Raw genomic sequence first — 102,517 nt, 5'->3', positions numbered from 1 at the left:
GGAAGCAGGTACGTTAAAATTTTGATACACAAGATCTTCAACAGAGTTAGGATACAATCATTTGAAACAGTTACGAGCCTGTACACTTTTATTTCCTGCATTGGAAGTCAGGCAAAGATGAGTGTTTAGGCAGGTGTTTATCTCACATCCTACCCAACTTGAGGTGAGCATTCATGTATGCAAGGCTGTGAAAATAAGTCTTTCCTGTCCTGCATTCTAGCAGAAACTAGTGAATTTAGAGCTGCTGGGGAGCCCTCACGTGCCCTGTTGAGCAGCAGAGCCCATGCAGGGGAAGGCCGAGCACACACAATCTGCCAGAGGAAAAGGCAAGCTGAAGCGCTTGGAGAACTTGTGACAACCACCAGGTAGAAGCACGGGGTAACAGTCCAGGCTTAACACCCACCTCTGCCACAGCTGTGTTGGTACTGGAACTACCATATCTCCTAAATTATGTCCATTGCACTGCTTGTCAGAGCACTTTCTATGCTGCCTGAGTACCAATGTTTGCTAGAGTCTGCTCAGATCCTTCTGTTAAGGGGGTTTTTTTCCTCTCTGTTTAAAATAGAAACTTTCACTTCTGCTATTTGGCCAGTAGCTTGGGTTACTTATGAAACTCTGGGACCTTTTTTTGAAAACATACAGATACTCTGTTCATTTCCTCTAAATAAATAGTTTACTCTCCTCAATTGCACCTGCAGAGTTGCTGCTGTGCCTTCAGTGCTGAATACCTATCAGCTGTGGGGTTGGTGTTTGCTGCAGCTTATTGCTGGTTTAAAACAAAAATCCTTTTAAAACACTGCTGTGTGCTCTAAGAGAATCACCACATACCCTCTATGCCAGTACCTTCCTTCCTCTCTGTTACATACATGTACTGGCACTTGTGCAACAGGAGGGAAACTAAATCCAGTTTTTAACTGCAAACATTTCTAATGCAAGTTCAAGTACAAGCATGCACGAGAAACTTTTTACGTTTGTGTTTGCCTTTAACTAAGAAGGTGGGATTAGGTATGATCCACCTCCAGCCCAGGAACTTCTCTGTGTGCTGAGAAATGCTCCAGCTCTGATGCAAGAGATGCTTTGTGCCCTGTAAGTTACAGAAACATCAGAAGCTTATGGAAGCATTATGGAAGAGCATCTTAGCCAGTCGATTAACAGCAAGTACATTCCTTGTTCTAAAATTCACCAGGGAAATTTATTTTAAACACTTCTTTCTAGAGCTCTCGTTTGTTTTGTTTTGGGGTTTACGGTTTTTTATTTGTAAAGTAGCTTGTATTTCCTCCCTCTTTCTATTCCTTTTTCCCCGAGCCGCTCTGGCTTCCCCAGCAGACGGCAACGATGAGCGCTGGCGCGGTGGCCGCTAGGGGGCGCGGTGTGCCGCGGCTGAGGCCGCGCCGCGAGGCGGGAGGCGGGTGCCGGGCCCCGCGCGCCCTGCAGCGCTTCCGCGGCTTGTTTATTCGCTTTTACGCCCCCCGTGAGCCGCGCACAGCCGCGGCCCGGCGAGGCCGCTGCGGCAGAGGCCGGGGGCGCGGTTTGGGGTTCTGTTTTGGGGACACACGGCGTGGATCTCCCCGCAGTCCCACGGCTCTCGGGCGAAGAGCATCCCGGTACTGGCTTCAAAGTGATGCGCCAGAATAGCACGTCCGCCTCCACTCCGGCTCAGCCGAAAGCAGTGTGCTGTTAGACTGCTTTAGACGGGCTGTGTGCTGTTAGACGGGCTTTAAAAAAACAAGTTTAGCTGCAGATGGAAAAGAAAGTAAGAATTAAAACGATGTACCTTTTCCACTGAAAATGGCTCTTGCAAGTAACAGGTAGTTGTAAGAAAGCCCCTCTGACAATACTGCAGTCTTAAACTCGCTGTTTACTCTAATATTTAACGGGGGATGGGGGTGGGAATCCTTTGTATTGTGAGTCAAAGAAATAGAGAAAACACTATCAGTTGGGCAATTCATAGGACATTAAAATGTTGGCTGTAAATTTAAATGAACTGCCAAATTGTTGGGCGTAATCTGGAAAAGGTATGAGGAAGAAGAAAGTTGGGAAATAATCCTTAGGTTACAGAGGGAGAAGTATTAAAAAAGTATAGGTACGGTACCTTTATGCAGAAGATTTGGGAGGGAGTCACCCTCTTGTGACATAGCAACAGAAAGGACTGAATGCTATAGCAGTGGTGAAATGAAAAAGAAGTGAACCTACTGGATTTCTGCCACATGAGACAATACACTGCAATCAACACATCTGTTGGATGTTTCAACTGTGTTTGTATAATACAGCAGCATGAGAAATGGTGGGATATGATCACAAATGGAAACTTAGTAAGTGGAGAGACTTTACAGAGATCTGGGTCATATTCTGAAAATATTTACCAAAGCTTTTATTTCATGATGCTGACAGGGATTATGGTCTATTTGCTTGTTTTGGCAGGTTGGTTGGTTGGTTTGTGTGGGTTTCTTTTCATTAATCAGTTGTTAGCTGAATAAGCACCAGGTGAAGCAGACCACATGTCAGGAACAGATTATGGAATCAGTGCAGCTTGCTTTAATATGTTTTTTTCTGAGCAAAGCAGCATTTACTAACTTGTGGGCAATACTGGTCACTCTTCTATTTTTGGGGTTTTTTTGGAGGAATTGGCCTGAATTTGAGCAGCCTTACAGTGACTGCTCACTAGCAGTACTGAGAACATGTGAGTAACAAGCTGCCTATGCCAAAATGGATTAATGGTTTTTCTTAGGTCAAGAAAGAGATATAAATTTTATGACATTTTCTTAGTAATTTCACCCTGTACTGTCAGTCATGCAGATGAGAAAACTAAAAAGAATTTAAGTGTCCACATACAGTAAATACAGGCCAAACAAACAACACTTGACATTTTCGAGACAAAGCATTTGAAACTGCTATGTTAAAATAGTGATTTCTTTGCATGACTTTTGCGTTCTGGTTTGGGTTTTTTTTCCCTGCTAATTAGACTGATTAACCTGTAAACTCATCTCTGAGTACTTGTACAACCGTCTTCAACAAATTTACCTTCTTGCTGAGCCAAGTAACAGGTTCATATCCTAGCACCAATGATGGAATTCATACATTTTGGAGGTCTCTACAACATTGTTTTGTCTCCTCTGAGAGTAATTTCAGAAAAAAAACCCTCATAGTGTTGAAATCATATGGGGCTATCCTGAACACTTAATTTGATGAAATCTGATTTAAACTTTTATCCTTTTTGCTTTAGAGAGGTGAATTTCATCCTTGCTCAATGTTTACTGTGCTTGCTTACATGCACACTCCATTTCAGCAGACCTGAGCATATGTAATTATTGCTGGAGTTTTGATTTTCTGCAAGCTCACTGTGTTAGCTGCCTGTAGTTTCTTTCAGCAGATAAAATAATTTGAAGATGATAGTTGCACATACAGCTCTGTGGCATACCAGCAACGTGTTCCCTTGTCTCAGCCACAGAACAAAGAGGAAGTGAGTGAGTATGGTACAGTAAATGTGGACTCTGCAAAGCCAGTTTGAATGTATGCAGTGTCTTACAAAAGACACTATACCAAAAATAACAATTAAGTTCTCGTAACCAACAGAGATAATGAGGGGTGCAACTGTGAAATTGTAGATGAGCAGATAAATAGCTTTCTTGATAAGGAGAGTGCTTTACAAAAGTGTTCCAAGGAAATCCAAGTGAACGTAAACATCCAGTGCCTCACTCAGAATTTCTCCCTTAACAGGTTTCAAGCTTACTGGTAACAGCATCTGGGTTAGGCATTCTCCTGGTCTCTGAGTTACTTTGCTCTCAGGGACACAGATGCTGGATTTTTCATGGTGTTTAAGCCTCAAAAGTTTGGGAAATTCTTTCATGGGACTATGAAGTGCCTTCCCTTTGACATTCATCTCCAAAGAAATCCAGGGGCCTATCATTTCTCTACAGATTAATTTTCTTCAGGTTTCCCATGTTGCTGAACTGCCTCACCAAACACAGGTACATTGTAAGCTACAGTTTATTTTCCAGTAATCATGTGAGCCGATGTAAGTGATCAGACACATGTAGATACAGGTAAGCACTTTGTGTTCTTCCTGACCATCTTATGTACAACTGCAAGAGAACAGACATTAGCAACCAACAAACTTTCCAAGTCCTACGTTTTTAGATAACCAAAGTTAGAGGTGCCTTTCCAGATGGAGTTACCTAAGAAAAATTAAGAAGTCTTGAGCACAGGTGCCTGCCTTGTGCATTGTATCATCCATTTACTTGTTAAGCAATGAGAAGTATGGGAACAGTACTTCATCCAGAACTAGTTACAAGGCTCTGTTGTCTGTAGGCATAACTCCAATTTTCATATAAAATTTGGCTCCTTGTCAATAAGGAGCATTGAGTAAGTATTCTTCCTGTAATTGAATATAAGGAGATTACTCAAGAAGTGCAATTCTCTCCGCCCATTGTTGTAATTACTGTGTTAGTAAGATATTTAGATTTTTTCCACGCTGTTGAAAACCAGGTACACAACTGTCTGGAAATTGGACTGAGATCATACCTGTAGATTTCCAGACAGATTTCAAGCTGATGCATTTGCCAACATTCTTGCTCTCTGTTCATCCTCTGTATTCTTATTTCTGTTTATGTTTGGAAAAGTCACCTTTTTTTGGTAATATCCTACCAAGAGGTTATTTAGAGAGAGGTTAGTGCTAGATAGTGCTGCTTTGAAGCTTACCAGATACTTCCAATTGTAAAGCAGAGTTGATTTAGTTATCACAATACCCTAACAATTTGGCTATAACCTCCCTGCTAGGTCTCTGACTCTTTCTAGAAAGAAAAAAATAAACCACCAAAAAAACCCCTCACTGTTACTTTTAGTATTTTCAGAAACAAATGGAGAATTGTACTTGATTACAGAAAATTCTTGAGGGCTTTTCTTCAGAGTACTCCAGTATTTGCAACAAGCACTTGCAGTTTACCAGTGAAGCGGCCTACACATCAAGTACAAGGATACATTTGTGATCCCCTGGAAATTAGCTCAGTTGTATGCTTTTGAAAAATATGCTTCTATGTGGTCACTGTTAGATCTTAAAAGCTAAATTGTCTGCAGCTTGTCTTCATTGAGAGAGTTAAGGCTCTTGCAGCTCCTGTGTGGGGCCAGCCTGTGTACATGTAATTGTCTTAGGAAACAAGCACGATGAAAGCCACAGGTCAGCAAGACGACTCACATAATGGTTACTCCAGCTGTTTTTCACCAGCTATGCTGTTGCCCAGATCAAAAAGCAGGCACTATCTCTCCTATACACTCCATTGCCTATGCTGGTTGCATGTAAATGGATGGAAACATCTGAATATGAACGAAAACAGAACAAAAATGGAGAGGGAAAAGAGTTTGTGATTATGTAATGGGTGGTATGGAAACGCCCAAGATGATCAAATTCAGATTTCTGGGACAATTTTCAGTTTTATGTTTATTGGAAAGTTTGCCTTTGCAATGCCACTGTTTTCTGTGACCTGCAGTTAAAATGCTGAAGTTTTTTTTTGCCAGTGGAGGATAGCTGTGATCAAGAGCTGATGGACTCTATAAATCTGTTCTCTCAGTAGTTTGTAAACAAAAAACTTGCCTCTCCAATGCATTAGTCACACTATTATAGCTATGGTAATTGCTAATCCAAATGTTGGGGGTTTTATTAATGCAGAGGGGCTTTTTGGTATTTCTGTAGGTTTGGTGAAAGTCCATGAGAACTGCTGTCCGTGACTGTCACCCTTAGTTTACAAAGATCTTAAAAGGAAAAAGAAAGTAAACTATTAATACAAATCCAAGGTGCTGGAACACAAAGAGGTTCTATCCAAATCAAAGGCACATTCAAGGCCAGAGAAGAACATGTGGCTCAAAGAAAAAGTCTCCAGATTTTCATTAATTTGGAGGAACAGGGAGGACATATTGAACACTGAGAAGATACTGTCTTTGCTGTTCTGGGAAACAGGACTTTGTACAGCCTTCAGGAATACACAGGAGTATCCTACATGCTCAGTACTCTATTAGGAAGAATTCTTGGCTCCATCATTAAGTTATCATTGCTAATTATCCAGGCCAAAAGGTGCTCACAAACTGTGTTTCTAACAGTTCCTAACCAAGCGGAGAACCAGTCCTGTAATCCAGTGTTTTAGTTACTCGTGGTGCTGTTCTGATGGTTGTTTCTCAGTAGGGTATGGGATCAAACCCTACTGCTCTTCTCTGTTGTTCTCAGAAATGACTGTGTGAGAATTAGTTTCTAGGCTGCTTATAATGTATTTTTTAATTTAAAATCTTCAAGAGGAAATATGCTAGATTAAGTCCTAATTAGTTCCCATATAATTTCCCTTATTTTTTTCTCAGCACGTCTTTAAATTCTAAATAGAATTTTATTGTATTTTTTTCTATTTTCACCTCATTATGTGCCTTTGGTACTACAATTTCATACTTTTGAGTCTTTGCAATCCTTAGTGTTCCCCAAAAGAAAGAACAAGACTCGGGTCCTGAGTACTTTGCTGATCTGAGTGTTTATGTGCTAGGGCTGAGAAGGAAATATAGCCCTCTCCCCTGTAACTGCTTGACCCGTGGAAAATCATGTTGTTGCTTGATGGATATCAATAAGCAACCAATGAGCACCCTATCCAGCCAAATGTGTGTTCTCATAGAATAATGCACTGAAGGATGATGATATTTTAAATACTTCATTAAAAGATGAACCACTGGAGGCCTTTTTAAGAAGAAGAACTGAGATCAAAAGAAAGGAAAGTATAAATTCTTACCAAGATTTCTTGGTGTGATCTGATATGCCTCCCATGCTGCTCCCCAGAGCTTGTCCTCCTGAGGCAAGTCACTTCTATTGGGGAGAGCACAGGGCAGAAAGCCAAAAATATCTGAATCATAGAAAAGTTTCAGCTGGAAGAGACCTTTAAGATCTTTGAGTCCAGCCTTTGTCCTAGCCCTGTCAAGCACTAGACCATTTCCCTGAGTGCAACATCCACTTGTTCCATTATACTATACTTCCAAAAATATACTGTAATCCAAATAAAAATAGCCTTGTCAGGTACCAGAGAAACTTTAACACTGAATAGAGTAACAAAAGAATTTTCTTTTATTAGTGTTTGCATTAAAAAAAAAAAGTCTGTTACTGCAGGTGAGTGATGCCCAACAGGCTGCACACCTCCTGAGGATAAACATACATTTGTTGGCACGGCTTTGGTACAACCTCTGACTGCTCTATCAGTTGGGCTGGCCCAATGTGAGGGGCAGGAAAGATGGGCAAAGAGGAGGTGGGCACTGACATATGGGTCAGCATTGCTGCTAAATGTCAGTTGGGGTCTGTACAAAGTGGACACATTTTTAATGCAACACAAAAATTAACTCATTAAGCATCAGTGCCTTTAAATTAAAATGAAAACAGACATACAATGTCAACAACACAGTAGCTTCTAAAAGTTTCCAACAGTAGGTTTTATCGGCACAAGTTTCTATCCCTGTCTGCATTCTTTATGGGATTTTTCTTAACCCTTTCCTGGTCTCTCATTTAATTCCCTTAAGTGTTATTTTTGTTGATACTACTGATATTGCTCTTCCTCGTATATAGTATGATTTGTTTCTGGTAAGGTTCCTGTATGTATTTTGACAGTAGACCTTGTAAACTGAACCAACTACGGGCAATCAACTATTTATTAGACCATGTCTCGGAGAGGACTTCATAGATTGTCAATCACATACCTCTACTTTGGTTGAGATCACTGTCTCTTGACTTCTATTTTGGTCTCCTCTGGATGTTACATGAAAGGCAGAAGAGGAATGGTTCCTTTTTTTGTTGTTCAGGTTCCCAGTTTGGAGATGGAAACTAGAGAGCATGCAGACTCGGGATATATCTGCCAGGAAAGCTCCCTTATTGCAGATGGGACATTTGTTGCCATGTCTGCCATGCTTAACAAGGTAAACTAGTTTGGGTCAAATAAACTATGGGAGAAACTATAGACAGATTGCTCTCTTTGCAGCAGCAATACTTAGCTTAGTTCCTGTTAACACTGGCAGCTTGAACTGCTGTCTCCTCAATTGCATAAAAATGGGAAGCCATGAGACACTAGGATCCTCTTTTTCAGCAGGAAAATCTTTGGCCATTACCACCTTTTAGCTTTTACTGGGGAAATCACTGTCTGAGCAGCCTTGGGAATCGATGTCATGTAGAAAACAGGGCATTTTGTTTCAAGTTGCGTTTCTAAGGCAGTCTAACCGAAAGTTTGAAACGAGCGTAAGAAGCGAAGGCATGAGGGCTGGGCTGGCAGCAGGCAGAGGGCCGGGGCCCAGCCCCGCTATCGGCCCCCGCGAGCCGAGGCCGGCAAGCCCTGCCCCGGACAGATAAATGTCGGTGAGCCTCGCGCTGGCCTCTGCTGAAGTCGGGGCTCTGTTTTTCCTCACAAACCCTGTTTGGCCGTGTAAGTGGAGCCTCTGCCCAAAGCTTCCATACCCCTGCAGGGAGGCAGAGCTCCCGCCAGAGCAGGACCTGGGCCCAGCTGAGGGCAGGCGGCGGCAGCGAGGGCGGTCTGTCCCGGGAGAGGCAGGAGGCAAAAGGAGCTTGTTCCACTCCCACCAGAGAAGGCGACCCTTGAGAGCGGGAGAAGCCTTCAGGTTGAAAGAGGCGGCGAGGGCCCGCCGCTCCCACGCAGGCCGGCAGCCCTCCCGTCCGCCCGCCGCCGTGTACGGCTCAGCCCGGTAGCTGTGCGACCCGACCGCGCACCGCCGCCATCTTGCGGCTGGTCCCTCGCCGCGCCGCCGCTGCCGCCGCTGCCCCCACGGGCCCGGCCTCCGGAGCACGGCGAGAGCCGCGGCGCAAGCCCCGGGCCGGAGACCCAGGCCCAGCCCCGGCGCCTGCAGAGTCGGCCGCGAGGGCTGGGCTGGCGGGGAGGGGCGGGCCGAGACGGGCCAGCCCTCCCCTCCCCGCCTCGGTACCGGCAGTCTCGGCCCTGGACAGGTTCTCACTTCGGCAGCGCACGGATCCCTTCTGTACGTGCCCTTGTGCGGAGGCGCCTGCCAAAAGCTGAGTAGGTAAGCTCCCCGCTCCTTCCCTTCCCTTCTGCCTTTCTTGTCTGATGAGGGGACTGTCACACAGGACAGGGCTGTTATTTTTTTATCTGTTGGGTGCATGAGTGAAAATGCTGTGCACTCGTAGCTGTGCTGACCAAGACACGGGGAGCAGCGATGGGCAAGAAAGGGGCAGGAAAGAGGTGTGTGTTTTGCTGTGGCTTTCGCACTATTTCATTTCTGTTTGGCAACTGAGGTAAGTGAGGTGCTTTTTACAGGATGCTGACTGTCTTTTGAAAAGTGTTTTGCTGTGTGCTTCAAAAGTGTGTACCTATTTGTTGACAAGCCTGAAGGTGAGCCTAATTGAAAACTGAGTGGTATGTTTTCCATTTGGTTTTCTGGCATGATATTTTGTGCTCTCGGCAACTGTTGCATTGCTTGGTCTTGTCTGAACAGCCACACTGGCAAATTTTGGTGTAGCTTTAAGGGATTCAGCTGAGAGCTCTGCCAGTCGCGTGCTTGGGGCAGGCCTGGGCTTCACCGGGCTTCACTTGCGTGCAGCTTCCTCTGCATCTCCGCTGCCCAGGTGCTGTCTTGTAATGACAGCAGAGAAAAAAATTAAAAAGGAAACATGATCTTGAAAAACAACTACTCAGAGACACTTAAGGTCTGATATTTCTTTTGGCATTGTCTGGATTTCACATTAGGAGTGGCCCAGTTTTGAGTTAATTGCTGTTAGAATATTGTCCTCTGTTTGCCTTCTGAGCCCAGTGAAAAGTTAAAAACTGTGGTTAACTTGAAAGAGTAGGAGCTGCAGTAATCACTTCATCCCACTTAGTTTTGTCATTGGAACTCTCTCAGCTTGGTTCCTTTTTGACTTATGTACAAGCTTTTACCTGAAAAAGTGTATGGTACATTCTTACCTGAGCTCTTAGCTAAGGATGAGGTGGTAGAGTTGCCATGAATGGTAATTCTTCCTGCCCCGATTCCACTTTCAACCTTTTGAATAAAACAATGTGTCATGCTTGGGATGTTTCTGCATTGCATTAAAGTAGGAAATGAGGTCACGTTGTGGAATATAATTTATGAACAATGAGCAGTTTTGCCAGTGTCACCAAACTTATCCTGAGAGTGATTATCGGCTGAAAACTGGAGAGAGAGAGAGAGAGACCAGAGAGATTAAGAATGTTGAATTATCTCTTCTAGTCTCTCCTACCATCTTTGACTTTCACTAAAAAGGAAGATGAAATGGATTGAAATGGATGATGGAAAAGGAAGCGACTTCTCCATTTTGGTACTCGGAGAAGAACCTGATGTTTCTTAACTTCTAGCTGCTGCAGAACTGAGTTTCTAGCCTGGTGAATTTTAACACTTAACAAATACTAACAACCTACAAAAGAAGTGGGCAAATATCAGTGGTCCAGTTTGTTTCAAGGGAATTGTAAATTCCACTTATTCCTTGCTCTCTATCTATTGTTGGCCTTCATAGCAGGCTTCCTCTTATGCTGGCTGTACTGTCCTGGCTCAGAAATGCATGCTGACAGTCTAGTTGCAAGCAGCAGATAAGGCAGCACTATTCCTAAAAGCTTTGTCTTTATTGGCCTGCAGTTCCCAACAATGCAGATATGGCTGAGTTTTCAAGGATTCAAATCTCAAGCCTCAATCCCTGAAGGGATAACCAGAAATCATGTGTCCTATGGAGTCAAGCCTAAGTGCTTTTCTTTGGAACTATGTTACATCTATGATTCTATGATCTACTGTAAGAACAGATGAGTTTCTAAGTGGAATATATAAGATTCTGGTTTTGTGTCAGATCAGTGTCCTTGATTTCATTAAAAACTGGATTGAAGAGATCTTTGCTCCTGTGAGAAGCTAGCTTAAGTTAAGCCCCAGGTGCGATAAGGCTGTACATTAAATCTGTGATTAGTCATTACATAATCCCACAACAGTTATGTAAATGTATGTATTTTATTGAGCAGAAGGGACTGGGAGATGTGTTCACTGTGTTAAGCAGCACAGTGACAAAGAGCTTGCATTTCTAGAAAACACCTACTGCTCTGCAATAGATGATCTGTATTAAATGAGAATGTTTTGGGATGTGCACCTCTGAAGAAGACAAGATGATTCACACTCAAATCCCCTTGTGGAGTGCTAGTAGTAGCAGCTTTTACTGTGATGCAGTTTCTCTCTTTGAAACTCAGGTGGCTCACCAAAAATTTGGCCTGACTTGTAGTGAAGTTAGAGGTGAAGATAGCTTGAAGAAAAGTTGTAGGAATATTTGTGACACTTTACAAAAGATGGTTGTAGGATGTGTGGTTGTATATCCATGTCAGCTCTGATCCAGTGGTGAAGATACAGGATTTAGCTTGTGCTACTCACTGATACAAATAGAGAGTCAAATCTTCAGTGTATTTATTTAAGTCCTGAATTATAAAATGGGGACAAGGACACATCTAAAATTTGTAGCAATTTTAGAGGAGAAATAATTTTAAAACAGAGGGAAAAGAGGTGTTTAATTCTTTGGAGCACAATTTTGGTTTAAAAGTGTGAGCTTGCATAGCTATATTGATAGACTTTACTGTGGAAGTTTAGTCTGTGCAAGCAGAAAGGCTTTTCTTTCTGCACTTTTTCCACTTTTCAGGAGAGAAAGAGAAATATGTCAGAGCAGTGAAGTCCTTCACACTATATAACTGCATGTAGACTGTGGCTATTGTGAGTAAAAATATGAGAAAATAGATTTTGTCATTAGTATTGATGCTGTCGGAAAAGACAGAGCCTTGAATAGGAAGGCACAGGGGATGAGAAGTATCCTGACTCTATCTACCTGTAATTCCACCATTCCACTTCTACAACAGAGCAAATGTTGCATTTGGTTAAAAAAGCTTCCCATTTCTCTTATTGCTGAAGAAAATACCACAATAGAGCAGAAAGCAGTACACTGAATGTGTTGCATTGCCTGGAGCCTTACCTCAATGCAGTGCTGCAAGCTTGAAGAATTTGAGGAGAGGCTGTGCCAAAAAACTACTTTTCACCTTGCAGCTAGTGTAGAATGTGGCTGGCTTCTTCCAAGTCTGGAATACTGTCTCTGATCCTTTTAAGTCCCAACAACTTCCTTAAGTTCTGCTGGTAGATGAAGTAGTTTGTTGTCTGCTTCATTTATTGCAAGTTTTTCCATCTATCTATAGTAGTTAATGCTTTGAGCTCTCGATCCAACTCCATTTAGGTGAATGGTATCGTCTATATAACATGAGAAAAATACAACCTTTAAAATAAGCCCTACTTGAAGTGAGACACATTTTTCTTGGGAGAAGAGGTAGCCAAGGCTACTGGACAGATTTGGATGATACAGCTGCTTAGTCCAGATAAATTGCAACAGCATTGTAGGAGTGTTTACTGGAAGCTTCAGGCATAAATAAGAATCACAAGTCAAGAGTTTATGCTATGTGTGAGTATATACATTCTGGATGCCAGGATGTGAAATGGAATATACAAGATCTCACCTTTGCTCTGACTTCATTTTCTTGCTTATTTGGGTGTTACGAGTTCGCTGTTCCTTGTGAATTGAATATGAAGAGGCTGCGAAAACTCTTAAGCCAGTTGTTAATTTGCACAGATGTGGCCATTGTGCCGTAGGATTTGGGAATTGGGAATCTCAGCTTTGCCACGGATAAATTTTTGACTGGCTGCAAATCAGTTCATCTTTGTTTTACATTGTGTGTCTACAAAGTGGGGTAAGTTATCCTGGCTTCCTTTCCAGAGTAAATTTAGGATTTAGTCATATCAAAATGTTGTATATAGAGTTAGCTGATGGACTACATGTGTTTCAGAGCTGTATCACCAAAGCCATACCTGTTTCTGGCAAGACCTTGCTATTGACCGGCAAATATTTGTGCTTAATGTCCTCTCTCTTCGTCTGATTTACAGACTTTGCACATCTAATTTCATATAGAACCTGTTGTGTTATAGTCAACCCTTTCAAAGGGACCACTGTTAACAAGTGAGGATCAATAGTCACAAGACGTATGTTATACATAAATACTTAAAGCATGCTTAAATGTCACTGTTACAGGCCTTGTACGTAAGAATATGGGGAAGCAATGATGAATTAGATCATTGGCAACTACGTTGTATGTGGATCCCTTGCAAACTGGAAAGTGTATCATTAGCACATGATACTGAAATGTTGGGAGAGGTTAAAGTTACACAAAGCAAGGTACAAGCTTGAAAGGGTAATGGGATGATTTAATCTCTAAATTTTTCTTGAAGGTAGAGAGGACCTTGCCAAATGTTTTTGTACCAGAGTGGAGAAGCTAGGATTCTTGGTCGAATTTATCTTCCTTGCCTGGTGCTTGGTTCTTGTAAGGGCTATTTGTCTTTTTACTGTCTAATAGATTCAGAGGGCATAAGCTTATGCTGTAGAAGAATATGAAAGCAAGGGAATTTGGATGTGTGGGGAATGGATGTGTAGAAGCATATATGATAAAAGAACTAATACTGATATGAAGATTTTTCTTGCAATGGAGTTATAGATGAATATGAATTCAGTAGGCTTGCATTTCCCTCAAATCAGAGGATTTTGTAACCTTTGTCACTCGTCTCTGGCAAAATGGCATCCTGGAATGCATCAAGAAGAATGTGGCCAGCAGGTCAAGGGAGGTTCTTCTCCCTCTCTGCTCTGCCCTCTGGTGAGGCCTCATCTGGAGTACTGTGTCCAGTTCTGGGCTCCTCAGCTCAAGAAGGACAGGGAAGTGCTGGAGAGAGTCCAGTGCAGGGCCACCAAGATGGTCAGGGGAATGGAACATCTTTTGTATGAGGAAAGGCTGCAGGAACTGGGGCTGTTTAGTCTGGAGAAGAGGAGATTGAGGGGAGATCTTATTAACATTTATAAATATCTAAAGGGTGGGTATCAGGAGGTTGGGACATCCCTTTTTTCTATAGTTGCTAGCAACAGGACAAGGGGTAATGGGATGAAGCTGGAACACAAAAAGTTCCACTTAAATATAAGAAAAAACTATCTCACTGTGAGGGTGAGGGAGCCCTGGCACAGGCTGCCCAGAGGGGTTGTGGAGTCTCCTTCCTTGGAGGTCTTCAAGACCCACCTGTACATGTTCCTATGCGACCTGATCTTGGTGAACCTGCTTCTGCAGGGGGGTTGGACTAGATGATCTCTAAAGGTCCCTTCCAACCCCTACCATTCTGTGATTCTATGAAAATAGATACACAGTGTAAGTGAGGGAACATGTTTGGGGGAGAATAGGAGAAGGATAGTTTCAGGCTTATTGGACTTGAATTGACAGCAGGATGTTGGAGACAAGCTGAAATGGTAGTTTTAACAGAAGAAGGTAGATCTGGGTTAGAGAGCGAGATCTATGAGTAATTTCTTTATAGTTAAATAAGTGCTTAAGAAAATACACAGGCAGAGGATGTAGGGAGACAGAAGAGGAACAAGGAAGAAGCTCTATCAGCACCTGCAGAAATTTAGAGAGATCCTCACATTTAAATGTTATCGGAACAAGTAGAGATGGGATGACAACTAGGAGATGCTGTAATTAGAAAATATATGGGAAAGGCAACATTTCAAGAAAAGAATGACTATGGTAAAAGTGTATCATGGTCACAAGGGATGAAGATGGAACATCAGTTCTGAGAATTTAAGAAGATTTTGGTTTCTTGGGATTTTTGTAAGAGTTGTTTCAGCAGCAGAACCTGGATTAAATGGAATAAATAAAGATGCAGGGGAAGGAAGACTCCCGACACGTGTAAAGCTGAGTGTGTGGAACCAGAGGTGAACAACAGTAGTTAAAGGAAGGTCGAGGATGGGACTTTTATACTGGGAGTTTAAAGTGTACTTCTATTGTGAAGGAAAAAAGAATCTTAACAGGATATGGTTTAGAGAGAACCTGATATAAGAAATCCTGGGGTAAACAAAAGGAATTAGAAAAGAGAACTAAAAGTTTGATTGTCAAAAGCAAAGACTACGTGAGACTTGCAGTTGGGAGTTGACAGTGAGCTGAGGAGGTAAAGAAGGTTACAAGCTGCTCACGAGTATGTCAAGAGTCTTGAGCTTTTTTGTTAGGGAATTTGTCGGACTAATGTTACAAGGCTAATTAAGTAAGGAGTATACACTGAAACTGTAGGGTTTACTGGTTTCTGAAACAAGGTATATAAAATGCTGAAAGGTGGTAATTTATTCAAAATGATCGAACAATAACAAAAAAAAATCTGTATTTTACTTCCATCATTTTTTTTTCCATTTTGAATGCCTGATTTATGTTTAGTTCTTATATTTCAGTGTTACCCTCAAATGTCTTTGGTGATTTCTAGCCTCTCTCAATTGCTATGTTAAATTGTGTGGAGTAGTGAGAAGATGATGTGTAAAGATGATGTGTGTATGGAATGATTTTTCAGCATTCTTTTTTCTCAAAGTTGTATATTTTTAGCTACTTATTATTAGTCTCATTATTTATTTGTAATAAACTTGTAAATCTGAACACTTCCGTCAGCAAGCCTAATACCGTAAATATTCAGAAATATAATTTTAGAAGTTAATGAATAAATACTTTTGTTTCTTTTACAGATGAGATCATTTCATGCTCTTTTTTTGGAAGAGGTAGTCAACGAAAATGGATAGCTATTCAGACTTCTATGCAGAGAACTTCTCATCTTCAGCCAATATGTCTATTTCTTTACCTGGACAAGCTGGATTCAATACCACCAGTGGTACTCCTTCTATGTCAATAAGCAGGCTTTTCCCAGCCCTCTTAGAATGTTTTGGAATAATTCTTTGTGGCTATGTAGCTGGAAGAGCCAATATTATCACGTCAACTCAGGCCAAAGGACTGGGAAATTTTGTGTCCCGTTTTGCACTCCCAGCCCTACTGTTCAAAAATATGGTGGTACTTAACTTTTCTAATGTGAATTGGTCCTTCCTGTACAGTATTTTAATTGCCAAAGCTGCTGTGTTTTTCTTAGTCTGCATTTTAACGTTGTTGGTTGCCAGTCCTGAGAATCGATTTGGCAAAGCAGGTTTGTTCCCTATTTTTGCTACACAAAGCAATGACTTTGCATTGGGATATCCAATCGGTAAGTGTGCTTTCTTCTTTAGAGTTATTTTATGGTGTTATAGACATGTTTCCTTTTATTTTTCCATATTTTTAAATTGACTTCTAAACTGAAGTTATGAGCTATCAAAGTCATTTTTCAATTCATCTTTCTTGACCTCAGGCTCTGTACTTTTTTGGTAAAGGATGAAAGCTGTCAGGTGGTATGAGACAGAATTTTAGACAATCTAACTACCATTGTATGATATTGACCTGTTCAAGTAGATAAGATTTTCAAAAAACATAATTCAAACTCTGTATAAATTACCTTACCCTTACTGCAGGCAACTTTCCTTATGGGAAATGGCCAGAGTTTCCCTCACAACTGAAACTCCTTGCTTTGCTAAGTATGAGGCTGTACCTGCAGCCTCTGAAATAGCTGTTAGTGGTATTTTACTGATTTGGCTTTACCTCTTGGTTCAGCTCGAAGAAGACATCTAGCCATAATGTTAGTGTCTGCTGGTTGTGGACTGTGTGAGACAAGGTTTAAATGTTTTCAGAAGTCAGTCTTTTAAAAGCAAGATTGCTGTATGATTTGTGATGACTTGCATTTGTGTGTATCAAATTGGAATTTTTTGTGGCTGTGGTGCCATTCTCAGGATGTGTAACTAACCACAAGTCCAGTGGAACTAAAAACCAACCAAACAAAACACAAAGAGCTGGGATGTCTTCCTTATAAGGAAAGGCTGTGGGGACTGGGGTTAGAGGAGACTGTAGGGAAGACCTCATTAATGTTTACAAATATCTAAATGGTGGATGTCAGGAGGTTGGGGCATCGCTTTTTTCTATACAGCAATGTGCCGTCATGGCGAAGAAGCCAATGGCATCCTGGGATGCATCAAGAAGAATGATGGTTCTCAAGAAGGTTCTCCTCCCTCTCTACTCTGCCCTGGTGAGACCTCAACTGGAGTTTTGTGTCCAGTTCTGGGCTCTCCAGCTCAAGAGGGACAGGGAACTTCTAGAGAGAGTCCAGTGCAGGGCCACCAAGATGATCAGGGGACTGGAGCATCTTCTCTTCTAGAGAAGAGAAGACTGAGGTGGGATCTTATTAATATTTACAAGTATATAAATGGTGGATGTCAGGAGGTTGGGGCATCTCTTTTTTATCTTCTACCTAGCAACAGGACAAGGGGTAGTGGGATGAAGCTGGAACATAAAAAGTTCCATTTAAACATGAGAAAAAACTATTTCACTAGCAGGATGACGGAGCTCTGGCACAGGTTTCCCAGGGAGGGTGTGGACTCTCCTTCTGTGGAGGTCTTCAGAACCCACCTGGATGTGTTCCTGTGGGACCTGATCTAGGTGGACCTGCTTCTGCAGGTGGGTTGGACTAGATAATCTCTAGAGGTCCCTTCCAACCCTACCATTCTATGATTCTATGAAAGAGACATTCAGAGTATAACTTTTATAGCTGTGTACTCTTTTTCTTGTAAGCCTATATTCTGAATTCCAAGCATCATCAGCTATTAAACTTAATTTTATCCCACTCTGCAAGACTATTATTTTCTTCCCTTTTTTTGATAAGCAAGATATTTTATTTCTTTTTCCTTTTTATAGGTTTTTGTAATGGTATGTTAACACACTTTTAAGCCATGTGTACTGTGGCACTTGGGAAGTGATCTGGAGTTGTAGCAGTTTTTTTCCAGCTCGTACTTTCCTGATTGCAGGGCTTTTTACTTGCATTGTGAGGCTTTTTTGTGCCAGTGTCACTTTCGGTGCTACCTTTCCTCAGACTGATGCACGTGACTGGTGTGGGAAAGCATACTGCAGGTATTGGGATCTTCAAAATACACCTCAATTGGAAGGCATTTGGAGAGGATGCCTGGACTATGGGGTTTTTTTCTGCTTCCCGAAGAGAACATACTTTGTGCCTCTCAAATCCTCTTGAGATCACACTTATCTAGACGTGGTTAAAAACAAAAGAGAGAGCAGACTTGTTCTAGCAAAGCAAAAATCTGGCTATTCGATTACAGAATTGAAAATACAGTTACAAAAATAAGCTTAAACAGGAAATTCCAAGTTATATGTAACAACAATTAGCTCCATAATTTCAGCTACTTGAAGAATTTGCAGTTTCTGTCTCCCTATTTGAGGGCAACATATTCAGGAAAGTCTTGAATCTTTCTTACACTCTTCAAATTTGCTGTATGTGTATAAAATATAGGTAATTGTAAAATTTTTCTTCTTTAGATTAAAATATCTTGTTTCCCTCAGTTGCATCTCCTCACATTTATTCCTCTTGAGAGAAATTAAGGTTGTGTCACAAATAGGGCCATGAGGGTTATGTTGTTGTTTTTTTGTACTGTATTAAAGTGCCAGTTATGCACTTGCTTTCTATGTTGAGGTTATCCGAACATATTTCCATTGCATCCTTCTAGTTAAAACATGTTGTCTATCTTGAATGTCTTTCTTGTCAGATTACATTTTTCAAATATTTGATGATTTATAAGATATTATTAGTATTTTTTTCTATGTAAAATTTGGTCAAATCCACAACATTTAGTTCACTAAGAGCTTTACCAGGATACTTAAGGCAACAGCGACCCTGTAGAATTGTTTATTATTTAGAGCTGTTTAGTTTCTTTCTGTCCTTTCCCTTCTCCCAAACTCTCACCAGCATTTGGTTTGTGCTGTCAGGCATGCAAACTTTCTGCTGTTAGTGGCTTTTCTGAAGGGTTTGCAGGACTGAGCAACAAAGAATGCCTTGCTTATTCTTTTTATGTGTGGTGATAGGTAGTGTTTTAAAAAAAACCTGATCTTTTAATGGAAATATGTTTTTAAAGGCTGCTTCGGTTGAAATTTGTAAAGGAAAAAATATCAATGTTAGCGAGTCTGTGTATTATAATAACACTATTTTAAAAAGCAGTTTGAATTTTAAATAACATTCTAAGTTTTCATCTCATGTATTACTTTAATACTCACTGTGCTATTTTTTGCTGTTTAAAAAAGATTTGCACATAAGAAAATGAAAATGCAGGTTAAATTCTCAAAGACGACTACTGTGTTTTTCTCTGATTACTGTTATGACAGTTCTGCACCACAAAGTGATGTTGGGGTGAAAAGCAACTGGTACAGAGACTTGCTAGGACCCCAGCAACGTACAAAGAATTAGTCTGACAGAAATCTTTGTCTAGTTGGTTTTTATTACTGGGTGAGATTATATAACTTTGACAGAACAGCTTCATCCGCTCTCCAATGTTGTATTGTGAAAGTACATGGAGCAGAACTGTTGTGTGGCTGATGGCTCAGTTACCATGACCTTAATGATACTAATTGTATTAAACATGAACTTTTGTGTGATTTATAAGTAATTTTGAGCAGCTGATTTTTTTTTTAAATTTTTTTTAGTATTAAAGTATCTTGGGTTTCATTATGATCAGCAAGCAGGCACTTTGGTTTAAATAAAAAGGAAAAAAAATAATTGGAAGTAGAAGTTGTGGATCATTTTGGCAGTCTTAATGATTCCATAAGAATGATTTCTTTCCATTTTTTTTTTTTTTCACCCATCAACTCATCAATCTACATTGGTTCCACTTTTTGCTACTCAGGAAAATGCATTGTCACTTAATGTATAGTTAAAATACATATAGACTTAATATACGATATCAAGCATGCAGTTTCACTTTGCAGTAATGGGCATTATTTACATGTGACTTGAGTTGCATTTGATTGAAATGGGCATATTCTGTATAAAGCAACATAAGAACCACTCTTAAGGTTTGAGGTTTTGGAAAAAAAGTCACGTAAAAACCTTCCAGCATGTTTTAAAGTGGTTTTGTTTATCAGACTGCATTTACTGTTTAAAACCAGCTCATTAAATACAGTAACTAACCACAAACTTGGTAGCTCTGTTCAGCATTTTTTTCAGGATTTTAGTACAGATAGGTTTTGCATGTTTACACTTTAATCATGGCCTGTAAGAGCAGAAGCAACTTCAGTACTTTTTCTTCTATACAGGAAATCACCTAAATAAGAATGTTAGTTTAGTCAATCTAAAGAGGAAACTGCTTATAGAAAATGCTGATTTAGCACTTAGGAGACAGAACCCGTCATTCAGATGCTTAATTAATCTGAAGATAAAAATCTTTTGGATTTTGAAAAACAGTCACATGGGAAAACTTTTCAGAAAATGACCAGGTTTAGTATATGGGAAATGGAAATATCTGAAACAGTTGGCTGGTTAGTGATCTTAAATTTCTTTAGTACTTTAGGTACTAAGTTATCCCTTAGAAAGTTCTAATAATAATTGTATATATACAATAGTGCTTCTTTTTTTTAATATTCTTTGTATACGAGTAGAAGTGCACCTGCATGTTAAGTTGCTTCTGCCTGGTGTTTCTCTCAAACTAGGGCAGGAAAAACTGAAATGGAAAGCAATACTTCATGTATTTCTGAATGTTATTGGGAATAACAACATTAAAAGGCAGACAAAAGATAACATCCTACTTTAAAACGTTGGGTTTTTTTAATTAACGCTGGAATAGAATCTTGTATCTCTTTCCAAAACCTTTTTATGATTTTTGAAGTGCTTTTAGCATGAACTTGAAATAAGAAGCAATTCTACCTTGACTAAGTATGTAGCAGCAATGAAAACAAATTATTTAAAGTTCCTCGAGGGATCACAACTTACAGGGATAACTCTTGTCCTCAGTAATCCCAGATAATGAAGTAATGATTATATGATAATGGTTTTTTACTTTGGTTGTTGCTTTGCTGTGTTGTATTGAATCAACATAGAAAGATCACACCTGACTTAGCTCCTGAAAACTGGCTAAATTCCAGAGATGTGAGACTCTCCTGAGATGAGAAGCAACTTCTGTCCCACAAAGGTGTATTATCCACAACTCTCATGTTTCTGGAGAGGAAAAGCAATTTTTAAACAAACCACCCTTTTTCCGCATATGGGATGACTCAAAAGGCACATGGGATTGCTGTATTGTGTTCTTGCTTTTTTCTGTAAATGCTGAGTGTTCAAAGAGTCATTGAGTAGTGTTGAATAGTTAATCTTTGGTCTTTAATATTACTTCTGATGATGTTACTTCTGAAGGATAATGAAATATTTTTTCTCTAGTTTTCAAATAGCAAAATGTAATTTCAACGTTGATGTATTTTGAACTAAAATGTTATCACTCATCACTTTCCATTTCCTGTCTTCTAGTTGAAGCTTTGTATCAAACCACTTACCCAGAATATCTCCAGTACATTTACCTAGTGGCTCCAATATCTCTTATGATGCTAAACCCTCTGGGGTTTATCTTCTGTGAAATCCAGAAGTGGAAGGATAATCGCACTGTCTCACAGAGCAAAATCAAAATAGTGGGCCTAGCACTCCTTCGAGTTTTGCAGAACCCAATTGTATTCATGGTCTTCATAGGAATTGCCTCAAACTTTATTCTTGGCCAGAAAATTCCTGAATACCTTGAAAACTTCCTCGATGGACTGGGCAGTTCATTTTCTGGCTCTGCACTTTTTTATCTTGGACTAACTATGGTGGGACAAACAAAAAAACTGACAAAGGGTATGTTTGTTGCACTGATCCTTCTCATCACAGCTAAACTGTAAGTTCAACTTATGTACCTTTTTTTTTTTTTTTTGTTCTCTAGATGTTTTAAGTTTTGAATATACTGTTCAGATGGCTCTTCTCTCAAAATCATTATACTGGTAGTATGTTTCACTTCCAGTATTTTGTGTGAATGTTTCCCAAATTCTTTGATAGTATACAACTGATAACTTTTAAGGGAACTTTAACAAATCACAAACTGATTGTCAGGCTCTGCAGAGAGAAAAATCAGGAGTGCTGTGGCTTCTTGGACTGCCTGCAGGCCACCTGTCATCAATTGGATGTTTGGGGGATTACTAGCTTAAATTAAATTGTACCAGTTAAATAGTTAGATGAGAGTGGCCTCAAGTATTATTTTATTAGTGTTTTATATTTTCTTTGGGTTGTGCAATAAATCTCTAAATTGATTGATTTTACTTGTGGTATGTATGAATCTTTGAAACTGCTATATTAGAAAAGTGTAAAAATGATTGCTTTGCAACCTTAATTGTCTGACTTTTAAGCACAAATTAACAACAATTTGCATTTAGAACTTATGCCATCATTGTCTTCTCTTGAGTATGTTTCAGTTACTGGTAAGCTAAATATTCACTACAGAGATACAATTAACATAACAGAGTGTTTGGTGGTTAAGTTTATACTGTAAAATTTGAAGGTGCATTTGAATATCAGTACAACTATCTAGCAAACTTCAAAGACCTAATTTGTAAACCAGCTCAATGACACATCTTGTAAGAACATCACTTTGCTTTACTAATGAGTTTATGTAAATAGCCTGTGTAAGGCTTTCTTGGTGAGTCTGTGTGAGATCTGGGCTATTGCTAAAGGTGAACAAAATTGCAGTGATGCAGAGTTTTTTTTGCTGGCCAAAACTTTCAGAATGGGATAATTAAGCTTCAGCCCTTATTATATTTCAGGCAGCTTGCAAGAAGGTAGTCTAATTTTCAATGCTGCTGACTGGTTATAGCTACTCTTATATTAACAGTTGGAAAATGAGATGGGGTTTATATTTTACCTTTCTAAGTGTAAGGTTTATGCAATGATTGTGTCTACACAATCAGAATGTGCTTATATGCCAGAGTTTGATTTCACTTTTTACCAATTTTTGGTCGATTTTTTTCGATTTGTTTTGTTTTAACTTGTGACATAAAATTTTTAAGCGTCTGCTCAATGTCGTGGTAACAGTCAAGGGAATCATTGAAAGTTATGTCAGTATTTTACTTTTCATAAATAGTATTCATACAAACCTTAAATTTTCTTTTGATATAGCCTATTGCTATAGCATAATTAATTTTTTTTTTTCAATTATTTTCTCTCTCTTTTCAGACTTATGATGCCATTTCTCTGTAGAGAGATGGTGGAACTCTTAGACAAGAGTGACAGCGTAGTCAACCACACCAGTTTATCCAACTATGCATTTCTTTATGGAGTTTTTCCAGCAGCACCTGGTGTCGCAATATTTGCAAGTCAATTTAATATGGAAGTAGGAATTGTATGTAGTTCACTTTTTCCAAACTTACTAAATTTTGAGCTTAACTTTGTTGCTGAAATACTTAAATAAATAAGTAGGCTTGATGAATTCTGTAGTAGAGTCCTTAGATTTACTTTTAGTCTCTGGATCTCAATTATAAATTGTATTTTGGATCATTAAGCAAAGTACTTTTTCCTGGTAGTGCATATTCATTAAATAAGTCATCTTACTTTTCTTATTCATGCCTCTAGCAGGAAGAACTAGGATAACTTTAAATGTAAAAATTTGAATCTTTGTTGTGGGTTTGTTGTTTTCTAATTTTGGTTTTGTTTTTCAAAGACCTTATCTTTGAGCTACTTTTTTTTTAGGAAAACACAGAGATGATGCTACTGACTTTAGTAAGAGCAGTGTTAGCTTAATGCTAAAAACTTACAGAAGACCTTTTACTTTAACTGATTCTATTGTGTTCCCCTTCAGGTGTATCTTGTGATAGAAATGCATTTTTCTTTTTTTTATAATAGAGGGAATCAGATATATTTTTGACTTAAAATACTGATTTTATAACTTTACTTTCTTCCACTTGACATTCCTGTTGACTACCATTGTTTTGAATTATATTTATTTTTGGTTTATTTACTTGTGGGTTTTTTAAAAGAGAAGACAAAAAAAGGTACACTGAAAGCAAATCTTGTAAGATAGAATTTTATGCCCAACAAACTCAGGAAATCTCTTTAAAACAGAGATGTCTAGCATCTGTAGTATATGTAACAATTCACACTTCCGTCACTGCGCAAATTCTAGAGGGCAGAAAAACTACAAGAAACCAAAGCAGAAATCACTTAAATATAAATTCATATGGCTTCTTCTCATGAACTGATGCACGTTAGTATTTGCATAACTACATCTTTTCTTATTTACTTACAGTGTGAATATTTACATCCAAAAATAAATTTTGACATTGTAAATCCACCCATAGACTGGAGTCATTAGTATAGTTGACACCTATGAAAAAGCTCTGTAAGAATTTACAGTAGAGGAGTCCTCATTCCTACTATTTCAGAAACATATTCAAGTTTTCATGGTGTGAATGAAATGGATACTTTGTTATAGAAACAACTCATTGATTTGTTTATGATCTATGTATGTTTAATTCAAAGGTGCAATTTTGGCAGTGATGATATTCCTAAAAGGAGCTTATTTAGCTTCAAATCTCATAAACTCTGTTCTTGTTTCTGTTTGACTCTTTGCAGATTACCTCAGGCATGGTTATAAGCACTTTTGTGTCTGCACCTATTATGTACGTTTCTGCATGGCTGTTGACCATTCCCTCTATGGACCCCAACCCCCTTGCGTCTGCACTTCAGAATGTTAGCTTTGACATAAGTATTGTCAGCCTCATTTCTCTGGTAGGTGTCGATGAAGTGAAATACAAAAGCACAGTCCTGTCAGGGTAGCATTAGTACCTAAACAGCAAGTCAAGTCACAATGAGACATTTCCTCATCCTGCCATGTTGCAAACGATAAGGAGGTGTTAAAAGTCTTCTTTATTTAGCAGTGGGTCAGGTCTAAATTTGCACTGTAGAGAAAGGTGGGTAAGTGAATTAAGCACTACTACAGGGCTTAGGAGTTTGTCATTTTTGTGTTTGGGTGGTTGGTTTATTTTTTTTTTTAAATATCAGGGTGTGAGGAAATAACAGTACTAGCTTACACCACAGGGAATAATTACACCAAGCCATGTGAGGTGCTTGAATACCACACTAATGGAAGGTGTGTAGACTTCAGCTCCAGAAACATCATTGTATATTTATTTAATGAAGTATTAATGAAAAGTTTTAGCTTGCAAGTTTAAATTTAGCTTTAACAAATTCCTTTCCTAGAAATTCTGTTCTTAAAAAGTGGGTCGATAACCCAGAAGTCCAATGTGAATTATGTTTTGGCTTTATAGGAAGTACAGAGAGTGTTTTTATTTTGTTTACTTTTAAAAAATAAAATGTGTGTTGGAGGGAGTTGGGATTTCACTGAAATCCTCTTTGTCTTGAAACTGTGCATGAAGAGAAGCCACAAGTAAATGTTGCTTTCTGCTGTCACAGATCATTTTGGGAAATTCAGGGGAGGAGGGAATTTTAAATTCTAAATCGTCAAGCTACTCTGGTCATCTGTGTCCCGAGGAACAGTGAGGCTTCTGCACACTAGAGGAAAGTCCTTGGTGCTCCCTGGGAATACTTCACCATCATGAGAACACAAAGATGCATTGATTTTCCTGGCCATAGTTGCTGAGGCATTGGGACTAGCAGCAGATTGTGTGGGGCTGACAACAGTAGTTGTGTTGCTAGGAAACTTTGCAAGAAGATTTGTTGTATATATTGTCTGCCAGAATGCTCACCTTACTCATTTTGGGATTCACTCTTAGGTTTTTTTTTTTGTATGTTGCAGATCTGGTCTCTTATTGTTGTTGTTCTGAGTAAGAAATACAAACAGCTTCCTCATATGATTACAACAAATCTACTTGTTGCTCAGGTCAGTACTAAGAATGCCATTGTGTAAGTTTTGAGTTTTAAAAGTCTTACTTACAGTATTTTTACAAGTTTGATTTCTACAGTGGTATCTTTTTAGCCATCTGTAGAGGGCAGGGGAAGCTAATATGTGACTTGCCTAAACAATTTCTGTGCCTTAAAATATACCCTTGAAGAAGATGGTACTTGATCCTGGTAGTATGGTTCTCAAATAGAACTATAAGCAATTAGAATGGAAAATAGCTTCTGAAATATGTTTTTAATCACTGCCTAATACTGTTGAATGCACTTCTATATGAATTTATGCCAATCTGAAGTCAGCAATGCCAAAATCAGCAGCAGCATGTTTGATTATGATGACATAATTCAAGGAGCTAAGTAGAAAACTAAGCCCCAAGCTGTTTTAGCTCCCTGAAGTGACTTGCTGAGATGGGTGCCAGAACTGATGCAAGGAAGGGGTTTGGGAATTCATGGCTGGTGGCTAGGGAAGGGCAAAACCAAACAGCTCTGGATTAATTTTAATTGTTATTTAAGCTGAGAGAAAACTACATAGTACATATTCCTTCTTCACTTGAAGTCAACTGCTGTTAAAATTGAGTGAGAGCAGCCCATGCTCGTAATAAATGTGTGTGGAAATATTTTCTGAAGTGTTCTGTATTTTAAAAATTAAAAAATGAGGTAAACTCTCTGAGGTGTGATCAGAGTCACATTTGAAAAGTCATGTATAAGAATTGGAGGTGCTTCTTGCCTATAACAGAAAAGTTAGCTTTCATCTTAAAAGAGTTTTCAGCTACTGTATTGCTGTTTCTGTAATATATCAACCTATCTTTTGATATTCCTTCATTACTAAATCTGTCATATAGGCACTTGTCTTACTCCCAGTTTGAGTTATATAACAGCTGTCAAAGGAACCCTCCTGAAAATAGGGTCCCGTAGTCAGTGACATAAGTGTAATATTGAATTTACTGCTGCACTGCTTTGCTGCTATGAGAACTATCCAATTAATAAAATCACTGTATTGAACCTGGGGGTTGAGTTTTGAAGCTTATTGTAACTGTATTACACTGTATTCAGTTTTTCTTGTCATCCTGCTTTCCCAGTTTAAATGATGGCATCTTCCCTTCCAGTTTATTGCCTGCATTGGAATGGTGGTATGGAATTTCATTATTAAAGAGAAAGACATCACCATGCAAATCCTAGTATTTATATTCCTCTACAGCTCTCTTTACAGCACCTACCTGTGGACAGGTATGATTTTTCTTGGAAGAGCTTAGGTACTATACTGAAAAGTTAATTTGCTGAAATCATTTTATTATTATTCAGAGTAACTTGTCTTTTCACTTGTATGTAGTTCTACAAATACAAGCTGTGCCAAGCTGCAGCACCGGCAGCATCAGAGTCTTGGCATCAGGTGCTGCTTCTGCTGTTGGAAGCTTAGGTCTAGGGCAGGTCTTGTTTGTGTTTGCTGAATACAGCAGCCTTTACAATTAGAATGAATGTGATACATTGCCCTTCAGCTAGTGAAAATCTTAGTGGTGATTTTTAATTAATGCAGAGTTTAAGGATTTAATTATTCAGCATTAAGCAGACTTAAAAACTTGGTGCCTCAGAAAAGTAGGAAATATAGAATGAAGAGAAATACCAAAGTAGCTTTAATATTTCTTACCCTTGGCAACTGTAATTTCTAAAAACGTGTGTTCTGCAGTTGTAGATGGTTAATGAAGGGATTACTTGAAACAGGCAGACTTGAAAGATACATCAAGGAGCTTGGAGAACCTTACATGTGGGATTAAAAAAGAGACTTGGGTATGCAGGAGACTTTTTATACCGTTCTTGAGTCCAGAAGTCTAAGGATTTAATTCCTGTAGTGGTTTTGTGGAGTAAGTTGTAAGCTGAGACGGGCTATACTAATCAGGAGCTACCTCACATAACTATTAGCTTTGCTTCAACATGGGGAGTGTTGCTGAGCTTCTGAGCTGTGAATAGAATAGACACTTCCAGAAGATATTCCCATGTATTAAAATATGTAAAGTTTTTTTGTTAAATTTGTGGTTGACTTTATAAAGGACTAGTCAAGTTTTTAAAGAAATAATAGAATACAGGATTATCTGTTGGTTATGTAAGAGTATCAGTCTAGAACAACTGCTGTTGATACCTTCAGAAATTACTTACTTATGTCTTAAGTGTTCTTATGACATCTTTTACACGCTTGTGAGCCTTTCTATGCATTTGAAACTGGATATTTAACAAAAAATGTCCAGGAATTTCTTCAGTGTTTCATTATTAATATTATTTTTTAAGATAATAGGTGTTTCTATTTTATATTCTCAGAATACAACTAGAGAAACAATTTTTTAATTTTTGAAGGTCTGAGAGGAATATCTTAGTTGTTTAGTAGGTTGCATTATAGAGTTTCTAGACATTGTATTTATCAGTTCACTTTTTAACAATAAACAAGGTATTTCTTTTGTTTCTTTTTAGGTTTTCTGTCTTTCTCTTTGTTTCTGTTGAGGAAGAGAGAAACAGTAAAGATTCCGATTGGGTTAATTATCATAGCTGGATGGGGGTAAGTTAATTCAAATGTTTCCCTGTAGAACTAGTGGGAACATGCTAAATATGTTACTTTGTTCCTATTTTGCTCTTTCAGAGTCCCAACACTTCTGGTGGGAATCTTACTTATTGTTGGTGAACGTAACAGTACTAGCATTGACTCTGCCTTTTTCTATGGAAAACATCAGGTATGAGTACGCTGTGTCCTCATTGCTTTGGACGTCTGCCATGTCCAATATATTATAAAGAAAATGTGTTTTCTCTTTGCTTCTTATGTAAGTAGCTTTCAGACAAAGTATAGGCTACCATACCAGTGTCATTATAGAACAATTATAGATTGATACAAAAATGTATTTCTGTAATGAACCATTAGGAAAACTTGTTTAACAAGGACCTTCACATTTAGGCAACTGTTACTAAGAAAGAGGGAGTAGGCTTCCCAAAGAAAAAGCTTAGTAATGGTAATGAATTGCAGAGCCCTTTTCCTGGTGACTAATTTGTAGTCTCACTTGATAATTATCTAAAATTATTACTATCTAGTAGCTAATTAATGGCTTTTGGTCTGTAATAGATAGGATCTACGTTACCTGTGTAGCAGTAACTGCTTGCACAGTGAGAGACTTCTCTACACAATTATGGGCTGGAAGTTCCTGAGCCTGAAATAAGATTTTACTGATAAATAGTTCCTCTTTTCAAAGGATGTAAAATACACTAGCATAGATGTTTGTAGTGTTTTTCCTCTGACATTGTTTTGGACAGAGAAACTTTGAGTCTCCTAGGATTTCACAGATATTAAATAACTTTAGAGTAGACTTTGAGTATCAGTGGCAGGTGATTAGAAGGGAAGGTGAATTAATAGGGTACTCCCCACTGGCAAAAGCATGGGTACTAGAGCTATGCCATAGGGTGACAAGAGCACATTCCTCTTTGGAATTAAAAGATACCTGAACAGAACTTAAATTAAAGCACTGATGGTCCTGAGAGGAAAGATGGTGATGAGGGGATGTTTTTGTATTGTGTGGGAAACAGGAGTCACAATTTCATAAATAAATAACTAAAAAGCTGAGTTACTCAGGTAAGGAGAATTAGTGTCGTGTACCGATTGTTCTTTCAGTGACACAAAATGCAAGAGCAGTAAATACAGAAAACTAATTCAGATACGTTTGTTAGTATGTTTAGAAAAGTAGAAGACTTAAAAAAACAGATATATGCAATTATTTATTTTGTATTTAAGTGCTTTTTTTTTTTTTTCTTTCTTAACAGATAATTACCACAGCAGTGATCCTGTTCATCAGTATATTGATGTCAGGTATCTCACTTATGTGCATGAACAGAAATAGGCAAGAGTCAACCTATGAAGTATTGAACCCATATTCACCACGAAGCCAAGTGGAGAATGTTGAAGTGGAAAAAAGTGAGGGGAATCAAGTTTCAGAGAATGTGCCTCGGCCTTCTGCAGGATCTTCAGCACAGCCTTCTCCAGGATCTTCTGTGCAGCCATCTGCAGAAAGAGGTAGAGAAAGCAGATTTGTAAAAGAGTTAATGGCTTGGGATACAATAAGATAACGTTCCAGATGTAGCTCTGACCTGGAAAGGACAGTTGTTTACACCTTTGTGTTACCCTAGGACAGAAAAAAATCTAAATATAACTGCCTAAGGATTTAGGTTTATATTCATAATGAAAGTTTGATAGTTATCACTGCAAGGGTGGGCGCGGGGAGGTGAGAGAGGTGCGGCTGGCGTGGCGGGGAGGAGGCGGCGGAGGATATGTTGCCTCCCCGGCACAAAGGCCGCAGTGATCTTTCCCCACCAGCCTCCGGGTTTTATTTCTTGTTTGATAGGATACTTCCTAGCTATGATACACCCACATTTGACTCTGCATTATTACCTGCTTTTGACACAAAAAGGAGCAGCACTTGTAAATAACAGTGTGAGATTCCTCTTAACTTTCCACAGAAAAATTCAAGTCAAAGTGATATCAATTTAAACCAACGAGGCAGGACTTAGGTCTCAATATGTTGTGGCTGTCAGTGAGAGCTGAGATCAGTAGTGCATTGCTGAAGGCACTCAGTGCCATGCAGGATCAGCAGAGATGATGTGGGAATTCAGTGTTTTTAAAATATGGCTCATTGTTGTGAAGCATGTATTATCTTAAAGAAGTAGAAAGAAGCTGAACCCTTGACTGCTGATAGCTCGTACTTTATTTTTCTTTATTTTTATTTTTGTAGCTAAATGAAATAGAATTGATTTGTTGCGTTAGAACTCAGTATTAATTCAGATAGAGCCAAGAGCTTTGAACACTTTTTCAAGAGTTTTAAGGAAATTACTCTCCTTTTTTTTTATTGGTTCAATAGATTTATGGAACAGTAAAGAGAAAAAAAAGGACATATTCTCAGGGGATGCTAAACCAACTAAGAGTTTAGGAATGAATGTACTGATTGAGGAAATTATATTAGTAACTCTAAGTTGCTGGGACAATTTACCTGATTGCTGTTAGCAAAGTGGTCAAGTTCTTTCCCAAAGAGATCTTTAACCTTTTGCGGAAAGCTTTGCAAGTAACTTCTAGATTGGGATTTATTGTACTTGGTGCTAAAAGTTCTTCTGTTGCTTTCATAGTGGTAATGCTGTGTTAAATACTTCAATGTATTAGTAGTGTAACCTATTTGCCTTTTCATCATATTGGTAAAAATAAGTCTGCTTTCTCTTTTTGAGTTATTTTGAGCATAATAGTTATACTTGGAAAATAAATTATAGTAGTGAGGAAAACTAACTATCTTGTTGCTGTATATGCTTAATAGGTTGCTGTCCCTGTCAAACAATAAATGATGAATTATCCTGTGCTAGAGAGAGCAAAGTGGTGTCAAACACTGTTGAAAGCAAAGTTCCTCCAATTGAGACAGGTACAGTAGAGACTCTTTGTTTTAATACCCCTAACTTTTCTGCAACATTTATGTGTGTTGTTCTCACAAAGAAACTATTCAGGCTGTTGTCCTCTCAACTCTACCTGAATAACTTATATTTTATATTAAATTCAAGGCAACATGTTAGCTGTTTGTTCTCTTTTGTCTGACAGTTACAAGTTCAAGATGGACATTTCAAGTTCATCAGCATTCAAGATAGACAGTTGTTCTGGTTTTTTTACCACTAACCTACTTTAACAGATCCTCCTGAACATTTGGATTTTACCTCTCCATCATTGCTTTGTTTGGATGCTGGAAAGTAGAATGCTGTTTTGCAAACCCTTAAGTTGACAACTTAAACACACTTTTTTACATTCTCGTGTTCATTTCTAGTGTCTTTTAAAAATGCCTTTGAAGCCTTTGTTGTAATCATGCACAGGTTTGAGTGAAAAACCTGAATGAGATCTAGAGGAGCAAGCACTTACTGCAGATTAGATCAAATGTCCATGCTTCCTGTACTGTTGATGTCTAGGGGAGAGACATGGGAAATCGATGAAAGGGGCCTTAGGAGTCACTGAAATAGAAATGTATCCTAGTGACTGTTTAAGTGCCTGATGAAAAACTGGATGTTCACCTTGTTCTCATTGTACATGGCTTTCAATAATCAAAGCTAGCTGCAGTGCAGCCTTTCTCTCTTTCCCATTTTATTTTTCTTGGTTTTTTGCATCCTTAACAAGGAAGTTTATATCCTTATGCTTTGTTTGGATGCAACATAACTTTCAACAAATCAAAATATTTCACACTGAAACATACTTAGTTATGACTCCTCTCACAAAATGTCAGTTTTCCACCTATTGCCAACTATTTTACCTATTAAGCATTTCAGAAAAGCATCATAAGAATGTTTTCCAATGAAGAAGGCTAGTTTAATTTTCTTATCTAAAAGATAGGTAGAATATATCTTATGATTGAGTGGAACTTTTTTTGGCCTACTTATCAAGCACTTCAAAACTGTAAATCAGTAAAAGCAAATTGTAACAGGTACAGTTGTATAACCTTGGCTGCAGTAGTTACTAATCCTTCTACTATCCTATTTAATTGCAATGACAGGCATTTGGTGCAAATTCTTAGGTATGTCCTTGCCAGGAAGTTTTTCACTGCCATCTAGAGGAATATACTTAGAATTTCTCAGAAATCTAGCAGGAAAACGGGTCTGTGTGTTTGTCTCTTTGAATTGCTAGAATTATGACAGTGTTCTGATATACCATGTTAAAAATACAGTCAAAGAACTGAAATCAGTATGGTTGATTGTCTGATGCAGAACTCAACAATACTGAGATACAGAGTAAAAACCTTACAGCTGATGGCATATTTCAAATATTTACTCCAGAAATTAGCTCTTAAGTTTAAAAACTGTTCTGAAGAGTTACTAGTTTTTCACTATTTCTAGTAGTGTTTTCTAAATGTTAACTGTGATTTAAGTTTGCATTAAAACTTCAAAAGAGGACTTCTGTTAGAAAAAAAATCTTCATTTTAGGGGCACTTGTTAACTAGTATTTAATTGGAGAACAGATATCTGAACAGGTTATTGGCAAAGCTAATATTAAATTTTGTGTGTATGAATTCAGTACAGAGACTTAGAAGGTAATTTAACTCAGCAAGTTACATCAATGAGTTTGTTCATAGAGTTCATAAGTTAACAGCCTAATGAAGAATTCTGACCTGTTTTTCAGCTGATCAGTGTGTGAGTCGTTGCAGTGCTCAAACCTGTGTGTTGGCTCAGGAAGAACAACTTCTGCAGACCGGAGACAAACAGCTGGCCAGACATGTGCTGCTGTGCTTACTTCTTATTGTTGGCCTGTTTGCTGTAAATATTTTTTTCTCAGTGTTGCTTTAACTCATTAAGGTGGAATGATTTTTAGGAAAGCTATATAGACAGTTCAGTAAAAATCTTCCAGTTACTCATGTAACAATTCATTAAATAAATTGGAGGCTGTATTTTTTCCCTTACTGGAAGAAGGATATAATAAAATTAATTTTTCTGTACCACATCAGAAATTAAAGGCAAGTTAAAATTGATTATGTTAATGAGCAAGCCACACTGGAGAACCCTGAATGGAAAAAAATGGAATTATATAATTTAGTAATTAATTCATCACTACCATACCTCTTCACATTTGACTCAAGAGTTAGTTGTCTTCCCTAGACAATAATCCATTAAAAATGTTAAGTGAATTCTACTTCTGAAGGTAATTGTACAAAACATTTTCTGTCTGAACATTCTTGTATATGGAACTTGGATTTCTCTGACGTGCTTTAGTAGTGAAGAATAACGTGAGGCTATTTGAAATGGGAAAATGTCATTTTGTTGCTTTTAGTGGTGATTTGAAGGCAACATAGCTAAGTTGGTGTTGCCAGGCATCATTACTGACTAGATCTCAGCTGTGAAGGTGACTTCTCCTGTGTAAAAGTGTGAAATACCAGAATGTAGAATTTGAATTTTTTAACTGTAACAAATACAAGAAACATCTCTCTCTGCATGTAATGCTTGGAGTTGAGCTTCTTGTGAGTGCCAATTTGGGTGAAAGTATTTTTATTTGAAGTATTTGTGAAATATTTCAAATTTGTGGCAAAGCAGGCAGTGTGGCATAACTATGTAGTGTTACAGCCACTACTGTTGCTTTTTAGATTCTGTTAAATTGCAACATAGAAGTTTTTCCTCTCTCAAATTTCCTGTATCAAATACTCCATGCTAATATATATTATTTTGCATCTTCTATATTTAAGAGATGTCTCAAATGTTAGCCTCTTTTTCAGTTGTATCTGAATGGTTACATAGACACTATGAAATGAGGCTGGTTCCATTAAAGAATTAGCCGTTGCACTCGAAGAAGTTAACTTTGGAGGTTTTTTCCTTCCATCAGGCATCTAAAATAGCTGAAGGAGTATATACTTCAGCTTAATGTAATCTTAACTATGCAGAAAATATGCAGAAAATATGCAGAAAGCACTGGTCTCAGCTGAACAGGCCTAGAGACAAATACCACTAATCTGTCTGGGCTAATATTGTCTGTGGTAGGCTGAGCATCTGAGTATGCTTAAGGCAGGTTCTTTATGTAAGCCTGTAAAGGGGCAGGACCTTTCTACACTGGTATGCTTTACAGTGGTTAAAAATAAGCAAGTGCTGCCTCCCTTCCTTTGCCCCCAGCTCTGTCCCAGCTATTAAGCCTAACTAAAATGATGTTCTAGGATGGTTATTCCATCTTTTTTTTCCTTATCTGAATAATTTGATAAGTAAAGACAATGAACAATGTGCAGGAATCTATTAGCATGTGAAGAGTAATAAAACGTGCTTTTGATTTGACAGTCAGGTTAGGTTTGTGGTTTTTGTTGTTTTTTTCTTAACAGAATCTTTCCAGTTGTTTGTGGTGGCTGTTCAACCAAGAGCCTGGAAGGCTATATGTGGAATTGCAGTTCTTCTGTGCTGTGTTTAATTTTGGTCAGGTACTTATCCATATTTGCTCTGAAAGTAACCTTGTTAGCGGATGTTGCAGCAGATGCTGGTAGAAGCACTGTGAATTGAAGTCCTCAAACAATGCTGAAGTCACCATCTCCTTACGTTGTTTTGCCTTTTTTTCTCAAGCTTTTTCTTTTGCCTTGACAGCTTTCTTATCATAATGCATGTCTTCTCTGTGCATGAACACTTTGAAACGTACAAATGACAACTGAATGCCAAATGCCAATGGAAACTGAGTAGGATTTTAGCCTTATTTGTACCAGAAAGCTTCACAGGTGTCACTTCTGTGGAGTTGCACTTAGTTATACTGGTGTAAGATGGCTACTTAGGTACTTTTGCTATCAGGCTGTAAGTTGTCTCTTCAGTTTCAGTTACAGGACCATTAAGTAATAGCTGACAGTTAGGTGGATGATGGGTCCAGATGCACATAGCCTATTTCAGTGGAAACTGTCACAAGAGAGCTTTGTTGTGTGTGCAGGTGAAAGCAAGGCAGTGTTAATACGCATACTAGAGGAACGGTTTACAGATCCGTGGACAGGCATACCTACAAAATGCACTGTAGTATCAAATAAGGATAGTAGTTTTTATATAGAAGTGGCATGTCACAGCATTAGGTTTACTAAACTGTTTCTTGACGAGGTTTTTTCATGGACTGTTATGCATTAATCTTTCTTTTTAAAGCCCAAATAAAAAATCAAAGCATAATTAAAATGTGTTTGGAATGATATCTAGAGAAGAGGGATAGTTTTTAACATGTGTTTTGGCAATATGTTTTTAACATCTTATTCCTGTTCTTTAGAGACCAGAAGTTTTGCTTAATGTTGCTTTTTCTGTGTTTTTTCCTCCAGGGTTTCATTTGCTTTGGTATTTTTGGCTTAGATAAGCATTTAATCATTCTGCCATTCAAGCGAAGGTAAACAGTCTTTATATTTACACCTATAAAGTTAATTATTGACAATGATAATATTTAAGAATATTGAGTGTTCAGTGTCATTGCATTCCATTTCTTATTTATTTCACCTTCCAAATTTATTTTCTCTCCTAGTTGTGGAGAGCTAATTGCAATTAACTGTGCAGCAGTGTTTGCTGCTGTCCTAATGACACTCCCAAAGACAAAAGATTGTGTAAAAAGTGTTGGGAACAAACCCAGTAAAATAGTTGTGATAAGCTTTCTATGAGTTCTGTTCTATTGCAGTTTCCTTAAAAATGCCTCTGATTGATTTTTTAATTTCTAAGACTTGAATTTTTCTGGGGAGGAAGAGAAACAGCAGGGCACACAGATCCCTCTGTACCTGAGGAAATCAGGATGACCTGTCAACAGTTTGTTCGTTATCACAGAGATCACTGTGTCAAAAGTATTGTCAGAGGCAGAAGGTAAGGTTTCACCCCGTGGATATAACCTCTTTCAAAGGTCATAACTTGTCTTTTGGAAATAATGAAATACAATTTCATCTGTCTATGGGCAATTCCTGCCGTGGCATGTTTATCCAAACCTCAAGGTGAGGGTTAAGAATTTAGCAGTAACAGAGGAATATTTCTAGTCTCAGACTGAAACATTGAGGTACAAGTTATCATATTATTCCATCTAGGTTTTATATAAACTGTAACAAGTTTTACATCATTAAGGCATTAACTCAGTTTTTGCATTTAGCTGGAGCTCAGGAGAGGAAATATTTCTGAAGAGATGTGCCTGTAATAGACACACGCAGTCTATGAGTTTTGTCAAATTGAAGACCCTTCATTTGTTTTGAGATTAACAAGGTGTCAGTATTTATGTGACTGAATGTTTACTAATTGAATAGCTTTTCAGGAGGTGAAACTGTTACAACTGATGTCAGTGTGTGCTCAAAGGACACCCGATATGTGAGATTATAGTGTTTTTAGAACCTTTGCACCATTTAATTCATAGAATTTCTTTTGCTCATTCCTCTCCTGAGGCCTGAAACTCAATTTATGAGGTCAGCAGAGTTTTCAGTGGCAATTTATGATCCACAGTCAAGGATTATGTATTCAGGTATGTGTAGGTGCAAGATAAGAGAAATGCAGAGACAGAAGCAGCATGAGCAGAAAAAGATTTTACCTTGATTTAAATATTTACTGTATGAAATGGAGACATAAAAAATTGTTCTAACAGGACACGTCGTGTGAGCTTTTAGTAGGACTAGTTTGATGGCACAAGGTGATCCTTTAATGGTCAGATAGTCTGAAACCGCTTTCTAGTTTTTGTTTCTGATAGCATTGTGGTTTTGTTCAGTGTCCTCAGAAGTCAGTAATGTTCCATAAGAAATAAAGTTATCCATTTGGGAAAAATGCACTGTGACAGAGAGAAAAGATTTATCAGAAAATATTTGTTTTGAAATAGGACAGGTTTTACAGCTGTGTTTCCTGTACCTTTGCTGCTAGAGTGGTTTCTTGGGCTTCCAGCTGTTCATCTGTGTTTTTTGGTTTTAATCATATATCCTCCTGAGAATGCATCCAAATCTGATGTTGTTGCTTCATTGTTTTAATATTGTGTTTGTGTAGAACTAATTTCATGTCTTATTTCTCCTAGTGAGTTAAAAGAAAATGTTGATCTTATTTTAAGTATTCATCTAATTTGATCCTATCCGCTTTGGTTTAAACATATTGTAAACTGAGACCTTGTAATCATGGATTTTTATTTCTTTTCATTTTTGCTTCTCTGCTAGTAGATGTTAACACTTGCTCTGTGTTACTGCTGCTTTTGACTTAAAAAAAAAAATAGAGAATTTTGAGGTTTTCTGTCTCATGTAGCTGTTAATAATCTTCAGAAACCCTGGGCTTGGGTTCCATAGAGCAGATTTTAGATAACCTGAACCATTCGTTGCTGAAGGTAAATTTCGGAATGTTGTTTTTACTGCAACTAAGTAGATTTTAGTGACTTTACCTTGTAAATATGTAAAAGAAAATTAGTTTAGTCCTGTTGTAAAAGTTTTGTTTCTTCTTAGTACTGTGTTTGTGGTAAATGTTTAACTGGATATGCAAGTTAAATGGTTTTTGTTTGCAGTGTATGTAAGTGGTTAGTGTTTATTTAAAGCTGTAGAGAAGGTAAAGTGGAATTAAAGGGCAGATTGAGTTGCTGTTGCTGCAGGCCTGCTGCACTCAAACTGGATATTTTGTTGCAGAAATGGTTATGCTAATGAGTTCATAGGGAAGTAAGTATCCAAGAACTAGAATTACATTCTATGTGTTTTTAGGAAAATCGCTACTTATGTTCACTGAAGCTTATTTACACAAGCCTAAAAAATAGCTTTGTAAGTGTATTTTGCTGCTTATTGAAGTGTCTGTAGGAAAAGGTAATGAACATTGGCATGTCCCCTGTATACAAAACTTGCAAATTCTCTTCTAACACATTCTTAAATGTCATGATGTCTTTCCTTGTTTCCTGCTATTTTTCCTTGCCTTTCCCCATCGTGCAGTGATGATACCAGATTTACAGAACATGTGGGTGAATCATTCCTTTGACATACAGGTGTGGTGCAAAGATCTCCACTGGCATCTTCTTTGGCTGTGACCTGGTGAACTGGCTTATGCAAGTTGGCCTTGCCTCTGACCGTGGTGAAGCTGTGATGTATGGGGACAGACTGATGAAAGGAGGCGTCGTCCAGCATATTACAAATGAATTTGAATTTCGGGATGAATATTTGTATTACCGCTTTATTCCCAAGAGATCAGCTGCAGCTGAGAGCCATTGACTTGAGGATATAGGCAGTTAGGAGTGAGCATGACCACCTCCTCTGCTTTCACCAGAGAGATTGAAAGTATTTCTTTCTCGGAGCTCTCAGAGGACTGTGTTATTCTCGTAAAATGAAGAGATGTAGTTCTACTTGTGTCTGTTCTGAAGGAATTGGTAGCAAGCGGTATTTAGTGAGTGTTCCAACCAGAATGCAACTACAACAAAACAAGATGCTCTGGATTTAGAGCAGTTTTTCCATTTTGAGCAAAACAAATAGTAAAATGATATGTGTCACTGTCATATTATAAAGGCATTATAACAGCAGCTTCAGTGACTAGTGCCACAGTGGAAAAAAACCCAAACCAAAACATGAATGAGAGATATTTCTCATGTTACTGGATGTTTTCCATATTTTAGTGTGATGAAATATTGATTCCTGTTTACAGTCAGACTTCCCTCTGACTTCATAGGAATAGGAATTCTTGTATCAAATCCCAGTTTTTATTACTCTTGTCTAACACTAGGAACTTTTCCTAGCTGTTTATATGTCAGATCAGGTGGGTCGCTTCTCCATTAAAGATAAAATCCACCATTTGAAAAAGTAGAATTGTTATGAATATGATTCTGGTGTCTGAGGATTAAAGCCGAGGAAATACTGAGTGGAATATGTACAGATTTTGTACAAACTTACCAAACCTTGAAAACATCTACAAATACCCACCACTCCACCAAATTAGGAATGGTATAATGGAATATCGTATAAACAATTGGTTCTGAAGTTTTGCCTTATGGTGGTAGAAACAGCTTTGTCAAGAGTAGATTTTTTTTTCTTTACCCTCTGAAATTAGCTTTTCTATTTTAATTCAGAAGTGCCAGCCTCAAATAAAGATGGAAGACTTGAATACTTGTGCAAGTCAAGATGAAAAATTTTATCAAATCATAAAATCTTTTCAATAAAATACAACTGCTTTTAAATCTATTTTATAAAGAGTCCTAATTGAACATCCAAGTTAGGGTTTAGAGTAGCTACAGAGACTAAAACTTTAGTATTAATTGCCTAATACAGGTTTCTAATAAACCTCAGGTGTCCTCCTGTGATGTTTAAGTAGTTACTGTAGTGTCATTCAGATTCCTGTGCACCGAGAATCTGTGTGTCTTCTGCAGTATTCCAAAAAGGTTAAAGACAAACTCTAGTAGCCGATAGCCATTATGCTGTCCTTTTAAAACTGCAAGTTTTATATGGACACTGCATTTCTGTGTCCATATATAAATTTTATATAGTGAGGGAAAGGAACCTAGGAATTAAAAAAAAATTTTGCTCAAGCATCTGAAAACCTTGTCATCCCTTTTTAAAAAGTCTTTCTTTTTCCTTTTTTTTCTAGTACAGATTTTTGTTACAGGTACTTATGCATCTACTTTGTGTTAAGAACTAAAAGTAATTTTAACAGCATAAACTCCTGTTCAAGAAACAGTTGTTTTATGGGAGCTATAACTCCATGCAAGATTTGTATTGAAAAAAACCCCTTGTTTTACTGTCAGTCTTATTGAACTTTTGCGATGTGCACAAAAACATAACTGCATCCTAATGCACAGGTGTGCTATACAAACTGACATGTTGTATTGTTCTCCAGCAACAAAATCATTGACATTTGTATCAAAAAGGCAAACAATGGCATGTTGCTATTACAACTACTGGAGATTGCTATGTCAAATATTTTAGAATAATTAAGTATATATGACTTAAGAGCAGAAGCTACGAGTGTGTCTGGCTTCTAAATACTGTAACTTGTCAATAAATCTGTTACTTGATTTCAGAGTTCTGTGCTTTGATGTGATGTGAGGTGTGGGAGGGGTTACATGTGAGTGTTGAAATTTACAACAAATCTATTTTCTTGAGAGATTTCTTAAAGTGATGCGTGGGATCCAAATTTGGTATTTCTTAAATCCGACATTGATGCTTTTTTAAGTAGGTGTTCACACAGAGATACCAGTTTTTGTCTAACAGCCTAAATGGGTCTTTAGGAACATTTCCCATTATTATCTACTTATAAAACACAATGTAATTTTATTTTTAATTCTTCAACTGTTCAAGACGTTGATCTGAGGTCAGTTTATCCAATGTATAGTCACTGTCTTGCACTCTCTCTCATTTTCATCATAAAGACCTGCCCTTGCCTCTCTTTTAATAATGGCTCTGCCGTTCTCTAGATTTGAACACAACATATCTGTTCAAAGGGAGAAATTGATGAAAATTTCTCCTTAGGGAAGGTAACTTGTTACAAATCTACCCAAGAGAATACATTTGATTAGCAACTGGCACCAAATTCTGTTAGATCAACTATTATAATATTGTAACTGCTGATATCATACCCATTAGTTTGATGAGAGCCTTCGACAGTTAATAAATAAGAACTGGATATAATAGTTTCTAAATCACGTGGTACTTCTGGAAGTGAAGATTAGACTTCATGTTAAGTAACTCTTCTGTCAGATAAATATTTGCTTCAACCAAGGAGCACTGGTAAATTTTAGAATAGTTGACAAGTTGATATGTCAATAATAGTTGATCTGCCGATGTACAAATTTTTGGTGCTTAGAAACAGCCTTGCTTTAAAGATGTGGTCAGTGGTGCCATGAGTTCTTGTATTTTGAAGGTGAATGCATTTGGGGTAAATCTCAGTTAACTTTTAAGTTACAGTTCATGAAAACATCCACTGAACAATTAAATCCAGAGGAGTCTCCAGTGAAACACTGTATCTTTTTTCCTAGCACTAATCTCAAAATAATTTTGATAATGGACAAGAGTAGATATAAACCATCTTTTTAACAGTGAGCCTTCATAAGGATCTAAAGCTTTATAAAAGAAGCTGGAAGGTGTGTTCCTAAATGAAATGTATGCAAAGGTTGCCCTCTAGAGGACATTCTGATTTTTTTATGTGTGTGTTAATGTATTGTTGTGGGAGGGAAGGTTATTTATTCCTCTTGATTTCATCTTCATTTTCTGTTTCTACACTGCATATGTTCTAGGAGGATGAAATCCCAGGTAAGAAAAAAGGTACCAAAATATCTTGCACTCTATTAGCCATACCTTGATTTATTTCCACACATGACATTGTTTTCACTTTATCCTGTGGCCAGTAAATAAAAAACAACACAGAAACTAGAAGAACAGTGGGACTGTACCTACCTGTGTTCCAACCAGACCGATATGCTTAACCTGGTTAATTGCAACCCCATTTAAAGGCCTCCACCACCTTCACTACTTTCATTCCTTTGTAACTTCACTGTATTTGCACTGTAGCATAAAATTGTTTCTCATGTTTTGCTGTTACCTGTAAACTTGACTCATACATTGGTCTCCAGCAGTTTTACCTGGCATTGGTTGATGCTTTGAAATTATGAGAGTTGATGATCAAAAACAGGACAAATATACCTGTGATTTTCACAAAGACACTCATGAGGGAAAGAGGTAAATACAGCAAAGATTTATTAAATATACCTTCCAGTTCATAAGCATCCACTGTATTTTTGAGCTTCTAAGAAACTCTGTTGGCAACACTAGCACTGGAAGTTCACAGTCAACTTGAGCTTACATTGAGTCTTACCAGCTACTCAATCTTGCTGCTGCCACTTGGTATAGATAGGATCACTTAGAATTAGAAAGTTCAAGAACCTCTACTGAGCCTTGAACATAGTATTTGAAATTAACTTCTATTTTCCGTGTGGGATCAGGAGGAACAAATTCTTCTCATTCTGTAAACTTGATTGTATTAATTTCTTTGCCTATACTTTTTTTTTCTTACCAGTCGGGGGATAGAACAGTTTACAAAATGAGAAAAGTGCACGTGTAACCTCACCTTTAGCATCTCAGATAATTCTAGAAACTGGCTAAAGATGGAAAAATCATTAAAGAATGGTCTTTCTGTGGGGATGCTGTGTCATGTCACATACTGCTACTGCAGCTCTAATGCTCCATTCCACGTTACGTGTTCTCTTCTCAAGGTCTGCAGAAGTGCTGCAGCTTGCGGTGGTTTTCTTCCAGTCATACCTTCTATCCTGCTTGATCATGCAGCAAAGTAAGAGTCGTTTTTGCTCAGTTTGTTCTTTGCCACAGAATCTGAAGGTAATGTTACATAACTTTTAAGCAGAACCAGGGAGGAAATGTTCCTTGCAAGGCAAAAATCTTGAGTGAATTCCATAGTCTAGTAATTTTGTCAAGGTAAGTTACAGTTAAAAGGCTCTATATCAAGTGAAAAAAAATTAAAAGTCCTTTTAGTGTCATGCTGAGTATATTTATATACTTGTGCAGCTCATCCTTTCTAGTTGTCTGATTAAAAAAGTTCAAGAAACATAAGAAACCTTTCACATAATATTATAAAGTGTATTGCAAAATTAATTTGACAATAATAATTCAGTATGTGAATAAGTTACTTTATTTTTTAGTATCAGAGTGAGGAAAATAGAGAAGTGAAAATTGTGTGGTGACTTGCAGGATGGTTGCAGCGTGGAATTTGAATCTGAATGTAATCAGATGTCACAACACATGATACAGTTGTAACTGTGTCGTGGTTTGGCCCAGCCAGCAATGAAGCACCATGACAGTCTCTTGCTTACTGCTCCTCATCCACCCCCACCCTCCTTAGGATGGTGGAGGCCCCAGAGAGATGGGAGGAAAAAAAAAAAAAAGATAACCAAGTACGTTGTGGATTAAGACAAGGGCAGGGAGGGCTCGCTGCCAAATACAGTTCCAGGCAAAACTAACTCCAGTACTTGACTTAGAGAGGAAAATAGGAAAGTTTATTCTACTACCTACAAGAAACAGAACAGAACAAAAAGCAAAAAGAGAGCAGGATGATGAGAAAATTACAACCAACACCTTAAGATCTCCCTCCCCCATCCCTTCTTTCTTCCTGGGCCCAGTTCACTGCGCCTGATATCTCTACCTCCTCCCCACTCAAAGGCTCGGGGAGGGGGCAGGGAATGGGGGATGTGGCCAGTCTCTCACAGATGGGCTCTGACACTTCTTTCTTCTCAGAGGAGGATGACTCCTTGCATTCTTCCCTTGCTCCAATACAGTGTCCCTCCCACAGGATACAGTCCTTGATGCACTTTCTCTGGTGTGGGTTCTTCCCAGCAGTTGCAGCTTCTGCAGACAGAGGGTCCCAGACACAGCCTCTCCTGGGCATAATTTTAATGAGCTTCTTTGGCATGGGTTCTTCCCCACCATTACAGCTTCTGTGAATATGGGGTCCCTCACACAGGACACGCCTCCTCTGGCATGTCACTGCCCCATGTGGGATGTTTAATGAAATGCAAACAAATCTCAGCTTCACCAGTTCTCTCTGGAGGATGCAGGGGAGTCTCTGCTCCAGCACACCTCCTCCTCCTCTCTTCCCTCACTGACTTTGGAGTCCGCATGGTTGCTTCTCTCTCTCCTCCCAACTCCTTGCACCACCAGCAGCCAGAAAAGAAGAAGGGACAGAAGAAAGAAGGAACAGGAAGAAGCCTCCTCTTCCAGCTTCTTAAAAAGTGATCGTGGAGGCATCTAATTGGCTCAGCCCCAGCCATGGGTCTGGCTCAGAACTGGGGAGAGTTTTGAGCAAATTCTTGCAGGAGCCATCTTTGCAGCCCTTTCCCCCTTACTGGAAACAGCTTCATGTTCACCAAACTGCAATTTGATTTTAACAGGCCTTGAACTCTTAGCCTCATTTTATGTTGAAGAAGTAGAAGGCTCATATATGAAGCATACCTTAGAATGGTTTTGTCAAATAGCTGAATGTCAATCTTACTTGACTTGCAGATCACTTTCCTTTTTATTCAGTGCAAGTAATATAGGTTCTACATTTGAGAAAGTCCTGCAGCATGGACATTTTAATTCAAGCTATGTGAAATTCTGGTACAATTATCTTGACTATAAAAGCTACATGTGTGTATGCTAGAACTAAGTTGCCCAAATCTGAGTTAGTGTTCTTCATCCAGAGAGGGGATTATTCCACAATTCACTCAAGTTATTACACTCTAATTGGATCTGGTTGTTGACTAAATCAATCTGCTGACAGCTTTATGCTACACACAGACAAAGCCACTGCCTAGCTCTTAGAGGCCTTTCCAGCTTTGCTTCATACATCCAGAAACTGTTGGGCCAGAATATGAATCTGCATCTTTAGAGCTGTCTATACTAACTGGAATACTGAAAAATAAGATGTAATCTATGTAGCCACTTCAATAGAAAAGTTAATTGTAAGACTGAACTTTACCACATTCCAATAGCAGTTTAGCTATATATTTTGAGTTCTTCTTCTACACACTGTGAAAAAAGGTTAACCACTTGGTTAATGTCAAGACATCCATTTTGCAGGATTGATTCTATTTCAATTATCTTCCGTTTCTCCAACTCCTGTATTTTTTTCAGCATCTCTTTACCTTGGCCCTGCAAAAGGAAACATGTATTTCATGAAAACTGTATAGAGTATGTAGTGTTCATTCTAACAACATTCTCTGCTACTGCCCTTATTTTAAAATCTGAATAGCTTCTAGGGTACAAATTTGTGCTGGTAGAAGTTAGTACTGTGGCAGGTTTCCCCAGATCTCTTTTTCCACTCTCTAGCATTCACCTCCTTGTCTGATGGATTGAAAATAAAGAGAATTAAAGCTGCTCTAGGTGGCAGGCACGTATCCTATTTTTTAGAAAATGTATTTGTAAATAGGAGAGACACTACCATTAAAAGTAAGCAACTAACTCTTCTTCACCTTTGTGTCCAGCTGTCTCTGTGATCTTGTTTCCTTTCCTGTCCAAGCAATGACACAAGGTGCACCCTCCTAACTGTTGAGACCAGGGTCCTGAAGAGTTTTAAGTACTCTTATCAGGAGCCTGTGGCTGCTCAAGCATTTCGCCATTATCTGACTGGTGCAGGAGCATGTGTGGTCTGCTGCTTTGCGAGGTGAGCAGTACACTTGTCTGGGGCTAGGCCTGGGAATACAGCAAAGCGCTAGTTGCAATTTCTAGTGATTGAAACATATGCCTGCCAGATGCCAAGACAATGGGCTGCTGCTGCATTACAGTGTTCTTTGCAATCCATCAAAGGGCATTAAATGGTATCACGTTAGCAAAATGTGAGCAAGGAGCTTATATAAACCACCTGCTTGCATTGAAATCTAATTTAATCAACCTACTTCAACAGTTTCCATAACTACAGCAGCACTTTCATGTTTTTTATAGAGCTCATGTCTTCGATCTGGCTTAGTCTGAAAACGTGGTTGCTTCTTAACTGGATCATCATGACCAAATGTAGGGGAGCTCGTTTTTAATAACTGAGTAATATTGGGCACAAAAATGAAAGGCTTGAATAGAGACCTGGAAAGAGAAAAAAAACAGAGATCCTTTACAAATACAGTTTTGTTAAAATTGTTGAGTCAGTAGATTGCTGTATTTTTCCCCATTCTTATAATTCATTGTTTTAGAAAGAAGTCTTTCAAACAACCCCCTCATAATGTTTAAGTCCGTGCCATAGCAGTGTTTCACTAAGTAGGCTGGTAGATAGCTTTAATGTACATAATGTACATTGTGTTCTTGCTACTTTTTGACTGAGCTTTTTCAGGGGGGAAAAAAAAAAGGAATATAATTATACAAATTGCCCGACTTTTTCATTTAGATATTTGCAACTTTTAATCCTAATTACTTGCTGCTACATCACCTCGCAGGATCTGGTGTTCCAGTAAAGAAGTGGATACATGGCAGATTAGGCTGCTGAGGCAATACAGACACCATGCTACCAGTTGTCATAAATCCACCTTCCATGTTAATGCCACTCTCTTTGTCACGAAGAATTTCCATCATTATTTCAGAAGTAATAGAACCTGTTTAAGATACAATACAGTTATTTACACACACACACAGCTACTTGTAGTATCAATTAAATGATATGCTCTCTACAACTGGGTGTTTTGTCCTTCAATAGGGAATGCCAATTTTAGTTTGTGTCGGCAGGGAAAAAAAAAAATCATTGTAACACACTATAAAATATTGTCTTCCCCAAAGTATTTACTTCAAAGAATGCGTGATAATGAGCTATAACATTTACGACTTAGAAAAGAGGGATGATACATGAAATTTCCCAGAAAGGTAAAGTACATATGGCTACCAAATGGTTGTTCACACAGTAACTTTTCAGGTGAAACTCAGTAGCTTGGATTAAAGGCTGAATTTTCTGAGCATTGTGTAGAAGTTAAGATAAATTACTGTAATATTTATTGTACTTCTGCACCGTTAATACTATGTTGCAATGGAAATGTACGAATAACAACTGTGTTTGAACTTTGTGTGTAACTTTGAAAAAGAGACACCAAGACTGTCATCTTGTCTCTTTTTTAAATTCTAATCATACAACCTTCTGAAGCACTCAGGCTTCAAGTTGACAACTGAAAGGATGCACTGAAGTAATATTTTTTAAATATAAATAATGTTGATCTAAAAATGACCTTCACATGGTAGGCAGCCTGGAAAATAAACCCCTGTAATGCCACTGAGTGAAAAAGCTGAGAAGGGTAGATTAAAAAACTGGTGATTTTACCGGTGCTGCAAAGCAAATAGCTTTTAGTTAGAGCAGCTATTTAAAATAAATCTAAACAAATGGAAACCATGTGAGGCTGATAACCTGAACACCTAGTGGGATTTTTTAAAATGGCTCAGGTAAATGCCTGAAAATGGGGATTTAAACTGAAGACACTGATAGAATCTCAGCATTGTTATAATACAAGTAAATACAGGTATTATGAAAATGCTTTCGGTATTCAGAACCTGCAATTCCCCAAATGAATGCAGGATTTACATGATCGCTAGAGCAGGATAACAAAAGGTAATTCATTCTGACACATTAACTAAATGCTAAACCTGGTCTGGCAGAGCTCAGCCAAATAAATAAAAACACACAGGGGTGCAATGTAATTTTGCTTCAGATTAATTACTTCAAATGAGCAAGTGAATGCAGATGCAGCAAAAACCTGCCAGGTGGATGCAGTTAGAGAAGTAATAGCTTCTTTCTATACAGGTCTGAAAAATAATACGTTAGTGATTAGAAGCACCTGCTTAGAGTACTGAAAATTATTTTGTTCTGCTCTCAGTGTGTTTTATTAGACTACACAAGGTTAGAGCAGCAGTTACAGTGAAACTACAAAGATTTTTAAACCAATCTCAAAAAATAAATGCAAGTTCCATATCTGAATGGTGCACTGTTGTCTTTGGCCTCCATGAACAGCACACAACTGAAGTTGTTCATAAGGCTGTTTGTAGCTGCAAACCACTGGGAGTCTGGTTTAGCCTCAGTTTTCCTTCTTAGAGGTACAGTAATAATGTATAGCCTATCAAAATGTTTCAGGTGTTTAGAGCAGAATATTTGGCAGTATGGTCATAATGTGACCTCTCAGGGTTGTTACTACAGCTGTGTGAGATATTTGACCCTTGTTTTAATTTTCCCTCATCAACAAACTGGCAAAAATGGATAGAAGACTTCAAGATCGGGTGTTTCTCATTTAGGCAAAAAGTTGTTCTAATAAGTTCTGGTTCACCAAATCATGTGAGTGATTACCTACATCAAATGGCTAAGCCTTTATGATTTTAATTAGTGTAGCTCACTAAATTCTTTGCGTATCTAAACAAAAAATTATATATATAAAAATGATACCTTTGTGTTTGTTCAGAAGTTTATAGCCTTCACAGTATCGGCCTCTGGATGTGGTCATCCTAGCAGTATTTACATAAGAATATGTGGCAGCAAAATCAAATTCCTTTTCCCCATCCCACCAGCCCTTGCTCTTGGCATATGCCTTCAGTTCTGGGTGTTCTCTGTCAATCTTGGTTGTGATAGAGAGCTGGTTGGAAATATTCCGTACACCTCCTGTTTGTAAGGTGAGAAAAAGAACCATTTTAATACACTGAATGCTTTTTCTTGGTATTTTGTTTACAATTAGCTTACTAAAGCAAACGCGCTGAGGAGTTTATCTGCAAGATCTGAGAGTCCTGTGGTTTATTTTTAGCCCTCTCTCTCCAGCTCTATCTATCCTTCTGACTGAAATTCCATTTCCACTCAGTTCCAATTCATTTACTTCTATTGCCAACATCATATTTCAGGTTCTGTCCTGATTATTCCCATCTTTATGTTCTTCTTCTTAGACCTCCAAAAACATAGTTTGTCCTTTAAAGTCCACTAGAAGAATCAGCCAGTTCATGACTCAGTGCACCCATCCTGTCAGCATCACCCTGTCACCAAATGAAATTACCATTGATTGCCACCACCCTCACAACCATACATACTGCTGTCACTCTCATGCTGACTTCCTTGCTGTCCCGTTTTCCAAGTGCAGAAGTGGTCACCTCTGACTGTGAAAAGGCCTCCTGTGACTCAGCTTCCCTGTGAAACTGCTAGCCACCCCACACTGACGCCCTAGGAAGCAACTCCTGTTGTTTACAGGCACGTGCCTGTATCTAGAAGTTAATTTGATGCCTTAATGAAATGGTAAATGGAAAGTGGAGAACTGCTAATTGTCATTATATTTGAAATGTTGAAAATGAAGAGCATTATCCATACCTTCTACTTTTTCTGCCGCCCAGTATTTTCCTGATGTCTCCAGCACCCATGCTTCCTTCCTGTCGGCTATCAGAAAACTGTTATAGTATGTAAATGCCATGTGGCTCTCCATACAGTTTCCTCCCTGTCCATACTTTTCTAGCAAATCAGTTATGACAGTAAGAGCCTTTTCAGCTGTGTCTGCTCTCTCGAGTCCAAGCCTAAAACAAAAGGAAGACATTACCTTTGGAACTATAAACTTTACATACAACTATTTGGCCTCAGTATTCAAACTGACTTGCAATGTTATTTCTGTATGTACCTGATGATCTGGTAAGAGAAGGGAGCAAGTCGCTTAAAGGGCTTGTTTAAAGGGGGTTCTCTGTGTCCCTGGCATGATGAAAAACAATGGAATGGAAATACAGAAAGACAGGTAGAGGACTCCTAGGAAACACCTGCAACTCCCGTGGAGGTATTGGACTGAGGGAATGCGGTATCAAGAACAACTGCCTGAGTGCTGTAGGTTAACAAGAATGAAACTGGCATCAAGTAAGGCACGCACAAGGTGCTGTCATTACTCGTGGAGACGTGTGGCTCAGAATGAAACTTAAAAAGATGTGTGTGAAGGATGGGGGAAATAGGAAATGAGTACAGACTCAAGAAAAATGCCCAAACGCTAGTTCCCGAAGCCCACCTGGGCTCTTGTTAAGAGTATTGTTTCAGTTTATACTAAACTTTGTGAAGAAACAAATGGTTGATCATTTCCTTGACAGATTCTGTTCTAGTGCCTGATGCCCCTCATCATCATTTCTCCAAGCAGAAATCTAATGCCCATGCCAACAAATACTTATTTTTAACACTAGCTTGGACAGTGTCAGACAGACATGTCTTCTGAAAGTGAAGGCACGTATTTCCCATATAACTCAAATGTTTCAAAATGAAATTCTGCACACAGTACCCCTTACCAAAATAGCCTGTGCCAACCTTACGAGGTCCATGCCAAGAAGAGCTTCATCGTCGCAGATCTCCTCTCTCCCCCAGACTGCCTCGTTCCCGATGCACACGCCGTGCTCATTGGCCCCCATCTCAGCCCCCCAGAGCCAGGAGGGCCGGCTCAGCACCACGGCGTGGGTCTGCTCCACTTGATCGATCGTGATGTAGGTGCACTGCAAGAAGTCAGAGCACACAACGCGTTATCTCTCACGCCATCGCTTTGGCGTGCGTCTCCCCTCGCTTAATGGGCCAAATCACGGGCTAACACACAGAGAGAATAGGATGAAAGGTTTGGGTTTTCTTTTCCCAGTCTGCCGTGCCCCACGGCGGCCCCTCGCGCCCTCACCTCCAGCGCGGCGCCGGGCGCGTACGCGGCCGCCGGGAAGTGGACGATCTCCTGCACCTCGTCCGCTGGACGGTCCGAGTTCTTCCCGAAGACGACGCGACCCGCTGCCGCGGCGGGCGGCAGCGCCACGAAGGTGTCGCAGGAGAGGGGCGGCGGGCGCGGAGACATGGTGCCGGCGGCGACGGGGGCTGCTCCTCAGGGCCCGGCTGCGGGGGCGGCTGGACGCGGCGGGGCGGGGCGGGCCCGAGCGGCGGCCCCACAGGAAGGCCCGCCCGCCGACCCGGAAGGCCCGCTAAGAGCGCCGGCTGAGCGCCCGTGTCAGTGAGGGGAATAGGGAGCGCTTGCTCCGCTGCCGCCATGGGGAAGTCATTCGCCAATTTCATGTGCAAGAAGGATTTTCACCCCGCCTCCAAGTCCAACATCAAAAAGGTGAGGGGAGCGGGGCCAGCGCTGGGAGCCTTGGGGCCCTTGTCCGGCGGCTGCGGTGGGTTGCGGGGCCGCGGGCCGTTGGCGGTCGGACGGAGCTGGAGCGGCGAGCTCCTGACACCGTAACGACGTGAGGAGGGCACGCCGGCCTTCCTGCGGGGAACTGGTGTTGGGGAAAGGGGGAAGGAAGAGACGGGTAAAAAGTAAATCCTTGAAGCTTCGGCTTTACTTACGTTTGAGTGCAACTGTCACCTGTTCCTGGCCACAGCGTTTCAACATCTAGTTCTCTGAATAAACAGGTGCCATGCCCCGTCCAGAAAACCCCATAGCTGTTGTGCTGTGCCCATATTTTCTTAGTGCTTCATATCTGCCCAGACCTGGCTCCAGGTCTGCCTTACCCAGAGTTGTACCATGACAGGAGGTCCTCCAAGAACCTGAGGTTTGAGTTCTGGTGAGACTTAGGTGAGGACGTGTTGCTGCAGGAAGATAGTGACACACTCAGGGTGTTTGCTGAGACTACTTGTCCCTTTGAATTACCAAACTTTCTCACGTCTTTTTCAATTCTTGTGTATTGTTGGAGTTGTAGCTTTTTACTGCGCCATGTGAAGTTCATTTGTTGAAATGCTGGATTAAAATATTTAATGTGATTGCTTAGAATGTGAATTTTCCCTTGTTAAGTACTTTGAATAGATTAAACCAGTGAAGTATTTATATGTAAATGTGTTTTGCAGTAGTTTTTGTGTTTGTAAGTACAAACTTATTGTTTTAACTAGGTATGGATGGCAGAACAGAAAATATCATATGACAAGAAGAAACAAGAAGAATTAATGCAACAGTATCTGAAAGAACAGGAGTCCTATGATAATAGGTGAGAACTGGCATAAGATCACACACTTCTTCCTAGTGTCACTTGTTTTCATGGCAGTGAGGGACATATCATCATGAATCATTTGAAATACTGTCTCCCACTGACTGTAGTAGTAGGAGAGGATGGTGACCTATAAATTGGTGTGTCATTAAGCAGAGGTCACAAGAACTTCTTTTAAGTGCCTTGTACGTGTCTTCAAATTTATTTCAAAATACGTGACCATGCACATAAGACCAATAACCCAGTATGACAGTATGTTTGGGTCACAGGGAAATCTCTTCAATATTTGGAGGACACACGTTTCAGTTGCGATTGAAATGTGTGAGTTTTGGTACACAGTGAAGCATGCCGAAGTATTGACCAGTCTCTCAGGTTGTTTGATACTCAGCTTTAGTTACTCAAATTAACAATTTCCTAATGTGGTTTTGTTGTTTGTTTGGGGTTTTTTTAATAGTATGACAGTTTTGCACCCTAAACTTTGTCCGGTTTTTATTTAGGCTGCTTATGGGTGATGAGCGTGTGAAGAATGGTCTTAATTTCATGTACGAGGCCCCACCTGGAGCAAAGAAAGGTACTGACTGTGAGCAGACAGTAGTGCAAAGCTAAACATCTTCTGAAGAAGAAACAGACACAATGTCTTTTACTTTAAAGTAATATGTTCATAGTGAGGTAATGCTAGAAGATGTGGTTTTTAGTTCTACCTATGGGAATATGCTGACATACATAGTATGTAGTAGTTTTAATCTCCCAATACTTGAATTACTTTCCATCTGAGAATAGGTGGTTTTTTTTAAGCATCAGTTCAACACAAGGTGAGGAAAAAACCTCAAAGCAGATACAATCTCTTTCCTGGCAACAGCAGAAGTCCTGTCCTTCATGCGGTGTTTCTCTAGCCAATTATAAACACGTTGAATGAGGAGGAATAGCCCTTACCAAGGCAATGACTCAGGCAACATAAACATGTGTTTTAGCCTTCTCTCCTTTTTAGAAAGAGCGGGGTCACTTTTGTGTAGAGGTTCTGCCCGTAATTCAGCTTGATGGATGTCAACTGTAGGAAACAGCACAGTAAGAAGTTTTAGAAATAATAAGCACTGAGATTCTGTAGTCAAAAGTGCTGGCTAACCGGGCTCTGTTGAGTCTGACTGTGACTGTATTTTCAGAAATGGAAGTTAGTAAGTACCTGGTGGATACTCCTATAGTTCACTTAATTTTAGCAAAATCTGAATGTAAATGCAGAACTAAGAAGACATATTCACTTTAAAAGAAAGCATGTTCCCTTTGAAATGTATCTTTCCCATTTGCATAAAACCCATTGGAAGTGCTTAGATAGGCTCACTCTTGTAGAGCAAATTTTGCAGTTATTTAACTTTAAAAGCTCTTAAAGCAGCCCCTTAAGCTTACGGCAAATGCAATTTTAAACTAGTGATTTTTGGTAATTTTTTTTTTTTAAAGATTTCAAAATTAAGTATTGTTGCCACTCTTGCAAAAAAAAGTTTACAGTTTTTGGTGTTTGTATATCCATTCAATATAGTTTTAAAAGATTATTCTTATTTTACAGCATTTGTAATCATGTACTAGAGGCTGATTATGTATAGTCTCTATTTAAATGAAGTTACTTTCTGAGTATTTGCACTAATGTGCTAGTATAAACCATAAAATGTTTTGTTTCCAGCTTAGACACCAGCTGCCTTTTTGCATGTATAATTAATGTATCATTTCTTTTCTTTCCATGATTTCTGAAAATTCAAAGAGGAAACTAAAGAGGTATTTCATTACATCATTTCTCCATTTTTTTCTGACTTAAAATGTACTAAAACCCCCAAATATTTCAAACTTATGTTTTCTGGTTTATAGCAAGAAGGAGAGACTGAGTACAAATTTGAATGGCAAAAAGTCGCCCCTCGAGAAAAGTAAGACATCTGCATTTTATCCAAATATATTTTTTTTTCTTCTTGCTTACCTTTTATATCCTCTTTTTCTTTTCTCTGTTTTATTTTTTACGAAGTCACTTGTTCAGTCCTGTCATGTCTGGGCAGTTAATTAATAACACTTGTAAACCTGTAACTCTCCCTGATCAGCTTAGTTTTTGGTTGAATTTTACATCCATATTTGGAAACAGAATAAAACTGTTGTTTACCAGAAGTGTATCTCTGAAATGGAGATGCGTGGAACAATAAAGTGCTTTTGTACATGGTGATGTTTTTTAAAAAAACCAAAATGGTGAATTGAGTGTCTGTTTTCTTTTGTGTTTGTGTCACAGATATGCTAAGGATGATATGAATATCAGAGATCAGCCATTTGGTATCCAGGCAAGTCACATAAATTTCACACTGTGGGTGTCTTGGGTATATGTCAAATATTATCTAACTGCAGAACATTCACATGGACTCTCTTAATTTTATCATCTGTTTCTCAGTGAGTTTAAAAGCTTCTCTTATGCCTAACACTATAGACATTTCTGTAGATGTGAAGATGTATAACTAAATTATGTCTGTTTTATTTTCCCCTTAGGTGCGGAATGTGAGATGTATTAAGTGCCACAAGTGGGGTCACGTAAACACTGACCGAGAGTGCCCATTGTTTGGCCTCTCTGGCATTAATGCGAGTTCCGTGTCCAGCGATGGTTCAGGTACGCAGCAAGTGCCTTTCGGAGGTGCTGCTTAGAAACTTGGGGGGAACTCATCACATTTAATTTTTAGAAGGTTCAAGGTTATTTTATTTCAAAGAATTGATGAAAGGGGGAAAAGACTTCTTTATTCCAAATGTGCGCTCTATGATTTCAAGTGAATTATTTGAAATGACAAGGACCTAACTTTCTAATTAGTTACACATTTTAAAAAGGTTCCGTAACAACTGTTGCTTTGATTCTATCTGTAACAAAAAAATTGAGAAGCTGCTGTGAGGTTGTTTATATCAGAATGACAATATTTGTGTCACCAAAACATAGTGAATGTAATGGATTGTCAAAGACAGTCCCAGTTCAGATTCAGGCAAAGTGCTTGGAAAAGCTACAGAAGAGCAGTGTATCTTTGTTAATCATGTGGGAAAAAGAAGAGGTTTGCTTTTTTTATATGTGCAATTGCACGTCTGTAAGCAGACAAGCAACTGAAACCTAGACTTTCATATGCCTGGTTTCCTTTCAGCTGGCTGGAGGTTGTTTCCTGAACTAAAGTTTTTTTCCTCTATTAGTTTTCCTGTTACTTGAAGTCACACAGCATTTAGTGTTAGATGGTGTTTGAAGAAGTGGATATAAACATTTAGATTGAATAATTTTTTTACTTACAATACTTTGTTTCCTGTAAGTTGACACAAGTTTATAACACTTCCAACATTCTTAAAATTATGACATGTTGAAGAAGCACCTGGGTAACATGGCTGAGTCTTCAGCCTCGCTGTTCTGCGTTTCAAGTGGCCCATGATGTATATTCAGTTTTGCAGGGATACCATGACGATTGCACACTCAATAACATCTGTTTTTCCTCTGTCTTGCCTCAGGTTATCTGTTTTATCTAGTAGTTCTTAGTTTTATTACATATTTAGCCTACCAATAGTCTTGCTTTTCAGAATTAGTTCAGCTGGCTCTGTCATTTCTTTGAGATGAAGCCTGGAAAAACACAGTTAAAAGGAATAGTGCCTCTTGCACTCCTCTGCTTTTAGGCACTGATTGATGATTATATTGTTGTATTGACCATCCAGTACTTGACATTGTCAGCTTTTCTATTCTATTCAGCAGGTTATACTATGAAATCATTTTCTTGCCTCATTCTTACCTTAGAAGAAATTGTGCATGGCGTAGTTGGTGGTAGAATTATACTGTGCATCAGAACTCACCTTTTTTGGTTGTTTTCGTGGTTTGGTGAGGTTTTTTTTTCCCTCATTCAAATTATTTGGGCACGTTTTAGGAGTGTTTGGCTTAGAAAGTTGCAAGTATTTGTACCTACTTGCTCAAATTGGAAAACAGACTCCTTGTTATTCATAACTGTAATACGGACACTTTGCAGTGTCGGTATAAGATTAACTGCTTGTTTCCAACTTAACTGCCTGCGTGTAGGCAACGTTTGACTGCTGTGGGTGTAGCCTATTCAGAGAGATGTTCTCTGGGTAGCTTTTCAAGTGGTCTTTCTAAGCCTGCAGAAAGGATTTTGCACGAAGGAAAGTGCTGTAAAACTACTTATATGTCTTCAGACTACACCAGTGCCCTCTCATTTTCAACTCTGAAACTTAGGAGACGGTGCTATGCTGAGCATAGTCTTTTTTTTATAGGTTGCAGAAGGATTTCACAGAATAGGGGTGGGCGACAGATCAGGATTTGTATATATAATTTGTAAGACACTGTTCTTGGATTTGAATAGTCAGCTGTAATGATACTGCTTCATTCTTTCTTACAGGGAAACTATGTAAAAACACTGCGGGTAAAGTTTAAAACCATTATAAATTCTTGATTTAATAGCAGATACAAGGCTTATAGGAAGTGGTAATATCGTTAATTAGATCATCAGAGAAAAGGTTGTCTGCTTTTTCTAACCTTGGGAATATAATCCTTTCATCAACTCTTCTAAAACTTTATCTGATTTAATAACAAGCTAAATTACGTTCCTTTGACGACTTCTGGAAATTCCGTGTATGTAAATGAAGCGCTACAGTGAAGTGAGAACAGGAGTTACTGAATTCGCTGATTCTTCTGAGACTCATAATTCGTCTGTGTAGTGTGTTAAAGGTTACTTCACACATCTTTAAAACAATGTTATTTTTTTTTTTACTAAACCCTGACACCAGTCCTGTGTTGTCTGGAATGGAGTAAGTCATCATCTTGGCATTGCTGAGAGTTCTGCCCAGTTGTTACAGTGCTCTGTAAACAATGTGGGTAAAACAGTGTTTTTACATTTCACGGCAAGACACTGCTACGTTAAAAAGACAAATTCTATCATGTTCTCATCAATGCCCTCCAACAATATAAACTTGTCTTTACCATTTCTCTTTATTGCTCTCTTCTTCCTCTCATTACTTACTGCTTTGTTACTAACCCTAATTCTGAATCCACCTCTAGGAACCTTCTTCTCTTCCTCTGTACAACTCATCTTCTCAAGTTCTGCTTCTTCCTACTTCTCTTTATCAGCAGTTACATGCTGTCTTTTGTCTCTAGGCTTAAATTCTTAATTATTTTCTGATTATTATACTTCAAAAATGTCCATTTCCACACTGTTCTTATTTAGATTGGCTAGAACTGCAGAAAATACTGCTTTGTGTAAGGGACAGAGACTTCATATGATAACATCTTTTTATTAAGCCTTTCTGTGTTTCATGGAATTATGGTTAGGTTTAAAAAAGAACCCAAAAGCACTCTAATTACATCACACTTATGTGTCACAAATAAGTGTCTCCTCATGCTTAGAAATTGGTAAAAACATGTAAATAGTCTAGAGTTTGCATTTATTGTGATTGTCATCACCAAAAAAAAAAGTACGAATCCACTTGACTTCTAAGGTCTGAACTCAGAGTTTTCAGAAGTTCTCTGTTCCTAGAATGCAGAAGAAAATATCTCTCTCTAAAGAGAGTAATGAATAGGGATTTCAAGGATAGGGAATAGTTGCTTATAGCATACAGCAAGACTGGAATGTGTATTTCATTCATATGACTGGAGTTTTTCATAGCTAAAAGTGTTTAAAAAAAAAAAAAAAAAGGAAAAAAGTTTGCAACCACCTCTCAAGAAAGGGTGGAAGAATGCTGGACAAATGTTGGAGCATATAATGCTTTTAAAGGTCAGGAAGTAATTCCATATGTAGAAAGACATCTTTGAAAGCTTGTACCTAGTTTATATGTCAGGAAATAGAAATGTCAATATTGTCTCATAAATGAAAGAGGACATCTGAGAAATACGCATATAATAAGGAATAATGGTGAATCTGGAATAAAATTTTACTACAATAGTCCATGTACCAGTACCTCAATTAGTTTATGAAATTAATTGTATTAGAAGAATCAAATTTAGGTTATAAATCATTGAAACTGCTTTTGAAAGAGCAAAACTTTGGGGGTTTTTTATAAAGTCTTGAAAGAGCTCTATTGCTTTGAACTTATTTACTTGGTAGCACTTTATTTCCTCTGATTTATAGTATTTTCATACTAATAAAAGATGATTTTTCATCTTTTTCTTGCAAACTGAATATTTTTTTCCCAGGCAGTGCGTAGTAGTTATTCTACCTAAACTTAGGTTTGGATTCTTCACACGTTGAAAATTATCTCCCTTGTTAGAGCACACCACACCTCAGCACAGTATTGGAAGTGCTTGAGAACTGTTGGCCTCATGGTTTTGAATCTGATATTCTAAGGACATTGACATCACAAATTTCTGCAGAAGTATCTTTTAAGAAATGGTCTGCATTCCCAGTAGAAAACTTTTAACAGGCCTCATTCTTCTGAACCTTGTTCTTTTGCTTTAGAGAAGCATGCTTAACACAGAATAAGTGAGTTTTTGTTCACTGCTGTCTTCATGCATTTACCCAAATAAGGCAGAAACTTCGGATGCTCTACTGTCAAGAGGACTGAGATATCTCATGCATAGAAGTTTAGGAGTTACAGAACAAGTTAATTATATACAAATTAGGCTTATTACTGAATTCCATCGTGTATTAACTTTGAAGTCTTTAAATATCTCTGGTGCAGAAGGGTAACTGTTCTCAGCAACATTACTGAACAGGGTTAATTAACCTGGGAAAAACCTAGGGTGGTTTATCCCAGGCAGGCAGCTCAGCCCCACACAATGCTTGCTTACTCCTCCACAGCAGCATGGGGGAGAGAATTGGAAGGGTAAAAGGGAGAACTCGTGGGTTGAAATAAAGACAATTTAACAGGTAAAGCAAAAGACATGTGCACAAACCAAGTAATAGAAGGAATTCATGCGCCACTTCCCATTGGCAGGCAGGTGTTCAGCCATCCCCAGGACAGCAGGGTTCCATGACACATAAGGGGGGCTTTGGAAGGGTCCAAACATCCTCATTTCTTTATCACTGAGCACGATGCTGTGTGGGATATCCCTGGGGCCAGTTGGGGTCAGCTGACCCCCTTCCCCCCCTCTTGTGGCCCCCAGGCAACTTACTGGCAGGGAAGGGACTGTGTGCAAGCCCTGCTCAGTCATAACCAAAACATTCCTGTGTTCTCAACACTTTTTAGCACAAACCCATAACACAGCCCTGTGCCAGCTACTATGAAGAAAATCAACTCTATCCCAGATAACAAGCAGCACAAACGGTGGTAGGCACAATAACAGATCTTTATGTGTGTATAAAGGATTGACACTTGCCTAAATGAAGAGGTATTTTCATCTTGCTCCTTGGTCAAAACCAAAAGCTTTTGATGGAAGATGAGGGTAAAAAAAAGATGTATTAGGATAACCAAATTATTGAGTTAAAAGCAGCAAGAGCAGCCTTGCCTTCCTGCAAAAATAGGCCTTCAGGTTGAAAAATTACTTCAATTTAATAAAAGCCCAAGGAGCAATATTTTTTTAGGGTTTTTTTAACACCCAAATCAATGAGTTTCAGTAGGATGTAGACTCATTATTTGACCAAAAAAAAGTTTAACTCAGAAGCCAAATTCCAGAGTGCTTGATACAAGTTCAGTTTGTGCTTTCTTCTAAATTTTTCCTGCTTCTGAAAGAGAGCAAAACAAGAGGTTTTATTTGAATTTGCACTGTTTTTTCAGCTTCAGAGGAAATGTTTGAGTTAAGATGAATGAAAATGAAATTCCTATGTCTGATTTCATTGCATTATCTGGGTTCCTGCTCTGTTTCCCTGTGAGGAAAAAAGAATTGTTATTGATAGCCTACACTTTTTTCTCCCCATAATTTCCACCACTGTGTGCTTTTTCTTTCCCATAAATTCTGTAAGCCATGATTCTTAATTCAGCAGAAGGATACTTGTCTTTGAATCTTATGTGAAGACTACATTGTAGTCTTCCTCTTTGCACATAAAATGATTGGTGGTTGCTGTTTTGGCTTCAGCATTGAATATATTGTATGCAAAGACCAGTCATGGACTTTGGTTTACTCTGGTGAAACCACTACAGGGTGAAAGCATGTCTATGGCACAGAACTCTGTTCTGTGAGAGAAGACTGCTGTCTTTCAAGCTCTAACATGCACTGCAGTGCTCCAGCAAACAAAAATAATTACAATCAATACCTTAACTTAGGCACGGTAGCTTGGTTATTTTGCTTCTGAGACCATTTTACTAATCTAGCTGGTAATTCAGACAAAAAAAATAATAATCTTACCATTAAAAAAGCGCCTATTGAATAATATCTCACTGGTGAATAGAGATTATTTTTGCAATAAGGCAATTTCAGTGGATGTGGTTATCATGGGATAATCATAACCCTGGGGTACAGCCTTGTCTGTAATCTCCCAGGAGTGTAATTATTTCATGATAACTGCACTCCCTGGTGTTGCATTATTTCCATTATGAAATTCTTAGTTTTAGATATAAAGTAACTTACTTTCATCACTGGAAACTGCAAAGTAGTGTTAGAATGTTCCAGCTGTGAGGCTTAGAGATACCAACTTATAAGATTTACTTCTTTACAAAGCTAAATTAGGCAATCAAAATGCTTCTTTGGGCTAAACTGATTTACAAGGGTTTTTACTGATAAAATTCTAACTTTCAAAGTTCAGACAAGATGAATATATTAGTTGTCATTCTGACTTTCTGTGCAAATACATATACATGCCTGTATGAAATATGTCATATATACCAGAAAAAAACCCCAAACAAAACACCCAAACAGGTCACTAGCATATAAGAGTTCGCCTGGTTTGCAGTCCTTTTTAATCATTAACTAACAACATCTGTTGATTTTTGTGCTTTTTAGTGTTTTATTTGTGAAGCCTTTGACTTTACTAGAACAGACACTGGTAGGTTTTCTTTGAAAAATGTTTTGAAGTAATACTGTTATATCACTTCAAAATTGCTTGCAACTTTCTTGTTCATGTTTATTGTTTTTTCATCCCTTCAAGTAATCTGTCTTACTCAGTGAGGGCTGGGGAGGGGGTTGTTAAAAAGCTATGAAAGTTGAAATGCTCACAACTTTTATTTTATGTTTTTAGAACAAATAACCTGCTAATAATCTATTGCTATCTTATGAAGAGAGATATTACTATGTTAAGAAATAAGACTAGTGTCTCAAATGGGGAGATAATTTTATGAATGGTGAAGTTAGAAGAAGTGGGATGCTAAGATTAAAAAAAGGTTTTTGTGCTCTTTACCAAAGAAACCTAAGCATGGAGAGTGCTAGGCATCCTTTCATGTGTGAGCTGTCCAGTGAAATTTCTGAGGAGGAGGACAATCCTGTAAAGTGATGAGCATGTTATTGTGGAAAATTCAGGCAAATAATGGTAAAAATGTAATGGAACAACGTGTATATGTATCTAGTGTCTTAAGGGTCTACAGAGACTGAGAAACTTTAGGTCTAGGCAAGTGAAGCTTTCTAAAGGCTTTTTATCAGCTCCTAGAATTTGTTCCCTCTCTTTTCATTGTCTGAGTGCCTGTAAACTATGATTGTGGTTTCTACCAGTCTTAGTGTGTTCGACTGATCGTTAGCTTTTGGGTGAAATTCAGTTCCATAACTATCATGGAAATAACCAGTCAGATGAAGACAGAAAAAAAAAAAAGAAATTATGTCTGTGTTACAATATGTCTATATCTCACTGCATTTTTCTCCATGACAAATATAGTACTTTTTTTTCCCAACAGATAAATATCTACATTGTTTCAGGAGTGCAGGAATTTATTTGTGTTCTCTTGAATCTGTAATAACAGAGAAAAGGTATTTTACTATGTTAACTGTGAATGTTTGTATAAATGGTCATCCGTAGAAACACACAGTATATAAAACCTTCCTTTATGATCTGCAGCTGAGACCTTTGATTGTGAACAGTGGGAACCTTAACTAAATCTTCAGTAGTTTAAGAACTGTCACATTTTAGAATAATCCTCTATTTATGTTTCAGAAGCCTCTGTATTTGGTGCAAATGCATGTAATACAGATTCCTATTAGGAGTCTTGTGCTTGGCATTCAAGCAATAAATACAGATTCCTGTAGCAGTTTGATAATGTTAAATGGCTTGTACCATTAAAAAAAGTAAAAAGGAAACTCGGGATTCTCCGAAATACCATATGACAGAAGCATGGCAAGTTAAACTGAAATTCTGTGTTAAAGTATTAAGTTAAACTGCACACTCTGAAGAAGAGCTAACTAAAGGCCAGAGGCTTTTGTATTCATTGGTTTGTCTCAGTGCCAACTGCAGCATTTGTTTAAAAGTGTAAATATGGTCTGAATGCAGTAATCTCTGAAATACATTAAAAAAATATTACTAAAAAATGGTGGATTCTGAATTAGTGGAGGCAGCATAAATTTGCTATATTCTTCCTGACCAAGATCCATGATCACATAATTTTGATAATAGTTCTTTGTCCTTTTAAGTGTCTACTTCTATCTCTGTCACAAGTAAAAGTTCACAGAAGATAGTGTGATTAGGCTCAGTCTATAATTTTTTTCCATTTTTCTTCAATTTCCTTTTCAGCCATCTAAAACCAAACCCATATGAAAATCTATGGATAGGGAACAAAAAAAGTAGATGAATCTATTGTCAAAACTGCCTATGCTTATTTGAAAGTTAATTTCTCTTTTAAAGGGAAACCTAAAAAGCCTTGTATTTGAAATTATGCCTTTGCTACCAGCCCCAGAAGGCAGCATTCTGAAGTCAGAATATGTTTATCCTTCATATGATTGTGTACTAAACTAAAGCCCACAAGCAGAATGTTTTTTCAAAATCGAAGTAATGTGAAAGAGCTGTATGCTCTCTGGAGTATTTACTGACTTGTTTTTCAACAATGGAGCATGGTTTTAATATCACATAGAAAATCAAATTTCAATCTGATGGAGTTATGGCCTCCTGTTAGCCAAGTCACAGGTAACAACAAAGACAACATGCTTTAGGCCTACTTTGTTAACAAAAATTATACAGTAATAAAGGATAAGCCTTGAAAGCATCTTGTCCTTGATTCATAAATTACTTTTTTAACATGGTAGAATGGAATGTGCTTTCTACACTGCTTTCCTAACTTCTTTCCTAACTTCTTTAAGCAGCTGTAATGTAGTAATGAAGACATCAGCCCTTGATGTCAGTGAAGTAGCAAGTTCTCCTTCACTGGTACCGCGTTTGTAGCGGTTGACCACTAGCCCACACAAATGAGAAATATGCAGTAGTGATATAAAACTTGGGGCTAAAAGAAGCCTGGAGGGAAGTAAAAAACCTTTTGGATAATAGTACATGATAGCAGAGGTTGGACTGGATGATCTCTAGAGGTCCCTTCCAATCCTCATCATTCTCTGATTTTCTGTGTTTGACATATCATAAAATCACAGAAGGGTAGGAGTTGGAAGAGACCTCTAGAGATCAAGTCCAGCCTCCCTGCTAAAGCAGGTTCACCTTGATGAGGTCACATAGGAACACATCCAGCTGGGTTTTGAAAACCTTCAGAGAAGGAAACTCCACACCCTCCCTGGGCAGCCTGTGTCAGTGGTAGCAGACAGGCCAGCGTGCTTTGCGGACGTTTACGGTCATGTACATTATCTCTCTGTTACCAAGATGGGAGAAGTCTGGTATGATGATGGTCATATTTTTAGATTAAAGTGTTCACATCTGTAAACTAAAAAATGGTCCCCACCAGAACACAATTCTCAGGAAGGAGAAGCTCTAGAAAAGCCCTATTCTAAATATTCTGTTTTGATGTTAGACAAAATGAGCGTGAATTAAAATAAAAGTTAAAAAATTGTAATTGCAATGACACCATGAAGAATGTACCACCTTTTTCAGTAACTTTAATACTGAGGCATTTGTTTCGTAATAATCCATAACTGCAGCCACTACCTAAGTATAACTGGTTGTTGTTATTTCCCTGCCACAGGTGGGAATAGTGGTTAGATTATTAGTGCTGCTTATCTCTTTGCTTTCCATATGTGTTCCACAATAAAAATCCATTTAAAACTTAATTGATTGTAAAGAATAATTCCGTTTGCTCATGTGTTCCAGTGACAGCAGTAAAAGCTTTTATCAACAAATTGAGCAGATACTGTCAAGACTACGCTTCATGAGCAGATAGAAGTAAAACTGCTATTTTTGGTGACACTGCCAATCGTATCATTATGGTCTGTCCTGACTGCCACTGAAGTGGTTGCAGAAAAAGTGGCATTTAATCACAGTCGTTATGAGAAAAGGTTTTAGCATACTGTTCTCTAATATTGGGTAATTTGAAAAATGTGCTTTCGACATTTTAATGGAGGCCTGCTACATGGTGTGTTACAGCGAACATTGTTCTCCTCAGAGTTGTCCTGTGCTTGTGCCTCTTGGAGGAAGCATTCTGGCAACCACAGAGTGTTCTGCACGCTCTGCATTTGTAGCTTCAAGAGAAGTACAGACAGTTGTCAGTTGTCTCAATAGATAAAAATAAGTATGATATCAGCGTGCAATTAATTCCACTATATGATAAAAATCCGAGACACTGAATTGATTTTAAAGCAGATAAATGTTTTAAACAAGTGTCATCTCAAAAAGTTTTGAAGGTTTTTCCTTTTCTTTTTTTCCCTATCAAAATGTAATTGCAGAAAATAAGCTTGACAGGCATGTACAAAAATAGTAAGGTACTGTATTTGACTTGTTTCAGAAAGAATAAGAAACAGATGATGAAACATTGTAACTTTGAACTTATTTTTAGTTTGCTGATGGAAGAATACCAAGAGACTCCTTGTCTGAAGTTGTAGCGATCAGCTATTTTTACAGGTTTCCTGTATCTAATGTTCTGTCAACTTGTGGCATAGTGTCATCTCTAGATGTTTTCAGCTGTGTGAGATCACACAGGTGGCTTCTTCACCAGCTGTCTCACAACTTCATAAGGAATGCATATATGTGGGTATCAGTTTTTATAGTGCACAAATTTCTATGCCTAATGTAGGAGTGATTTCTTTCCAAGTTGATGAATGCTCTTCAAGAATACTTGGCTAAAATCAGTGCCCAAGATTTTATCCAGTTGAGAGCCTCTCAGCTCAATCTTACCCTCTGTTTTACAGTTTATGACTTAATCGAAACAACCAGATTAAGATATATGGCCATCAGGTATATTTAGCACTGTTTTTGTCTGAAGACCTCGGAGGGGGATGACGTAAGTGTATTCATAAGCCAAAGAAATGTTGAAAGTATTTAACTCTTTTGCTTAGTAGGCAAACCAAGTTTGATCTCACTGGACATAGTCTCACCTCCAACAAGCAGGACTCCACAGTCAGTTCACACCAGACAAAGGAAGAGGCACTCTACAAGACAGTGTACTGGTGGTTCCAAGATTTAAGCTTTAGCTCCTGAATAAGGAAGCCAAGGACACTTTTGAAAAGCAATTTTTCAGCCTCTGTTAAGTGAGGTTCAGTGTTTGGGGTTTCTTTTATTACAATTTTTGTCTCCCTCATTTGTGGTAGCCAGGAGAAATTCCCTACTTAATTTTACAGTGTGGAAATGGGAATGTGTTTATAGACATCTACATCTTTTAAACCTATGAAGAAGCAGCCCAAAAAGAAGTGTGCTACAGGCCTCAGTGCTGTCACATAAAATACTTGTGCCTAGAAATCCTGGAGTACCTCAAGCTGTCACTGATATTTCAAAGAAAATCAGATCTGCTTATCCAAATTATTAAAGTGTAAATCAAAAGCAGTCTGTTGAGGTATGGGTGGTTAAAGAGTGAGTAAAGCATTTGATTCCTAACAAAGGAGTTTAACTGTGAGAATAAAAATTGTCTTGATTCTGGTTGTGTTGCAGGAATTAGTAACAGAGGCTTGCTATTAAGCTGTGCAGCCATTGTCAAATATAATATCTTAATTTCACTTCTCAGTCTGGCCTTGTAACCAGATGGAAAACAGTCTCTTTAGACTTCCCAAATCAGGCACTCTTTTCTCCCTGTGGTGGTCTCAAGCTAGCGATGCAGTCTTGATGTAGTCTTGCTGTCATTGGGCAGCACTAGTTCAGTGGCATCAGCTGTTCAGAACAAAAAGCATGAACAGGTTCACCTGTGTCATCCTCTCAAAAATATTAATGCTTTTCAAATGGCAAAGATCATATGCTGCAAGAGAGTCAGTCCTCTGTAATCAACCATAGTACACAGAGTGCTTGTGCCTGGCATGTGCCTTCTGCACACAGAAGGGTTCTGAAATAGCACTGTGTTTTGACTTTGGTTTTCATTTATTAAGTTAGTTTATTTGCTGAATCTTGTTTCTTTGTGTTTTCTAAAAGCTTTAATTACAGTAAAAATGTACATAATAAAACTTTTTGGAGATTCTGTAGGTGCATTTGATCTAATAGGAATAACAGTGATTTGTTAACAGTCCTCATAGTAATACCATGTTGCAAGTAAAATATTGTAGATGGAGTTATGAATGTCTCCTTGATGTTACTAATAAGCAAGGAAGTAGAAGTCATTCATTTATTTTTAGCCTGGCTTGCTTTTTTCTAGGCGTACCTATGTTTTTATTTTTTAAACCTAGAGCTGATTTCACCTCTAAAAACCATCTGGAATCTAATTCAGAAGTTTACATGGGTTATGTGTTGGATCCCAGCTTGAGCAGCCACTCTGACAGATCTCTTGTTTGCTTGTATGGGTCTGTGTGTTACAGCGCATCTGATACAGCCACAAAGCCCAATAGTCTTGTGCATTCATTGTAAGCTTTTTATGTAAAAGAGGAAATTATTTTGCTTGTCTCCTTCTGGTGTTACACACAAAGAATGCCCAAAATGTTTGTTTCTGGAAAATACTTTTGAACTGTGCCTTTGAAGGCTGATGCACCTTCATGTCTCTCCAGTCTTGATTTTGCCCATAGTCCTCGTATGGAACCACAAAAGGTATCTGTCTGAGTTCTTTTGCAAACCTCCTGTATAGATTTGGGCAAGTTGTGCTCCTCCCTTTATCTAATAACACTAATGGGAATGATTAGGTATCAAGTACACATCAAATTATGTATAATGCTGTGACACTGAAGGGGAACTGGCAGACCAATTGGTCAGGTTACTTTGTTAGGCAGTGGTTCTTGTTGCTTTGAATAACAGGGAGATTCCAGACTTCCATCTGGTCAAATGTCTTGGTTAATTTGGTATGTTGAAATCATCTTTCATGACTCTACCACTGGTCTCCATTCAGCATCCTCAGATAGAGTTTGGTTTTGGTTTAGTATTTGACTGAATTATGTAGCTGGTTTATGTGGCTTTTTCAAATCAAGACACAAGCTGGTGCTAAATTCTGTTATTAGGTATCTGTCTAATGCCGGTTGCTGTTTCAGACAGGGTGGATTTGGGCAAGCAGAGCAAGATTTTAAATTTGCAGTAAGCAAAAATGTGAACACTGGAGCCCATTCATTAACTACCACGTAAAAAGAAAAAACCACTTCTGATAAAAAAGAGGGGAGGAATAACCCTCTACTTAATAAAAATGTAAACTCAAGGAAAGGCTAACAGGTATTTCATTAGAAAAATATTTTGCCTGGCAAAATAAGGAACTTGTGAAAACAAAGTCAATAATGCAAGTACTCCTTAAACTGTTTTGTGAGTTTCATCTTCTTCCTGTCTGGTTCTTGTATAGGCCTGTTGTTTCTGTGGAGAGTTTATTATATGGGAAAATCAAGATGACTTTTGGGGGAGGTGGTGGGAAAGTGCTCTTTGACTTTTCATGTATTTTCCACAGTAAAAATCTCCCGTTCCATACTTTCCTGTGTTAAAAATGTATGAGTTTTGTCCGTCTCCACAACTAAGAAACTTTCAAAACCACAAAGCGGGATCAGTATGTTTCATAAGATAAGTTAATCTTATAATTTACAGTTAATTTACTGAAGTAATAGTAATCACATGCTCCATGCTTTATGTTACATGCATAAGTACATGCCTACCTTATGTAGTAATAGTAGTGCTGATTTATTGACAGAAAAGTTAGTAACAAGGACATTTACTGACACTGACTAACAAAAGAGTGTATGTTTAAGGTGAAGAAAGAGTACCTAATTGGACAAGGACATGTGGTTTTGATCATCACAGGTGTTCAATTAAAGTGAAAGAGTGAGTTACAGGGTTTATAAATGATATGGTCAACTCTCTGAATAAGCCACAATACATCCCATATTTCACTCCTTGTTGGATGTTTGCAAAAAAAGATAATATGAACCTAATTTAAAATACCTACCCTAATGCAGTATAAAGTGTGTTTTTAATCTAATAAACCCAAAATTATTGAGGAGATAACAGCCTAGAGAATCAGCATATTTAGGAGTCCCTAGAATAAGTAAGGCATAGATAATTTTGTCATGGTTTTTTTGTTTACATTTTCCATATCTGCTGAGTTTGTAATAATAATTGCTTTCTATCTTTACATTCAACATTCTCAGTCATTATGAAAAATATCTGATTAGTGACAGATTAGAAATGTGTTTTCCCATTGATTTAGAGGAGAGGAGGCACCTGAAAGTCTTATTTCAGGTGCTTTCTTTAAGCTTCCTGTGCTTTTTTACTATAATAAAAATATATTTTGCCAAATATTTTTTTTCAACAGGACAAAGTTACATAAGAGAATCCCCTTGTACTTAAAGAAAAATGCAATTATTTTCTATTCTGAATCTCCAGACTGCTGTTTTAGAAAATCATATCTGATTATTTGCTCAGCAGAAGATTATTGAGTTGATTTAGCTGTGATTTTACTTAACAAAGCTTCAGCTGAATTCCTACTGTGGAGTCCAAAAAAGGTAGAGAGATATAAATGATACATTCAAACTGTGATTTTTGTGAACAGGGCCATCAATGCACCCCTCGGAGCTAATAGCGGAGATGAGAAACAGTGGGTTTGCACTGAAACAAAATGTACTGGGGAGAAACTTGACCGCAAATGATCCATCACAGGTAATGATCTTTTTACCAGTAAGCTGAAAAATGTCTATAAATCTAAATGTGATTGCCTGTGAATTGTTACTTAATGTTTTCAAATATGCACATCCATAGGAAAGCTGAATAGCTATACCAAAAGAAAAATATCCAAAAACTTACTGTTTTCCAGCTTTGTTCCAGTCAGAATGGTGAATCATAAATTACCTCTTTTTAAACCACATACAGTAAATCAAATCCCTCCTCTAGGTGACTAGAAATTGAATTTTTCATAAAGAGGGTGGTTAGGGGTTTTGTCACATACTTCTGATGCAGTACTAGCCTTTGGATGAAACTGGAGGAATTGTGCACAAATAATTGCTGCCAAGAGTGCTATATCTGAAGACTTTTTTTTCACTTGATTAACTATTGTTACATTTACAGTTTCTGGGAGTGAAAATGTTTAATTGTCTTTACTTAGACTGCACAGGCTACATTTCTAATTTAGGTGCTTTAATTAATAAGTGAAAAATACAGATACACTCGAGTAAGGCACCACGAAGTAACCTTTGTTCCTATGGCAAGAGAGTCAAACCACTGGTGAAGAGCAGCCCTCAGCTGTTCTTGAAATCCAAAGTAAATCAACAACTAATTGTGTTGCCACAGATGGATATACCTTTGCATTTAAAAAAGCTACGAACCCCAGAAAAATGTAGTGTATGGGTACTGTTGAATGAATCAGAGTGATATCGGTATGTTTGGTTTATGTGAGGTGTGGTGGGTTTTTTTTTTTCCAAAGAGCTTTTCAATCTTTTTTTCTTCTTTCCCCTCCTGAATGTGACTAAAATTAAAAACATCACAGTGGAGAACTGTAGTGTACCAGATGCACATAATTTGAAGAACTCGGGGTCTTCAAAGTAGCTATGCTTTGCTGATTGCGTTACTGTATGTAGATTATATGATTACAGTATTTTGCATTGCTAGAACGTTTAAAGACTAATAACACAACAGTGAAGTAGATGTGTTAATACCCATTTTCCTAATGACTAAACTGAGACAGAAAAGTAATTTGCTTAAATTACTCTGGGTTGGAGCAAGACTAGCATCTTACCTATTCATCCAAGCACGATAACAATGGAGTGTGACTTATCGTGGGGAATCGTGGGCTCCAAAATTGGCTCATTTTTATTAACTATTTCATAAACGTCTCTTTCCATAGCAGTGATTTTTTCATGTGTTACTAATAACTGCTGTTGTGTAATCCCCACATTATAACACCTACTCAGCTTTGAGACACAATGGGGGTGGAGGGTTCACTTTGTAGCGAGTTTGCAGCTCTTTCCAAAGAGTCCTCAGCTGACTTGGTAATACAAATATATTTGTGCCTGTGCAAAAATAAAGTACATAGAGGCATCACTTTTAATACAGAAATCTGAATAAAGAGATTATTTTTGCATGTAAGAACTTCATGTCTTACGACATTTTCCTAGGAATTTGTTGCAAGTGAAGGAGATGATGATCCAGAGGTTGAATTTTTAAAATCACTGTCAACCAAACAGAAACAGAAACTTCTAAGGTAAGTGTGGTACCTAGTGGAGGGCATCTATATTGGCAGTAGTGACTCCATGATTGTTCCTGTAACTCTTCTATGCCGTTTTAGCACCATCAGGACAGAAGAAAGCTTAGTTTAGCATAGACTTGGCTACAAGTGACATTAGGCGGCATGGTTTTTTAGTCCAGTTGGTTTGATTTAATCTGTCTGTTCTAATCTGGTTCTGATACCTTTGCATTGGGGCTCATTTCCACTTTAACCAGGAAACTGAAATAATAATAATAATTGGGTCACTCAAGATGCTCTCAGTTGCTATTTTTAAAGATTATTTTGTGATCCATTGTTTACAGTATTTTCTTTCAGGATTAAAAATTTTATACCCTTGTTTCCTGGTTGACAATTTGGCAAAGTGTGTGATCTTCCCTTGTGCAGCTGAACAGAACTGAAAGTTGCACCCCAGTGCCAAGACTGAGCTCCCACTCTTCTCTGGGGGCAGGGTTTACAGTTTGCTGCTCCAGCCCAGGGAGCTCGCCAAGGCTTTGTAGCTGTAACAAAAAGTTAATGAGGTTTTAATTCTCTGCATCTATCTGTCCTGTTGATTTCATGTGTCAGATAACTTACATTTTTTTGCTCTGATAATTTACAATATTATCTTGAAATAGCTTGAGATTGTTTAAAAAATATTAACTACTGCCTGGTAGATCCCACACGAGTTTTACTGGTTAAACCAGCCTTTTAGGTTAAACGATGTCCTGCATATGGGGAATGGGAGGAGAGGAGAAAGGTGACTAAGCAGGTTTGTTTTGTTACCTACGTAGCCACTCTCTGAAAATAGTTGGCATATTTTATGTTCCTTTTAAGTAAAAAACACAGTTTGAGTAATTTTAAATGGTATTTTGTATGAACTTCTGCTGGCCCAACACATTGATGTTATAAGGCTTTGTATGTTGAAAAAGTTCGGTCAATATTTGATTCCTTTAGTTTTCATTAGTCTGAAGGGATTTTTTTTAATACACCAAAAGTAGTTTGCTATACAGACACTGATTTTTTGACATTAATAAACACAGAAAGCAAAAGCTATGTGAAAGCAGTCCAATAGCAGTCTATGGGTGTTCATGATGGAATATTGTACTTACGCCAAGAAAATGTAAATTTTTAGTTGTGACAGAAGAGGTTATTGAAAATGTCTGTATTATTTGCGTGGAGAACTTGAAGATACAGCCTTTAGAGTCTCAGTTTCCATCATTAATAGAAAGTGATCGCTAAGTGAGTTTTTTCGTTTTCAAAATCTCATATAAAAATACGCAAACAAAGGTAGCAATGATTTTCCAAAGTCTTCAGGGGAGGCTGACAAAGGCGAAAAAAAGCAACACTGTATTTATTCTTAGTTACAAGGCCAAAATTTACATGTCTTACTTATCTTTTTTAAAATTAAATCATGAAAAAATGGTATTCCTCCCGTTTTGAGGCATTCCTCCTGTTTTGATGATGTCAGGTTAGAAGTTTAAAAATAGTACTTTGCTGAAAAGAGGAGAGGAATTTGACATGTTTTATGAAAAGCAGTGTATTTACTCTGTAGGTCATCGGCAGTAGTGAACTTTACAAGACAGTAACTTTGTAATTTAGAATAGCTTAACACTTCTGATTGTGCTACTCTGTTTTGAAAATAAAAGGAAGTTGGATCGTCTGGAGAAGAAAAAGAAAAAGAAGGACAGAAAGAAGAAAAAGCAGCAAAAGAAAAAAAGCAAAAGTAAACACAAGAAACGTAAGGTGAGATCCTCTTCCTCATCCTCCAGTGAGACTTCAGTAAGCAGCAGTGATAGCGAGACTGACAGCAGAGATAAAGCAGCACAAAAGAAGACGTATTCTAAGAAAAGAAAAAAAGACAAGTTTTCAGAGGCTAGCAGCAGCAGCAGTGATTCAGAAGGAAAGGCAAAGACGAGGAAGGAAAAACTTCATGAAGAGCTTTCCAGTAGTCACGGCAACAAGGACAAAGATAGGGAGAAGTACAGGCTTTTAAAGCAAGATAGTTCTGTGGAGAACAGCAAATGGAGCTCCTGTGAGGAGGAAAGAAAGTCCAAAAGCAGATGCCATAGCACCAACAAGAGAGATACTGAAAGAAAGGCAAGGGATTGTAGAAGCCAAAGCCTGGATGAAGGAAGCAGGAGAAGCCCTTGCATAAGTCACAGCAGTTCCAGGCAAAGGCAAGTAAGAAAAAGTCCAAGCCAAAGCCCTAGTGAAGAGCGGCACAGGAAAACTGAAACCAGCACAGATCTGCACAGGGAGAGGAAAAAATGCAGAGAGCGCTGTGGGGACAAGTGCAGTAAAGTGGAACCCAGAGAAAGGAGCAGGCGCAGTAGAAGTAGAAGCAGAAGCAGAGAGAGGAAAAAAAACAGGTAGTATAGGGGACAGGTGCAAACAAGAATGTCTCAGTTTTTTGGTGAATACCTTTAACAAGGGCTCAATTGCATATTGCTGTTCATTTTCCAACCTCTGTAACTAGCATTTCCTACATAAAGCCAACAGAAGCATTTCTGTGATGTTGGAATATTTGTAAATTAGGTATAAACATTATGGTATTTTTCATACTGTATAAATAGACTTGTTGGCAAATACCTCTTGTATACATGCTGTAATTTGTAGACCTCAGTTTTAGGGGTTTAAAATATTTCAGAGCAGTATGTGCTATTCTTGTTTCTTTTCAGTGATGATTTGGGAAGAGTTGTGGGCTATGCTAAATGCTAGCAAATGTTTGAGATGGCTCTGGGTAATATCACCACTTCAGTTATCAAAACATTGTATTGTGGAAGGTTTGGGGTTTTTTTCATACTGAAGCATTTTTTCCTAAAGTTCACTGTAAGAGATCAATTTCATGAGTTAAAACAACAGAGACACATAGTTCACATAAGTGTGTAGCCAACATTTTTTGACCTCCTGCAGTGTACAACTTGGTCAGGGCTATCTAAACATCTTGAACCCCTGTTGGTATGTGTCAGTACAATGTCAAGTTATTGTTCAATAATCTCTCAAGACATGAAAAGAATATTTACTGCCTCAGCTGTTTCATGTATTTCATTGTTTGTGCTAGAATGTTAATGTAAATAGTCACCTTTTTGTTTTCATGAAACACTTTTTTGTTTTTTAATGATTGTCAGTCATTTTGTGCACACATTGTTATGAAGATGAACTTCCATAATAAAATGCATTCTTCTCTATAAATTGTAACGATTGCCACCTTCTTCAGAGTTCTAAATCAGTAGAAATGCACAAGGCAGCAAACACTGCATGGGGTTTTTATTGCAAAGGAAATGCTTCTGTGCCATTTCAGGGTGGCAGATGGAAGCACGTTAGTGGATAGGTGAAAAGGCATCTCTGTATTCAGTGTTCTGGCAAGCAACTTTCTTCCCCTTGTTGCTCACAGGACAAATGGAACTATCTTTTATTACCAGTCCACTTTGGCTTCTTAAAACAGTCACTCAGAAGTTTTTCAATATATGATAGAAATGACATGGCTTATGTTTTAAGAGTATGTGAATGAGTTTGAAGGGGTGAGCCATTATGGGATGGCACCTGCTTCTTTTAAATGCATTTGCATTAGGTTGCTCTAATGTTCTTAGTGAAGTAGGTGGGAGTTAAGAGTGTATACAGCTCTTAAGAGTCAAGACCTATGTTTATGTCTATGTGGAAGTTCTGATTTAGGAGGAGACTGACAAAAGGCCTGGATGAACAATCTAACCAAAACCTCTTGTGAAGAATTTATTATACTACTATGTAGGACAGAGTAATTAACAGGGGAAAAAGCACGTTCTGGTAGAGTATTTTCATATTAACTGCAGCATGAAAGGTACGAGGAAAAACCAAGGAGTACTGGAAGGTGCCTCTACTCTGAAGAAAGGTCTCTTGCTTACAGGTCTGTCTAATTGTTGCATGTGTGGTGCAGGAATCTGCCAGCCACAACGCAACTGACTTCTACCTAAAGGAGGGACAGCTTGGCATCTGCAGTTCTGGGTGTTCTTGTGGGATCCACATTTATTTGTTTGCATGTAGTTGGGCTGTGCTATGTTCATCTCGACTTTTTGCATGGGCAAAGGCTGGCAAATGGCAGGGGCTTCGTGGGGTGGATGGCTGGTGTGGATGAAAATTAAACCAGGTGAATAACGATGGATGCATCTGTCTCAAGACGACCTGTTGAAGAGCTTTGAAACAAAAGGCTCAGCCTTGCGACACTGCGGCTTTCGGTGCAGCGCAGAGAACCTTGGGGAAGGTCGGTGCAGCTGTGGAGGAAGAGTGCTCGGTGCTGTCCATAGGCCAGTTGTACCACCTTAGCGGCCCGACCAGTCTTCCCGAACTCCGCCAAGCTGAGGCCTGGCAGCGGTGCGCGGAGAAGGGGCGGCGGGTTCAAGACACGGCTAGCAGGAGCTGGGAGAGGGCTGGCGGAGCGGCGCTGCCGCAGCGGGAGCCCGGGCAAAGCGCTCGGGCGCCGCCGGGGGTGGCTGGGCGAGCCGAGGCCCGCCCCGCTCCGCTCCGGTCCGGTCCGGCGGGACAGACGCCGCGGCCGGCAGCGCAGCGACCGGGCAGAACGCGCAGGGGCCCTGTAGGAGGTGCTGTCGGTTCGCGGATGGTGGTAAGAACAGCTCTCCCCGCCTTTTTCTCTTAAAAGACGCAGATTAGGGTTAACCCTGTGCCGCACGAGGCGGCCCGGCGGCTGCGGAGCGCAGCGCCGTGAGGGGAGGCCCTCAGCCTGGCGAGGAGGGACGGGGCGCAGCCCTCACCCGGGGATAGGGCTGTTTCTGGGGGGCGTAGCGGGAGAAGCTGAGGCCGAGGGAGGGCCGGCGGCTCTAATGGCCACTCTCCCGCCGCGCGGCCCCGTCGGTCTGGGCTAGGGGCCCGGCCCCGCGCGGAGGACGGCGGCGGGACGGTGCCGACTCCCACCCCGTCCGGCTCCGTCGAGCGGCCTCGGCGCGGCCCGGGCTTCGCTTGGAGGCGGGTGGCGAACAGCCTCCGTCCTCAGGCGAGGAGGCTCCCGGGCCGCCCTTTAGCTCTGCCGTCCCGCCGAACCGATCGTTTATAATCGATGCTGAACCGTAAATTATTACAGTTCGGAAAGTAAACAAACAGGTGACTTCCAGATCAGGCTCCTGCTTGAATCGTTACAATAAATATCCCTGAAGGAAGCTCTCTATTTATGTTGTCATTGATTAATTCTCGCTAGCTCATTTGATTTCGATTTAGAACGATTTGATTCTAATTTAATTAGCATGTAATTTGGATGTACATAATTACTGTAATTATGACATTCAGGTAAGGCAGCTTTAGGCTGAAAGGCAATTTCAAATTTTCTAGCAACCTACTTTGTACTAGGAAACGGACAAGGACTTCGCGCCCTGCCATCCAAGTAGCAATTAGCACATCTCGGAAATAGGCACTGCCGCCGATTTGTGTTAAAACAGCGGCGCGAAGGCGGCGGCGCTGCCTCGCCCGGTGCCCGCCGGCGGGTGCCCACCGCACGGCCGCGAAGTGCCGGCCCATGAAGCCTGGAGCGCTGACCCGCCCGCGGCGGGGTGCCGCCGTTAATCGGCAAGGGCCCGCCCGCCCCGTCTGATGCCGGCCCCGGAGGAGCTGCCGAGACCGGCCGGCCACCCCGCCGCCTCCCCTCAGGTGGGCGCGCGCCGCCGCCGCGGGCCATCCAGCCCCCGCCGTCACCCACAGAAGTTCACCCCGGCCAGCCCGCCCGCCTGCACGTTCCCGGGGGCCCAGCCCCACCGCTCCCACCCCCCGGGCCGGCCGCCGCGACCGCCCCGCGCTCCCGCCGGCGGCTTCTGGCCGCGACCCAGCGCGCGCAGCCGCCGCCCCGGTGGAGGCTCCGGCCGCGCCCCCCTGCCCGGCGCGGGAGCGCGGGCCGGCGCGGGCCTCTAGGTGGCGCCCGGCAGCTGCCGTACGGCCCGGCCCGGCCCGGGCGCCGCTCAGCGCGAGCGCGAGCCCCGCTCTCCGCGGTTGTTTCTCAAACGCGTTAAGAACGTTATTCCTTGAGGAAATTTGTAGCTAAATTATTCTCACTTAAAATAACCACTTAGAGCACCAATTACCCGAAGGGGCGGTCTTTCATTGGATTCCCTTCATCTGCGTTTGGGAAGGGTGGGAGAGGATCTTGGCGGACAGATAATGTCTGCAAATAAATGACGGCTCCCGCAGATAAAGTTTCCATTTGAGTTGAAAGATGCAATTAAGAAACTGTCCGGGCACGGGATCGGGTGTTTATATATCATCTAGTTAGAACAAAGCAATTAATGTTACCTTTTTAAGTGTAAAACGAGCCGTTAGGTCTGTAAATCCGCCGCGGGGGGCGGGGGACACGCTTCCTGAGGAGCGGGGACACAGCGCTATCGAATGACACACACTAAATATTTTCTCCTGGCGTTTTACCTTTTCCCGTCGGTTGGTGTTTGTCGATGGCTAGTTTTTAGCCACGTTTTAACGGGCTGGAGGATGTCGGCGCGAAGCCGCTGCCCACGAGGTGCAGGAACGAGAAGCAGTGGCTGCAGCGAGCTGTGAACGGGAGCTGCGCTCAGCTCCTGGCCGAGCCAAGGGAGAGCGAGGCCGAGTTAGCGGGGAGCTCGGCTCTCCCCTCTGCCGCCGTCCTCGCCGGAGCTCTCTCCTTCCCAGTGCTCATGGGTTCGCGTCTTCCCCTTAAAAAGGTACTGCTCAACTATGGGTTCAAAGAGTGAAGTCAGATTTATTTTTCGGTTCTCACACCGTGTGTTCTTTAGTTTTTCGTTGTCTTAAAGTTCCCCAGACCATATAATTATCGCCAACATGTGCGAAAGAATGGTGTCATTTATTTTTAAAAAGGTGACATGCTTTCTATTTTCCCGGTTAAACGAACCGGCTCTGCGCCCTTCTTCGTTCCGGGGCAGTCTGTGCGTGATGGACGTTTTCTGACCCGAAGGGGCAAAGGCAATGCAAAGAGGTCCTTGATCACTGAGCTGAGAACTGTAACCCCGGCCTGGTAGAAACTGGACCCGGATGGTTTCCTTTGATGTGTTTTATTATAAATCGAAAACAAAGCTGACTTCTGCCCGGCACCCCGCGCGGGTGCATTCCTCCGCCCCCCACCGCCGCCCGCCGCGAAGGGAGCCACGGTCCCACCGCCCGGCGAGCTAGCCCGCTGGCTACTTTACCCCTGCCCAAGCACGTTCCTCTCGCCCGCCCTCCCTCCATTACTTCCCCTGCCCTCCAGGGAGCCCGCAGGCACCCGGTCGCCGGCTGGGCGGGGGCAAAGGGACCTTGTGGGGATGCTTTCAGCTGGAGAAATTCCGGAACGGCGCTCAGGGACCATGCTGCTGGCACCGAGGTGTATCTCCCCGGAGGTTTCCTTCCCCAGCACGGCGGGACGGCCGCTCCGCTCCCGTCGCCGCCCCGGGAGAGCCGGTGTTGGGGCTGCCGCTGCTTTTATGCGACAGTGGCGCGGAGGAGGTGGGACGCGGTTATTAGTATTCACCGCAGATGTATTTTCTTTAACGCAACGTCTTTATTCCAGTTGGTGGCCGACGGCAGAATCCGTTTCCCGATGTTATTTGCATTCTCTGTTTTATGGAGGATTAAAATATTTGTATTCCTCCAGTCTGTACCCGGCAGACTAAATTAACTTTTTTTTTCTGCTCCCCCCTCATTTTTTTTAATAACACAATTACCTCATTTAACAATTTGCTTTTTAAAAAAAATAGTGTGGCTGTTAGGTTGGTGGTCAGGAGACAAAGGGAGTGAAAATAATTTTCATTTCAATAATTGCCTTCTGGTCAATTTAACTGTGCCTTATTTTGAAAGAGCCTGTCTAAATGAGATTCCTGTCCCAAATGTGTTCCCAGGCCTTAGCCCAGCCTTTAATTATTCCTGAGGTTTTTTTTCTTCAGAATAAGACGCTGCACTGAGTAATCACAAAGAAGTCAGAGAGCATCCTTGAACCTTTTCAATAGCAGAGCCACTGATATTCAAATAACATGCAAGGACCATTTGACTGCATGGGGACATAAGCATTTCCAATTCGCTATTTGCATAGATCAACCGGCTTTGAAAAGGAAAGGAGCAGTTGTCTTCCATAACATTAAAAAGCCCAGTTATCAAATCAAGTGCTTAGTTTGGGGCTTTTAAAACGTTTACATTTTATCTCAGGTTGCCCTTTACCGTTTGACATGCAAATTTGGTGCAGTTAATTTGGACAATTAAAAGGATCTTCAAGGGAGCTTTGTCACCGAGAATATTCGGAGTTTTCCCTGTGGACCAGCTGAGATAAAGTTGGCCAGAACAAATGATGTCTAGGAGATTAATTAGATATTTGATAAGACATGAATCCCTAATAAGGGAATACAAGGCACAGGGGGCTGCTGTGTGCTCCAAGTCAAAATTAATAACATTTAACAAGATTTTCATTTAGGCATGAAATGTCTTTTCCGGAGTGTTGACTCCAGCGCTGGATCCCCCCCAGCTCCCTCCCGCACACCAGCCTTGTGCCGCTGAGGGCTTTCCAAACGCAATCACCCACTCCTCGGCACCCATCGGTCTCACGCCGGTTTGGGGCTGGTTCTGCCGAGGGCGCTTAAAGCTCGGCCTGGAGCTCAGCTTGTTTTTTAAAAGTGTTAGTCAAACTCAAGGCTGTTCAAAAAGAGGGACCGGAGCGCACCAGTGCGCCCGGCCCGGGAGCCGGCTCCTTTCCTCCGGCGGTGGTTTTAATCATAGTCCCTACGAAGGCAGGATGGGTGCGATGGCTCCCGCTCAAATCTGACCCCGGCCAGGACAGGGGAGGGCACGAAGAAGGACAAACCCAAAAATATATTGTTCAGAGTCCTTTAATAATACCAAAATGAAAATATGTCAAGATTTTTTTTTTCCATACAGATAAACGCATTTAATTTCTTTAGGAGACCTTAACTTACGTGTGTTTGAGTGAAATGTTAACTCAACATTTTAAATATCTTTTACATATATACCGACTTCCACAAAGTGCATCAGAAATTTAAAATAAAATTTTTAAAAAAAACAAACCAAAATACAACCCCCCAAAACATCCCTGAATTTCAGGAATTCACCAATTAAAAAAAAAGGAAGTGCCCACCCCACCCCCCCCAGATCAACATTTACAAGAAAAATAAGCGAACACGATCTGGTTTTCTTTTTTTTCTTTTTTTTTTTTTTTCCCCTTTTTCGACCCCTATTTATACAGGTGTTTATGAGATACAGAGGAGCCACCTCAGACTTGCAGTTGGGTCTCTCACCTTATGCCTCTCCTCGGGTGCTTCCAGATGAGGAAAAGGAAACGGAAGAAAGTGTCACTCGGTACCTACCGGGCGAGCCGCTCCGCGCCTCCGCGGCCCCGCATCCGCCCCCGAGGCGGCCCCAGGCCGGCGACTGGCGTCCCCCGGCCGGCGCGGGGCAGAGTCCGGGCGGCCCACTGGGCTCCCTGACAGCGGGGCACGGCTCCGGGCCGGGCTGGGCGGCGCTGCCCCTAGGAGTCGCCGGGCCCCGCGGTAGGTTCCTTGCCCGGTCCGCGGGCGGCGGCGCCCACCCCGTCGTGCAGGATGAGGTCGGGGGACTCCGAGCGCGGCGTCTCCAGGTTGCTGGCGTCCGTGTCGCTGTCGCTGCCCTTTTTGCCCCCACCGCCCCCGTTGTGCGTTTTGATGTGTTTGCTCAGGTGGTCGCTGCGCATGAAGCGCTTGTTGCAGACGGGGCAGGCGAAGCGCTTTTCGCCCGTGTGAGTCCGCAGGTGCCGCTGCAGCTCGTCGGAGCGGGTGAAGCGCTTGCCACAGAAGAGCCAGTTGCAGACGAAGGGCCGCTCACCCGTGTGCCAGCGCAGGTGTGCCTTCAGGTGCGAGGTCTTGCCGTACACCTTGCCGCAGCCGGGGATGTGGCAGCTGTGTAGCCCCTTGCGCCGCAGGCTGGCCCCCGCCGGCCCCAGCCGCTCGGCCTCCTGGCAGTTGGGGCAGTCGCAGGTGGCGCGGCCCGAGTAGCGGCGGGCAGAGCGGGCCGAGCCGCCCCCGGCAGCGGCGGCGGCAGCGCCCGAGATCATGGCACTGGCCGCTGCCACCGCCGCACTGGAGTCCGTGTACGAGGGCAGGACGGGCTTGAAGCCCTCCTGGGTGAGCAGGTGCTGGCTGGTGGAGAGCAGGTGCGAGGCGGCCGTGGAGCCCAGGCCAGTGGAGCTGAAGGCAGAGTGGGTGAGGGAGCTGAAGTCGGGGTTGTAGGTGCCCAGCTGGGAGTGCAGCGAGGCCTGGGGGGCGCCCGAGTGCAGCGAGCTCTGCAGCCCCCCCGCCGGGTTCTGCACCTCCAGCCAGGAGCCCGGGTTGGTGTGCACGTCCCACCAGGAGGAGGCCGCCCCGTTGGCCACCTCGCCCGCCGAGAGCGTGGAGTGGAAGCCCGACTTGTACCAGGATTCGTAGGGGTGCGCCATGCCCACCCGCGGGTAGAGGCTCTCAGCCGCCGAGCTGTGCACTTTGGAGATGAAGGCCGACTGCCCGCCGGGCTCCTGCGGGGACACGCCCGCCGCCGCCGCCGAGTTGGAGAAGAGGCCGCCGTAGTCGCTGCTGAAGGCCGACGAGGTGGGCGAGGTGGATGCCAGGCAGAAAGCGCTGTTGGCGGTGCCCGTGCCGCTGGCAAGTCCGCTGGAGCCCCTGCTCGTAGCCACTGTGAAACCCGAGAGGCTGGAGCCCAGGTTGCAACTGGAGGTGGAGCGTTTCCAGGGGTGGAAGCCCCCTTTGGCGAAGGCGCTGGACTCGGGCAGGGTGGTCAAGGGGCTGGTGTTCCCGATCTTGTTACAGGTGGCGGCCAGCATGGCCAGGGGAGTCGTTCCAAATCTCGGCTCTTCCTGCGGGAGAGACAAAGCCGGCCCGTCAGCCTCACCCCTGCAGCCTCGGCAGGCTCCCGCGGGGACGCGGCGGCGCGGGTGTAACCACGGTGCGACGAGCTGCACCGCCGCAGAAAAGTTCACTCATTTTGGAGGAAGGCTCCGGCCCTGCCCGGCAAAACTCGTTTTCCGGCGGCTACCGGTCTCAGCGCCCGAGGGGGTTTCTACATCGGAAGCGGATCACGAGCGACACGCGTGTTCCGAGAGGCCGGCTCGGGACGCCCCGCGCAGCGACGGGCCGCTCCTGCCTGCCGCCGTTACACCAAAAATCCCCGGGGAACGAAATTCAGGATCTCCTCCAGCCACGGCGCAGGAGCGGCAAAAAACCGAGACGGCAGGAAGGCAAGCGGAGCGCGGAGCCCCCGACCGGCGCCCCTCGCACCGCCGAAGTACCAAAAAACCTTTGGGAATTTAGCGCGTCACTTCCAATTACAAACAAAACAAAATACACACACACAAGAATCCGAAGCTACACGCAAAAAAACCCCACCAAAACCAAACAACTCAAAACCACAAAAGAAAGGGCAAGCGGCCCGACTTCTCTCCGGCCAATCAAGTTTTCGGGCTCAACTCTTTACGAACGACTCGACGGGAAACCTGCGGTGCAGTCCCCCGAGGCGGGTCGGGACCAGCCCTTGCCCGCGGGTCACCGCGACGCGCACGAGGGGCAGCCGCGGCGGCAGCAACAGTTTTTGCAGAGGACAGCGAGGCGGCTCCGCGGCGGCGCCGACTTACCCCGAGGATCGACGTAGCCATAGCACGTCCCTGTGCTGGGCTGTGGGGCAGAGGGGGCCGGCGCTCGGTGTGCGCCCCGCGCTGCCCGGCGGCACTGAGGACACTCCGGCTCGGCGGGGCTAAACTCTGCCTAAGTGCGGGCAGCGCCCGCTTTGAAGTACCGCTGGCGGCGGCGCTCGCCCAATGAGGGCGCGGGCGGAGCGGCCCGGAGCGGCTCGGCAGCCAATCAGGCTGCGCGGAGGTGCCGGCGCCGGGGCTCGGGGCGCGTGCCAGTCAGCGCGCGTGGAGAAAACTCCCCGCTCCGGACTGCGGCGGTTGCGCTGCAATTAACTACAAACCCCGTCTGCCCGCCGGGTTGCGACTCCCGCCGACAGCAGCCGGGAGATGCGCTGCTGGGGTGACGCTGCCCCGGCACCGGCCGCCCGCGGGAGACGGGGGGGGGGGGACACACAGCCGCAGAGGGCAGGAGTCGAGAGAGGGGGTCGGCGTCGGCGGAGGGCTGGTATTACGCCTGACGCCGCTCCGCCGCCGCCTGTGAACTGTGCGGGAGGTGTTAGATCCCCCCGCTGCTTATTCAGTCACCTGCGGTCCTCACATCCAAGTAAACCATACCCGCATTGCTTTTATTCGACAGGCCCCTCGGTTCCTTTACAGGCCGTTGTGCAGCTCTCCGTGTTGGATACAAATAACCTAAAAGCTCCTGATGACATTTTACGAAATCGTGTTAATTTTTTTGTTTTGTCTGGCTTTGCTAAATCCTTTAAGTGATTCCGGGCAATACGGATGTCTTTCTTTCTTTGCAAAATAAACCGAGGCGGCTTTTTCGTTACACAAAACGACAAAAAATCCAAAGGCAGGGAACCGACGGGCATCCGTTTTCTCTCTTACCGTAGTGGGAGTGAGGGGACGAGGTACATATGACATCCTGTCGCTTAAGAGAGAGGATTTTATTTGACAGAGTAATCCCCGGCAAAGTACTTTGACAGTCAAATTCGCGGCCCGCGGCATATTTTTCAAGCCCCACATACCCCCGTGGAAACAGTGTTGCTAACGGCAGAAGGCTTGTTCCCTCCTAGCAGTGCTAGGACGCTGCTGAAATAAGCCTCCCCAGCACTTGCCTGTGGCCTAAGCCCTGTGCACACTCCACATGCCCACTGAGCGACAGACTTTACCTGCTCTCTGTATGTGCGAATGTAAGTCCACACCTCAGCTCCTCAATGTCTTGCAAGCTAGTCCCTTCGATTTGCAATTATTGGAGGCTTCTTAAGTAATTGGCTAGAACTTACCCGTCCTGTGTCCGCGGAAGAGCAATAACCGTGCAACTTTTAATCATTGCAATCGTCTCTGTGAGGCTGGGAGTGGGAGCTTTTCCCTCCGCTGCTGCCGTGTCCCCAGTGCAGCTGGGGACAGCTGGGAACCAGAGACAGGAGTGCGTTCAAGCAGCGCCGGGCGCTTGCTCTGCACTGAAGTCGATATTTCCTTCTCCTCGGTGCCGCCTCAGTCACCTAGTGTAAAAACGTCTTGGCAGATGCGAAATAGGCATCGCCAAGGAGCAAGATGGAGAAACCGCGAATTTGAGAGCATTTCGCCTTTCTTTACTCGTTTCGGTATATATCTATTTTTTTTTTTTTCCGTGCTTAAGAAAGGCGAGCATTGCGTTTTGTTGTACGTTGTGTTATGCAATCTGCAGGGCGCCTGCCACACCAGGAAAGGCTGTCCCCGGAGACCGTCTTTTATTTAAACGCCTAAGGCTATTTTCAAAGGGCGCTCGCCCTTTTGTTGCCGCGTACTAGAGTCGGGTCTGCGGGAGGAAATACTGTCCTGCGCCCAATTGCACGTTGCCTGTCCGGAGCACAGGGCTGTGAGCAGGGCACTGCCAGCCCCGTCCCCGAGAGCCCTGGCCGGAGCAGGGTACAAGCGGCCGCCGCTCTGCCCCGGGCGGCTGTGACGCTCGGCGGGAGGAGGCGATGCAAAGGCGGTGGCGGGGGGAGCGACACAATCCCCGCGGGCGAGGCGAGGAGTCCGACAGGGGCACCCGGGAGCAATCGCCCAACAGGTGACTCCTTCTTCCCCCTCCTCCCCCACTCCCTCCCTCTCTATCCTCCCTCCCTCCCTCTCTTCCTCCCTCCCTCCTTCCTTCCTTCCCTCCTTCCTCTCTTCCTTCCTCCGGGGGGAACCCGCTCCTTCTTAGCAGCCTGCCGAGGTGGTCGTCGAATGGCAGCGAGGCGCTGCTGGCCACCCCCAGGGCGGCGGGGGGAGAGGGTCTTTCCTCTCTCCTCGGGGAAAGTCATAAATAAAATACGCCTGGAAGGCAGATGGAGAGGGTGACGTTTAAAAACGTTGCCTCTACACCAGCAGGTAGAGGCATCCGCCGCTCGCCTGCGCTCCTGCGGCCCGGCCAGGTTTCCGTGGTGCCTGGGGGCGGGTTTTAAGCCTCCCGGCCAGCCCCGGTCCCCCCGAGGTCGGGAAAGTAACTCGGGTAAAGTAACGAGGCGGGCGGTGGCAGGGCCGAGCGAACGGCGGTGAAAGGGGCAGAAGCTGCTCAAATGTTGAGAGGGTCAAGTATTTTCTGACAGATTTTTTTCATACTCCAAAAATCGAGTTTTTAAACAAAGATCAACGTGTTATGCTAAAGTGTTGAGCTGACTGTTAAAACATTTGGGGGATAATGACAATGTAACAAAGGCCTGGTTTGGAGTGAATCATCACCCTTTTAAAAGTTAAGGCAATTTTCAGGAGAATAGCTTTCAGCAAATGCTTTACATTATTCAAAACGGCCAAATAATGCTCTATTATAGCGCCTGAATGCTGCCAGTCAGCCCGTAAGTGCAATTTGTGCAAAGGCTCGGTGCCTTATCTCCACTTCTTTATAAAGAGGTGAATATAAAACAATTTCTTCCAAACCCAGACAGAGAGCACGAAAATTGCTTCCCTTTCTGCAATCAGGGCAATTTAACTGGAGTGCAATTAGCACTATTAAATGTCGATTCTGCATAAACAAATCTGACTAAGAAGCGAAAGTGGGGTGAGAACCTCATATAAACTGAAACTGATTTTTTAAAATTATGTATCCGGGTCCTTTACAGTTGATCCGTGACGTTTTCATCTCGGAATATATTTACATCATAAATACATTACGGTTAAATCAACATAAATATTTTTTAAAGAAAAATCTCAATATGAATACTAATAAGAAGAATAGCCTAATTAAATGCAACAGTTCACTTCCTTTGACCAATATTGTTTCCTATCTCCCCCTTACGCGTGGCTTTTGATCTGTGCAACTACTAAAGTTGCTGCCTTTGGGAGGCAAAGCTAGGAAACAATTTGTTCATTAAAGCTGCTGAGGAGGCGCCTGGATTCATATTCAAGAACGTCAGATGAAATGACTCCTCTGTTCAAACAGAGTTCTGGGAAAGAACTGCCAAATATTTGCTAAGTAAATCGATTTAACCGCTGTTAAATGTGAAGTTGCTGTAAATTTCTCCTGATTCCTAGGAGGGGTACGGAGTTTTACACACAGACATTAGGGGTGAGAGAGAGGCAAACTCTTCCAAGTTCAAGAGCAGAAGCCTCATTTTCTGCCAAGCAGAAGGGACGTGGGCAGAGAACAGGGAAACTGCTTATCACCGAGATCAAGCCTTGCATCCTGCCAGGATTTTATTTTATTATTTTTTTTTTAGCAACAGGACTCCCGTGTGCACCCCCTCCCCCCACTCTCAATTACACTTTTCATTTACGTGATCTAGAAACCACCATTGATTATCAGAGCAAAGCAGAGGGGGACCCCGGGGATAAATTAATAACTTCAGTTAAGAAAAGGCTTCCCCACTATTCTTGCCCAAGAGCAGATATTAAAAGGGGGAAGAGTATATAGAGGATAATGTTAAAATACAGACCCCGGTGCCTGTTGAGTGCACTGAATTCTTTCCGCTATGGAGTTTTTCATTTGTGGGTAAAGATGAAGTGCAGCTTTTGATTAGAGGGAAATCTTTTATAGTTAATAAAAAGGGAATGAGCACTGGGATCAAATAGATCATGGAAATTAAATGGAAATTATGTCAGTCTCTAACAATTTCTGCTTGAGCTTCTCTGCGCTGTTTGTTACCTGGTGCCCTCCCCTGCCCACGGAGCCGTGGAGCCGCAGGCTGGGCTTCCCTCTTCCCTGCCACCTTTGGGGTGACACCGTTTCGGAGTAACAGGGCGACCCATATCACCCTGCGTTCAAAAAAGCTGCACGATAGTTTTGGAAACCCTCTCCTCTCCTAACCACAGTCAAAAACGTGCCTAGAGAACCAATTCTTTTTTCCTAAATCGGTTTGGACCATGCATCTTAAGCCTCCCTTGTTCTGTTTGTCTCAGCCGAAGAGACGTTACCAATTCACGGGAAGACTGGTGTCAAAGGAAGGAAGGTGACTGCAGGCTGTGTGATGATGTTAATTACTACAATTATTGGAAGATTATTCAACAGCATCATAGATTTGTTTTCTGCCGCGGTAGGAAAGTCTGAGGAACATTGAACGATGATTTTATCACTTGGTTCGCATGCTTTCTGGTGCTAGCATCATATATAGGTTAGACATGATGAGCTCAGACTGCAGGAGGTTTGAAATGCAGACAGTGCTAGCGTTGAGAAAGCTTTCTTAAAATGAAAATGTTTCTAAATAGAAGGAGTTTAATTAGTAAACGGCTGGGACCCACATTTATAGAGCGTAAAGCCACCTTTTCACACACGTCTATTATAGAAGCTCCGATGACTTGGTAATTACCTCTGTGTTTTAGGCAGGGAAGCAGCGGCCGCAGCCGCCGACTTGGCACTCTCCCTCCTAGCGTCGCCTCCCGTCCCCCCCCGTCCCCCCCCCGCCCCCCGGAGGTCTCTGCCTGCTCTGTCCTCGGCTGCCGCCGCGTCCCCCGGGGGGGCTGCCCGGAGGCGGCGGTGGGCAGCCGCCCCGGGGGACGGGCGCGGGGTGCGGGAGAGCGAGCGGGCGCCTCGCCAGAGCATCCTCACGGCAGAGGAGTCCTGTCCCCACACTTCGCCTGGTACGCCGCTTCTGACACCGTCCTAGCTTTTTATATCACATTTTTAGCCAGGCATGACTCAGAATGTTGGTTGTGATTAAGCAAGCTGTCTATCTGCAGATAGAGATGTGTGGGAGCGTAATAGGCAGGATGATTGACATTTACAAAGTTCTCTTCGGTCCGCAATGACCTATAAATCGTCCTGCAGGTTTCGCCCGTTAATGAATTGCTGGTTTGGAAGAGGAAAATATGCTGGACCCCCCAGTTCGTATGTTCCTCTCTTCCCCCTCACAGTCCCCCTGCCACCGACCCCCGTCCTGGGATTAGGGCAAGAAAAGACGGGGAATCGTTCATTGTGCTCCTTCTGTGTTCGGTAATTACTGGAGCTCAGGCTTAAGGTGAATTTCAGCTCAGATCATGAACCATTTCACGTTCAAATGCAAGCTTGCAGTACTTTCCTAGTGGCAATTAGGAGCCTATTACAAGCCATTAGATTGATCAATGTACCTTAAACAATGTGAATGATTTATATGGCAAAGAAAAAAACCTTCTTACATCCATTGTACTGTTCCAACGACCAACCTGGCCCTGCATCCCCATTCATCACAGCTTTAAACAACAAAAGCGATTTATTTAGAAAACTCACTTGCAAAGAAACAGGCTCAATTCCTTAGTCTGGAAGGGTACCGGAGCTCTATCTGTCTTTATTGTCAAGAGATGTAGGCTGGAAGAATTCAGGCATATGGGGGGAGGAGGGGAAGGGTGGATTTGCTGGTTTCCAAACGGATTAATTCACCTTGTACCTGAAAGAAGGAAACAAAGAGACTCCTGACTGCTTTCTAAACAAGCCTGTAATCTGCTGTGCATATGTAAGGCAAGGAGGAGAGCAGTGGCTTACACCTGTGTTTAACGAAGTGCTTGGGTAGCTTTTTGTAGCCTTTTAATGATATGGGGGGTACACAGAATCACCAGCCCTCGAAGTTCCAAGGAAGCTACCAAGCAGAGAGTGGGCTGGGGTGTGCCAGGTGATGGAGGACGGGGGCACGTGCAGCCTTCTTCACCATGGATAATTATTCGAACCACTCTACAATGGAGAAATTACAAAATATCAGCTGCTATCAAAGCCAGAGCAGCTGCCCTGTAGGCCTGGGGTCTGTCTGTACTTGTCGTTTTTTTCAGAAGAGACAGGAAACCTCTTACACCTGGGAATTTCCTCCCAGCTCATGGCAGCCTCAAAGTGAGGGGCTGTGAGAGGCTGATGGCTTGTTCTGCTTACAGCGATTCAGGTCAGAAGGAATAGGACTAGGCTTTGCCATTCATTCACCGAAGGGCCCCCGTTTCTTTTTTTCCTTACCTTTTTGTTAACCTTATTATCTTGCTACTTAGCACTGCAAAATTACTGTCTTCTCTATAGCTACAAAGTAATTGAATGGATTTTTGAGTTGGTGTTAAACAGTTCTGACAAATTCCAAATGAAAACTAGTGAGAAAAAAGCCCACACGTATGAACTAACCAAGCCTTTCTTTTAAATGGGACTTTGATGGGACCAGTGTAATTGGTGACAGTGTTTGTTTAAAAAAAAAATAAATCTCCAAACGTTCCAAAAGTCTTAGTTCACCCAGAAATTTATTTTGAGATATCACATGAAGGAGAATGTTATTAATTTAAGTTCCCAGTTATCACTTGTGTTTCAGTAGCAATCTAGTCTACTATTTTCTGCATTCTGGTCTCTGGAAACGACTGCAATGCTTGTCAAAAGTCACCATTTTATCATGTCATTTTCTGTGTGGAAGTGAGCACACAGTGCATCTGTACCAGCACAAAAAAAAAGAAACCAGGGATGGGTGTCTGGTCCTGTCAAGAGATACGACTCTTTTACAGCCACTTCAGAATCTGTTTTTCCAAATTGTCTGTATGGGATAGAGAATATCTACTTACTTCTCCAGCTGTCTGCTGCTTGCTTTCTTGATAAAAAGGGATTAGTAAAACACAATGTCTACCATGTAAACCAAATGATAAACAGTAATAAGACCTGTCCTCCCCTCTCCCAATAGGTGATTCCATAACAAGTAGAGTGTTTCTATTGAGTCCATCACATACAAAACCCAGTTCTTCCCTTTCTTATAGACTCTATAAGCCGTTTAGAGCTTAACTCGAAGAATCAGTGTGTTCTGCTTAGTTTAAACTTGTTCTGTCTCTTAGAAGAGATGTAAAAGAAGAATAAAAGACATGGAGACCTCTTGCAAAGGTTTTGTAGAGATTGTCCATTTAGTCACATTATACTTTAAAGTCCTTCCCCTTTTCCAGAGCTTTGTATTTGTCACTTTTCCCAGGAGAATTGCCGGGCCGGCTTTCTCAGGACAGGTTCTGGCCTCCCTCTACTTAAAGGTTTCTCTACAAAAACTGTTTACTTGAAGGACTTTCCACAAGCCTTAACCTACACATGTATGCCCTCTTGTACAAAACCAGTCTATGCTTCCTAGCATGCTGCTCCAGGCGCTTACATTCCATCTGGGTTGCATTGCCCTTTAATTATCGGTCTTCTTATTGTGATCAAGTGAACTTTTACTAATCTCCACGTTTATTGTTAAAGATGCTGCTTTTAATCAATATGGAGGGCCACACCAACGCAGTTCGAAGTAACTTAAGTCAACTGTAAAGAGTTCAATGCATGTATAATCACAGAGGATGTCAAATATTCACTCCAGTCTAATTCAGTGTCTCTTCAGAGACAGACCTCTTCCTTTTCCCCTCTCCCGCTCTCATCTCCTTTGCTCCCCTTGGCCTCCCAAAGCAGGCAAGAAGAATATAGTGGAAGCCAAGCAAGCAGGCTTCTTAGCAGATTAAAACCGCTAGGTGAATATAAGCATACAGGTACAATATTAACACCTTCTTTCAACAGAAAAAGATTGATTGCATCTTGACTTTGGCATTAAATGTGCGATTATCAGAAGCAGCTGAAATAATGCATACAGTCACTTTAAAAGAAAGCAGGTTTCCTTTATGAACATACTTATTATTTCAATAGTACTTGAGAACTATTTCAATAGTACTTGAGAACTATTTCAATAGTGGCCAGGTTGTTGCTTACTAAAATACATTTGAATTGAATACATATATGTCAAGGTTTTTTCTTAATTTTAGTTTGAATTATTCCTGAAGTTCTCATTACTTTTACCATTTGTAAAGGACAGATTAAATGAAAATGGCTTTAAGAAAAATAGAGCTGGAAATTATTTTGGCCTTTCTGACCTGGAAGAGGTGATAATTTGCAGCAGCACTAGGTACTGGACATGTCTGACATTTTAGGTATTCCCTTGTGGTTTCAGACCTTTGTACAGATGAACTCAGTCTGGGACAACTCAGCAGTCAACTTTTTGTTGCCTTAATGTAAATGAGAGGACTACAGCTGTCTTAAGCAATCTAGCCAGACAACACCAATGGACAATGAATCTCGGGCAAGGGCAATGCTGAGAAAAGAATGTCTATTATCTACAATAATGCTCCTAACATTTTCTAAACAGCTATTACCTGTATCTGTCCATAATTGTCCTTGTTACAGTAACGGTGCAATCTTTCTTTCAGAACACTTACAGAAATCTCTCTCCACTGACTTTTCCAAATGTAAACAGCCTATATAGCATTTTCTAATGCAGACCAAATGTGATAAGTAGGTCCGGCATTGAAGAATCACTTGGACTGGAATGTTTGAAATGCGAAGGGATTTTGGGGTGGGTTAGAAAATACCACTTGCATTCAGTTTCCAAATGCAGTCTCATATATACATGTAACTGTCAGTAGGACCTATAAAGCACATTGTTGCTGAATCTGAGTGGGCCCAGAGAACAGATAGCTTACTTTCTCTCTTGCAAAGTGATGCAAAATAAGCTGCTGTGGATTTTTGCTGTCTATTATTTCTCATGTCTTTTATTGCAAATGAACACGACTAATTTACAATATTGACTCTAACAAACATTTTCCTATATAGAAAACAACATGGCTACCAAATTCCCAGTTACAGCACAACAACTGGAAGCCAACATCGTCTTGCCCTCTCGGTCATTATTTTGTTACATAAACCATGTTAGTTACTCTCATTAAAATGGTACTCTCTGTAAATGCAGATCATTAAACATCTCAGAGGAATTGAAAGCAGTGAAACAAAATGCAAGTTTTCCACTTCTAAAATCTAGTCTCTGTATATTGAGAGAAACGATGTTCACTTTTCCTATGTAGTACTTAGACTGTGTAACTTGATCCTCCATTAGGCCGTGAGGTGGAAATTTAGCAAAGCTCCTAGGTTTGTTCAGCCTAAGAAAAGTAATCTTGATGGCTGAAAGCACAGTTCTGAGATGAAGAGGTGACGGTGTCCTCCAGCTCTTTCATATTATCAGTGTACATACATCAGTATGCAAAATTCAGTAGCCAGATCTTTCAGTCATTACCCAAATCATTATGTGCTAACTTTAACAGAAGCTTTATCTGAGTGAGGGCTACAGGCTCCTATTCAAAGTAAGATGCTGAAGTATTGCCACTAAGGCCGCCTGCACGGATCACTCAGCCCAGCGACTGGTGAGGGGACAAAATCACTGCATACTCAGTATGGATGATGCTTTATTCCGACTAAATGCTTATGCCATGCGATTTTATCTGCTAACACAAGCACCTCCTTTCACTCCACCCTGTGCCCACCTCTTCTGTACCCTCCACCTCTCGCATTACAACCCAAGATCTTTCCGGCGCCTACAACACTGACGTTAGTGCATATAGAAATTTGTGCTCATTCAGAGAAAATTTTCTGTAAAATAGTAAAGTGCAAAATACAATTGCAGGCTTTGGAATTGCATGTTGCTGCATTTTGCTTTCACTCCTGAGACTATTTTGGAACCCTGTTTTCCCAACAGTTGGGAAGGCACTGATTGCCAAGCAGCAGAGCCAAGAGAAAGCAGCAAGCAGCTGTGGTACCTGCAAAGAGACTAGCTGTATCCCAGGAAGCAACAGGATTGCAGGAACAGCTCTTCATGCCAAAAGCGTGGACTGGAAATGCTACAAAATGTGCTTTTATTGCCATGTGATGGAGGGAGTCAGCCCATACAACACTGGATGTTTTAGTGATGTGTAAAAATCTGTGGTATCTGGGGTTTTGCAACTCCAAGACTGAAATTCTACAAAAACAAACTATTTGCAGATGGTATCTTACCTGAGCATGCACACTCACACTTGTGACTGCATAAGGAAGAAGGAAGAGATCTCTGCAAATAAACTGCTTAGAAAGAAAACTAAATAGTGGAAGTAGCAGCTTGATAGTTTGATATCCAATTGCTTTTTGTTACAGTATTTTTCAAATAACTGTTACCATAACAACATAATGTAGTTTTCTTTTAATTTTTTTAGCTGTTTGGAAAAAAATAGTCTTGCTAGAATTCTTCCATTATAACTTCCATTAACTGCAGTGACTTCTGGGGAGGCCAGTGCTGTCACAAGTCACTCACAAATCTACCAGACATTTTGTTTGATAAGGGCAAATTCGAGCATTATAAAACATGCTGTGAGTTTTTTTCCATCCCCAAAGAGCAAACATCAGTTAGGATAGGATTCGGAACTTATGATTTGCCAAGATACAAGGTGCTTGATGCCAGTCAGCAGGATATGCCCCTACACTTGAAAAACTAGATGAGTCCGAACTGTAAAGCCTCTCCTTTAACATAGCGATAGTGTACCAAAAGTCAAGAGGCAAACCTCAGAAACACATCCATAACAACAACAGGAAGAAGAAACAAGGTACAACTCAGGAGTGGCTTTTTTTTCCCTATTCTGTAGTCCATATTATGCTAAACTAAATGCTGTAGATGAGTGGTTTATCACAAGCAAACAAAAGTTACGATAAAAACAATTCAGAAAAGCTAAAGAAAAGCAATCCACTTCAAACATTGATGCTGCTTGAGAAACACTGGTGATTTGATTTTGCATTCGAGTAATTTGCATGACTGAGAAACAATCACTTTTCCAGGACCTCGACACACTTAACAGTGGCAAGCATATCCAGAGTATTATATTTAATAATTTGTCTGCTAATACCATCTTGTTTCTGGAAGCAGGGACAAAATATTTATTTTTGCAAGGTTTATTTTAGAATCAGCTTTTTAAATTTTATAGCCAGCTAGAACCACATTTTAGTGTAAGTCACTTGCTTTTTTTGAGCATTTAACACAGAATAATAAAATATCAATATCATAATCTAAAATTTATCAGGAGATAAGAAAATGTAACATATTATTTCTATGTTGATTACCTGGATGAAAATGACTAGCAGCTAGCCTTACGATACTGGCACACTACTTTTCTGGGGGAAGTGTGCAAGTGTATACATTCATATGTGTGCATGTGTGCCCATGTTTTCCTTTGACTAGCTAAAAATAATATTTTTTAATCATTAAAACTAAAAAGTGTTGCTAAACAATGTGCTTTAATTTCCATACTCTTTTTTGTAAATTTGCATTCACAAGAGTACTTTAAATTAATTCCAGACAGGATATCCCAGACTTGCACAAGTAAAAACGACATTGTAAAATGAAGTGGTTATCTGGTCATGGGACTTCAGTGAGACTACTGCGGAATCTTCCGTTTAGTTTTTGAAGGTATCAAACTTGTCAGTGAACCTGAAAGCAACAGTGTGAAAAACAGCATCACAAATCCTGTGGCTCTATTTCAAGTTCAGAATAGTTAGCAATTTTTTCCTGTGTAGTTCAGGGTTTTTATTCTAATGCGCAGCTGAAAATAATTCCATAAGTAAATTAATTTCCCTCACATTTCAGTGTATTTAAAAGCATACACGTATTGATGTGGTTCTGCTTCTAAGAATGCTAATTCCACTTTTAAGAATGCAGCAGATCAGCTTTAGACTGTCTGGTTTTAGCAACAGAGCTGTGTTGGGATTGATCTAACACTCCTTATTCACATATCACAATATAAAAAGGTGAAAATGGTACTACAGACACAGTTTGGTTGATAATGTTAAGAATGTTCATCCACACAACTGTCTGCTGGATTGTATTTGCTACAGTGAGGTTACTCAGTCTGAGGTCGTTTCCCCCAGGCAACAAATCTGCAGTTTTGGAATCAAGTGACAAGTACTACACGCTCCTTTTTTATGCACCATATTGGTTGTAAATGCATGTAAAAATTAATGAGATGTGTTAAATGTATTAACAACTAAAATGTCTTGCATTCACACCACTCTACTGTAAACAGGATTGAGAAGACAAACTTTAAACAAAAAGAGCTTTCATACTCTCCTTGAGTGTGACCAGTCATTGTAGGTTGCTCTAGGATTCACAACTGCTGAGGGGACTTTTGAAATGGGCATTACTTGAACTGAGCGTGGTCTATAATCTTGCTTAATAATTACATCAACTGTGACAGTTTAATTCAGTGTAGGCATCCAAAACTGTTTCTGAAATTAATAATAGGCATGCTTTGTAGCTTATACATACCAAAAGTTTAAGATGAGTCTCATCATGGAGTCTAACTATTTTAACACGACTTTTTAAGCGGTCCAACAATTTAAAGCAATTACATAACATTATTTCTTTCTAACTTTTAAAACATTTTTTTTTCTTCACATTTATAGGGTTGAATATAGTTAAGTGACCTCTACAAAGCACTTTGTCTTTGAAGTGTTCTCTGAAGAGAGCTTCAAGGCAGCAGAGTGTCTCAGATTGTGATTTTGTAAGGTTTTGATGCTAGAAAATTGTTTAAAAAACAGCTCCAAAATATTTAGATTTTGATTAATAACACACAGTGCCATGGTATTTAAATAATACAAAGTATGAAATCTAACATGTGGCAGAAGAGTATGTGTTCCACATGGTTAGGAGAACAGGAATGGAGACATTCCAATATCTGAGCAGGAGGGAAATAGTTATACAAAGCTAATTAAACCATTCTTTAGAAATATATTAATCTGTTGCCTCTACTTGCTCTAAAACTTCAGCTTTGTGGTTGGAAAAGATGCTTCTTCAGCAGTGTCGGGAGTTCTGGTTACTGGTGCTTTGTTCTTCGAATGTCCACATTGTGTATGAATCTGCAGAACCCTGGATTTGGTTAACAGCAGAGACTGGTTTGGGGATAATAGCCAAATTTCTTTATACAGTAATATATGAATAATACAAAATAAACTCAGGGAAACTAATTGTATATGACCATCTTGAAGAGCCATGCTCATGTGGAAATCAGTCACAGAGACTCAGAAACTTTGACTGTAGTTAAATTTCTATATAGTTTCACAATCTTCTCAAATGTTGAAACTTTACTGATGAAAGTAGTTTTACTCTGCCGAAAGAAGTTTTACTCCGTCTAAGGAAATAAAATACTTTCTTTGGATTCTTTCCAATTAAAGGACTTAAGCTGACATTAAGAGATACTGAGCTGGCCTACATCCGAAGGGTTTATACTCTCCCACCTTATTTATACCACCACCGTACAATCCCACCTTATTTATACCCTAATTACTATCAGATTAGGATCACATTTAATCTCATTATCATTATGTATTAGCTGTATGTATTAGGTCTAGGATGAGATCTGATGTTTGCATACAAGTATTTATTTTATTACCTGAAAAGGAGAAAAGACCTACCCAACTCTGGCATCTTATGTCTATACATCATTTGTATATATACCTTTTAAATTCCCAAGCAGAAAAACCTTGTAACTTTAATTTCTATTTTGGGTTAAGCCAAAGGGGAAAAAAAAATCAAGATACATTTTTCTATGATGGAACCAAAATGCAAAATAATTATCTATTTGTTGTGAATACAATGACATTGTGGACATGCAAGTTGGATTTAACACATCAAGGTGATTCTGCAACTGTCCAGATGCAAAACTGTCAGATGAGCTGTACCTGTAATTCTTACTCATTGCAACCTTTTATCTTTTCTCGTTTATAATGGCTGGAAGTAGCATGCAGCCACAGAAATACATACAATGAAAAAGTCTTATAACCTATATTTGTGAGCAGTTTCACATTTACTCTTACCAATTTGAAGAAAATCTGTCCAAATGCTGTTCTATATTAGTGGTGGGTAATGGTTGCAATACGAATGTGCTTTCAGAAGTGCACTTCAGTAGCGCTAAAACGATTCTATCTTCAGATCAACATAGCCACAACTGTTAAAAATGCAAAGAAAAATGCTCATTCAGCAAGTCCTACTAATTATATCTAGTCCACATTTGCAAATTGTTTAATTGTAAGTACTCCTGGATTGGTATTACTAAATCTAAAGGATTATTTTGCAGTATCAAAATTAAAAATAGTCTCCATTTAATCTCTTTCAGAAGAGTTGAAGCTAGATGTTATAAAAACAAAATGTCAGTAATAAAAGACATATTAAAATGTCTTGATACTTAACCAAATTATTGTCTAATGACTGGAATCTAACTTCTGAATCAATTACAGAGCTTCCTTTTTCGAGTTCATTCACCCTGTCACAGAGGTAACATAATATTTTAATAGAACATCTTTATAAGCAGGAATGTGACAAATTTTTGTGAGTCAGGGTTTTGAGAGTTTAGATTACCATCTTTAATCTCAGCTAAACAAAAGAGAGTGTCTCAACCTTCTTAAGCCCAAATACATTTTAATGTGTATACACAAGAAACAGTATTCAGGGATTTTTAAATCAGGAGATTTTTTTTTCCAAGTCCTTTCCCTTGGTGAATTCCCTGTCTTCACGTACCTACCACAGCTCACTATCACAATTTCACCTTTCAAAATTAAGTAGGCTGGTATTTCTCCAGTCAATAATGCTGAAAGGTACATACTGAAAAATAGAGAAAGACCTTAAAGCCTTAAGATATCGAGTATTTTGAAAATTCTTAGCTCTTGCAGTCTCCAGGAGCTGGAGGAATATAAAACTGCAGCACTGAAGTTGCTGACAAAATGCTTTTTAGTCGAGGGCTTTATCAGGCACAGGAAGACTAATCAAAGCCTGAGGCAGCCTGTTGTTGTTACAGTTTCCTCTTTCCAAGAAGGCAGGTCTCTGAGATACTGGAGCATCAGTTTTTCACCTGATAGATTGTTGACTTAGGTGATGATGCTCCACAACACAATCCTTCTTATGGTAAATGATTTACAGTGTTGTCTCTAGACAAGTTCAAGTTAAGTTATTTGTATACATGTCACTTTGGACATGTCTTGTTTTTCTAGCAATTAAAAAAATAAGTCACATTTTGTACTCAGGAGATATTGCCGTTCATGGTTCTCCCAAAATTTAAACATTTTGCATGCCTCAGACTGCTTCAGGAAGCTTGCAGTGTAAATGGAGTCCCCTGCTGAGCAGCTAATAGGGGAACTCACACTTTCAGGAAAAGTGTGTCTAATAGAAGGGGATGATTATAAATCTCCTGGTTTGATGCACACCTTCTCTTAAATGTTATGGGAGTGGCTTCAGTATCCTGTAGTTTCTGTATCCCACTTGTAGCTGCAGCCAGGCATATTTATATATTTACTGAAGGCTGAAATTTTGAAAGAGGAGTAAAAAAAATACTTAATTGTTTTACCTTTTTTCTTCCTTCAAAATGCTACATGTTCTTATTTTCAAGTCAAAGGCATAACTTTGGGGGATTTTTGAGTTCTGTGGTAGCTGAACATTGAATGCCTGCTACTTTTGAAACTATTTTAAAACAATCTCAGTGTATCCTGTGTAATACTATGTTGTGTACTGGATAACATTGATATGAAATTTACCTCTGAAGTAAGAAAAAAACCCCAAACAACAAAATATTCATTCTGTAAATTTAATTATTACAATTGTTCTTGGCACACTCTTAGACATAGCATCTCCTGGACAATGCTTGTGATTCACAGACTGCTGTGTCCTTTGGATTATTTCTAAAGGAGTCTGTGAAAATGTCAGAGAAACAAAGCCCATACACAGAATGTCACCTGTAATCGTGAAATTAATTGTTTAATTCATCCTTCATTTCCCTAAAACACTAGATGAACTTTCTAGATTTTCTTTTTTAAGTCCTGAGGGTGCCAAAGAATCCTTGACTTTTGTCTGTTTTCCAAAACCTCATGCTTAGGTATTTCTGAAACAGCTTGATGTTTCTCAGCTGGGCAGAAGGCATTCAAGCAAGTGAATGCCTTGCTAAGTGTAACAAGACTAGGTAAGTGGCCACTTCATATTTTTAATTGCCTTATTGCTCTCCTTGCTTTGAGAAGTGGACACTGTATCTTGACTGTTCTGTCATTCATGCTGCCAGGTACAGACTGAGGAAGTTATTGGGATTTGTATGTGATCCATACAAGCAACGTGAGGTTTTTGGTTTTTTTAACAAGTGCTTTACTAAATCTGGCTATTAAAGGTATTTTTGTGGCTAGCACAGCTGATGATCTGACAGCAGACACAACTTCAGCTTCAGTACTCTAGAAGTCATCTAGCCCCTCATGTTATCTCAGCAGTGAGATGAATACTGGCACTAGTGACCTCCATCTCTTTGCTGACTGAATGTGCTTCTGAGGCATTTTGTGCTTGACAGTACACTTCTCCAGAGAAGTAGGAATCTTGAGCTCAAAAGAATACTGAGGCAAATGATATTTCAGTCTCATCTAATTCTAGTGATACACCAAGGGCTGAACAAAAACCTCAGAAATGCCAGAAGAAATAAGAGAAGAAACTTGAGATTCCCTTCGACATGAATCAACAGGAGTTCTTACTCTGCCTTGCAGACAGATCTGTTTGCAAATGCTGCTGTTGTTGCAAATTCCTTTGAACAAGATCGGTGAGATTGAAAGTGAGCTCCTAGGATGTCTCCAGTGTTTGCCACATGCTAACAGCTAAAAAAAAATGCAGAAGATATAAGCAGGATAGTATCACTGGTTTCCTTGTGAGTTGGTAGGTGCACTGAGATTTGCATTGATGTGGACTTTCAATGACTCTGGTAGGCATAGTTGTCAAATACTAGTTTTGCCAGTGCTTCTCTAAGACAAAGAATGATTAGGACTGAAAGTCACAGATTCAGACTGTGTAAGTGTGCTTCCAATCTAAGGGTTAAGGAAAGAGGAGCAAACATTCAAGTTATTATTCAATGATGGGCTGAAACTTGCATTTCAGATGCGACGTCATATCCTAGATAAAATGAAAAGATATTTCTCTTACCTGGAAGATAAAAAGGACTAATATTGTTCTCAACCATCTACTTATGAAAATTGGTTACAAATTGACATAAATTGGGTATTGAAGCAGAGGGACCACTAAAACTGTGACTGATTCTATTAAGTCTTCTTCCATTTTGTGTTGCAAGACAATCTCTCTCTTCTTGTTAGAATGCTTGGACACAGCCCTGTAAGTGACTGTGTATATTTCTTTTCCAGAGGTTGGGCTGTAAATATTTCAGGTGTGTCTGTCAGGCCATACACTGGTTACACTTTAGCATTAGCTAAAAATAATGACACTTCATTGTTACTTAACTAACATAACACAGCTATTGAAACGTGGCCACCTACCTATGCGTTCCAACCTACAAAAGACTGTGAGGGATAAGATTGGAGTGGGATTGTCATTTGGCAGATATGTATCATAAATCAGTGATCTTCCCGAGGCTTTTCACTGAACTGTCGGTACAGCTAAATAGCTGTCATTGAGGCACCAAGCTTGCACCTCAAGGGAATGGTAGTAAAAGAAAATCATTAATATAAACATTATTAAACAGACACTGATTCTTTGGAAGATAAACTGAAAGGGATATATAAATATTATCATCTATATGTTTTAGGCTAAATCAAAGCATCAAGGTAAGGAACATCAATTATTGAGTCAGGGCCCTGAGTGAAGCATAAAGGCACTGCAATTTTCTCCCACCTGCCTTGGGCCTTGGCTGCCTGCACTCAGGACATCTCTGATGCAGTGCAGGGGTGTGATCTGTGATTGAGGTGCTGTGAATAGAACTGTGGGAGAGAGACTCATTGGGGGCTTCTTGTTTGTGCTCAAGAGCTACATATATCCTCTGGTGTGAGGCTGCAGGTGTGCCTGCCCCTAGTTTTGCCACCTTTTGTAAAGGTCTCATGAACCAATCTCCAACCTATTTTTGCTTGGGTACCTGGCTTGGCCACAGACCTGCTTTGTCATTGTGGGCTTTTCTCGCAGTTACTGGACTGATCAGGTTGATCAGTCTGGCTGATCCTGGCTACAGTTACGAGACCTGCTTTGCTCTTCTTGCTCAGATACTGGGGGGATGCTGCTCCTGCTGGCCATGCTGCCCTGCTGAGTGGCTGGCTGGAGTTTTGGGGGTAGCTCACCTTCTCCAGGCCACCAGCTGCCCTGGGCTGTCAGCCAGTGCCACCAACTTATTTCACTCTGTTAGAGAACTTGGAAATCTTGTGAACTGAAATTCAAAGGGAAGAGAACAGGGCACATAGAAACCAGATTTTCTCTAATCAAAGCCAAAAGACCCGTTTATTTTGGTGAGAAAGACTGTAGGTAATTGTAAATACCATCACAAATGTTTTTGCAAGCCATAGTTTACTTCTGCAAGCCACTCCATGCCTTTGGGGCTTTGAGCTTTCCATCTGTCATCCAAAGCAAAACACTAATGGATACCATTTAAAAGGGGATGTTAAAAATCCCCCCACCTAAATGCTAATATCATTGACATACTTGGTTAATGTTCTGTAACTAACTTTTTTCCCCCCTTACAATCACTGAAGGACTTTGTGGACTAGGTTACTTTGCCACTACTCTGAAAATAGGTAGCAAATACTTAATCATATTTTGATCTCTATTTTTACCCCAATTTACATTGTGGCATATTAAAGATTTCCATTGTTCAAATCAGTGAACCAATGTTATTCATTGAGATTTTAACTCTAAATGTTTTCACACTTTTGGTTTCCATCCTGTATTTGACATAAGTCAAATGTAAGTACAACTTCTCATTTATCACATCTTTGCAGATAGATTTTTAAAGCATTCATTCTGATTACTCATTTATTACGATACACTGCTTCAGATTAGGGCCTTCACTTATTCTAATAAAGATTCCAAAATCTATTAATACATCCCAAGGGCCTAACAAGAATCTTATTTCCGTAACATAGTGGTATTGCAGTAAACATCACAAAATGATGATGTTTTCACCATTTTATTCAAAGATGTGCAGCACTAATACTTATTCCTCAACTTCAATATCATTTTGGAACCACTATCCTGAGAAGAAGATAATGTTAGAAAGAAGGCAAATTATTAATGCAGAGTCGCACAGTCATCAATAGGCTACAAAATACACTTTTAAAATCATGCTTTTACAAACATGGCACAGACTGCTGTAGCACTGTATTCTCTAAAAGCTGCGGATATATTTTAGAAAACACTGATGAAGCCATTACTGCTCCATCCATTTGTTCATAGTATATATCATTATTCAAGAAATTTAAGAACTGTAATGACGGAAAATCACACAGAAAGAAAAGAAAAGGAACACGGACTTTGTCAGAAACAAGGGCTACATTTTTATTCAAGAGGCCCATAATGATGGAAAATCACAGTGAAAGGCAGAGACGAAACAGGGATCCCATAAAGGACTGACATGCCACAGTGGCACAAGTAGTAGAACAGTCATAGCAAGTGGATAAAAATAAAGAAAACAAAATTAACTAGAGAAGAGCTGGACTTGGGGTTGAAGCACAAAACAGAAACAAATCACAGCAAATTCTGAAGATTAATTTCAAAGAATCTATAGAGAATGAGTTGAGAGACAAGTTGCATCAATATTAATGAAGCTGAAATAGAACTCCAAATGACCACGAGTACAAAAAGGCATACAAAGCATTTTCTTTTAAATAGGCTGGAGATTGGATCACGAGACCTTCAGAAAAATGAACAGAATTCATGAAAGATGTTATTATGGGAAACATGTTAAACAATCACAACAAAAATCTTGACAAAATCTATAGAAATATTAATTACCAGTGTATACATTTATTTTTAAAAAATGATTTATAAATGAGATACTCAGGAAAGTAGGAGGAGAAGAGTATTTTCTGATATCCAATGATCTATAAATGTCTTAAAGGGATCTTGTATGTCTCCAAGTACCAGTCTAATTTTTTTTCAAGCGGTCTAAGAGATCTAGGCATCTCAAATTCTTTTAATTATATTCCACTTTAAGTTCATATAGTATGCAAGGAAATGTTTTTAACCACCTTGAAATGAACAAAAGAATAAATGTATGTTATATATATGTTGGCAGTTGGAGCTCTGTGCAGGCAAGAAATAAACTTTTCTTCCCAAATTACTTAAGCTTCTCACTCAAAACAGATAGCCATGACTACAGACTATGGAGCGTTCAGAAATTCTCAGATTCTTGACATTAAAAAATTTGGCCCCACCAGCTGACAACTGCATTCACTTCTCATCAGATAGTCTACGGTTAGAAACAAGGGGTCACACTTTAAGAACCTGATTTCTAAAAAAGACTAATACAAATGTGTAGTTTCTCAGACGATGTTGTCAGGAGTCCTGTAAGTTGTAACGGGCATGTCAAACATCATAAGATCAGTTTTAGAGAGAAGGCAGAGTGAGTGAGTATAATTTCTGGTAAAGATCGCTCTTGCCTATGAAGATTCTTCATGACAAGCAAAATTTCAGTGTCACGGAGATACGATCAATTGACCCATTTCGCTTATGTGAAATTATTAAATTTCAAATTATTAAAGGTTTTGCATCCAACACGAGCAGCCACATGTTTTTCCTTCTCTCATAGCAGGTCACCGATGTTAGTTCAGTGCCTTCCCACAGCTTCTCAGCAGTAGTCTTCTCCACTTCAGGGTTCTCATTGCACTGGCTGTAAATGCATTAACCTTTCTTTTACAGTT

At 40.4% G+C, this 102,517-nt stretch overlaps 4 protein-coding genes across 6 annotated transcripts; 2 read left to right on the top strand and 2 right to left on the bottom strand.

The window, feature by feature from the left end:
- The first annotated feature begins 8,346 nt into the window (after window positions 1–8,346).
- GPR155 (G protein-coupled receptor 155) lies at window positions 8,347–40,126 on the top strand. 3 transcript variants are annotated; one of them, XM_062004493.1, is made up of 16 exons: window positions 8,347–9,036; window positions 15,590–16,095; window positions 21,271–21,670; window positions 22,999–23,164; window positions 24,394–24,549; window positions 25,577–25,660; window positions 26,784–26,904; window positions 28,138–28,222; window positions 28,304–28,394; window positions 29,470–29,719; window positions 31,005–31,106; window positions 32,840–32,973; window positions 34,515–34,610; window positions 35,472–35,536; window positions 35,860–35,997; window positions 38,114–40,126. In XM_062004493.1, exons 2-16 carry the CDS (start codon window positions 15,636–15,638, stop codon window positions 38,334–38,336), a joined length of 2,571 nt encoding a protein of 856 aa, XP_061860477.1. In that variant the 5' UTR covers window positions 8,347–9,036; window positions 15,590–15,635; the 3' UTR covers window positions 38,337–40,126. The 3 variants fall into 3 exon arrangements, with proteins under 3 accessions (XP_061860477.1, XP_061860479.1, XP_061860478.1); XM_062004495.1 differs by having other exon boundaries at window positions 38,061–38,140; XM_062004494.1 differs by lacking the exon at window positions 34,515–34,610.
- Window positions 40,127–41,787: 1,661 nt separating this feature from the next.
- On the bottom strand, window positions 41,788–50,464 carry SCRN3 (secernin 3). Its single transcript, XM_062004999.1, has 7 exons — window positions 50,219–50,464; window positions 49,864–50,045; window positions 48,901–49,100; window positions 47,998–48,210; window positions 46,012–46,174; window positions 45,491–45,671; window positions 41,788–44,747 (listed from the first exon to the last, which is right to left on the bottom strand). The coding sequence occupies exons 1-7, from the start codon at window positions 50,384–50,386 to the stop codon at window positions 44,592–44,594; spliced, it is 1,263 nt and encodes a 420-aa protein (XP_061860983.1). The 5' UTR covers window positions 50,387–50,464; the 3' UTR covers window positions 41,788–44,591.
- A 55-nt stretch (window positions 50,465–50,519) lies between these two features.
- CIR1 (corepressor interacting with RBPJ, CIR1) lies at window positions 50,520–73,156 on the top strand. Its single transcript, XM_062005073.1, has 10 exons — window positions 50,520–50,647; window positions 51,418–51,512; window positions 52,010–52,083; window positions 53,263–53,276; window positions 53,367–53,422; window positions 53,773–53,821; window positions 54,024–54,141; window positions 68,373–68,479; window positions 69,931–70,016; window positions 71,666–73,156. The coding sequence occupies exons 1-10, from the start codon at window positions 50,576–50,578 to the stop codon at window positions 72,390–72,392; spliced, it is 1,398 nt and encodes a 465-aa protein (XP_061861057.1). The 5' UTR covers window positions 50,520–50,575; the 3' UTR covers window positions 72,393–73,156.
- A 6,335-nt stretch (window positions 73,157–79,491) lies between these two features.
- On the bottom strand, window positions 79,492–81,642 carry SP9 (Sp9 transcription factor). The gene is made up of 2 exons (XM_062004987.1): window positions 81,622–81,642; window positions 79,492–80,847 (listed from the first exon to the last, which is right to left on the bottom strand). Exons 1-2 carry the CDS (start codon window positions 81,640–81,642, stop codon window positions 79,492–79,494), a joined length of 1,377 nt encoding a protein of 458 aa, XP_061860971.1.
- Window positions 81,643–102,517: the final 20,875 nt, after the last annotated feature.

Source organism: Colius striatus, chromosome 11 (genome assembly GCF_028858725.1).
Source record: "Colius striatus isolate bColStr4 chromosome 11, bColStr4.1.hap1, whole genome shotgun sequence".
In the NCBI taxonomy this organism is placed as follows: Eukaryota; Metazoa; Chordata; class Aves; order Coliiformes; family Coliidae; genus Colius; species Colius striatus.
This window is presented reverse-complemented; position numbering and strand designations above follow the sequence as displayed.

Coding starts and splice junctions, on each gene's coding strand:
- GPR155 (XM_062004493.1), top strand. CDS start 15,636: ATGGATAGCTATTCAGACTTCTATGCAGAGAACTTCTCATCTTCAGCC. Junction 29,720..31,004: donor GCAGCCATCTGCAGAAAGAG/GTAGAGAAAGCA, acceptor TATGCTTAATAG/GTTGCTGTCCCTGTCAAACA. Junction 32,974..34,514: donor TTATTGTTGGCCTGTTTGCT/GTAAATATTTTT, acceptor TTTTCTTAACAG/AATCTTTCCAGTTGTTTGTG.
- SCRN3 (XM_062004999.1), bottom strand. CDS start 50,386: ATGTCTCCGCGCCCGCCGCCCCTCTCCTGCGACACCTTCGTGGCGCTG. Junction 49,101..49,863: donor CTTGGCATGGACCTCGTAAG/GTTGGCACAGGC, acceptor CTTTTGTTTTAG/GCTTGGACTCGAGAGAGCAG. Junction 48,211..48,900: donor GGCGGCAGAAAAAGTAGAAG/GTATGGATAATG, acceptor CCTTACAAACAG/GAGGTGTACGGAATATTTCC.
- CIR1 (XM_062005073.1), top strand. CDS start 50,576: ATGGGGAAGTCATTCGCCAATTTCATGTGCAAGAAGGATTTTCACCCC. Junction 50,648..51,417: donor CCAAGTCCAACATCAAAAAG/GTGAGGGGAGCG, acceptor TGTTTTAACTAG/GTATGGATGGCAGAACAGAA. Junction 70,017..71,665: donor CAGAAACAGAAACTTCTAAG/GTAAGTGTGGTA, acceptor TGAAAATAAAAG/GAAGTTGGATCGTCTGGAGA.
- SP9 (XM_062004987.1), bottom strand. CDS start 81,642: ATGGCTACGTCGATCCTCGGG. Junction 80,848..81,621: donor TGGCTACGTCGATCCTCGGG/GTAAGTCGGCGC, acceptor TCTCTCCCGCAG/GAAGAGCCGAGATTTGGAAC.